General features: G+C 47.0%; 2 protein-coding genes across 2 annotated transcripts; both read right to left on the reverse strand.

The window, feature by feature from the left end:
* Positions 1-1,765: 1,765 nt before the first annotated feature.
* Positions 1,766-34,313, reverse strand: LOC120928366 (PAX3- and PAX7-binding protein 1-like). The gene is made up of 8 exons (XM_040339463.1): positions 34,148-34,313; positions 28,827-28,973; positions 28,144-28,269; positions 15,954-16,172; positions 13,279-13,382; positions 10,933-11,153; positions 3,505-3,649; positions 1,766-3,316 (listed from the first exon to the last, which is right to left on the reverse strand). Exons 1-7 carry the CDS (start codon positions 34,311-34,313, stop codon positions 3,622-3,624), a joined length of 1,011 nt encoding a protein of 336 aa, XP_040195397.1. The 3' UTR covers positions 1,766-3,316; positions 3,505-3,621.
* A 19,036-nt stretch (positions 34,314-53,349) lies between these two features.
* On the reverse strand, positions 53,350-114,292 carry LOC120928367 (fibronectin type III domain-containing protein 11-like). The gene is made up of 4 exons (XM_040339464.1): positions 114,219-114,292; positions 113,836-113,959; positions 54,495-54,984; positions 53,350-53,852 (listed from the first exon to the last, which is right to left on the reverse strand). Exons 2-4 carry the CDS (start codon positions 113,862-113,864, stop codon positions 53,385-53,387), a joined length of 987 nt encoding a protein of 328 aa, XP_040195398.1. The 5' UTR covers positions 113,865-113,959; positions 114,219-114,292; the 3' UTR covers positions 53,350-53,384.
* Between the last annotated feature and the right edge of the window lie 29,887 nt (positions 114,293-144,179).

Raw genomic sequence — 144,179 nt, forward strand, 5'->3', positions numbered from 1 at the left:
GTTTACAACTGTAGGGGGGTGTGGCTGTAGGTCTGACGTCATAGATTGAGTCTCCCTATAAAAGGGATGACACGATCGATGCAGCCGCCACAGTGAAGCACGGGGAAGCCGTGTTTACATACGGCTCTCCCCGTTCTTCAGCTCTGGGGAGCTATCGCGAGAGGGCGGCTAGAAACAAATAGCCGCCCCCCTCATCCCGGATCGCTCCCATGGAAGAACCGACCGCCGCATGTACCGGGGGGGGGTTCCCAATCGGACCCCCGACCCGCGGAAAGGCAGGGACGTACATGTACGCCCATCTGCCTGTACGTGCCATTCTGTGGAGGTATATGTACATGCGGCGGTCGTTAAGTTGGTTTGCCAGCAATTTACCTGCCTTGTTGCCATGTGTATAGAAATTTGCTTTGAGTCTATTAATGTTACAAATGTGCTGGGAAAGAAGCAAGCTCCAAAGCGTGTCACGAGCCTCAGATAACTTGTTGCTAAGGACTATGGATGGATTTGTTTTGGGCCTCCAGGACTGCAATGTCCTTCAATATAGCCTCCAAGTGCTGCTTCCTCTTCCTTCTTAACACTGCACTGTGCTTCATCAGAACTCCTCTAAATGTACGCTTTATGGGTATTCCATAATAAAAACGGGTCAACCCCCTCACTATCGTTAGTATCAAAAAATTCTATCAGTGACTTCTCAATATCCATAGAGATCTCAGGATCTAACAACTGTGAGTCAATCTTCCATCTATTAGCACGGGTCATGATCCCATGACTCCCCACCGTAATAGATACCGGGGCATGGTCAGTCCATGTTATATTACCAATTTCCGAAAGCGAGATCTTTTGGAGTAAAAATTTGTCCACCAAAAACAGGTTTATCCTCGAGTAGGATAAATGCACATGGGAAAAAAAAAAAAGTATAGTCCCTTTCAGAGGAATGCTGGCATCTCCAGACGTCAAACAAACAGTTAAAGCTGGTAAAGGAGGACAACGTTGTTCTAACACCCCGTCTATTGGGTAACTTTGAAATGTCCAATTGACTGTCAGAAATCGCGTTCAAGTCGCCACATAGGATTACAGATCCCATGCAGTGCTTTTAAATTTTTTTCCAAAGTTTGGATAGAAAGCTTACTTGTCTTACATTAGGAGCATAAAAGTTTTTTATGGTGTATGTCGTATTGTTGATCTCGCATAAGAGAACAATAAATCTTCCATCCTTATCACAATGACTGGAAATTAACTTCTAAGCGACTGAATTTTTCACAAAAATGGCCACTTCTCTTATTTTGGATGGTGCACAAAGTATGAATGAGGGAACATACTATGCGACAAATTGGGATGGCCCTGCGCCTTGAGGTGAGTTTCTTGGATGCAAAATACATCGCAGTTCTGAGATCGAGCTTCCTTCCACAGCATATGCCTTTTCTGTGGGCTATTAAGCCCGTTCAGGGAAGTTATCTTAAATGCCATGATAGGAGATCGGTATTAAGTAATAATTGATACTGCAAACAAATGGAAGTACAAACTCTTACTTAGAGATGTGAGTGCAAACAGTAGACAGCCTACCACTTGTTAAGATTCTCACAGTAGGATTTCAACAAGAGCTCCGGAACTCGAACTCCAAAGATTTCTTCCCGACCCCTGCTAGCGAACACAAGGAATGGACAAATTTCTGGAATAAAAAAACTTGAGAGAGTATCTCCAAAACAAAAAAAGAAAAAACAGTGAAACAAAGAACAAAAGGAAAAAATAGCGCGTAACAAGCACACAATAAAAATATGCAATTCCTTTTTAAATCTGAGCAGGGATGTCACCTGCTGAATCCGGGGGTAACAAAAAGAAAGATAAATAAAGATGAAACCTGTGCACCGGCACAGAGCGTCCGGATAAAACATATCTAGTGAGACCAAAAGGGCAATGTAGAAATTAGGAACACCACATTAACTTCATTTACTGGACATCTCATGCAAGGACTGGACTTCCTCCTCCTCTGATGGAAATATCTTCCACTTTTCCAACAAGCGGATGCCCGCCTCCACTGAAGAAACCAGAAAGTCCCGATCACCTTTAGTTATCACCAATGTAGCAGGATAATTCCAGCGATAGGGGATCCTATGATTCCCGAGTGGCTTTGTTATAGTTAACAGGTTGCGCCTGCTTTGCATGGTATGAGCAGATAAGTCAGCAAAAAACGATAGGCCTTGCATACAGTCGGGAATATTTTCCGCCTTCCTTGCCACAGACATCAGCTTCTCTTTAACTCTAAAATAATGAATCCTAGCGATGGTATCTGTAGGCAGATGCTCAGGAATGTGCTTAGGTTTGGGCAGTCTGTGTATGCGGTCTATTTCCAAATCCTCTAAAGGTAAGTCAGGGAGAGCTTCTCTTAAGACATTGGTCAGAAAGGCTGTCAGATCTGACGGTTACACCGTTTCGGGGATCCCCCCGATTTTAATATTGTTCCTCCTGGAACGATCTTCAAGATCCGCTACTTTTGATTTAAGCCATACAATGTCCTCCTCATGATCATTATGTGCATCCATCATAGTGTTATAAGACTCAGAAAATTCCCCCATTTTCTTTTCAACGTGTGTTACTCTATCCCTGACTTCCTGCACTTCAGCTTTGCAATGCTTCATAAGCTGCAGCATGTATGAATAGCCCCCCTAAGGGATACCAACATGTCCCTAAGAGTGGAGTCCATTACTGGCAGATTGTTTGTGGGAAAAGCTGCAATGGCGTCTTGAAACTCCAGGGTGTCATCCAGCCCTGAGCACATGTCCCCATCAGAAACATTAGGCGATGGTTGCTGTGACAGCTTCTGCTTTGATTTAGCAGGGCTATTTGCAGTAGATGAGGATTAAGAGGTTGCTTGTCTCTGACTGGCATATGCAGGGTGAGTCATGCCCGGTGACCAGCCTGTACGAGCCTTGTGTTTAAGCACAGTAGAAAGAGACTGGCTGCTGCCGCGCCATCTTGGCTGCTACGGCGGTCAGTGAGAGTGAAGAAGTCTGTCATCTTACCCGGGACAGTTCTCTATTTTCGTTTGCGCGGCATGGTCTGCAGGTGTTCCCCGACTCGTGGAGTCCAAAACCGCCGCTCTTTGGTGCCCTATAGCCGCTGTACGAGCTCCGGAACACTCGTTTTGCCGGGAGCTGTGTTCCTATGCGGCCATCTGCTGCGCTCGCCGGCTCCGCCCCATACCTGTTTTTATTGCCAGAATTTAAAACCATGGGATATCCATGTATAAACTTTTGCATCACGGCAGCCAGTCTATTCGTCTGTGTAGCTGAGAAGGGGTCCCACACGCTCTCAGCAATACCTGGGGGACAAATGACAAGAAAGACACAAAATTAACAATGCTGAATAACTTCATCATCAGACATTACTGTTAAATTCATGAATGGAAAGAAGTTTCCAACTAAGAAAAAGATGTAAAAAACAACCATACAATGCTCTGCTGTCTTACAGGCTTAGTGCAAATCACAGCAACACATAAAACAAACATACCTGTAAGCTTGGGGAGAACTACTTTTTTCACCAAGGATGGCAATAGAGCAATGTCTGCATCCTCCTTGCCTGCGTCTTTCACGTCACAGCCATAGAAGAGTAAACACTCAAACCACATCATGCTTTCAAAGTCACAACAATTGGGCTAAAAGAAAGAGAAAAGGTGCATGTTAAGGATATCCTGTCACCAACTTAAAAGATTACAGAAAAAAAAAAAATTAAAAACAACAACTTGCAACACCCTGCACAACTTTGTATGCAGCTGTTAGGGAGGAGCAAAGAATAATAATATTATAGAACATAACTAGAAGGACAGTGCCGAATCTGCTTGGGCTTCTGATATCACATCCAAGATGGTAGCACCCAGTGGCAGTCTCAGGGCTGTTCAATGTCTACAAGATACGCTTTTACAGATAGATAACATGTCCAAAATAGGTTTTGATGAAATAGATAGTCTGGTCACACAGTCAGTCTCTTTAAATAACTGAAGAATGTTGGAGATTTTGTTACAAAAGAAATCCAGGCTAACAGTTAAAGTGATTGTAAGTGATTGTAATAATTTTTTTGTGCTTCTTGCAGAAACGCACTACAGTCCATTTGACATGGTTTCCTATGGGACATGTTCACATCCATGCTTTTTTTCAGCCGCTGTGTTTTTGGAAAGGGTCAGGGAATTTTTTAAACGCAAAACTGTGCTTTTTTTGGTTCAATAGACCTCAATGGAGAAGCTGCAAAAAAAGCTTGTTGTACCTTTTTGCCCGACCTGCGTTTTTTTTTTTATCTGCCCAACAAATTTGCCAAAAAAAGTGTGTGAAAAACACATCAAAAACACACTTGCAAAAATGCAAAATGCACCACAGCGGATCAATAGCAAACTGCGTAGGTGTGAACCAAACCGCTTTCATGGTCAGCTTGGATAATGCTGAATCACTGTCCAATGTGAAGGCTGGCAATGGAGAGATAATATAGCTGCCTTGCCGAACTAGGAAGATCAACTGTTTAATCAACTTCACGCGTCACCTGTCCGCAAGTGCAGTTTGGAAAATGTTATATATCACAAAATAAAATTGGCTATTCAGAATTACATATGTTTGGCAGGTAAAATAACTAATATATATGCATTTCCTTAAGTATTTAGTGGTTTGCCTGGATGTTTCCTTGAAACATTATTTTATTTAATTACAATTTTGTTTTAAGAGCACGTGCTGCAGCAGTGACCCAAGAATCACCAATATGATAGAAAATATACACAGGCTTTGGATTACAAGCACTTATTCACAGCAAATTGGACAACTTACAGTCTGAATCTCTTGATGGCTTAGTGATGGCTTAGGGAAGAGTTCAGGCATGCTTGGACACGAGTCCAAACCCGCCCAAACTATCCTGCCAGAAAGTGGGCATTGCACACAAACAGTTATAAGTGGCATTTCCTGCCCCATGTATACAAGGGGAGCAGCTGCAGGGCAGGGAATGCCTCAGTTGCTTAGGAATGGCTGTCCGCAATGACAGCTTTCTGGCAAAAAAAAGCTCAGGTAGCTTTAAACTAGTGTCCAAACAAACCTAGACTCATTCTTAGACCTATGGCAGGTATAAATAGGGACTGTGATTTTTTTCCTGGGTTCTGCTGTAGATCTTTCTATTCCACAACTCTTAACCATTAACACCTGAATAGGATTAACGTGACATTAAAGCTTTATTTTTAAATGTGAAAAAAAAAAAAAAAAAGTCCAAACATGTCTCATTTATCTGCTCAGTGCAGTGGTTTTGCACAGAGCTGCCCCGATCTTCCTCTTCTCGGGTCCCCTGCTGGCGCTCCCAGCCCCCCCCCCCCCTCCTGCTGCTGTGTGCCCCAGAGCAAGCAGCTTGCTATGGGGGGACCCAGGCAGGCTTGTTAACAAGCCACTGCTCTACGTGTCAGTTCACACACAGGCTCGAATCCATCCCTCTCATTAAACTTCATGAAGGTAAAAAAACATAAGTCTTTTAAACCCATAAAACTACTATGTATTTTCAGGAGCAGAGGCCCTGTAGAATAAAAAGGTGGCTGTTGAAAATATTTTTTTTTTTTACACGTCTCGCAATACTTGCACAACTCTTTTTCAAAAGCATAATTTTGTACAAAAATAAACTGCAATTTATTATAAATGCTAAATTTTCTGTAAAATATAAATTATGGGGTTGCTTTAAGTAAACAAATTCCAAACATGTCAAGTCTTATGGCCAATTCACACCAGAAAGCTGTGCGGGAAGCTTGTGTTCCATGCACCTTTCCTGCACCGCATTCAATGGCACTGCACTTGTAATCTGCAGCAGGTGTCAGTTTTAACACCCCAAATGCAGTGCCTTTGCCTGCACTAGATTGAAAAAAAGGATTTTTGTACTCACCGTAAAATCCATTTCTCTGAGTTCATAGACGGACACAGCCTCCATTGACCTTAGGGTTATGCTTCTTCCTACCAGGAGATTTAGGCAGAATTCTTACAGAACTTAAGGTGTTAAAAACTTTCCTTCATGCCGCTCCTCCCAGGGGGCGTGGCTCCCCCAGGCATAACCCACACCCTGCTCCAGCAGCTTCAGTTCGTAACAAGCAGTACAAACCAAGGAGGGGTGGGTGCTGTGTCCGTCTATGAACTCAGAGAAATGGATTTTACGGTGAGTACAAAAATCCTTTTTTCTCTTTCGTTCATAGACGGACACAGCCTCCATTGACCTTAGGGACGTCCCCAAGCAGTGTCAAAAAACGAGGGGTGGGAAAGATAACACAGCAAACAACAGGTTACACCCCAAACAAAACCGGAATTACTCAACGGAGGAACTCCAACCTTAAACTGCCGCCTGTAACACCCTGCGGCCGAATGAGGCATCAGAAGATGCACTCACATCCACCTTATAAAACTTTGAAAAAGTGTGGACCGACGACCAGGTCGCAGCCTTACACACCTGTAACACAGAGGCTTGGTGTCGGAAAGCCCAGGAGGCTCCAATCGCCCTGGTCGAATGCGTCGTGACCCGAAAGGGAGGCGCCCGCCCCTTCAGGGCGTAGGCCTGAAGCACAACCTGTCGGATCCACCTGGAAATTGTGGCCGACGAGACTGCCAGGCACTTACTGGGACCGGACAGACACGAACAGCGAGTCCGACTTCCGGAACGGAGCTGTCGCCGACAAGTAAACTCGAAGGGCCCGAACCACATCCAGAGAATGTAAAACGGCTTCCTTCGGGTTCTTCGGCTGAGGACATAATGATGGAACAACAATGTCCTCGTTAATGTGAAAGGCCGAAACGACCTTCGGAAGAAAAGAAGGTCGCGGGCGCAGCACCGCCTTATCCTGATGGATGACCAAGTAGGGGGCCTTGCAAGACAGGGCCGCCAGTTCAGACACTCGTCTGATAGAGGTAATAGCTACCAGAAAGACCACCTTCTGCGACAAAGTCAGCAAGGGGATCTCCCGAATGTCCTCAAAGGGGGCACGCTGAAGCGCCGAGAGGACCAAGTTCAAGTCCCAAGAAGGTAGCAGAGGGCGCACCGGGGGGGCCACATGCCGGACCCCCTGCACAAACGTGCGAACCAAAGAGTGCGCTGCCACGGGACACTGAAAATAAACAGCCAGAGCAGAAATCTGACTCTTGATCGTGCTCAAGGCAAGAGCCTGGTCCACTCCCCACTGTAGGAACAGCAGGATCCGGGACACCACGTAAGTACAGGGGGGGCCACTTCATCTCCTCACACATAGAGACGTATGCTTTCCATGTACGATGGTAAATTTTTCGAGAAGTGGACTTCCGTGCACGCATCATGGTAGAGATTTGGCAACAATAGCTCCCAACTTTAAACCACACACCATTCTGGTATAAGTTTTTATTTTAAACCTTACATCACAAAACACATTCCTGCCAAGTAATACGGATGTACAGTAAGGCTGCATTCACACCTGAGCGTAGCGTTTTCCTGCGACAAAACGCAGCGTTTTTTACCGCGACAAAAACGCAGCTTTTTTTACTGCGATTTTGTACAGGTCTAGGGTCACCAATGTAAAACGCCCAAATACGCTCAATTCGAGCGACAAAAAAGGGTGCAGAACTTGTTTGGGCTTCCGGCGTTAGGCGTTTTGTAGTGGAGATGTGAACCATCTCCATAGAGAATAATGTATTTTTTCCCCTCCAGCGTTTTTGAGCGTCGCGCTTCAGGCGACAAAACGCTTGGGTGTGAATGCAGCCTTAGGAGTTGAGTCTCTAAATATTGGTAGCCAGAGGGAGATAGGCTGTATTCAAACCTGTATTCAAATCCTATCCCACCTTGCCGGGCGCTTCCATCCTTTCGCGCCAGAGACTCATACCACGTGAGTGGGGACAGCAAATCAGCTCGGGCATTCCTTCCTTTATCTCCATCGAGCTGCGCAGTGAGGCCGCAAGTCGTCAGACGGACTCCGCATTTCCTCTTTTCTTTATTTGGCTTATGTGAATATCATTGTGGAGTCTGCTTACATCCGGATACCAACATCGTTTACTGAGGAGTTACGGTATATGCTGGGCTTGGTCCGTAGGGACCTTAAAATCTGGTAAGCAGCTTGCGATCACTGGTGGTGGATTCACTTTTGGATAATTTATCCCACGGATAATCGCATGGTTTCAATCTGCACGGGTGTTTCCAACAGTCATATTATGGACTTCCTTTTTTCTTTGGACTATTGACAATATTAATTGTTTATGTCACAATTTCCGTTTTTACTGTAATAATCACTTATTGCTAATTTTGGTCGAAGACCGATAATTGTGATATACTGTCACTGTTATTTTATTTGTTTATTTTTTCACTTATCGTTTTGGGCATCCAGGGATCTGGAGCTCAAGTGTTTAGTGTACAGTCACCTAACTCCCAAAGGCCACTGCCCTTTGGCCTGTATTTTTAATATACACTTGGGCATACGTTTACTGTATTTTTCATATTATCACAAGATCTGTACATTTATGTGTACATTTCTGGTTTAGCGCAGTTATCCTTCTTTTCATTCAAACCTGAGCGTTTTGTCGCCTGAAGCACGACGCTCAAAAAAGCTAGAGGGGAAAAAATATATTATTTGGGCGTTTTACATTGGTGACCCTAGACCTGTACAAAATCGCGGTAAAAACGCAAAAAAAATACGTTTTGTCGCGGCAAATAACGCTGCGTTTTGTCGCGGCTAATCGCGGTAAAAAACGCCGCAAAACGCTACGCTCAGGTGTGAATGCAGCCTTAAAAAAACTGAAATCTCACTTTAGAGCAGAACAGGAGAAAAGCAAGGTGGTTACCTTAGCTCTACTGCTTAGTATAGAAAATGGGATTTTTGTACTCACCGTAAAATCCATTTCTCTGAGTTTATGGACGGACACAGCAGCCTTTGACCTTAGGGTTATATGCGCTTCCTTCCAAGAGAGTTTCTCCTGGAAGCGGATATAACCCTAAGGTCAAAGGCTGCCGTGTCCGTCCATGAACGGAAGAGAAAGAAGTCCATATAATGGAATCTGGTGCTAACCAGAATGTTCAACTCCCATAGATGAGTAATCCTTAGGATTATTCAATTTAGAGAAGAACTAGTTAAAATGAAATTCTATCAAGATATATCAGCCTTCCATAAATAATGACACAAAAGCAAAGCTATAAACTCACCTTTCACTAAAAAGACAACATAATTGCTACAAAAATTGTTTTGTGATTAAGCAAAACTTCGCCCAATAGGGAAAGCTCTGCTTTAAGTCCCACCCCTTAATTTTTTATAGGGGGGGGGGTACCTAGTTTTGACAGGCACCTGGCTTCCACTTCTGCTCAGGTCACCTGGGTGGTCTTCGCCGAACCTCTCTGCTCCTATTTTCAGCAGTCTTGTGGGACACTTCACAGGTCCCAGAAAACTGCCGGACCATTCACAAAGCGCAGCACAGCACAACAACTTGAATATGCGCAGTGGGCAGAAGGCTGTGAACCCGCAAGCAGCACAGCCGGCTGCCCACAGATAAGATGCCGGCCTGAACCTAAAGGCTAATAAAGAACTAGCCCAGGTGAGGGTGGTGCTGGATCCCTGGACTGTTAAGTGTCCTCTTAATTAAAGCAAGCAGCTACAGAATTTGTAACTTTTATTTTTTCTAGAGTGAAAAATCTCTTTAAAGGTTATTAGAATTACTTTTCCACCTTACAATGCAGCCGTTTTAATTAATTCTCAAAAAAAAAAAAAAAAAATGACAACGACACAATCTTGCAATATAGGAACCTGGAAGTGCTCCAAACACTGTTGGTGTACAGAATGCCTCACATATCTAATTTTGTGCTCAGCTCACTATATCAACTTAAAGTTGCACTGATACAAGTCAGGTTTTGGACATGTCTTGCAATAGTAGATTCATTTTTTGGCGAGATCCTTGCTAGGGCTCATCAACTTCTTAAAAAAAAAAATGCAGACGATAGTTTTTTTTTTTTTTTTGTAAAAACAGTCCCTTCCATTCACAAATCAGAGGAAATAAAAGTTTTTTCTTAAAGCGGAGGTTCACCCATAGCTTATACCTTTTCCCTTTAGATGGATGCTCGTTTTGTCTAGGGGAATCGGCTATTTGTTTTAAAATATGATCCGTACTTACCCGTTTATGAGATGCATCTTCTCCGCCGCTTCCGGGTATGGGCTGCGGGACTGGGCGTTCCTTCTTGATTGACAGTCTTCCGAGAGGCTTCCGACGGTCGCATCCATCGCGTCATGATTTTCCGAAAGAAGCTGAACGTCGGTGCGCAGGCGCAGTATAGAGCCGCACCGACGTTCGGCTTCTTTCGGCTACGAGTGACGCGATGGATGCGACCGTCGGAAGCCTCTCGGAAGACTGTCAATCAAGAAGGAAGCGACGGAGAAGATGCATCTCGAAAACGGGTAAGTACGGATCATATTTTAAAACAAATAGCCGATTCCCCTAGACACAACGAGCAGGAATCTAAGGGGAAAACATGAAAAAAAAGAGATTGGGTGAACTCCCGCTTTAACAGAGAAAGGCCTTAATTGCCAATATTTGCTAACAATGCACATCGTTCACCTAGGAAGTTCCCCCCCCCCCCCGATGAAAACTGGAGGTATACGTTAACATTTTCCACAGCAAACCAACTCACAAATTTATGCCCAAGGTTTATCAAACTTTGATAAAATGAACTGTTGCATGTAGGCTTAACCTTGTATACCTGTGGCCCTCTGTGAAACTCATTGTCATCTCTATTTTTGGTCCACAAGTCCTAGTGACACAACCCTGGCCCAGAAAGCAACCTCAGTAGGAAAGCCATTTGCTCAATTCTCGATTCCATCCGACTTCTTCGGTTCATTGTTGTTACACAAAAGCTTTACGGTTCCTGGTCCCATAAAACAAAGGCCAGGGCAACTGAAAGCCTACGGTAGTCCCCCAAAGGAAAGCTAGTCTGCCCTACCTGTCTTTAAGCTGGTTCTTTACCAAATCAATAGTAACAGAAGTCATCTCATTATGGGGAGTTTTGAAAGAGACAGAATTATCTGGTTTTAGAGGTTTTGTTTCAGCAGATCCAAAAGCAGAATAGGTGTAAGGAACATTGTAGGCTGAACCATAGGGTATCCCCTGGTAAGTGCTTGGGTAGAACAAATTATTTGTCTCGGCAGGTTGGGGTGCTTGGACCTGAAAAGAGAACAGAAAATATTGGTAAAATTAAGCAGTCATGAAAGGTCTTTTATTAACGTGCATCTAATTATATATTGCAACTTAACCACTTAAGCCCCGGACCATATTGCTGCCTAAAGACCCAAGGGGTTTTTACAGTTCGGGACTGCGTCGCTTTAACAGACAATTGCGCGGTTGTGCTACGTGGCTCCCAAACAAAATTGGCGTCCTTTTTTCCCCACAAATAGAGCTTTCTTTTGGTGGTATTTGATCACCTCTGGATTTTTTTTTTTTGCGCTATAAACAAAAATAGAGCGAAAATTTTGAAAAAAATGCAATATTTTTTACTTTTTGCTGTAATAAATATCCCCCAAAAACATATATATAAATTTATTTTTTTCCTCAGTTTAGGCCGATACGTATTCTTCTACCTATTTTTGGTAAAAAAAAATCGTTTATCGGTTGGTTTGCGCAAAATTTATAGCGTTTACAAAATAGGGGATAGTTTTTTTTAATTTTTTGTCACTACTAATGGCGGCGATCAGCGATTTTTTTCGTGACTGCGACATTATGGCGGACACTTCGGACAATTTTGACACATTTTTGGGACCATTGTCATTTTCACAGCAAAAAATGCATTTAAATTGCATTCTATTTTGTGAAAATGACAGTTGCAGTTTGGGAGTTAAACACAGGGGGCGCTGTAACATTAAGGGATCACTGTGTGTGTATTTACTAGTGTAGGGGGGTGTGGCTGTAGGAATGACATCATCGATCGGATCTCCCCTATAAAGGGGATCACCCGATCGATGCGCCGCCACAGTGAAGCACGGGGAAGCCGTGTTTACACACGGCTCTCCCCGTTCTTCAGCTCCGGGGAGCGATCGCGACGGAGCGGCTAAAAACAAATAGCCGTGCCATCGTCCCGTATCGCTCCCCGAGCGGATCCGACCTCCGCATGTACCTGGGGGGTCCCGATCGGACCCCCCACCCACGTCTAGCAGAGGACGTACAGGTACGTACATGTGCCTGTCCGTGCCATTCTGCTGACGTATATGTACATGAGGAGGTCGGGAAGTGGTTAAAGAATCAGTAAAATAGTTTGTTTTGGATAAAGTGGAGAGGGGTTAGAATGCTTGTCAGGTTTTATTACCGTCTGTGCCCCCGTTACAGAGATTCACTCTATTTGTTCTGGAGAAAGCCTCTTGAGGGGGGAGGGGGCGAGCAGGCAAGTCAGGACACTCTACTTTGCAGATAGAGAAAGGAGCTGTGTGTTAGTGGGCATCCCGACTCTCCTGCTCGCCCCCTCAAGAGGCTTTCTCCACACCAGGGAGAAAGCCTTACATTACTGTGGGGAGTTACAGACAGATTTCTCAAGAAATAAGGACATTTAAAAGTAAAATGGAAGGATGAGGTAAGTGAAGGACGACTGCACTAAGGTAAACAAAGCTGTTTAGGGAAACATTTTTTACCTCTACAGCCCCTTTAATGTTCACTTACTGTATCCTTAGTGGAGCAGTTTCACTAATTTGGATAAAAGGACCTTCAAACATACAGATCTGTGGGGAAGTGTCAGATTTTAAAGCGGAGATCCACCCAATTACCTGTGTAATACAAGTATTTTGCTCCCACTTCCGAGCAAAGATACCCCAGCCACCCTCGGGTATCTACGCCACTTCCTTCGTCCGGAGATATGCAGGTCCCAGAAGACAGAAGGGACCAGTGGGATGACACAGCGCGAGTCGCACATGCGCAGTAGGGAACCAGGAAGTGAAGCCGCAGGCACGGCGGCAGCACCCGACATCGCGGGTGCCCTGGACAGGTAAGTGTCCTTATTTTAAGTCCGCAGCTGCAGTATTTGTACTGCAAAAAAAGGCAGAACTACGCTTTAAGGATTTCTCCTCATTTTGGCATGTGGACATGACAACCTTTTGCCAGAGAGGAAGTGAGGTGGACTTTTCCACAGCAACAATATTTGTTTTTTTGTTTTTTATAGAGTCTGGTGAAATCACTGACAGGAAGTGAGGGTAAACTTCTCTAACCAAGCCCCATGAAAAAATTGGCTGGACATAAACATTATTTCTTAGAACCGTGTAAAACCTTCCTGTATTACATGCCAGTTGTACCAAAAGAAAATGCCCACCTGTGGTATACTAATTCCTTTTCGTATCTGTTCCTGTTCCCAGCGACTGATTTCTTCATCTTGTTCCCCTGTTGCCAGAGCTTCATCATCACTTCCCTCGATTCCTGCCACAGAAAAAACAAAGCTGTGGAAACTGCATTTTCTGAAATATGGTCCCAAACGGAGGAAAAATGCTGCCAATATGGTGTATTTGGTATGAAATGAACACCTTAATGGGGACCTCTAGCACTATATAACTTTATTTAGATATACTGTGGTGTGGGTAGCACCCAGGCAGTAGCATACAAGTGACCCTGTGAACATTTCTACAAAAAAGCTCAAAAGGCAGCTGTAAAAAAGGAAAACTCACAGCTGCTACTGAGCTCCTTTACATCCCGTTACTGCCACACTGTAGTAGTTAGGGAATCAATAGTAATAGGGTAACTCCTCTTAAAGTGGAGTTACACCCTAATTTTAACCCCCCACCCACCCAAAAAAAAATTATACTCCCCAGAAAAGGCTGTTGTATGTGGAACTAGCCCTTCTGCCTCTTATTCCACCGCGGTCATCATCTTCGTCCGTCGCGGTGTCTTCTGGTGAATGGGGCGCGCTGCCTTCTGGGAACTGTGTGTATCCCAGGAGGTAGCCACACATTCACAAAGCGCTGTGCAAGTGGCACATGCGCAGTAGGAAATGGGCAGTGAAGCCGTAAGGCTTCACTGCCTGTTTCCCTTAGTCAGGATGGAGGTGCCAGGACCGAGCGATCGCCGTCGGGGGCCCATGATCGCGGGTGCCTAGGACAGGTAAGGGTCCTTATTAAAAGTCAGCAGCTATAGTGTTAGGGTGGAATCCCGCTTTAAAGTTATGCTGTCCTTTATCACTCACCCTAAGGGTCTATTCACACCATCTGGTCCTCTATGGGACATTAAAATCACACACAATATCGCGACCGCGTGGACTGTCCTCAGAGAGCTCGCTTCTGACCTCATTCATGTATAATCCCAAGGTGACAGATAGCCTTACTCACCAAATGTCTCACCCATGGACATCCCGGAATCTCTTTCATTTTGGAAATCTGGTAGACCCCCTGTCACGCAGACTAATGCCCTTCTCTAGCCTCCAAACTAAATTTGATCTCCCTAGGACGGTAATCTATAGTTACCTGCAAATTCGCCACTATGCCCTGTCCATAGCACCTAACCTGCAATTCTCCCCTCCCACTCCCTTTGAAAGGCTGGTCTTGGCCGGATCGGCCCAGAAAGGCCTAATTTCTGATATATACAAAATACTAAATGCCTACCCCCTAGAATCCCAGGGTAAACACTCTTATATGATTCGATGGGAAAAAGCCCTTAACGAGGTAATTCCCATGGAGCAATGGCGGACTATTTGGTCCCAGGCAGCTAAGAGTTCACTTTGTACAAGGAAAATGCATATAAAGTCCTTCTCTTTTGGTATATGACTCCTGACGTGCTTCACACTATATACCCCGCTAGTTCTGATCGCTGCTGGCGATGCCAGGGAGACAGGGGTTCCCTCTTTCACATATACTGGAGCTGCCCAATGATCACTCCCTACTGGACCACGGTGCAGCAATTGTTGGGCCGCCTTCTGGACACGCAGGTCCCCATGTCCCCCAAATTCTTCCATTTGGGCCTATCCCCCCTGAGAGTCTCCAAGCCCTACAAACAGTTGATGCACCATATTGTCACAGCTGCACATTGTCTCATAGCTCTTAACTGGAAAAATCGCTCTCCCCCACCCCTGAGGCTTTATATGCCAGAGTTAAGGATGTGGAGCTGATGGAGAGAATGACTGCCAGGATACAGGACAGGCTGGAGGCCCATGACGATGTCTGGGGGCCGTGGCGCCTTCGGGAGGACTCACTATAATCAGGTGAGCGAGCTGATTTGATGACCCCTCTCTCTGTCCCCTCTTATCTACCCGCCTTTCTTTTGTCTCTTTTTTTTTCTCCTTCTTCCCGTGAGTACCCCTGTGACTCCCTTCAGGTTTAACGTTTTGCAGTGTTCTAATGTATGCTTCTATGATATAGCATATTTAACTTCAGGTATGTGCTTGCTACTGTTTAGCAGTGCAACGACGAACCATACTTGTCATTGCTGGAAGACCTGTAACGTACGCAGATCTGTGTCTTATTTTGTACATCTTCCCTCATGCTATATCTTATGCTTTTGTATGTTGTGAGCAACTATTTTTAATTAACAGTTATTCGAGAAACAAAAAAAAAAAAAAATCTCACACAATAAAGTACATTGCATTAGGGCAGCTCACTCATTTTATTTTGGTTATTACAACCGACCAAAAATCATGCAAGCAGCACTTTCAGCACCACATTGCAATGCACATCCACTGGCAAGATGTGTTGGGACGCTATTCAGATTTAATGCAACTGCATTGCACCAACACATGAAACGTGCATTACCATAATGTGATATGGTGTGAGTTGGCCCCAATGCAAAACAAGTGTGAATGATAGAGATACATAAAAAAAATACAAAAATCTCTTTCATATGCATTCAACGGCTATCTAATGTCTATGCCTGGTTTTACCCAGATAACTAACACACAGGAACTGCTTGGTAAAACGTTCCTGTCACTTAGTACAAAACAAAACATCAACTCTATAAAGGAACATGTTACTAAGGCTGGAAGGGGAAAATGTTACTAAGGCTCACCACTTTCCTCAGCTATCTTCTGCCTTTGTGATTTTTCTCGTACTGAGAAAACGATCCGCCTCTTTTCATCATCATCGTCATCATCACTGGCATCGTTCTCATCCTCCCGCACCAACCTTTTACCACCATCCACATCCAAAGATGGAACATCTCTAAGTTCCCGAGCCAGCTGTCTCTTCTTGCGAGCAGCATGGATAAAGGCTGCATCCGGGATCTCTCCTAAAAAAAAGAAAAAAACACACACACACACACATCAGAGATTTTCCTCGTTATGAAAGTCAGGGAGTGAACTAGGAATTTAACCTTAAAGAGGAATTCCAAGTATGGACATCAACGCTCCACCTCTCCAGCTTGTTCAGAGAACATATTGTATTCATTCAGAAAAATGCAAAGCCTTCTCTGAATGGTGCCTGTGTGAAGTGGCCAATCTCCTGGGTAAAAAATGCAAAGGACAGCGACTCGGCACGGGTCCTGGAAGCAAGCAGAGATCACTGCAACAACTGTGTCTACGTCAGTGATTTCAAGCGGCATCGGCCAGGTATGGTATCTACATAGTTACATTGATCCAAGATGTATAAAATAACCATAATTGGAATAAAGAGATTTTTTATACAGCTTACCTGTAAAATCTTTTTCTTGGAGTACATCACGGGACACAGAGCGGCATTCATTACTATATGGGTTATATGGAGTACCTTCAGGTGATGGACACTGGCAATCTCAAACAGGAAATGCCCCTCCCTATATAACCCCCTCCCATAGGAGGAGTACCTCAGTTTTGTAGCAAGCAGTATGCCTCCCAAAATGGTCCCCATAAGAGGGGTGGGAGCTCTGTGTCCCGTGATGTACTCCAAGAAAAAGATTTTACAGGTAAGCTGTATTAAAAATCTCTTTTTCTTTATCGTACATCACGGGACACAGAGCGGCATATTCATTACTATGTGGGATGTCCCAAAGCAATGCTTACAATGAGGGGAGGGAGAACATCTTCCAAAGACAAAAGGATTCAATTTAGAGATATACTCAAATCATAATAAATCCAACTTAGTTGAGAAAAAATAATTTTAAATTTAACTCAAAAGGGAGCCCCCGGAATCCGAGGGTCTCAAACTGCAGCCTGCAGCACTGCCTGCCCAAAGGCTGTATCAGTATTCCTTCTTACGTCCAACTGGTAGAATTTTGTAAACGTGTGGACAGAAGACCAGGTTGCCGCCTTGCAAACTTGAGCCATAGAGATCTGGTGGTGTGCTGCCCAGGAGGCGCCCATGGCCCTAGTAGAATGAGCCTTTAATGATAACGGAGGAGGCAACCCCTTCAAGCCGTAGGCCTGAGTGATTAACTGTTTAATCCACCTTGAGATGGTGGATTTTGCAGCTGCCTGCCCCTTCTTGGGCCCATCCGGTAAAATGAACAACACATCTGTTTTCCGGATCTTCTCTGTAGCTTTAAGATAGGCCTTCATGGCCCTGACAATATCCAAGGTATGCAGCAACCCTTCCTTTCTGGAAGTAGGTTTAGGAAAGAAGGATGGTAATACCAAATCCTGGTTTAGATGAAAACTGGATATAACCTTTGGTAGGAAGGAAGGATGAGGGCGGAGAACGACCTTGTCCTTATGTAAAATAAGATATGGTTCCTTACAGGATAAGGCTGCCAGTTCCGATACTCTTCTGGCGGAAACTATGGCGACCAAAAATACTAACTTCCTTGTCAGTAAAACCAAAGGAATTTCAGCCAACGGCTCAAAAGGTTGTTTCTGTAAACTTGACAGAACAAGATTTAAATCCCACGGACAAAGCGGGGATTTAACTGGAGGATTAATACGTAAGACCCCTTGAAGGAAGGTCTTAACTAGCGAGTGGGTGGCCAGCGGCCGCTGAAACCACACTGACAAAGCTGAAATCTGTCCCTTGATTGTGCTTAATGCCAATCCTTTATCCACTCCTAGCTGGAGAAAACTTAATACTCTATCGATGGTAAACTTGCGAGAAAGCCATCGCTTGGACTCACACCAGCCTACATAGGCCTTCCAGACCCTGTAATAAATCACCCTAGAGACCGGTTTCCTGGCTCTGATTAGGGTAGAGATTACTTTCTGAGACAGACCTCTACCCCTGAGAATCAGGGATTCAGCTTCCAGGCCGTCAAATTTAGATGCCGTAAAGCAGGGTGGAGGATCGGACCTTGCGATAGCAGGTCTGGCCGTAGAGGAAGAGTCCAAGGGTCTCCCACTACCATCTTCAGGATTAGTGAATACCATGCCCTTCTGGGCCATGCTGGAGCTACCAGGATGACTGGTATGTGCTCCACCCTGATCCTGCGCAGCAGGCGGGGTAGTAACTGGAGTGGGGGAAATACATAAAGAAGTTTGAACTGATGTCAAGGGCAAACCAGCGCATCGGTTCCGCAGGCCATCGGATCCCTTGAGCGGGATATGAACCTGTCTAGCTTCTTGTTGAGTCTCGATGCCATGACATCCACGTCCGGCACTCCCCATCTTTGGCAGAGTGTTTGAAAGATTTGTGGATGTAGAGACCATTCCCCCGGCAACAGAGTCTGGCGACTTAAGAAGTCCGCCTGAAGGTTGTCCACTCCTGGAATAAATATTGCCGATATGCAGGGCACATGAGCCTCTGCCCACAGGAGAATCAAGCTCACCTCTCTCTGAGTGGCTTGACTCTTGGTTCCCCCTTGGTGATTTATGTATGCCACGGCCGTGGCATTGTCTGATTGAATTCTCACCGGGAACCCCTGCAATTTGGACGTCCAAGCCCTGAGGGCTAGTCGAGCAGCTCTGAGCTCCAAGATGTTGATGGGCAACTGCCTCTCTGGCTTTGCCCAAGTACCCTGGCGAGTGCAACCATCCAAAATTGCTCCCCAGCCCGTCAGGCTGGCGTCTGTGGTTACTATCTTCCAAGCCACTGGGCTGAAAGACTTCCCCTTCACTAGATTCTGAGGGTCTAACCACCAACACAGACTTTGTCGGACTCTTGATGAGAGCGGCAAAGGGATATCCAAGGCCTGTGGCCTCCTGCTCCATGCTGACAGGATGGCTGCCTGCAGGATGCGAGTGTGGCTCTGGGCGTACGGTACCGCCTCGAATGTGGCCACCATCTTGCCTAGTAACCGCATACATAGGCGAATAGTCGGTTCTTTCTTGCTTAGAACCAGTAGGATTAATTCCTTGATGGCTTTGACCTTTATCAGAGGTAGAAACACCCTTTGTTGTTCTGTGTCTAACCTCATGCCGAGATATTCCAACTGCCTTGTGGGCTGGAATGCTGACTTTTCTCGATTTAGGACCCAGCCGAACCTCTCGAGGTACTGGACCGTGAGGGCCACTGCTCGTTCCAAGCCAGGAGACGAGTGATCTATGACTAGGAGGTCGTCCAGGTACGCTAGGATCGTGACCCCTTGGATCCTTAGCTTGGCTAGGATTGGAGCTAGGACCTTCGTGAACACCCGGGGGGCCGTAGCCAACCCAAAGGGAAGCGCCACGAATTGGAAATGACGCGAAGCCACCATAAAGCGTAGATATCTTTGATGTGGCTGATAAAGGATGCCTACCTTCATGTTCCAATTTATGTCTATGGATGCCATGAAGTCGTCCTTTTGGAGTGTGGCAGCTGCTGACCGCACGGATTCCATCCGAAATGAGCGGACCTTTAGGTACGCATTTACCATCTTTAGGTCCAAAATTGGCCCGACATCTCCGTTGGACTTTGGGATGATGAATAGGTTGGAGTAGAAACCCAGCCCTTGTTCTAGGACTGGTACCTCTACTATTACTTCCTGGGAGAGTAGATGATTCAATGCCGTCATTAATGCGGCTCCCTTCTCCGGATCGTTTGGAACCCTTGACTCCTGGAAATGAGGAGGAGGAAACTTTAGGAAGTCTAATTTGTAGCCCGTAGCCACGGAAGACCGTACCCATTTGTCGGGAATGCTGGCTTCCCAAACCTCTGAAAAGAGACGCAGCCTTCCCCCCACCCTCGTGGGTGGGGGCGCCCCTTCATAAGGTCGGCTTGGGGGCTGGTTTTGCTGGTTTGCGAAACCACTGCTTCTTGCCTCTAGCGGCCTGTCCCTACGATTTGCTGTTGAAGTTAAAGTTTGATCTTGCAGGAGGCCGTCGATACTGTTTGGCATTAGAGGGCCCCTGCCCAGGGGAGTGCTGTCGTTGCATGGGGGCTCGGCCTCCCAGCTCTTTAACCATAAGAGTCTTCTCATATGGATAAGGGATAACGATAAACGTGACGCTTGCTGGATAGAATCCTTAATCGCATCTACCGTAAAGCGTATGGCCCTAGGGACATAAAATAAAATTCTTCTGCCTGCTGGGCAGGAATAAGTTTAAGCATCTGCTTAGTTTGATCCGATAATGCTTGTGCAACCCCAATCGCAGCCACAGCTGGCTGCACTACTGCCCCTGCAGTAGTGAAGGAGCTTTTAAGTAGTGCTTCCAAGCGTTTATCAACCGGATCCTTGAACACCTGTATGTTTTCTACAGGGCATGTTAAAGATTTGTTAACACATGAGATGGCTGCGTCCACCGCCGGGGTTGCCCATCTCTTGGAAAATGTATCTTCCATAGGATATAAGGCAGAGAATCTTTTAGGTGGTAAAAAGATTCTATCTGGCTTGGTCCAATCTTGGAACATAACTTCCTCTAGCAGAGGATGGATCGGAAAAACTGCGTTGTTTTGAGGCGCCCTTAGTGAGCCCAAAGCTGAAACAGTCGATACTTGGAGATCTGGTACTGGCAAGTTGAATGCACTATGGACCAAGTCCGTTAAGGCTTGAACCCACCAGCTCTCCCCTTGGGAGGCTGCCCCAGACTCCCCTGTATCCGGATCCTCGATCCCCGAACCTGCTTGGTCCTTGTCCAAGAGGTCGTCCAATTCCCCTGCGGAAAGGACCTCCTCCTCTGAGGGTCCACGCTCGGGCGACGGAGATCTATTCCGTTTTCTGCCCCGCATAGCCTTGGCTATCATCTTTTCCATTCTTTTTTCCATCTCTTTTAAAGAGGTGGACAATACCTCGTCCGTGACCACCCTAGGGTTGGACTGACCCGTGCCAGCTCCAGCCCCAGATCCCGATGGTCCCACCAAGGCTCCCTCTCGGGAAAGCAGCGGCATAACTTTGTCCGAGACCTCAGACTCTCTGGGGGAATCCCCACCTCTTGTACCCTCTGACCCAGATGCCATGGTACAATACCGAGGTACGCCTGCTAACTTATCGGTGTTTGGAACTATAAATAGTTATTGCCCAAAAACCCGTTTGGGGGATAAAAAATGCCTTCTTTCCCTTTAATGGTTCTTTTTTCTTTTTTTTTTTTTCAAACCCAAGAAAGAAAAAACATTCTGTCCCCCTTAGTAGTATTGCCAAAAAACTGCTGAGATAGAAAAGAACAGCCTAACTCTAGGCTCCAGGACAGTCTTATTGAAGACTGTAATATCTGTTTTGGCCACTGTGTGTCCTCGGCGCCCCGTGCTGCCGCTCTGGTCTCTTCCTCTCTCAGTTCCAGCATACACTGAGCTGGGAACAAATGGAAGGGCCGCCCCTTCCTTTAACATGCTGGCCCGCCCTTCCCCCCTCAGCTAACGGCGCGAAATTGCGCCCATATCACAGGGACGCGCGCGCGCCCGCCGGCGGGGGGGGGGGGGGGGTGGGGCTAAGGAGACCACACGAGGAGGCAGTTTGTCCTGTCTCCAGGCTAGGAGGAAGAACCGTGGCAGCAATCGCCTGGAGGCTTTGCAGGTAAGCACAGCTCTCTTTACACACATACACACACAGGCCTCTTTCTCAATGTTTACAATACTACCAGGGAGGTCACCTTTTATGGGGAATACACATAAAGCCATCCTATCTTTAAGACATGTGACTTAATTTGCCAGATGCAGCGCATAACTTTAGGCATGTCCCCTGTGAACCCCCCAGAAAAACCTGCTAAGAACCAAGTTCCGCAAGTTTCCCCTCACTTACCTGCTCCATGCCGCAGGACTTTGCACAGCAAGAGGCCCAATCTTCCCCCATCTCCGTGGGGCATTGACCTTCAGGCCCTGGGTTCCTATGAAGGATCCACTGTCCTGGGCCCATATAGCACCCTGGCAACAGAAACATTAGGCCCCCAAAGGTTTCTAAGTTCTGGGCCCAGGGTCCAGCTCTCTAAAAAGAAAGCATTATGGGCTATACCCCATTGGTTTGGGGTCCGGTTACTGACCACTTTAGCGCTGAGGCCTTTGGACAGAACCGGTTAGCTCACCTAATCCCAAGGATGTGGAGGCAAGCTAAACCATGACCAACACCTAAGACACTGGCGTAAAAACTGAGGTACTCCTCCTATGGGAGGGGGTTATATAGGGAGGGGCATTTCCTGTTTGAGATTGCCAGTGTCCATCACCTGAAGGTACTCCATATAACCCACATAGTAATGAATATGCCGCTCTGTGTCCCGTGATGTACGATAAAAAAAAATCTTTAAGTACACTTTGACAAACAAAAATATATATATATATAAAAAGACACAAAGGGTACTACAACAGACCCCACGCATTACCTTTGAATCAGGGTGGATAAAAAAAAAAATCTTTAAAACTAGATTTCATACCAGTAAGAATAAGTCCTTACATTTAAAGAGCACCTCTCATTTCAGATGCATCATTGCAGCGCCCTTTAGTGGGCATCCACTCACCTGCTGCAGTCACGTCCCTCACCTTGTTGTGTCACTGCCACATCACCAGCCGTCCCAATAAAGTAAATGGGACTGCCGGTGAGTCAACAGAGGGTCAGAGGAGGATCCACTGCGTGCGGGATATAATATAATAAAGCAGCTGAAAGACCCCTTCTCCCCCTCCCGTGGCTTTCAGCTGCTTTAATAAAAGGTATACAGGGAGATTAGTGCTTGTAACTGTCCGCACCGATTGTCCCGACTGTCCCCTCCTACCGCTCCCCAAATTTGCTCTGGTCCTCCTCCGTGCTCCCCCTCTGTGTCCTCAGTGTTCCTCCGGTCCCCCACCTCCCCATGCTCCACCTCTGTGTTCCTCCGGTCCCCCCTGTGCTCCCCCCGTGTCTCTAGTCCTGCCCCCCCTCCGTGTCCCTCCAGTCCCACCCCCATGCTACCCCTCCGTGTTCCTCCAGCCCCTCCCTCCGTGTTCCTCAAGCCCCCCCGTGCTGCCCCCTCTGTGTTCCTCCAGTCCCCACCTCTATGCTACCCCCTCCGTGTTCCTCCAGTCCCCCCCCCCTGTGCTGCCCCCGCTATGTTGCTCTAGTCCCCCCCCCCCATGTTACCCCTCCGGTCCCCCCTGTGCTCCCCTTTGTGTTCCTCCACTCGCCCCCCCCCCCCCCCCGTGTTCCCCCTCCGTGTTTCTCCAGTCCCCCCTCGAGGTTCCTCCGGTCGCCCCATGCCCTCCATGTTCCTCCTGACCCCCCCCCCCCCGTGTTCCTCTGCCCCCCCATGCTCCCCCCTCCGTGTTCCTCTGCCCCACCCCCCCATGCTCCCCCCTCCGTGTTCCTCTGCCCCCCCCATGCTCCCCCCTCCGTGTTCCTCCAGCCCCTCCCCTGTGCTCCTCTGGTCCCGGATCTGTCAGGATTGAAAGCAGAGGAAGGAGCCTGTAAATCTGTCATGTACCAGTTCCTTTCTATTCTGAATGCACAGAGTCAGTGATCACTGACACTATTCATTTATAACTGAGCATTGTAAACTATGTTTACAATGTCTCCGTTTATAAATGGAGAGGAGTTTCTGGGGCAAATCGGTGTCCTCAGTCCGTTTCCCTGTCTCAATGTAAGGGATCTGTTTAGACCCCTGATATCTCACCAAAGCCACCCAGTAGGGCTAATAAAAAAAAATAAAGAATTATAAAAAATAAAAAAAAAACAAACAGAGCAGCTCTCCAATAGGGCAGTGGAGAACAGGAGCGCCGCTAAGGGACCCCAGAAAAGAAGGATCTGGGCCACTCTGTGCAAAACCAACTGTACAGAAGAGGCAAGTATAACATGTTTGTTTTAACCACTTAAGGACCGCCTAACGCCGATATACGTCGGCAGAATGGCACGGCTGGGCACATCAACGTATATGTACGTTGCCCTTTAAGCCCAGCCGTGGGTCGCAGGCGCGCGCCTGCGACCCGGTCCGAAGCCCCGGGACCCGACTGCCGCTGGAGTCCCGCGATCGGTCCCCGGAGCTGAAAAACGGGGAGAGCCGTGTGTAAACACGGCTTCCCCGTTCTTCACTGTGGCGGTGTCATCGATCGTGTGATCTCTTTTATAGGGATCCACAATCGATGACATCACACCTACAGCCACACCCCCCTACAGTTGCAAACACACATTAGGTCACGCATAACCCCTTCAGCGCCCCCTGTGGTTAACTCCCAAACTGCAACTGTCATTTTCACAATAAACAATGCATTTTAAATGCATTTTTTGCTGTGAAAATGACAATGGTCCCAAAAATGTGTCAAAATTGTCCGAATTGTCCACCATAATGTCGCAGTCACGAAAAAAAATCGCTGATCGCCGCCATTAGTAGTAAAAAAAAAAAAAAAAAAAATGAATAAAAATGCAATAAAACTATCCCCTATTTTGTAAACGCTATAAATTTTGCGCAAACCAACCGATAAATGCTTATTGCGATTTTTTTAACCAAAAATAGGTAGAATACGTATCGGCCTAAACTGAGGAAAAAATGTTTTTTTTTATATATTTTTGGGGGATATTTATTATAGCAAAAAGTAAAAAATATTGCATTTTTTTCAAAATTGTCACTCTATTTTTGTTTATAGCGCAAAAAATAAAAACCGCAGAGGTGATCAAAAACCACCAAAAGATAGCCCTATTTGTGGGGAAAAAGGGACAATTTTGTTTGGGAGCCACGTCGCACGACAGAGGAATTGTCTGTTAAAGCGACACAGTGCCGAATCGCAAAACCTGGCCTGGTCCTTTAGCTGCATTTTGGTCCGGGGCTTAAGTGGTTAAAACTAGGGTTGTCCCGATACCGATACCAGTATCGGTATCGGGACCGATACCAGTATCGGTACCGATACCAGTATCGGTATCGGGACCGATACCGAGTATTTGCGGGAGTACTTGTACTCGCGCAAATACCCCCGATACCTAAACAGAATACTTCACCACCCCCCCGCTGCCACATCGCGCCGAAGCATTTGAAAGCCGCCGCAGGGGTTAAACGGCGTGCGGGAACATCACAGCTTTCATTTGAATAGCTGTAGTGTTCCCGCGCGTATAGACACTCCCCCTTGCTCGGGATTGGATGGGTGATCGTGATCTGTCCAATCCAGAGCAAGGGGGAGTGTCTATACGCGCGGGCAAAACAGCTATTCAAATGAATGCTGTGATTTTCTCCATGCGGCTTTCGGCGGCAAAGGTATGGGGGAAATGGCTGGAGGGACATGGCTGCATATGTGAGGGACATGGCTAGAGGGACATTGCTGCATATGTGAGGGACATGGCTAGAGGGACATGGCTGCATATGTGAGGGACATGGCTAGAGGGACATGGCTGCATATGTGGGGGACATGGCTGCATTTGGGGACACATTTAAAAAAAGTATCGGTATTCGGTATCGGCGACTACTTGAAAAAAAGTATCGGTACTTGTACTCGGTCCTAAAAAAGTGGTATCGGGACAACCCTAGTTAAAACCAAACCTTTAGTTACCCTTTAACCTATGAACTTTTGCTACCCAGTAGTAGTATTTCAGAAAAATATATGGACATTCAAATAATATAAATTATATTTAATCTTATAGATATAATTGTGCAATTGTGTGTATTTACCGTAGTTGTCGAGGAGCTTTTTAGCATCACTGCCGAAGTGCCTGCAAAGTGTTTCAACAGTTGCGCTTTGCGGGTGCTTTTAACCCTATAGTCGGCCACTCAACAGAGGTGAAGCACTGCTAAAATTAGCAGCACTTTACCGCCAACGCCCCCCCACCCCAGTGTGAATGTTGCCTTAATTTTGTGTTCTGTTGTTTTTGTGTGTATATATATATATATATATATATATATATATATATATATATATATATATATATATATATATATATATATATATATATATATAACTATTTTGTATGAATACATGTCTGGTGAATAAATCTCCTATTTTTAGTGTTCATATTGATTGATTTCCTGTATCTTAAAAATTATGGTTTAAAAATGACTCATTCATAAATACCGTGCAGGCAAATTATCCTCCTAAGCACGACAACCTCATACTTTAACCCCTTGAATCCTGCACTAGTACATCACAGCATTTGCAGAGCAGCCACATTCACTTGAAAAGTGACAGGGGATATCATTCCTGCCACAAAGCATCACAGCTGAGGCATGTGTACACTACAGCCACTGCCTCTGCAGCTAAAGGGAGTAAAAAACTGCAGGGTTTTCTGACCATCTCGCTTGTGAACAAGCCCTTAACCACTTCAATACTAGACATTTTCAACACCTTCCTGCCTAGGCCAATTTTCAGTTGTCAGCGCTGTACCCATATAAACTTTTTATCATTTCTTTTGGTGGTATGATAATCACCACTGGGTGTATATGTTTTTTTGCTAAATAAATGAAAAAAAAAACAAAAAAAAAAACACTTGTGCGACTTGTCCTGCGTCTTAGGAAAAGTCGCATGATAAGTGGTTCCCCCGTGATTTCCAATGAGTACCATTCATATCTGTGTGACTTCAAGTCACAGCAACTTCAAAGTAGTCCCTGTACTACCTTGGTCTGACTTTGATGCGACTTGATGTCCATAGATCTCAAGATTACACAGGCATTGCTTCAAGTCGCTGCAAAAATCACGCGACTTTCAGGTCGCACAAGTGTGAAAGGGACCTTAAAGGGGTTGTAAACCCTCATGTTTTTTTACCTTAATGCATCCTATGAATTAAGGTGAAAAAACTTCTTGCAGTCAGCGGCCCCCCAGCCCCCCTCCTTTTACTTAGCTGAGCCCAGTTTTCTTCTCCTCTGGAACTAGCACACCAGCTATGGCTGGTGTCTCGTGTCCTGATTGGATAGATTGATAGCAGTGCAGCCATTGGCTCCCGCTGCTGTCAATCAATCCCAATGACACAGGGGGTGGGGCCAAGTCATACATTCGGCGGCTACGAACACCTAATGAATGACTGTGGGGCATGCTCGCAAGGTAACCCCCTCGGGGGAGCGCTTCACCCAGGGGGTTATCTAATGCGGGGAGGAGCCGCCAGGGGACCCCAGAACAGGAGGATCGGGGCCACTCTGTGCAAAACAAGCTGCACAGTGGAGGCAAGTATGACATGTTTGTTATTTTTATTCAATTATCCTTTACTATCACTTTAAGACAAATTTTATTCTACTACATTTCTTTGTTGAAAATAACCCAAATCAGTGAATATTATTTAGTTTGTAGAAAAGTTATAGAGTCCACAATATATGGTATATATCTGATCATTGATCAGTCCTGATGTACTGACGGCCCTAAAACCCCAGGGAAGTACAAATATCCCCCAAATTACCCCTTTTGGAACGTAGACAGTCCAAGGTATTTAGTAAGAGGCATGGCGAGTTTTTTTGAAGTTGCAATTCTTTGTCACAAATTTCCAAGAAAGAAAAATGTTACATCCTGTCACCAGTGCAGTACAGTACAGTCATATCACTGGTGTAGCAGAGATCAGGACACTGCCTGGTGACAGAAAAAAAAAAAAGTATGATTTTTTTTTTATTATTTATTACATTTTTTTGCATGCTGTGACCAGAGCAACACTGCACTACAGGGAGATGATCGGGATTTTTTTTACACACACTGATTGCTTATAACAAGGAGTTTCACCGTTATAAGCAACCATTTTTTTCTGAATTTAAACTATCAATTCAGTGTTTACTATTGCGATTAGCCCTGCCTGTACCATGTGATCACGGTGACCAATTACAGAGATCAACACAATTGTTGAATGGCAGGAATTGAAGCCATCTATTGTGTATAACTGTCATGTGATTGGTCACAGTGATCACATGGTACCGGCAGAAGGCCGGTACACTGATCAGTCCATCCGCTGGCCAGGTGACCGATCACGCCATCGGGAGGATATCATTCGACGTCCACCCAGAACGGCCATCAAGGAGTAAGTGGACTGAGAGTGTGAGGAATACAGTCCATGTATGAGAATAGAGAAGTACACAGCCGAATGAATCTCTTACCATCCAGTCCTAGGAGAACATCTGACTTGGGCTTTGTTTTCACCTTATCCTCTTTAAATTCTTTTTTAAGGAGTTTTACGATCTTCTTGCTGTGATTTGATTTCTTTATTTTAAAAACTTCTTCCTCTGTATAGTAAAAGATACCAAAAAACAAACGATCAGAAACTACAATGGCAGGGAATAAAAAACACATTACCCTTTTCCCTCCTGGATGTGTAGTGCCCCATCGGGGGGGGGGGGGGGGGGGGGAGTCAGCCCTGCTGGGACATGTAGTGCCCCATCGGGGGTGTCAGCCCTGCTGGGACGTGTAGTGCCCCATCGGGGGGGGGGGGGGAGTCAGCCCTGCTGGGACGTGTAGTGCCCCATCGGGGGGGGGGGGGGGGAGTCAGCCCTGCTGGGACGTGTAGTGCCCCATCGGGGGGGGGGGGGGTCAGCCCTGCTGGGACGTGTAGTGCCTCATCGGGGGGGGGGGGGTTTCGTGGAGTCAGCCCTGCTGGGACGTGTAGTGCCCCATCGGGGGGGAGGAGTCAGCCCTGCTGGGACGTGTAGTGTCCCATCGGGGGGGGGGGGGGGGGGGAGTCAGCCATGCTGGGACATGTAGTGCCAGCGTTGTGTGACGGGGGGAGGGGATCTCTATCACCGGTGGTACTCCCAGCTGTGCATTACCCATCCCCCACACTCACCCTCCTCGTCATCCTGGAAGCTGAGTAGTTTAGATTTGGGTTCTCTGGCCCGGGGGTCCGCCTGAAAACCGCCGCCGTCTGTGTGAGGGAAGCTGGGGGGTGGAAGGGAGGAGGAGGCGCGGCGGGCGGCTCGCTGTGCTCCGGGGCCTCATGTTCCCTCTCCTCTTCCTCCGAGTCATTCCTCTTCCTCACATTCACCCGCCGAACCTTGCGAAACATGGCGGACCGGCCACGCCGAGCTCCGCACCAAGCTCCGCAGAGTCCGCACCACACACTGCGCCGCTAACACCCACAGCGACCCCTACCGGACGGCGGCCTCCACTGTTACTCGCCCACTACACCGCCATAGCCAACAGCGACCCCTACCGCACGGCGGCCTCCAATGCAACGCGCTTATTACACTACAGCAACATCTATACACACAGTGCACAAAAATCTCCAACCGACTGTACTGCGCATGCGCGTCCACGACACCTTCTTTATTTCTGCTGTGGAAATGGTACAGGAGGTGGTCAGAGTATGCAGACATGTAGGGGGCCAAACCAAGGGGTCCCTGTATAGGGGGAGCACACAGAGGGGTCAGTCGTGCAGTGGGACCACATTCATGTATCCATGTAGGGGGAACACACAGTGGGGTGAAATCCTGAAAGCTGTCACAGGAGGGCCCTCACACAGGCCACATGGCAGGCAGGGCGGTGAGGTTGGCATACTCAGGGTGATCAGGCAGGGCGGGGAAGTTGGCACACAGGTTGATCAGGCAGGGCGGTGAAGTTGGCACACTCGGGGTGATCAGGCAGGGCGGTGAGGTTGGCACACTCAGGGTGATCAGGCAGGGCGGTGAGGTTGGCACACTCGGGGTGATCAGGCAGGGCGGTGAGGTTGGCACACTCAGGGTGAACAGGCAGGGTGGTGAGGTTGGCACACTCAGGGTGAACAGGCAGGGTGGTGAGGTTGGCATACTCAGGGTGATCAGGCAGGGCGTGAGGTTGGCATACTCAGGGTAATCAGGTTCCTGTTCTTAGGCGAGGTGGGGTCCTGGTCCCCAGGAGAGATGGGGTTCCTAGGTTAGATGGAGTCCCCATTGCCAGGGGAGATGGGGTTCCTGTCCATAGGCATGATAGCGTCCCCATCCCCAGGGGAGATGGGTCTCCATTTCTAGGGGAGATGAAGTCTCTTTCCCCAGGGGAGAAGGGGTCCAATTCCCAATGGGAGATAGGGTCCCTGTACCCAGGGGAAATAGGATGCCTGTTCCCAGGCAAGAAGGGGTCCATGTCCTCAGGGGGGAGATAGGGTCTTGTCCCCAGGGGAGATGGGTGTCCCTGTCCCCAGGAGAGAAGGATGACCCATTCCCCAGGAGAGAAGAGGTCCTTGTCTCCAGGAGAGAAGGGGTCCCAGGGGAGATGGGGTCGCTGTCTCTAGGAGAGAAAGGGTTCTTGTCCCCAGTGAAGATAGGTGTCCCTGAACCCAGGGGAGATGGGGTCCCTCTCCTTAGGGAAGATGGGTGTCCCTGTCCCCAGGGGAGATAGGGTCCCTGTACCCAGGGGACATAGGATGCCTGTTCCCAGGCGAGAAGGGGTCCATGTCCTCAGGGGGAGATAGGGTCTTGTCCCCAGGGGAGATGGGTGTCCCTGTCCCCAGGAGAGAAGGATGACCCATTCCCCAGGAGAGAAGAGGTCCTTGTCCCCAGGAGAGAAGGGGTCCCAGTCCCCAGGGGAGATGGGGTCCCTGTCTCCAGGAGAGAAAGGGTTCTTGTCCCCAGTGAAGATAGGTGTCCCTGAACCCAGGGGAGATGGGGTCCCTCTCCTTAGGGAAGATGGGTGTCCCTGTCCCCAGGGGAGAAGGGGTCCCTGTCCCCAGGAGAGAAGAGGGCCAAGGGTAGATAGGGTGTCACTGTCCACAGGGGTGATGTGTGTCCCTCAACCCAGGGGAGATGGGGTCCCTGTCCTTAGATGAGATGGGTGTCCCTGTCCCCAGGGGAGATGGGGTCCCTGTCCATGTGCATTGCTTTGTATATTGTAAGCGTCTGATAAAACGTGCATTGCTTTGTATAGCGTATAATAAAACGTGCATTACTAGTGTGACAGGAAGTCAGGTAAATCTGGGGGTGTTGTCACAGACAGGAGATACATTTCTGCCTTGTTTAGAAAATTCACCAATTACTATCGGGTGTCGGCTGCAGAAGTAGCCAGAAAGGTTTAGGCTGGGTTCACACTATACGGCCGGGTTCACACTAGTCCGACATACGCTCCGACATTGGGAGCTCATGTCGCATGACGTGTGAAAAGCAATGTTTCCCTATGGGGGCCGTCTTAACTGGTCCGACACTGAAGACGCTCCCTGTACTACTTTGGTCCGACTTTGATCCTACTTCACTCCATTAAACATCATTGAAGTAGGATCAAAGTCGGAACGCAGTCTTGCACGCTCCGACTTTGGTATCCGACATGTATTCTACTGATCTCGAGGGGGAACTCCACACCAAATAAAAAAAAAAAAACGGCATGGGTTCCCCTCCAAGAGCATACCAGGCCCATGGGTCTGGTGCGGATTTAAAGGGGAACCCCCCTATGCCGAAAAAACAGCGGGTGGTCCCCCCAAAATCCATACCAGACCCGTATCTGAGCAGCAGCCCGGTCGGTCAGGAAAGGGGGTGGGGACGAGCTAGAGCCCCCCCCCTCCTTAACCGTGCTAGGCCGCATGCCCTCAACATGGGGAGGTAGGTGCTATGGGGCAGGGGGGCGCACCCTGCCCCCATGTTGATGACAGGGCCTCTTCCCGACAACCCTGGCCGTTGGCTGTCGGGGTCTGCGGGCGGGGGGCTTATCGGAATCTAGGAGCCCCCTATAACAAGTGGGCCCCCAGATACCGGCCCCCACCCTAGGTGAATGAGTATGGGGTACATTGTACCCCTACCCATTCACCTGGAAGTAAAGTGTTAAAAATAAATAAACACGCTACACAGGTTTTTAAAATATTTTATTAGTCAGCTCCGGGGCCCCCCCTCTCTTCTTTAGCTCTTTTACGAGGGGGGGCTTGCTTCTTCCGACGTCTTCTGGGGGGGGGGTCCCAGTCTTCACCGCCGTCTGGTTCTCTTCCACCGGGTGGGGGCCGCTTTCTTCTATAGCTCTTTTACAGCGGCCCCGACTCTTCAGCGGGCGGGGGGGGTGGGGGTGGTGTTGCCCGGGATTCTGTCGCCTTCTGCCTTCTTCTCTGTTGACACGTCGCTTCCTCCCACTGTAATGCCATGTGCGGCGGCTCGCACCCCCTTTCCTGACCGGCTGGGCTGCTGCTCGGATACGGGTCTGGTATGGATTTTGGGGGGACCCCCCCACACCGGTTTTTCGGTGTAGGGGGGTTCCCCTTTAAATCCGCACCAGACCCATGGGCTTGGTATGCTCTTGAAGGGGAACCCATGCCGTTTTTTTTGTTAAAAATTTGCCGTGGAGTTCCCCCTTAAGATTCATATCAAACACTGCCTGATATTGACAGTGATCCAAGTCTGATCCTGCTCATTAAAAGTCGGACTTCAAGTCCAGGACAAAGTCGGATCAAAGTAGTATCCTGTTCATGAAAGTCGGATGGATGTAGGACCAATGTAGGATAAATGTAGGACGAATGTAGGAGCAGTGTAGGACCAATGTAGCAGAGCAAAGTAGGATGAAAGTCGTGTAGTATAGTGTGAACCCAGCCTGACTGCTGCTGTAATCACATGTCAGATGTCAAAAGTCGAATGGTTAGGACAAGGCTCCTACTTTGGTCCGACTTCAATGATATTTAATGGGCTGAAGTAGGATCAATGTAGGACCAAAGTAGTACAGGGAGCATTTTCAAAGTCGGACCGACTTGTGTAGGACCAGTTAAGACAGCTCTCATAGGGAAACATTGATTTTCACACGTCATGCGATGCGACATGAGCTCGAAACATTGATTTTCACACGTCATGCGACATGAGCTCCCAATGTAGGAGCGTTTGTCCTACATCCATCCGACTTTCATGAACAGGATACTACTTTGATCCGACTTTGTGATAGCCTGACTTGTTCTTTGACCAATCAAAACAATTCCAGAGTGAGATAAGCTTCCTTTTACTGCTGCTGTAATCACATGTCGGATGTCTGGTAAGGACAAGGCTCCTACTTTGGTCCGACTTCAATGATATTCAATGGGCTGAAGTAGGATCAATGTCGGACCAAAGTAGTACAGGGAACGTTTTCAAAGTCGGCTCTCATAGGGAAACATTGATTTTCACACGTCATGCGACATGAGCTCCCAATGTCGGAGCGTTTGTCGGACAAGTGTGAACCCAGCCTGAGGCTGGGTTCACACTACTTTCATCCTACTTTGCTCTGTGTTCAATGTTTCCCTATGAGAGCGTCTTGTAGCGTCCTACACAAGTCGGTCCGACTTTGAAAATGCTCCCTGTACTACTTTTGGTCCTACATTGATCCTACTTCAGGCCCATTGAATATCATTGAAGTCGGACCAAAGTAGTATCCTGTTCATGAAAGTAGGATGGATGTAGGACCAATGTAGGATAAATGTAGGACCAATGTAGCAGAGCAAAGTAGGATGAAAGTAGTGTAGTAGTGTGAACCCAGCCTAAAGGATGGAGGTGACTAATATAGTAAGGTAACCCCCCCGCCATTATATCTGGCTTATTGGATCAGTACACCTAAAATTGGTATATCAGTTATGTAGCGCCCCTGTACTGCCAAGTACGGACGCTGTGTAAATTTAGAAGGGGGATGAGAGAGTTACTTGGCTCTTGTCCATGTAATTTGAGTTAGTTTGGTCGCTGCGCTGTTGTTTCATTCTGTGTCCCAGAGATGCCTTTCCATCTCAGGGAGATAGGTGGGGACCAAAGGGAGCGCCTTCTTGCCAGCAGCCAATCAGAGGAGGTTTTCCCTCGCGGGGCATGCTGGGGAGGGTACTTCTTGGGACACCATTTTGTTTTTCGGGGAGAGTTTGTTGGAGTCGGGTGCAGCACCCACCTTCAGGGTGTGCGCACATCACGAGCCCCGGCGTTATGGCCTGCCGGGCCAGGGCGCACGTGATACGCATTGCCCTTTTGACTCCGGGACCACACTGGCCTGGAGACATCGAAGTAGCAAGGGGGACCCAGTGACCTATTGGGTTTCCCATCTTTCTTGAGAGAAGATCCCAAGCGAGTTGTGCTGTTCGGTGGGGAGTCAGTCTGAGGAGAGCCCAGAGGCAGGCAATCCGAAAGGGCCTGGATGAACCATCGGGGATCAAAGGTGACCGAAAACTGTGAGTTTGTCTGATTGCAACCTGTCAGTCGGTGACCCAAAATTGAGAGCTACCTGAGGGAGATTCAGGCAACCATACTTTATTGAGAAGGAATTGATCCGTGTAACCGTGTTTCAGAGCAAAGGTCTGTGGCAGGGGCTTGTTTTCCTTCTCAAGGTTCTGAGTGATATTCCGGCTGCCAGTTCTGTGAGAGAGACTGTCCGGGTACACTACACCCATTCCGGCTGGAGTGGCGACGAAGCAAAGATACCATTGAAGCAGGACCAGCGGCTCCTGCGGGGGTAGCGCTACAGTTACGATTGCACACTGCTGGAGTGAGTGGCCTGCTGGCTTCTTGCATGTTGCAAGGACTCAAGCCATAGGATTTCCCATAGGGATTGCCTTAATGTTAAATCTAAAGTGACAACAGTCCTGATTCATCAAGCTGCAGTGGAACTTAAAGGGGTTGTAAAGGTACAATTTTTTTTTCCTAAATAGCTTCCTTTACCTTAGTGCAGTCCTCCTTCACTTACCTCATCCTTCCATTTTGCTTTTAAATGTCCCTATTTCTTCTGATAAATCCTCACTTCCTGTTCTACTGTCTGTAACTCCACACAGTAATGCAAGGCTTTCTCCCTGGTGTGGAGTGTCGTGATCACCCCCTCCCTTGGACTGCAGGAGAGTCAGAGCGCCCACTAACACACAGCTCCTTTTTTCTGCAACGTAGAGAGCGTCCTGACTCTCCTGTAGTCCGAGGGAAGGGGCGAGCATGACACTCCACACCAGGGAGAAAGCCTTGCATTACTGTGTGGAGTTACAGACAGAAGAAGAACAGGAAGTGAGGATTTCTCAGAAGAAATAAGGACATATAAAAGCAAAATGGAAGGATGAGGTAAGTGAAGGAGGACTGCACTAAGGTAAAGGAAGCTATTTAGGAAAAAAATTGTACCTTTACAACCCCTTTAAGCTAGTGCATGGTTGGTTCACTTACCTTTTCCTTCGATTTCCCTTCTAATTTTTTTTTCTTTGTCTGAATTTCTCACTTCCTGTTCCCCCTCAGTAAGCTTGCCCCCATCATCCGAGCCATTCTGGCTGGGGGTTAGTCAGCATGCTCGTCCCCTCCCTTGGGACTACATCCCTGCAGGGAGACGCACAGCATCTCCCTGCAGGGATGTAGTCCCAAGGGAGGGGGGCGAGCGCGCTGACTAACCCCCAGCCAGAAAGGCTCGGATGATCGGGGCAAGCTTCACAGCGTCTCCCCGCAAGGATGTAGGAACCTATTTAGAAAATAAAAAACAAACCTTTACAACCCCTTTAAGGTATGTTAAATGGTGCCCAAGGCATGCTAGTAGGATGACAAGTGATGCTAACGTAGTATCTCAGTCAATATCATGTCTTAAAGTGGATGTAAACCCCCCAAAAAAAAAAATTTTTTGTTTGATGTCACAATGTAGAGTATAAGATTCCCTATCATCTGTGCCCAGTCTTGCCACACAGAGTTAATCCAGCGCTGAGCAATCCTCTTTTAACCACTTGCTTACTGGGCACATAAACCCCCTTCGTGCCCAGGCGAAATTTCAGCTTCCGGCACTGTCGCTTTAACTGACATTTGCGCGGTCGTGCGACGTGGCTCCCAAACAAAATTGACGTCCTTTTTTCCCCACAAATAGAGCTTTATTTTGGTGGTATTTGATCACCTCTGCGGTTTTTATTTTTTGCACTATAAACAAAAAAAGAGCGACAATTTAAAAAATATATATATATTTTTTACCTGTTGCTATAATAAATATCCAAATTTTTTTTAAAAAAAAATTTTTTCTCAGTTTAGGCCGATACGTATTTTTCGACGTATTTTTGTAAAAAAAAAAAAAAAAAAATCGCAATAAGCGACTTGTTTGCGCAAAAGTTATAGCGCCTACAAAATGGGGAACAGAATTTTGATTTTTTTCTATTATTTTTTTTTTACTAGTAATTGCGGCGATCTGCTATTTTTATTGGGACTGCGATATTGCGGCGGACATATCGGACACTTTTGACACAAATTTGGGACCATTCACATTTATACAGCGATCAGTGCTATAAAAATGCACTGATTACTGTATAAATGTGACTGGCAGGGAAGGGGTTAACACTAGGGGGTGAGGAAGGGGTTAAATGTGTATCCTGGGTGTGTTCTAACTGTGTGGGGGGAGGGGAGTGACCGATGCTGTGTCCCTATGTACAAGTGACACAGATCGGTCTCCTCTCCACTGACAGCACGTGGAGCTCTGTGTTTACACACAGAGCTCCACGTCCCTGCTGTGTAACCGACGATCGCGTGAACCCGGCGGACATCGCGGCCGCCAGGTACACGCATCGGCTCTTCAGCGATGCGCCGGGACAGTGTTTACCCGCTGCACGCCCCCCAGTGGCGCGCGCGGGTAATGCACTTTAAATGACGTCCAAAGACGTCCACTTGGCACTTGAGAGCCGCGCTGTGGACGTCTTTTGTCTATAGCGCGGGTCTCAAGTGGTTAATGTTCAGTGAAAATGAACAGAATTCCCGAAAAAACTTGCCAAATTATAAAGTCCGTTTCTCTGTTCTTGCTTTGTGTGACAGATTATTTACATATCTAGAGCTTGGACATGTTTATCATATGTTATGTTAATTATAATATGAGGTGATCCAAAGTTCATTGTATATTACCAGGATATGTAAATAACCTGTAACACAAAGCAAGAACAGAGAAACGGACTTTATAATTTGGCAAGTTTTTATCTGGAATTCTGTTAATTTTCACTGAACATTAACCACTTCCCGACCTCCTCATGTACATTTACGTCAGCAGAATGGCACGGACAGGCACATGTACGTACCTGTACGTCCTCTGCTAGACGTGGGTGGGGGGTCCGATCGGGACCCCCCCCGGTACATGCGGAGGTCGGGTCCGCTCGGGGAGCGATCCGGGACGACGGCGCGGCTATTTGTTTTTAGCCGCTCCGTCGCGATCGCTCCCCGGAGCTGAAGAATGGGGAGAGCCGTGTGTAAACACAGCTTCCCCGTGCTTCACTGTGGCGGCGCATCGATCGGGTGATCCCCTTTATAGGGGAGATCCGATCGATGATGTCATTCCTACAGCCACACCCCCCTACACTAGTAAACACACACACAGTGATCCCTAAATGTTACAGCGCCCCCTGTGTTTAACTCCCAAACTGCAACTGTCATTTTCACAATAAAGAATGCAATTTAAATGCATTTTTTGCTGTGAAAATGACAATGGTCCCAAAAATGTGTCAAAATTGGCCGAAGTGTCCGCCATAATGTCGCAGTCACGAAAAAAATCGCTGATCGCCGCCATTAGTAGTAAAAAAAAATAAACGCTATGAATTTTGCGCAAACCAACCGATAAACGTTATTGCATTTTTTTTACCAAAAATAGGTAGAAGAATACGTATCGGCCTAAACTGAGGAAAAAAAAAAATGTATATATGTTTTTGGGGGATATTTATTACAGCAAAAAGTAAAAAATATTGAATTTTTTTCAAAATTGTCGCTCTATTTTTGTTTATAGCGCAAAAAATTAAAACCGCAGAGGTGATCAAATACCACCAAAAGAAAGCTCTATTTGTGGGGAAAAAAGGACGCCAATTTTGTTTGGGAGCCACGTCGCATGACCGCGCAATTGTCTGTTAAAGCGACGCAGTCCCGAACTGTAAAAACCCCTTGGGTCTTTAGGCAGCAATATGGTCCGGGGCTTAAGTGGTTAAAAGGAGGATTGCTCAGCGCTGGATTAACTCTGTGTGGCAAGACTGGGCACAGATGATAGGGAATCTTATACTATTTTTTGGGTTTACATCCACTTTAAGATAACTTTAAGGTACCTTAAGTGCTGCTTAAAGACTGATGAAGGACGTGCAGTGACTCGCGTGCTTGTAATGGCTCAGGTTGGTGAGTGGAACCTAGGATCTGTTAAATAAATTCTGCCCACCGGTACGCGCTCGGAACTGAAATGTCCTGCATTGACTTTCACTGGAGCATGCTTTATGATATAGCTCCAAAGTATCTTGGAAAAGGGAGTTGTTTGTAAGCCCACAATGAATCTTTATAGCAATGCAAGTGAGAGAGGTTTATTAGGATATAAAGTTGACTTGTTATGTAGTTTATGTTTTTGATATGTTTGTCTCATTTTCCTGTGTTTATAATGCCTGGATGTACACAGGGAACTGCCCGTATTGCTAGTAACTGAACCCTGTATGGCTATTCACTGGAAGGAGTGACTGGATGATGTAACGGGCGGAATAAAACACTGATCTTGTGTTTTTTTTTTTATTTATTTATTTATTTATAATCAAAGGAGGTACAGGTAGCACATTACATCTCTTCCATTAAGTTTATACATAATTATTTTTATTTTCTTTCACTGTTTGTTTAAACTTCAAGCCATCCTTTGCCATCCATGTCAAGATTCTGCTGTTCATCACACCGCCCCTTTGTTTAAACATAAAACATTTGTTGAGAGATATTAGAAATACTTGTTTGTTCTTGTTCATTGAGGAACACAGGAAGTCGTATACTGTTGGGTTATACAGCCACCTACAGGAGCAGTGAACCCTGGCAAACAAATAATTTAGGCCACACCAGGATAACCCCTCCTCTACCCAGCATGCCTCCATTTTTCTTTGCTATTGTCCTAGGACAGTGGTCTCCAAACTGCTGCCTTGCCCTTGCCTTTATCCAGCCCTTGGACATCAACAGCATAGCTCCCAACTGTCCCTGATTTTGAGGTACTGTCCCTGATTTGGAACAATGTCCCTCTGTCCCTCATACCTCCTCATTTGTCCCTCATTTTGGTCTGACCTATATAGTTGTATTTAAAGTGCACTAAGTGCTAAACCTTTCATTCGATTTCTAAATTGCTGCATTTGTAAAGTTCAAAACAAGTATAAAGAAATAGTAGTGATTAAAAAAAAGTGGGTTTAACTAACGATTTTTAGTGTGTAATACTCTTATTAAGGGTGATGTGCCAAGGGGTGTGTCCCATGTCGGCATACTTTTGCTGATAGGTGTCCCTCGTTCCCATTGCAAAAAGTTAGGAGGTATGCAACAGTGGAGCACCATTCCTTCCACTGACGCCATTGATGAGACACTATTCCTTCTGCTGATATCAACAATTGGCACCATTCCACCTCCTAATATATGGGACTATTCTTCAGACTGACACCAATAATAGAGCACCATTCTTCTCACTGACACCAATGATGGGACACTATTCCTCTCTCTAACACCAATGATGGAGCACTATTCCTCCCACTAACACCAATAATGGGACACTATTCCTCCCACTAACACCAATGATGGAGCACTATTCCTCCCACTGGCACTAATAATAGGGCACTATTCCTCCCACTGGCACTAATAATAGGGCACTATTCCTCCCACTGGCACTAATAATAGGGCACTATTCCTCCCACTGGCACTAATAATAGGGCACTATTCCTCCCACTGACACTAATAATGGAGCACTGTTCCTCCCACTGACACCAATAACAGGGCACTATTCCTCCCACTGACACCAATGATGGATCACTATTCCTCCCACTGGCACTAATAATAGGGCACTATTCCTCCCACTGGCACTAATAATAGGGCACTATTCCTCCCACTGGCACTAATAATAGGGCACTATTCCTCCCACTGGCACTAATAATAGGGCACTATTCCTCCCACTGGCACTAATAATAGGGCACTATTCCTCCCACTGGCACTAATAATAGGGCACTATTCCTCCCACTGGCACTAATAATAGGGCACTATTCCTCCCACTGACACTAATAATGGAGCACTGTTCCTCCCACTGACACCAATAACAGGGCACTATTCCTCCCACTGACACCAATGATGGATCACTATTCCTCCCACTGGCACTAATAATAGGGCACTATTCCTCCCACTGGCACTAATAATAGGGCACTATTCCTCCCACTGACTAATAATGGAGCACTGTTCCTCCCACTGACACCAATAACAGGGCATTGTTCCTCCCACTGACACCAATAACAGGGCACTATTCCTCCCACTGACACCAATAACAGGGCACTATTCCTCCCACTGACACCAATGATGGGGCACTGTTACTTCCCCTGATATCAACCATTGCCAGTATTCCACCTCCTAACACCTTCTGAATTGCCTTCAGACGTCACAGCCAGTTTCCTACTGTGCATGCACAAGTTGTGCTTTGCTTTCTGAAAGGTCCCAGAAGACTGTGGGACCCATGTGTGTGTCCCAGAAGGCAGCGGGGGGAAGGGATAAAATACTCAGCGATCTTACCCAGGAGTGGGAGCGGGTAACGGTCAAAACTAGATACCCACTGCCCCATCAAAAAAAGTGCCAAATGTGGTAGTGGAGGAGGGTGCGAACAAGTAGAGCTTCCCCTTTTGGGTGGAGCTCCGCTTTAATTCTACTAACCAGCAGTTGGAATTTCCCTTTAAATCAGAAATGTCTTCCTGATAGAGCGGGTGTAGAGTCTTATGCTTTATTTGCAATGGTTTGTTAAACACATCTAAACATGTGTTCTGTTTTGGGTCTGTTCATACAGATGCACAGAGCGTACACCTGCCTGAGGGTAAGAAGCTCAAGCAAAGGAAGGTTGAGTCCCCTTCCCAATATACTTCTGCAATAGGTGTTCGCAGACTGTCAGCGTCTGGTTCACAGTCCATAATGGTATCGGCAAAAAAAAAACAATCTGCTAAACCATCTGAGAAACCTTTAGCATTGAGGTGCACTCTCGCTTTTTCAAGTGCGGGACTGGTTGCTTATTCATGTTGCTAGGGTAGTTTGCTCTTCAGGCATTCAGGTGCAGAGAGCATTCCTTTAGGCTGCATTCACATCTGAGCGACAGCCGCGTTCGCGTGTAGCGGCGTATTTTGCCGCGAGTACAAAACTTTCACTTTTTTTTTTTTTTCTCAAAGTCTTCCCATTGCTGTCAATGGGAAAACGCCTATGTCGCCTGAAAAAAAGGGTCCGGGACTTTTTTCAGGCAACAGGCGTTTCGGCGTCTATGAGATGTGAACCATCTCCATAGACAGCAATGGGAATTCTCCCCTCGAGCGACAGAAGCGTCCGGTGTCGGGCATTTTGTCGCCTAGGTGTGTATGGGGTCTTAGGCTAAGAGGCTAATCTCTGTCTGGCAGTGGCCCAGATTCAGGTAGGGGCGCGCACTGATACGGCGGCGCAGCGTTTCGTTTTTACGCTACGCCTCCGTAAATTACTGGAGTTACGCTTCATTCATGAAGCATTTGCTCCGTAATTTGCGGCAGCGTTTCGTAAAAGGGGCCGGCGTAAGCGCGCGTAATTTAAATGATCCCGTAGGGGGCGTGAATCATTTAAATTAGGCGCGTTCCCGCGCCGAACGTACTGCGCATGCTCCGTCGGGAAAATTTCCCGACGTGCATTGCGGTAAATGACGTCGCAAGGACGTCATTGGCTTCGACGTGAACGTAAATGGCGTCCAGCGCCATTCACGAACGAGTTACGCAAACAACGCAAAATTTGAAAATCGCGACGCGGGAACGACGTCCATATTTACCATTGGCTGCGCCTTCTAATAGCAGGAGCAGCCTTACGGCGAAAACGACGTACGCAAACGACGTAAAAAACGAGCGCCGGCCGCGCGTACGTCTGTGAATCGGCATTGGTATGCAATTTGCATACTCTACGCTGAAAACTACCGGAGCGCCACCGTAAGAATGCACCCTAAGATACGACGGCGTAAGAGAATTATGCCAGTCGTATCTTAGGCTAGAGTCGGCATTACTAACTTTCCGAATACAGAAAGTAGATACGCCGGCGCTACTTAGCAATTACGCTGCGTATCTATGGATACGCAGGCGCAATTGCTACCTGAATCTACCCCAGTGTCTTCAGCTACCCACTTTCTACTTTCCTGAGCCACCACACAGATTAATATACCTTCCCAGGTCCCCTTGGATTCTCTGATCCCCAGCAACAATTGCTATGCAGGCTGCCTCTTCTCTTCAGGAACATTCTCTTCCCTCCAGGCATGTAAGGCTCAGTGGCACCTAGTATGTCTCAGTGGCTTCCATTCCAGAAGAATCCTCTGACCTACTAAGTGTATCAGGACCAGCTTTGACTGTCCTTTAACCTAATGGGCGTCTATTGCCACGTACACACGATCGGACATTCCGACAACAAAACCGTGTTTTTTTTTCAGACGGAATGTTGGCATAAACTTGTCTTGCATACACACGGTCACACAAATGTTGTCGGAAATTCCCAACGTCAATAACGCGGTCACGTTAAAACACTACAACGAGCCGAAAAAAATTAAGTTCAATGATTCCAAGCATGCGTAGGATTTTTGTGCGTCGGAATTGCATACACACGATTGGAATTTCCGACAAACACTTTTGTTTTCGGAAAAATTGAGAAACAGCTCTCAAACATTCGTTGTCGGAAATTCCGACAGCAAATGTCCAATGGAGCCGGCACACGGTTGGAATATCCGACCAAGAGCTCACATCGAACATTTGTTGTCGGAAATTCCGACCGTGTGTACGCGGGCATTACTCTTCTTTGTTTGGCATCTCATATGACCTCCTGTCCTCACCTTGGCCCTTAGCGGACAACATATACCTGTCAGGCTTTACGTCTTCAAGACCTGGCTGGACCTAGCTTTGTCTGGTTTTATCACTGAAATCTCACCTGTAGGAGAATGTAGCCAGTATAATTCCTCTTTGGGAAGGTCTGCAGCACGTTTACCTCCAGGTCCCTTGTCTTTAGACAGGGAGTTTCTCTTCTCTTTGCAGGTGCATTGGGTGTTCAGCACCTTTCACTTGAAGACGCCTTCCCTTCTCTGTCTGCCTTATCCCCATTCTCTGTTGAGCAGTCTACCTCTATAAATCAGGTAGTCCCATCTGTGAAAACATCAGATAGCCGATATGGAGAAATTTTCCTTATCTCCAGGAGTTTTTTTTTCTTTTCTCATTGGAGAATTATTGTCTCTGGGGCTGCATTCTTGTACTCCAAGATTTGTTTTATTTTTTGCATTGCGGGATCATGCTGTCTTCACTGCAAAGGGGGAGCAAGAGTCCTCTTTGATTCTGAACAGTGAGTCTGGGCCTTGTGGTGGACGATACCACGAGACAAAGTCTGACTCATGTTGTTCCATTTAAGGTAAGGTGACCAGATTTTTTAAATTAAATCTGATGACATATTTTTTATAAGTAATGGCGGCAATCAGCGACTCTCTGCCCGCCGCCCGCCTCGCAGCCTGTCAAGTCTTACTCTCCGTGCCCCGGCTACTACTGGGTAGAGAGCGGAAGAAGATCACTCCGCAAGGGAAGGCAAGGAGATAAGCAGGTAGGAGGCTGGCTGGGACTTGAGCCAAGGCAGAAGAACATGCGAGCGGAGCTGAAAAAAGATTCCCTTCGCTCCGACCAGCACATGATCATCAGAAAGGAGCACAGATGATGGGAAAAATACACAATAAGCTAGTAGGAGAGGCAGGGCATGGATGTGTAATTCTGTTTTTGATATTGCCCCAGTTTAAATCCAATCTGGGGACAAAACCGGGGTCAGAATTGGTTCGTGGACAGTGTCCTCAATCCGGGGACTGTCCCCAGAAACCGGGGATGTCTGGTCACCCTACTTTAAGGGCAATCCTCTGTCAACCAGTTCCTCTCAGCTGCTAGTTTCTGGACACAGAGAAGGTGCTCATACCTTCAGGTGCTCGCTGTCCTTGCTTTGCTGGTGATATCATAGGCTAAGGCAGTGCTTCTCAAATAGTGGGGCGAGCCCCCCTGGGGGGCCGCGAGGCTCCGTAAAGGGGGGCTCGTGTGACCTGGCAATTATCCCCCGTTTCCAGCCAGTGGCAGAACTACCGCCATAGCGACCAGGGCCGGCCTGATCGTGAATGATGTGTGCGGGGATGCTGATCTGCACGGCACCCTGGCGCTGCAGAGGGGGGGGGGGTGGCGCCGAAGGCGTCCGAAGTGTCTGACACTGTCTGGTCCCCTTGGCACGCACGCCCTCCCTTCCTCCCTCCTCCGTGTCTCAGGTCAGGTGGTAGCGCGGTGCCGTTGCGTGCATGCGTAAGGCATGCAGTTCAAATTCTAACGGCGGGACCAGGACGGGACTGACAGACTGCCGCCTTACACAGTGCGCTGAAGAAAAGTAAAGGTAAGGCCGCCCGTCCCCTCCACCTTATCCACCAGGCTGACAGGTGTCATCCCTCCTCCCACCTCACCTGTACTCCAATGAGGAGGGCCAGTTTATAAAAAAAAAACTTTAAAAAAAAAAAAGTCTAAATTGATCTTTTGTTGAAAAAAAAAAGGAAAAAAATAAAACACAGAGGTGATCAAAAACCAACACGCAGTTGTCAGCTTAAAGTGGAGGTTCACCTAAAAACCGTATAGAGCAATAACAATTTTATAGACAAAAGATACTATTTAGTCGCGCGGGGGGGCCCCGAAATGTTTTCTTCTTCCTAGGGGGGGCATGACAGAAAATAATTGAGAAGCACTGGGCTAAGGTGACCAGATTTTTAAAATGAAATCCAGGGAAAATTTTTTTTTTTTTTACTAATAATGGCAGCAATCAGCGACTCATAGTGTGACTGCGATATTGCGGTGGACAAATCGGACACTTTTGATACTTTTTGGGAATCAGTGACACTAATAAAGTGATCAGTGCTAAAAATATGTCACTGTACTAATGACACTGGCTGGGAAGAGGATAACATCTTGGGCAATCAAAGGGTTAAATGTGTGCCTAACAAGTGTTTTTTGTTACTGTGGGGGAGGTGCTTTTACTAAGGGAAGACATAGATCCCTGTTCCTTTGCAGGAACACAGGATCAATGTCTTCCATACTGACTGAACGGTGAGCTGCCTTGTTTACATAACGATCAGCGGGTACCAGTGGTCATTGAATCCGCCGGACACACTGATTGACTCCGATACTCAGAAATGCAGGATCGTGTATATAAGTGATCCTACACAGCGTGACCACCCCGTAGTAGTAAATCTGCTATGGGGCGGTCGGCAACTGGTTAAGATCATCAGCATTATGATAACTCACAGGCAGCAGGCACTCTATCATGACTCTGTCACATAACATGGTTTCTGGGTGCTGATTTTGTTAACTTATGACCAATAATCTATTATGCCAGAGAGACAAAGTGCAATATAGTCTATTCACAGACACCCTCAAAGCACACCTGTGTTGAAGCCTTGAAGGCACTGGCAGCCCCACGATTGGATCCGCTTCCCCTGTTCCTGCTGCTGGACATTGTCAGTTGAGCTCAGCTGCCTCTCTATGCCCGCCACACAGCCTCTCTAATCTCACTCTACGGGCCCCGCCTACTACTGGGTGGGGAGCGGAGGAAAATTACTCTGCTGGGGAAGGAGATAAGCAGGCAGGCGGCTGGCCGGGATTTGAGCCAAAGCAGAAGAACATGCGAGCGGAGCTGAATGGGCATGCGCCAGAAACTGGAGAAATAGTCCCTCTGCTCCGACCAGGACATCATTATCAGAAAGGGGCACAGATAATGGAAAAAAATACACCCCCCTAAGCTAGTAGGAGCGGGGGTGTGTGATTCTGATATATTTTTTTTCTTACTTGAAAATTACCCCAGCTCCTATTGAAACCAAATCTGGGGACAATACCGGGGACAGACTTGGTCCGGGGACAGTGTCCTCAATCCGGGGACTGTCCCCTGAAACCGGGGACATCTGGTCACCCTATCATAGGCGGACCCTGTGTCTTCTCCCTAGGCTGTTGGTAGGTAGAATACAATACTGTCCTGCTGCAGGTATCCTCTGGCAGTAACAGGGAACGCCCTAATTACTTCAAGGGACCTACCACCCGAGGTAAGAGCTTTTTTCTACCACGTGCTAGAGGTAGACCGATTATCAGGGGCGATATTCACATTTATCAATTCGATATCAGTCAGAAACTTACCGATATAATCCATATTGGTCAGACCTCCTCTCCCTGTCCCCATGTGTCGCTCGCTGCAGTCTCTGCCCATGTCTGTTAGCGGTACGGCAGAGACATTACATCATCTCTCACTGCCTTCCTCGCATCACCGCTGTTCCACCCCTACAGCAGGGCCATGAAGGCTGATCTTGACAGAGCTGCAGCCGCCGGCAAGCAGAGAGATATGAAAAATGAATATTAAAGGGGTTGTAAATGTAAAAAAAAAAATGTTTTCCTAAATAGCTTCCTTTACCTCAGTGCAGTCGTCCTTCACTTACCTCATCCTTCCATTTTGCTTTTAAATGTCTATTTCTTCTGAGAAATGCTCACTTCCTGTTCTGTGTGTAACTCCACACAGTAATGAAAGGCTTTATCCCTGGTGTGGAGTGTCATGCCCCCTCCCTTGGACTACAGGAGAGTCAGGACGCCCACTAACACACAGCTCCTTTCTCTATCTGCAACGTAGAGAGCGTCCTGACCCTCCTGTAGTCCAAGGGAGGGGAAATTCTCAGAAGAAATAAGGACATTTAAAAGCAAAATGGAAGGATGAGGTAAGTGAAGGAGGACTGCTAAGGACTACTAAAGTAAAGGAAGCTATTTAGGGGGGAAAAAATTGTACCTTTACAACCCCTTTAAACTCAGCACTACTCTTGTAACAAAAATAATACAGTATCTAGCATTCAAATGCATATATCAACATATACAGTAACATAAAATGACTTGCCAATAAAGTGCTCAGCGCAATTAAAGTGCAGTTAAAGCACTGAAAGTCACCTGAGAACCACATCAACTTTACATAATTTTCACAAGTTCAGCACACCATATTGGACTTTATATGATTGCACTTTATTTGTCTGCACTTATAGTATAAAGTGCTCAGTGCAATTAAAGTGCAATCATATAAATTCCAATATGATGTGCTGAACTTAACGAAAATTATATAAAGTTGATGTGGTTCTTGGTAGGACTTTCCGTGCTTTAATTGCAAGTAATATTATGTTACTGTATATGTTGATATAGGCATTTGAATGCTAGATACTGTCATAGGCGTGCCTGGGCACACCCTAATGATGGTGTGCTATGCAGATTCTCCCTGCTGCTTGGCTGCAGAGAAAATGAACTTAAAGTGGAGTTCCACCCATTTTTTTATGTTTGTCTGTGCTGCATGCTCTAATCTCATAGTGTTCAGAATGGACAATTTTTATTTAATTTGTTGCTTGTAAATACCTTTATTTTGTAGTCCTTCATTACTTCCTCCTCCTTATTTGCCTAGGCTATTTGCAAGGGTTTCTGGGATAGGCATCATGTTACCCAGTAGTCCTTGCAAACCTGACTGAAACCTATTACATTGCTTGTGCACTGAGCATGTGCAAAGCTGAAATCCAGGAAGTCATACAGTCTGGCTTCATGATGCCCACACTTAAGATGGCCACGGTCTATTTCTAGATTATAAACTATCTAAATGCTGCAACAACCTAACAAAACGGACCTTCGTTTACAGACTAACTTCACTAGAATACATTAAGCTTGTGTATTACAGGGGTATTTATATTTAAAAAGTGAAATTGTGGGTGGAACTCCCTTTTAAAGAATCTATGGGCCAGATCCTCAAAAGGGATACGCTGGCGTATCTACTGATACGCCGTCGTATCCCTGTTTCTATCTATGGAACTGATCCACAGAATCAGTTTCCAATAGATAGGCAGAAGATCCGACATGTGTAAGGGACTTACACTGTCGGATCTTAGGATGCAGTACCGCGGCCGCCGCTGGGGGCATTTCTCGTCGAAACTCCGCTTCGGGTATGCAAATTAGCACTTACGGAGATCCACAAAGCGGTTTCCCTTCGTGAAGTCTCCGTAAGTTGTTAGTTTGCAAACGCAAAGATAGGGCTGCTTTTACAAAGTGTAAACTGATTACACCTTGTAAAAGTAGACCCTTCTTTCCCGCGACGCTGTCATTTTTCTTTTAATTTTATTTCTTTTCCCGCCGTATCTTTTTTTTTTCCCGACGCAACTTTTTTTACCCGGCGCGATTCACAAAACTCGGCGCAACGTAACTTTGCGTAAAGCACGTCGGGAGCATGCGCAGTACGTCCTGGCGGGAGCGCACCTAATTTAAATGGGATTCGCCCCATTAGATTAGGAACGCCTTGCGCCGGACGGATTTAAGTTACACCGCTCAAAATTTCTAGGTAAGTGCTTTGTGGATCGGGCACTTAGGTACAGATTTTGCGGCGGTGTAACTTAAATGGCCAAAATTAAGTTACGGTGGCTCTTTGTGGATCTGGCCCTATGTCCTCAGTCCCTTTCTCTATCTCAAAAGTGAGACATCGGGGGTTTGTTTAAACCCCTGATATTTCATCAAAGCCCACCAAGAGGGCTCCAAAAAAATTGTAAAAAAATTGTAAAAGAATATAGTTTAAAAAAAATATATAGTTAAAAAATGAATAATAAATTGATGTAAAAATAAATACATTGTAAAAGAATATTGTAAAAAAAAATTGTAATAAAAATTAACTACTGACACTGTCCACTGCTCTACTGACATTGTCCACTTCCCTACTGCTGAGATAATATATATATATACTATTATACACACACGCATGTGTGTTTGAGCTTGGGAGGTGCACACCCTAATGCCATCGGCTGCGCACACCTATGGATACTGTATTATTTTGGTTACAGGAGCAGCGCAGAGTTTAATATTCATTTTTCGCATCACTTGGGCTTTTTCACCTTACACTATAGCAGCAGCCCAATTGTGTATTGTATATTCATATTACTATATACTTTGTTCCAATAGCATGGGTTTTCTCTCTAACCTTTTTTAAGCAGAGAGATACCGTATTTATCGGCGTATACCGCGCACTTTTTTGCCCTGAATATCAGGGCAAAATCGTGGATGCGCGATATACGCCGATACCCGTTTTCCCGCGCCGAGTTTGAATACTGCGCCGACATATACCGAGCACAGTACACTCGTGTATAGTCGGGCAGTCTCGGCTCCTCCCGCACTCACGTCCTGGACGTACAGGAAGTCAGCGTGAGAGTAACTGAGCCTGCCCGGCCATACACGAGTGTACTGCGCTCTGTATATGTTGGCGCAGTATTCAAACTCGGCGCGGGAAACGAGCAGGGAGGACGCGAGGACACCGCAGAAGGACGCCGGACCCGACGAAGAGGACACCCGAAGCCGCAGACCCGACGAAGAGGACACCCGAAGCCGCAGACGGATGCCGGACCCGACGAAGAGGACACCCGATGCCGCAGACCCGACGAAGAGGACACCCGAAGCTGCAGACGGACGCCAGACCCGACAAGGCCGCCGCGCAAGACACCAAGGGCCAGATCCTCAAAAATCCGGCGCAACTTAATTTTCCCCATTTAAGTTACACCGCCGCAAAATTTCTATCTAAGTGCCCGATCCACAAAGCACTTACCTTGAAATTTGCGGCGGTGTAACTTAAATGTGTCCGGCGCAAGGCGTGCCGAATCTAATGGGGCGAGTCCCATTTAAATTAGGAGCGCTCCCGCGCCGGACGTACTGTGCATGCTCCGTGGGGTAACTTACCCGACGTGCATTGCGCTAACTGACGTCGCTCCGACGTCATTTGCTTAAACGTTAACGTAAATGGCGTCCAGCGCCATTCACGGACGTCTTACGCAAACGACGTAGATTCAAAAATTTCTTTTTTTAAATTCAATATTTTTTTTTATTGTTTCCATACATATATAGCAGAGAAGGAAAAAATACAAATCCATATTCTATATTCAGTGCATTATATGTGCATACAAAAAATTAATTGCATAGGTTAAAACATTTCCTTCAATCCCATTCCCAACCCTCCCTCCCTCCTATCTTACTTTTAAAGTGCATACACGTTTTTTAGTTCTGTTCCTTTCCTTAGATTATTCTTTACCTAACTTTCCCTAATTAAAGTGAGCGGCCTATTTTACATAACCAGTGCTCCCATATTGCATTAAATTTTTTGAGGTTACCCCTTCTAATCCATGTTCCCCTTTCCTTCCCAATTGTGCTGTTCATTACGTTAAAGCGGGGGTTCACCCTATCGACGGGGAAAAAAAAATTTTTTTTTTTTTTACCTTAAAATCAGGCATTGTAGCGCGAGCTACAGTATGCCTGTCCCGAATTTTTTCCCCCCATACTCACCTTGTAGTCGTCCATCGAAGATACCGGGGAATGGGCGTGCCTCTGGAGACGGAGGATGATTGACGGCCGGCTCTGGCGCGTCACGCTTCTCCGGAAATAGCCTTGGTCTTCACGACGCGTGCGCATAGCCTGTGCGCAGGCGCCGTGAAGAGCCGAGACCTACTCCGGCTGTCTTCGGGGAGAGTGACGTGCCAGGGCCGGCCGTCAATCATCCTCCCTCTCCATAGGCACGCCCATTCCCCGCGGGAGCCGAAATCTACGATGGACGACTACAAGGTGAGTACGGGGTTAAAAAAATCGGGACAGGCATACTGTAGCTCGCGCTACAATGCCTGTCTCGATGGTAAAATCATGGGATTGTGGGTGAACTACCGCTTTAAGCCATTCCTCTACTGTGGGTGGATTTTGTGCTTGCCATTTTAATGCGATCAATTTCCTCGCCTGAAACAGGCATCTTATAACTGCTACTAATATATCCCTCTGCCCCATTCTCTCTTCAATGCATCCTAATAGACAAACCCTGGCTTCAAGTTCCAGAGTGGTTCCAAAGGTTGCATTTATAATGTCCAGAATCTTAGCCCAATATCTATGCAGTTTTGGGCATTTCCACATCATGTGGATGAGGTCCCCTGTATTTTGACATCTGGGACATTTGTCATCTGACTTCCATCCAAATCCATATAATTTCTTGGGGGTATAGTAGACCCTGTGGAGGAGAAACAAGTGAGAAACCCGTTGTGAGGGGGCTAATGAAACCACTGTCCCTAGTTCCAGTATTCTGTCCCATTGGTCATTTGTTATGAGTCCAATATCCTCCTCCCACCTCTGTTTCTTCTTGCTCAGCTTCTCTTTTCCTATTAACTGATCGCTGATCCGTTCGTACAATTCTGATATAAGACCTTTCAAGACCCCCGTCTTGATTAGTCTTTGGAAATGCGTGAGCTTTTGCCATCTTACCGGCTGTAATTTAAATTGGGCTTGTAATGCGTGTCTAACCTGCAAATAGGCAAAAAACATAGAATTTGGGATGCCATATTCCCGACTTAGCTCTGAGAAGAGATTCAAAAATTTCAATGCGGGAACGACGGCCATACTTAATATGGCTTAGTCAAATAGGACTCAGCCCTATTTTTACACGGCTTAACTCGACGTAAACGACCTAGATTTAGAGCGACGGGCCCGTCGGAACGTTCGTGGATCGCCGTAAGTGTTCATTTGCATATTCTAGACCGGCCGCAATGGCCTCGCCACCTAGCGGCCGGCCTAGAATTGCATCCTTAAGATCCGACAGTGTAATTCGATTACACATGTCGGATCTTCTGCCTATCTATGGGAAACTGATTCTGTGGATCAGTTCCATAGATAGAAACAGGGATACGACGGCGTATCAGTAGATACGCCGTCGTATCTCTTTTGAGGATCTGGCCCCAAAACTAAGTACAAAAAATCTTTTTTCCACAGGAATTTCGGGCAACTTTAGGGGTGCGCGCTATACGCGGGAGCGCGCTATACCCCAATAAATATGTTAGTTATGTCATCTCTCACCACTGGCCCACATGTGGAAGTTCTTATTGTGGAGATCGTAAGTGGCCACGCTGGCAAACATTGCACTGCCACATTCCACCATTGTTGGGAAGCCCGCCTTGAGCAATGACATGTAATCAACATTGCAATGTATACTACTAGACATGTGCACACTGAAATATTTTGTTTCGGAATTTCGTCCGAAAAAATAAATTTATTTAGTTACTCCCAAAATTAGTTTTTATTTATTTCTTTAAAAATGCATTCCTACGAAAATCCGAATTAATTAAGGTTGAATGTTTAAATTGAAGGCCTATGGTGACTGTCAAATGTTCTAAGAAGATTCGACGGAGCAGCTAAACTGTACAACGACGCAATCGTACATTTCCGTTTGAATGCTTCGCCCACAAGCTATAATAGAATTCTAATGTTGTATGACTAATAATAATTATAATTATTATTACTAGTCAATCAACATTAGAATTCTTCTATAGCCCATGGGCGCACATTCAACCGCAGGTTCGATAGACATAGATAGAGGATTCAACAGTGATAATAGCTATCTATATCAAACTGTTGTCGCAACAAAACGAAAATAAAGCATTTTTTATGTCAGATCTTTCAGATTTCGGATTCTGTGCGTTCGTTATCGTTTGTTAAAACGAACATGAAAATCCCTGAAATTCAGACAAAAATGCATTCGGACGACAACGAATGCACATGTCTATATACTACCAGACTACTACCGGCATCTGTAAGGTGCTGAGAACATAAACGAGTGCCAAGGGAGATGTAACTCCAGTTTCTCTAGGCGAGTCTATCTTGCTGTGGGTAGCGCAATAACTCTGACATAAAAGTTAGTTTTTTCAGTGACTTATTTATTGTTTTGGTTGGCACCGGCCCAAAGAGGGTTAGGTGCCACGGACTAAATGAGGAGGTATGGACAGTCAGGGAAGGGTTAAGTGAGTCTCTTCCCCTCCCCTTCCTTCTGGTAGAGGGAGGCTTCCCACAGGCAGCACAGGACCAATAGCATAGGCGCAGGGGGGAGGCACTTGGGACATGTGACAGAGGCTTTAAGGTGGGTTGCCCTCCTACCTACTTCCTCTTACCCGCAGCAGCCCCCAGCAGGTGAGCTCCCCGCCCTCCCGCCCCTTATGTCTGGTTTTACTAAGTTATTTTCACGTGGTTACCTAAAAAAAAAAAAAAAAGAAAGAAAAAAAAAATTAAAAAATAAATAAAATATATAAGTAAGGAAACGTATGACAGTTGGATTATTTTGCGGGTATTATGTCGTTGGCCTTGCAGGCCTTGTTTTATTTGTGTTGTAATGTGCGAGTGTTCTATTTGTTATTTAAGTCACAGCTGGCGGTACAGGAGAGTAATTATTAAAAGGAGGGGTGGAAGGCTATTATGGCCGTCGGCTTGGGCCGGCGGCTGGCTGGTTGCTTCCCCCTTGGTAATCTACCACGAGATGGTTATTAAAGGTTCATGTTATGTGGTTAACAAATAAAGCTGTGGCCGACCCCTACGTCCATTCAAGGATAACATGGTGTTTGTGTCTTTATTTAAGGTATAAGGGGTGAGACGAACACATGGGCACGGTTAAGGGTTGTTTAATTAGTCTATGTGAAGTCACATTGTGTTGTCTATTTCAGTAGGCTGAGCCCCGGATGCCATTATCCTCAGCGTCAAGACATCACACCATTCATCATGCACTGTATGGCTCTCCTTGGTCCTCCTGATCGTAAATTCGTATGTCTCTTGTGGGAGGAGAAATTCGATCTTGAACTTGTTGCCATCCACATTTATTAAACCACTGTCCGCTTCTACATGTGGTGGTGTGTTTATCTGCCGAAAGTGCAGGTCAAAACTCTCTGTCAGATGTTGTCGTCCAGAAACCTGCCAGCTCAGGTTTGCCCAGTCATCAGCAGCCCTGGACTTCACTCTATCAAACATGACTGGCTGTTTAAAGTTTAAGAACAACCTTAAGGAGGGATGGTGGCGGACTTCAGTTGGTGATATCAGTTGATGTTTAAAGTGCAGTTGGTCATGCACTGACATGTTCTTAAAATCATTAACCAATTTTTTTTTTTTTTTTATTGTTTAAACATTTTATTAGTATTTCAGAAGAAATCATACAATAAAGCAATACATATGTGAAAATTCACCAAGATATCCAATAGGTTAAATGTATCGGATCAATAATATTTACAGAATATTATAAGTCATTCAAACATACATTTTAATTCCACATTAAATGAGATCAGTTAAAGCGGTCAATCAGGACCGGAACTAAGGACATCACAAGTTGTTATGATGGGAAGTTTTAGACAAAGAAAAACAGTATCAATAAAAGGGGGAGAAGGAGAGAAGAAAAAAAAAAGAAGGCCTGAAGGTACCGGAGTTGGTTCAATTAACGTTTAGAATTGCGAGTTAGGTTTTGAAACTCAGCAGATCTAGTAAAGTTTGTCCAGCAAGTCCATTTATCACGAAATTTATTAGGGGAATCCCATGATTGAAAAATCAGATCCTCTATTTCTGCAGTTCGTTCAATTCTCCGAAACCATTCCAAAATACTAGGAGGGGAGGCGTCTTTCCAGTGCGTCGGGATACAGAGCTTGGCTGCATTAATCAGTTGCAGAACTAATGAATTTTTGTATACGTGTTGGGGCAATGTGGTATGGTGTAGTAGGAATTGGGCAGCGGAGAAATCTGGAGAGTAGGAAGTAATCAGAGGGATAATGCGGTGAACATCCTTCCAAAAGGGTTGAATAAAGGAGCAGTCCCACCAAATATGCAGGAGAGTAGCCCTGACAAAGATTCATTGATGGTCTCCTGCTTTGTCAGAGAGAACTCTCCTTGATTTGACTGCAGCATGTCCACCAGTTCTGAACAGCTTTTCCTCATCTCCTCTAAGTAATTCTCCAGGAGAAACATCTTTATCATGACCTGGTCTCTACCCATCTCTTTCAGATGTTCGAGTCTCCGAGGGTCTAATAGCAGCAGTGTTTTGATATTTTGCCGACGTATCGATATTTTTTTGGGCTGGATTTTAATATAAAAATGACTTTTTCTGAGTAGATCCAGTCGATCTTCAAAATGCTCAAGCATGGTCGTGCACAGCTGACGGTCTATGAACTTATGGTAGTGTAAAACGGCAGGATGTTCTGTTTTCTTTTGACAGATGTCATACTGCTTGTAGTGTCGGCCATTTGCTCTAAAGATCTTTAATCTATTCAAGATAAAGGCAAGGCATATTAACAAGCAAACCCTTTAAAAAAAAAAAAGCAATTGGTACATTGGGGTTAAAGACTGTCTTTGGTTTTGGAGAAAAGTAGGACGTTATGCAAAGTAGGCATTTCCAATTTTTTTTAATGAAGGTTTTGGTGTATTCTTCAAGAATGACATTTAAAAGAGATGTATGTTGTTTTTTTTTGTTTTTTTTCAGAATACTACTTACCTAGGTGGGATGCAGCATCAGTCCGATGCTGCATCTGTCCCCTGCCGGCTCTAAGACTGAGAACCAAACGATCAAACACCGCTGATCACTTGCTTCTCAGAGCTCCCTGAGCAGAGAACTGGTGACTGTCAGTCACTGCTGTCTGCTCTGCCAACCCCTCGCTCACTGGAGCACTGGGCTTTGGAGGGGGGCGGGAGAAGCCGGCTCAGGTTCTCAATGGCTCGCTGAAAGGCTGAGCTGGGTGCCGTTCCAGGCATGTGGGCGGATCCTGACTTCATTGTCGTGATCTTGCCCCAGCCTGGACCGACTCTGTAACATCAGCCCGCTGTCTGCTAAGAACAAGTCACATGATCCACATGAGAAGTATAGCCAAGTGAGGTTTGGCTATACACGTTCAGCTGCAAGGTGGAAAATGTCTTGGCCGCCTATGATTGGCTGTCTGCTTTGACGGTTTCCCAGTCGGATAGCTTCAGACTCATGTCCAAACATGCCTGAGATCATCCTTAGTCATAATCAACCAAGAAAAACTTAACATGAGTCCAATTTTGCATTGTAACCAGTATTGCAATGTGAGCAGGGCAGCCATCAGGAATTATGGGGCCCCTTACACAGCTTCAGGCATGGGCCCCCTGGAGCAATGAACCAGGGGGGGGGGGGGGGGGGGTTCTGCCGAAAAAAAAGGGGGTAGCCACCTGGGGACCTCTGAGCCCTTTAATTATATATATATATATATTTTAAAAAAATATTTTTTTTTTATAAAAAAAAAAGGGGGGTTGTCATCCGGGGCCCTGGGGATCCCCGGGCCCCTGGGGACCCCCGTACCCCTAAAAAAAGAAAAAAAATTGGCCCTTTAATAAAAAATAAAATAAAAATATATTAGAATTTTTTTTTTTATAAAAAAAAAAGGGGGAGGGGTTGCCATACGGGGCCCTGGGGACCTCCGGACCCTTTAATAAAAACAAAAATAAAAATATATTAAAAAAAAATATTTTTTTTTTTATAAAAAAAAAGGGGGGGGGAGTTGCCACCTGGGGCCCTGTGGGCCTCCGGGCCCCTAAAAAAAAAAGGGGGTTGCCATCCGGGCCCCTTACAGGTGTACTGCCTGTACCCCCCTGATGGCGGCACTGAATGTGAGTATCAACTATAGGAAAGATTGGGTTGGGGTTTTTATTGCTATCTGGGGGTCCATTAGAGAGCTTGTTCCTCACTTGTTCACACTGTCTTGCTGGCAAAGTGTTATGACTTAGGCTGCATTCACACTTGAGCGTAGCATTTTGCCGCGATTTTGCTGCGTTTTTTACCAAGTTTTGCCGCAATATTTGCGGCGTTTTTTACCGCTATTTTTGCGGTGTTTTTTTTACCACGTTTTGTTGCGAATTTGGACAGGTCTAGGGTCACCAATGTTAAAAACAGAAAAACGCCCAAATCTGCCTAAAAAAAGTCCCAGAACTTGTTTGAGCTTCAGGCGTTTTTTAACTTCTGGCTTCAGGCGTTTTGTAGTGGAGATGTGAACCATCTCCATATAGAATAATATATTTTTTCCCCTCCAGCATTTTGTAGCTTCAGGCTTCAAGCTACAAAACGCCCAGGCGTGAATGGGGTCTAAGGAAGGGAAAGTCTCTGGCCCAGATTCACATATGCGATACGCTACGCCGCCGTACCTTACCTGGCTTTAGTTCGAATCCAGGAAGATTTTGCGCCGTAAGTTACGGCGGCGTAGTGTATCTCAAGCGGCGTAATGGAGCGGAATTCAAATCGGCCATTAGGGGGCGTGTTTCATTTTAATGAAGCGCGTCCCCGCGCCGAATGAACTGCGCATGCGCCGTCCCGAAATTTCCCGCCGTGCATTGCGCTAAATGACGTCGCTAGGATGTCATTTTTTTTAACTTACACGTGACTTACATACATTCCGATTCACGGACGAGTTGCGCAAAAAAATTTAAAAAATTTAAATTAAAAGCGGGAACGACGGCCATACTTAACATGGCAAATCTAACTATACGGCGCAAAACACTAGCTTTAACTATACGCCGGAAAAAGCCGACTAGAGACGACGTAACAGAATGCGACGGCCACGCGTACATTCGTGGATCGTCGTAAATCGCTAATTTGCATACCCGACGCGGAAAACGACGCAAACTCCACCCAGCTGACGCCGAAGTATTGCATCTAAGATCCAAAGGCGTACGAAGCCGTTCGCCTGTCGGATCTAACCCAGATGCCGTCGTATCTTGGTTTAAGGATTCAAACTAAAGATACGACGCAGGTAATTTGAAAGTACGCCGGCGTATCAGTAGATATGCCGGCGTACTCTCTCTGTGGATCTGCCCCTCTGACAGCAACACAGACAGAAAATAGTTACTTGTCATTGTGCAAAAAACAATTGTGTGATGGAAGGGTTTTGTCTGAAAATCCGACCGTCTGTACGCTCCATCGGAACAATTGTCGGATTTTCCGGCAACAAATGTTTTATAGCATGCTTTAAAACTGTCCGACAACAAATGTGCACAGAGTATATTATTTAACATTGATGTTGGAGGAAGCAAGACCACATATGGGAAATCTTGGCATGCAATTTATAGTGCCTTTGTACAGGGCCGGCCTTTGGGGTGTGCGGGCTGTGCGACCGCACGGAGTGCCATTGACAACAGGGGCGCCGTGTGGCCGTCACAGCTCGCTATCAGTTTAACATGAATGATCAGGGGCAGGGCCAGCCGGGTCACTGCTCAGCAGCACGGCACCCCTGCACCGCGGGGGGGGGGGGAGGGCGCAGTCGCGCCGAAGTGTCAGACACTTGCACTGGTCCCCTCCCTCCTCCTCCTCCTCTCCTTGTTGTCTCAGGTGGTACTGGTAGCGCGCCGCCGTTGCGTAAAGCGTGCGTAATGCATGCAGCTTCAAATTGTAATGGCGCCAGGAGCAGAGGGGAATGACTGACCCTGTTAAACTGATGTCGCACAGCACTGAAGCACAGCACAGAAGCCGGGACGGGACTGACACACTACCGTACTGAAGAAAAGGTAAGGTAAGGTCGCCTGTCTCCTCCCCCTTATCTAGCAGGCTGTCAGTTTTCACACCTCTCAGTGTCTTCACACCTGTCATTCCCTCCTCCCCCCTGGCCTGTACTCCAATGAGGAGGAGGAGGAGGAGGGGGGGCGGGGGATTGTGCACCATAACAGATGTGAGCCTGGCACTGTGAAAAACGTAAAAAAAAAAATGGATATGTTATATAGCAGAACGTAAAATTATTATTTTTTTTTTAAATTGGTCTTTTGTTAGAAAAAATTAAAACGAAAAAAAAATAATAAAACGCAGAGGTCATCAAATACCACCGCGCAGTTGTCAGCTTAAGTTACGCAGTGCACATAGCAAAAAATGGCCTGTCATGAAGGGGGGGTAAATCTTCCAGACGTCACGTGAAAATCAGTGAAAATTTATTTATACTTCAGGCAGTCTGTGATTGGCCTGTACTGGTACCATGTACCCCTGGCTATGTCTGCACCTCTGCCATATGTAAAACTCATACAGAGGATCACTCTGTCTCTGCCTGCTGATGATCTCCCATCTGATCCCTCCCTACACTTGTCTGCATGGAGTTTGTATGTCCCTTTCATGTTTGTGACACCACAGATTTATTGCCTGAAGTATAAACTCTGGGCAAAAAAAAAAAGGATTTTTGTACTCACCGTAAAATCCATTTCTCTGAGTTCATAGACGGACACAGCCTTCATTGACCTTAGGGTTATGCTTCTTCCTACCAGGAGATTTAGGCAGAATTCTACAGCACTTAAGGTGTTAAAAACGTTCCTTCATGCCGCTCCTCCCAGGGGGCGTGGCTCCCCCAGGCATAATCCACACCCTGCTCTAGCAGCTTCAGTTCGTAACAAGCAGTACAAACCAAGGAGGGGTGGGTGCTGTGTCCGTCTATGAACTCAGAGAAATGGATTTTACGGTGAGTACAAAAATCCTTTTTTCTCTTCCGTTCATAGACGGACACAGCCTTCATTGACCTTAGGGACATCCCCAAGCAGTGTCAAAAAATTCGAGGGGTGGGAAAAATAACACAGCCAAAACAGGTTACACCCCAAACAAAAGCGGAGTTACTCAACGGAGGAACTCCAACATTAAACTGCCGCCTGTAACACCTGCGGCCGAAAGAGGCATCATAAGATGCACACACATCCACCTTGTAAGACTTCGAAAAAGTGTGGAATGACGACCAGGTCGCAGCCATACACCCCTGTAACATAGAGGCATGATGCCAGAAAGCCCAAGAGGCCCCAATCGCCTGGTCGAATGCGCCGTAACCCAAAAGGGAGGCGCCCGCCCCTTCAGGGCATAGGCCTGAAGCACAATCCGTCGGATCCACCCCGGAAAAAAGGTGGCCGACGAGACTACCAGGCCCCCTGGTAGAACCAGCCAGCGACACGAACAGTGAGACCGACTTCCGGAACGGAATCGTAGCAGATAAGTACATACGTAGGGCCCGAACCACATCCAGAGGATGTAAAAGTGGCCACCTCCCTCCATTTCGGCCAAGGACATAAGGATGGAAGAACAATGTCCACACCAACGTGAAAAGCTGAAACGACCTTGGGGAGAAAAGATGGCTGCGCCGCAGCACCACCTCATCCTTATGGATGACCAAGTAGGGAGCCTTGCAAGACAAGGCCGCCAGTTCAGACAAACACTCGTCTGATCGAGGCAATTGCTACCAGAAAAAATCACAGTGGAAATGCCCACGACGAGCCATGGCCACGTGACAACGCAGACCTTCCTGGGCTGGAACCCAGAGTCAAATGCATGAAGGGCAGGTACTCTAGCACTGAGCTAAACCTGCTCCCTTCTCGTGACAGTCAACAAAAAACCTCCCGAATGTCCACAAAGGGAGCATCCAGAAGAACCAAAAGGACTAAATACCAGTCCCATGGGGGTAGTGGAGGGGCCATATGCCAGACCCCCAGAACAGACGTACGCACCAAGGAGTGCGACGCCAAGGCTCAGTGAAAGTAACAGCCAGAGCAGAAAACTGACTCCCAACTGTACATAAGGCGAGAGCCTGATCCACTCCCTGCTGTAAAAAACAGTAGAATCCTGGAAACCACGTACGTATCTCACCAGAGATGCAGGCCCTCCACGTATGATGTAAATCCTACGTGAGGTAGACTACCATGCCAGCAGCACGATAGAGACCACCGAGCCCAATAGGCCTCGGGCCTTCAGCCCCAGGCTCTCAACAGCCACGTCGCTAAGCCAGTGGCTGAAAAAAAAACAGGGTGGAAGATCAGACTCTGTAGCAAAAGATCAACCCCCAGGGGAAAATGCTAGGGGGCGTCAGCCACCAGACGCACCAGGTCCGCGTACCAGGAGCGACGCGGCCAATCTGGGGCAATCTGGATTGATGAAATACCCTTGGCTTCCACTCTGCGCAGCAGGCGAGGAAGAAGCTACCGAGGAGGGAAGGTTTAAAGCAGGCGAGTGACCCCCAAGGAGCCACCAACGCGCCTGATGCGTCAGCCCACGGGTCCCGTGACCTGGCCAAAAACATGGCACCTTCCGGTTGAGGCGGGACACTAGAAGGTCCATGCCTGGAGTGCCCCACTTCCGGCACAGATCCTGAAAACCCCTACGGGTGGAGAGACCACTCTCCGTGGTCTAGCACAGTCCGTCTTAGGAGTCGGCTCGCCAATTCCGTACTCCCGGAATGCACACGGCCGATAGAGCCGGAACGGACCCTTCGGCCCACCGAAGGATGTGCGCTACCCTCGTTGCTGCAACAGAACTCCGTGTGCCTCCCTGATGGCCGACGTACGCCACAGCGTTGACGGACAGGGTCCCGAATGGTCGGCCCTGTAGATCCAGGGACCACCAGGCAAGGCAAAGCTCGATTCAGAACGATCGGAAGGTGGGTCGCCACCTAAGTCCAGCGCCCCAGGGCTGACTGGGTGCCCCAAAAACCCCTCCCCAACCGGAGAGGTTGGCATCCGTCGCGACCACTGTCCAGTGGCTTGGCCGAAACGACTTCCCGGCCCGAAGCACCGGAAAACGTCAGCCACCACACCAGGGACTAGTCGACTCATCCGAATCTGGTAATCCAGAGATGACGGAAGCTAGTCCCCACGTGACAACAGGTCCCCCTGTAGCACCCTGGCGTGGAATTGGGCATACGGAACCGCCTCGAAAGAGGCCACCGTCAGATCCAGAACCCTCAAGCAGAATCGCAGAGATGACCACTACTAGGTCGACAACTGCTGCCCAGCAGATTGCAGAGTCTTAAATTTTTCCGTTAGGAGAAAAAAACTCCCGCCCCGGGGGAATCCAGGACTAGTCCCAGGAAGTTCAGTCCCAGAGACGGGACCCACACTGACATCTGGACAAAAACAGAAGCCAGCCAAACTCCTGGAGAGTCTGACACGTGATAGACACGGCTCCACAAACGCAGAGTTCTCAGAAGCTCGTAGGAAAATGTCGTCCAGACCAGGGCTGTGGAGTCGGTAGATAAATGTTCCGACTCCGACTCCTCAGTTTTATGTACTTCCGACTCCGACTCCTCTGTATTAATATGCGAATGTATTTTATACATTCCTTGAGGGAAAGAAACGCAACCTACCACAGGACTACTGGCTGGGAAGCCAACAGTCTACTGCAGGGGTCTCAAACTCAAATTACCTGAGGGCCACAAGACAAGTTTCCATATCCCATGGGGGGCCGCATGCAAACTTTCAAACTTCAAAAACAGTACTGGTGTCAGCGAAAGCATCATTAACCCTGACCACTACACTGCACACTGACCACTACACTACACACTGACCACTCACCATCAGGGCACAGCACACATGAGTGCACAGCGCACATCAGGGTACAAAGCCCAGCCCATCAGGGTACAGGGCACATAGGGGTACAGCACAACAGGCCACATCAGGGTGCACGGCACATTAGGGCAGGGCATATCAGGACAGGGCACATGGCACAGTGCAGGACATGGCACATCAGGGCACAGCACATCAGGACAGGGCACATGGCACAGTGCAGGACATGGCACATCAGGGCACAGCACATCAGGACAGGGCACATGGCACATCAGGGTACAGGGCACATGAAACAGCACATCAGGGTACAAAGCCCAGCACATCAGGGTACATGGGGCACATGGCACATCAGGGTACATGGCACATCAGGGTACATGGGCCACATCAGGGTACATGGGGCACAATCAGAGCACATCAGGGCACATGGGGCATATCAGGGCACATGGGGAACATACGAGCACACCAGGGCACATGGGGCACATAAGAGCATATCAGGGCACAATCAGGGAACATGGGGCACACCAGGGAACATGGGGCACATGAGAGCACATCAGGGCACAGCACATCAGGACAGGGCACATGGCACATCAGGGTACAGGACATGGCACAGCACATCAGGACAGGGCACATGGCACATCAGGGTACATGAAACAGCACATCAGGGTACAAAGCCCAGCACATCAGGGTACCCCATGTACCCTGATGTGCTGGGCTTTGTACCCTGATGTGCTGTTTCATGTGCCCTGTACCCTGATGTGCCATGTGCCCTGATGTGCTGTTTCATGTGCCCTGTACCCTGATGTGCCATGTGCCCTGATGTGCTACTCCCCGGCAGCCCCCCTCTCTTCTCGTCCATCTCAGATGATGTCACAAGCAAATGGGGATAGACGAGAAGAGAGGAGGGGCCGCCGGGGAGTAGCAGTGTGACATGAGAGAAGTGAACTTATGACAGACTCTTCCTGCGCTACTCTTCATGCACCTCGATCTACACTTCCGCGGGACACGCCCTGCCTGCGGGCCATTTAAAACCGGTCCGCGGGCCGTTACTTTGAGACCCCTGGTCTACTGTATTGCACAGTTTAAGCAAAAGACAAACACAATGAAAACAACGTTTTTTTTATTCTAAAACATGATTTTCCTAGGAGAATCCCATAGTCATGTTTAAAGTTTAAGCTAACAATCGGAGTTTACAAGTTTTTATAGCCTTAGCTAAATGACAGCAGTTTTTCCAATGGTTTACAGCTTCAGTCTTGAACTATTGGCCCTCCATTCCCTTCACTTATACAAGTGTCTCTAGTCCTGCAAAAAACATATTTACTTAATCCCTTATCAGTGAGAGGCTAGGTTACCCATGGACGCTGCGTTCCCTGTAAAAGCAGAACACAACACTATGGAAAGTATAAGTATTGCAGCTCCTAATTGTGCGTTGCGTGCCATATAGTGAAGCACATGAAAAGCATGCTTCTTCACGGTCACTTAACGTGTTTGTTTTGCGGTTACGTGAGGCACTGCATGCATTGGTCTTTATTCTTACAGTAGAGAAGTCATTAATTATAACTTTTTGTGAATTTGGACATTTAAACTTGCTTTTTTTTTTTTTATTCCAATCTAAATTTAGTAGGAGTCGGAGTCGGTGCATTGTTTGCCGACTCCGACTCCAGGTACCCAAAATTTCCCACGATAAACCCCCGCTATCACAGCCGGGCCAGTATCGCGACGAGCACCCCGGTGAAAACCTGTGGTGTCGACCCAAGTCGAGCGGGAGGGCCACAAAAAGAAAAATGGTCCACCCTGACCGCAAAGCCCAGAATCCCTGGTGCTTAGAGCATATGGGAACATGCAGGTACGCGTTCATGACATCCAAGGACGCCAGAAAAATCCCCATCCTGAAATTTTGTATTTTACAAAAAACAAACCCTGAGGTCCAGGATTGGACGGACCCCGTCCACCATGGGGACTACAAACAGATCAGAGTATTACCCCTGAGACCGTCCCATCGAGGGAACTGGCACCCTCACTCCCCCGATCAGAAGATCCTGGACAGAGCCAACCGGCGAACCGGAGGAAGCCAGAGGATGGAGGGAAAAAATCTGTTAGGTAGCCAAGAGAGAAAATCTATCTTGCACCGCGAGAAAACAACTTCGCAAAGCCAACGGTCGGAAAGAAGAGGCCTCAACCGAGCCGCAAAGTCACAAAGCCAGCCCCCCCCGACACGGGTGGGGGCAGACCTACATGCGGAGGCAGTACTGTCCGCAGGCCCGTAAGGCACGTGGTGCCAGGCGCGTCACAGCCCCGCAGCGGGGGGCCTTAGCACCCTGCAGACATACCCACCCTGCTGGGCGCACGAACCGCTCGGGAGAGGAGGACACTCGCCGACGGCGAGGCTCCTTGCCCTTCCTAGCAGAGGAAGCAGCGTGCTCTCACCACCCGTGGCATCCCTAGGGGTGTCAACCCGGGAGGCCCAAAAAGCCGCCCACCCTTAAAGGGGTGAGTCCACCAAGGACCCTTTGAGGATCGGTCCAAAGACCAGCATGTAAGCCACACGAGGCGGCGCAAAACACCCCACACAGGCGGAGGCCCTGGAAAGCAAGGGAAGCGCATCCAGGACCGACTCACAGACGAACAACAGACCCCGAACCAAACGTTCAGCTAGGTCCTTACAGGGCTCAGCAGCATCGTGTGCCCCCAGCTCCTGCAGCAGGAGCTACGCCCCTCTAGTCTGAGTCTGTGACACCAGAGACCGAGTCAAGACCGGTCTCAGCGGGGTTCCCACAGGCAGGAGCCCCTTCCACGGGCAACGTGGCGGCTTTGCTCCATCCGGACACTGGAGGGTCCACAGGAGGAGAGACCCAACTACTTACAAAGGGGTCGCAAAGCATTCAGGGACTGCAAAAAATATATATATATATATATATATATATATATATACTGCGGTGTAACATAAAAAGTCCAAATAAGGAACACAGTTGCAGTGCGCAGCGGTTTTGCCGAACCCAAAAGGGACCGGTACATCTGGTACCTCCGCCAAAACCACAAACCGTCTAGTTACTGAGCTATAAGCTCTAACCGCAGAAAATAAGAGCTCCAATAAATTGGTCGCGTGGGTTTTTAGCCCGCAGCCACTGACACCACAGAACCAGAGCCAGACGCAATAGCCGGGCATGGTCTAATGTCAGCGGCATCCCCCGAAGCAGGCCCAGGGAGGGGGCGCTTTTTTACCCCCCAACCAGGCACTAGCTGCTTCAGAAACAACACTCCCTCAACAGAAGTGGCATCAAGGGTTAACTCGGGCCTTAGTGGGGAGGATAGTACCTAGTACAGGCTCCAGGGCATCCCACCACCGAGTTACCCAAACTGCTAAGCAGAGAACCACCCACAGTCACCTCCCGGTTGTTCTAGCTCTATTCTGAGCATGAGGGCCCCCAGGGAACTCACCACCCCGCCTGGTGCATCGCGCTGAGAGGAGCCTGATGATGTGCTGAGAAGCCGGCTGCGCTGCTGACAGTCCCCACGGAGAGATTTGCGGTCTCTCCGAGCGCTAAAACGGCCACACGAGGCCAAAACGAAAATGAAAGATGGCCGCCGTATTGCAAAAAAAACCCCGCCAAGGACCACAAGAAAATGGCCGCCGAGATATACAAGGCGCGACTACAGCACAATGGCGGCCGTGGCGCACTTTTTAAAAAATGTTTTTTTTTTTTTGTTTTTGTAAAAGAAACAGACACAGCCAGCAGCCACAGCAGCACAGTAAAACAGCACACAAGTCCCGCAGAGAACACTACAGCCCCCTGCAGTGAACACACACAGCCCCAGCTAACACACAGGCCCCGTTGATAATAAAGAGACCCCAGAAAAACCCCCCTCACAGCCGCTACCCAAAAGGGAAGGAAGGAGAGGAATAAGGGAGAGAGGAAAGCAGGGCGAACCCTCAGTCGACCTCCCTTGGGAAAATTCCAGCCAGACCACTTACCTGAGTAAGGGGTCACTACTTACCTGTCCTGCGACTACCGGCTGGAGGTATCCCAGACAGACCAACGTCCGCTAAACGGCATGGCTGACAGCCAGACACACTGTGAAAAGGCCATAAAAGACCGGTCATATGTGTGCCCTAGAACCGAAGTTCCCCGGCCGCCCCTGGAGCAACGGGGCCTGTCGTGGACGTCCCAAAGCTGAGCTAAGGGCCGGCACACGTTTGAAGGCCGAACCTGGGGGGACTACAAGGGCCGAGGACCCAGCCTGTCACCCAGTCGGCTGTTGATAGAAGAATCGCAGGATTCAAAAATGCAGGAACAAAATAATAAAAAACGAGAAAAGTCGCAAGAAAAATCGCAAGAAAAACTCCAGAGTCCAGGACTCCAGAGAGAGCCTGACTCCTGACGGTTAGGTAGAAAACAAACTGAAGCTGCTAGAGCAGAGTGGGGGTTATGCCTGGGGGAGCCACGCCCCCTGGGAGGAGCGGCATGAAGGAAAGTTTTTAACACCTTAAGTGCTGTAGAATTCTGCCTAAATCTCTTGGTAGGAAGAAGCATAACCCTAAGGTCAATGAAGGCTGTGTCCGTCTATGAACGAAAGAGAAATTTCACTGATTAACCATGTGACCTCTGGAAGATTTACCCCCCCTTTAATGACAGGCCATTTTTTGCGATGTGCACTCCCATAAGTTAAGCTGACAACTGCGCGGTCATGTAACACTGTACACAAATAAAATTTGTATTTTTTTTCCTCGTGGTATTTGATCACCTCTGCGTTATTTTTATTTTTTTTTTAAAGACCAAATTTGAAAAAAATAAATAAAATGTTTTACTTTCTGCTATATAACATATCCAATTTCTTTTTTTTTTTCATAAATTTAAGCCAATGTTTTTGGTACAAAATATCCCAATAAGCGTCTACAAACTATGGGATATATTTATGGATTTTTTTATTTTTTTTATAGTAATGGCGGAGATCAGCGACTTATAGCGGGGCTGCGATATTGCGACTGACAATCTGACACATTGTGGGAACCAGTGACGCTAATACAGTGATCAGTGCTAAAAATATGCACTGTCACTGTACTAATGACACTGGCTGGCAAGGGGTTAATCATGTAGGGCAGGGGTCTCCAAACTTTCTAAACAAAGGGCCAGTTTACTGTCCTTCAGACTTTAGGGGGGCTGGACTGTGGCCACTGGAAATAGAAAACAATGCCCCATTTTTTGGTGTCAGTGAGAGGAGTAATGACCCATCGTTGGTGTAATTGGGAGGAATTGTGCCCCTTTGTTGGTGTTATTAGAAGGAAATTGTTCCTCATTGTTGGTGTCATTGGGAGGAATTGTGCCCCTTTGTTGGTGTCATTAGGAGGAATTGTGCCCCATTTTTTGTCAGAAGATGAATTATTGCCCCAAGGGCCAGATAAAAGCAAGTAAAGGGCCACATCTGGCCCCCTGGCCGCAGTTTGGAGACCCCTGATCTAGGGCAATTAAAGGCTTAACTGTGTTGCCTAACCAGTATTTTATGTGTACTGTATGTGCTGCTTTTATTAGGGGAAGAGATTCGAGCGAAGCCTCATCTGCAATCCCAATGTGCTGGTAAAGCACCTCTAAGGCTCCATTCACATCTAGGTGGACGAAATCACGGCGTTTTGTCCCGCGAATTGCGGCGGCAGCAAATAGCGGCGTTTTGTACCAAAATTTGCGGCGACAAAACGCTGCGATTGTCCGCCTAGATGTGCCCCAAGGATTCGGGGCAACTTTAGGGGTGCGCGGTATACCGCGATAAATACGGTAACTTCAATACTTCAGAGTAAAAAGAAAATGTATACAGCATAATATATACGGAAATATAAATGCACAAACATGAAACAAGGGAAATTACATTTAGCCTACAATGCTGTAAATAAAGCTGGAGTTTCACAACTACTGTAACATCTCTTCACTGGTCACTGTCCTCACCCTCGCTCTCCTGGCCTCCGTCCTCATCCTCCTGCCCACTGTCCTCACCCTCCCTCTCCTGTCCACCGTCCTCACCCTCCCTCTCCTGGCCACTGTCCTCACCCTCCCTCTCCTGGCCTCCATCCTCATCCTCCTTCCCACTGTCCTCACCCTCCCTCTCCTGTCCACCGTCCTCACCCTCCCTCTCCTGGCCTCCGTCCTCATCCTCCTGCCCACTGTCCTCACCCTCCCTCTCCTGTCCACCGTCCTCACCCTCCCTCTCCTGGCCTCCGTCCTCCTGCCCACTGTCCTCACCCTCCCTCTCCTGTCCACCGTCCTCACCCTCCCTCTCCTGGCCACTGTCCTCACCCTCCCTCTCCTGTCCACCGTCCTCACCCTCCTGCCCATCCACACGCTGCTGTCTGTCTGGCCACAGATTTTCGTCAACTCACAGCGTATATTCTCCCTTGCGATGCAACGAGGGAAGAAACGGCGTGCATGTTGCAACCATCCCTTACACTGATCTCCTGTAATATCCTCACAGGCAGCGTCCGTTGTATGGATCAGGGAACTCTGATCTTGAGCCCGATGCTCATACACTCTCCACCTCCAAGCGGAGAAAAACTCCTCAATAGTATTGAGGAAAGGAGAGTAAGGTGGTAGGAACACCATATCCATCCTTGGATGAGCAGTGAACCAGGCCCTGATAAGCGGGCCATGGTGAAAATTCACATTGCCCCATACAATTATATTTTGTGGTAGGTGAGGCCCTATGAGACCCCTCTCATTTTCAGGGATCAAATCCAAATGAAGGTGGTCCAAGAAGATGGGGAGCTTCTGTGTATTGTATGAGCCAAGACTGGGGATGTGAGTGGCCACACCATTCTCAGAAATGGCAGCACACATAGTTATATTGCCCCCTCGCTGGCCTGGGACATCCACCGTGGCCCGGTGGCCAGTAAAATTACGGCCACGTCTTTGGCCCTTGGCCAGGTTGAAGCCAGCCTCATCCACATACACGGGTATGTGAGAGGTCTCGTTTCCTTCCAGTGCCATTATTCTCTACAATATAGTAAAAAAAGAAAACATCAAATCAGTCATACAGAAGAGTCATACACTAGAGTTACAGACAGCTACATAGGAATGTTCTATGTTCCACAAGTTCAATATACTACTGGCCAGTATTCCAGTGGTTCCAAACCTGGGGTACATGTTCTTCTCAGAATTGGGGACCCAGTCGAATACTGGGGCCCCGCCACAGCTTTAAATGTTCCGGGCCAACATGGTCCCATGAACCAGGAACACAGCGTGGCACGCGCACCCCTGTCTGGTAGGCCATCTCGCCCGGGGGCCGTGATGTGTGGTCACCCTAAAGGTGGGTGCCACCTCAGGAAAAGAACTCCGCCTCAATGGCGTCTGCTCCAGAAGTACCCTCCCCCAGCATGCCCCGCAAGAGAAACTCCCTCCCGATTGGCTGCTGGCAAGAGGCACCCCAGCCTGGACTCCACTGTCACCCCGGGGTGGTATGACACCCCAGCAACCACAGAACGGACCCGCAGCACAGCCCAGCTGAAACAGAGACCCTTTGTAAAATTGCAATCAGTCAGAGTCAACTAGACTCTGATTATCCCTTAACTTTTACAGTAATAGCACCGGTACTTGGAAGTACACAGACGCTACATCTACAATATATTTCTTGTCATTGTTAGTATCATACGTAACATCCCACTGAGGTAAGATACTGTTATACTGTAGGCCTATCTGCTCTATGCACAGTGTCCTGTCCTATACATTATATATTGTATAACTATGTACTGAGAAAGTGAGACATGTACTGAGACATTTGCAATTTGATGAAATGAATGAGAAATGCCATTCAGTTGTGAACAATTGCGAAGTGGTTTGGAGATTTGTCCATGTTGTTTTGAGAATGTAATTTCTGTTTCAAGAAATGAGCCAAAACAATGGAGAAAAACTGTAATATTATATATTTTATCAACTGTCCCCCTCCCTTGCCCCGTTTATATATTGCGAGGACTTGTAAAAAAGAGGGGGGAGCATGGGTGTCCGCTCTATAGGGCAAGGGGGGGGGGGCAATTGACCCCCCCTAGAAAATCGAGGTGTTTTTCGACTGTAGGCTGCCTGAGCGGTCCCGGGCCAGATGTCACACTGGCACAGCGAGCAGAGTGAAGCCGCCTCCCCCTCCAGTGTTTATGTGTACACAAGGGGAGGGAACCTGCTGTGCCTGTGCCACGCCGATAGCTGATCTGAGGTAGTGAATTGGATGGGGGGTCCATCTGTGCTGAAGGGGGGGTCTGTACTGAAGGGGGTTATGTGCTTAAAGGGGGTCCATCTGTGTCGAATGGAGGGGTTTGTGCAGAATGGGGGGTCCATCTGTGCTGAATGGAGGGGTCTGTGCTGAAGGGGGGTCTGTGCTGAAGGTGGGGTCTGTACATTCTCTAGGCTATATTTATATGGGCATGGAGTGAAGCTGAATTATCTCAAGAGCCATTTCACACTGCCAGCTGGCTGCGTTATCGGTAAAGCGGCATTGTTTTTGCTGCGCTATTCGGCTGCTAGTGGGTCGCTTTTAACCCCCGCTAGCATTTAAAGAAAGGGTTAAATGCGACTGTGTATCGCCGCTGTCAAAGCGCCCCTCACTGAAAAAATTTCAGCGGACGCCCATGGGGGGGGGGGGGGGGGGGAATAAAAGGGAACAGGTTAAATAGAAGATCAACGGAAGACATTTTTTACTAAGTTGATGACGCTTCTTCGTCGCAACAGAGGAGGCCCTGTTGGTCCCCTGGATGATGTTCTGACCTCAAAGTTCCATATTGTTGGTATCAGGACAAGGAATAATGCCCCATCAATGGTGTCAGTGGGGAAGAATAGGGTCCTGCTGTTGATGTCAGTGGGATTAATAATGTCCCATCATTGGTGTAAGTGGGAAGAATAGTATTGGGGTCAGTGAAAGGAATAGTGCCCTATTGTTTGTATCAGTGACATGAATAATGCCCCATTGTTGGTGTAAAAGTAATATTGCCTTGTATTAGTGGGGGATATTAGTGTCCCAAGGGCAAGCAAAGGGCCACATTTGGCCCCCAGACCACAGTTTGGAGACCATCGATCTAGCAATATAGCTCTCAGGGGTGGAACACAACCACTAACACATCATGGTGCTGACTGTTAGTAGCACTAAAATGTGTTTCCAAGGAAGGATACTGTTATGCCGCATGTACACAATCGGCAATTCCGACAAGAAAAGTAAAATGTGAGCTTTTGGTTGGAAATTCCAACCGTGTGTGTGCGCTCCATCGGACTTTTGCTGTCGGAATTTCCGCCAACAAAAGACTGAGCGTAAGTTCTGTATTTTTCAGAAAATCCGCTCATCTGTATGCAATTCCGAAGCGCAAAAAAACACGCATGCTCGGAATCAAGCAGAAGAGCCGAACTGCCTATTGGACTTCATTAGGGCCGAAACAACGAATCGATTAATCGACAACTAATCGATTATGAAATGAATCGATTACAATTTTCATAATCGATTAATCGGCCAGTAACATAATGGGGTTAAAAAAACTAAAATTAGTCCTTTATAGTACAAAAAAGCAAATCGCTACTGTAAATATTACTTTCACTGTCCCACCGTAAAAAAAATAAACCCCTTATAGTAGAGATTATTTGCTCTTTTTGTACTTATTTTTGTTTTTTTAACCCCATTATGTTACTAAACATCTCAGGCCAGGGGTCACACCTCTGTTTTTTGGTGCTTTTTGCAGAAACACACTACAGTTCATTTACATGTTTTCCTATGGGACACGTTCACATCCATGATTTTTTTTCAGCTGCTGCGTATTTGGAAAGGGCAAGGACCTTTCAAACATAAAACGGTGCTATTTTTTTTTTTTGGTTCAAATTACTTCAATGGAGAAGTTGCAGAAAAGCATGTAATGTGTTTTTGCGGCAATTTGTGTTTTGTAATCTGCCCAACAACAAATTGGCCCAAAAAAATAAAAAAATGCTTTTTTTTTTTTAAATCGAAACAATATTCGGCCAACTAATCGATTATGAAAATAATCATTAGTTGCAGCCCTAGACTTTGACATTGATCTTGGCTTGTCGTACATCTTGTACGCCATGACGTTCTTGACGGTCAGAATTTCCGACAAGATTTGTGTGACCGTGTGTATGCAACACAAGTTTGAGCCAACATTCCGTTCGAAAATACATGGTTTTCTTGTCGGAATTTCCGATTGTGTGTACGCGGCAATAATGCTACAGCTTACCAAGACATTTAAGACAATTGGGTGCTTCCAAACTTTTGGCAGCAGTTTGGAAAAGTCCCTTTCCTGTTCTAGCATGACTGTGTCCCCTGTGCACAAAACAAGCTCTGTAAGGTTTGATGAGTTTGGGGTGCAGGAACTAGAGTGACCTGCACAGAGTCCTGACCTTAACCCAGTTGCACAACTTTGAGATGCATTAGAATACTGATTTTGAGCCCAGTCTTCTAATCTAGTATCTGTACCTGGGCTCTCAAATGTTCTGAAAGATGAACGGGCCCATTTTTCCACATGCACACTGCAACACGCAGCAAAACCTTGTGAAAAGCCTTGTGTAAAGATTGGACCATGCCCAGATTTCCACAACCTTTTGGCCATGCCCTAGGGTGGCAAGCTGGCCAAATACCCCCAGACATATTTAAAAAAAATGGGGTTACTTACCGGTAACATCCCTTTTCCAGGAGTCTTTCAGGACAGGTACTGTAGAGAGACACAGGCTCCTCCCCTCTTAGGAAACACCGCCTTCCAATTAAGGATTTAAGCCTCATCCTCCCTCAGCTCCTCAGTTTTTCCAGAGTACCTCCGGCCAGCTGGGGAGACACAAGAACACGTCAAATAAATATCACTTTTCATCTTACCTGACGGCCTTGTATGATGAGTTTTTCAGAAATACCCCTAGAAAAAAAGGGTGGGTACCAGTGCTGTCCTGAAAGACTCCTGGAAAAGGGATGTTACCGGTAAGTAACCCCATTTTTCCCTGTTCGTCTTTCAGGACAGGTACTGTAGAGAGGATAAGCGAGCACCTTACCCTAGGGTGGGACCACTGCTTGTAGTACTTTGCGTCCAAAGGCTTGATCCTTGGTCGAAAGCAGGTCCAGTCTGTAGTGTTTCACGAAAGTCGAGAAACTAGACCATGTTGCAGCCTTACAGATCTGCTCCGGGGAAGCACCAGCACACTCTGCCTGTGAAGCTGCTACAGCCCTGGTGGAATGTGCCTTAATACCCTGTGGAGGCTCCACCCCCTTAGATATATATGCCTGAATAATGGCCGATCTTAACCATCTGGCTATCGTGCGCCTAGAGGCTCTGGACCCTTTTTTGGACCCCGAAAATAAAACAAAAAGAGAATCAGTTTTCCTGACCTGCTCTGTGCTATTTAAGTATTGTAGGACACACCTCCTTACATCTAAACTGTGAAATTTGTGTTCCTGTTCCCTCACAGGATTCGAACAAAAAGAAGGCAATGTGATTTCTTGACTTCTGTGAAAATTAGAAGATACCTTCGGTAAAAAGGCCGGATCCGTCTTAAAAATAATGCGGTCCGGAAAAATCTGAAAAAAGGGCGCCCTAATTGACAGGGCTTCGAGTTCACTCACTCTTCTAGCGGTGGTGATCGCTACCAAGAATACAGTCTTGAGTGTGATCACCTCTAAAGTACTACTCTCTAGCGGCTCAAATGGTTCCTCTGTAAGAGCCTGTAGAACTAATGAAAGATCCCATACTGGGAAGTTGGGGGCTCTAACTGGTCTTCTTCTACTCAAGGCCTTAAAAAACCTAGAAACCCATGGGTCAGATGCTAACTGTCTTTCTAGGAAAACACTCAAAGCTGAGACCTGACCCTTCAGTGTGCTAATGGCCAGCCCCTTGTCTGCTCCTGCCTGCAGAAATTCCAATACTGCTATCGAGCTATGAACCTTGAAAGAGCTTTCCAAGCACCAGTTGTTAAAACGCTTCCAAACTTTAAGATAGATTGCTTGCGTCTCCTTCTTCCTGCAGCTTAGAAGGGTTGCTATTAGTCGTTCTGAAAAGCCCTTGTTTCTTAGCAGCTCCTCCTCAGAAGCCAGGCTGCTAGGTTCCACCTCTCCACCTGCGGACAGCAGACTGGACCCTGAGTAAGAAGGTCTTCCCGGATTGGCAAAATCCAAGGAGGTTCTACTGATAGACTCTTCAGAATGGAAAACCATGGTCTCCTGGGCCAATGGGGTGCAATCAGAATCAGCGTTGTGTTTTCCCTTTGCAGCTTTCTCAAAACTGCTGGAATCAGAACCGGAGGGGGGAAAGCATAACACCTGACGAACTGCCAGGTCTGTGCTAAAGCATCCACCCCTAGTGCTCCGTCCCACCTGTTCAGGGAAAAAAATAGCCGTGTCTTGGTATTTCCCCTTGAGGCGAACAGATCCACCTCCGGTATTCCCCACCTTTGAGTGATCACTTCGTAAACCTCTTGGTTCAGGACCCAATCGCCCTCCCTCAGCTTTTTCCTGCTGAGGAAATCTGCGACTTGATTCTGCTCCCCCCTCAGATGAATCGCAGAAAGAGACAAGATGTTGGTCTCTGCCCATTTGAGGATGGACTCTGTCAGCTTCCACAAGGACTGGCTCCTGGTGCCCCCCTGCCTGTTGATATAGGCAACTGCGGAGGAATTGTCCGAACGGATTCGGACATGATGACCCTGAAGATCTCTTTGAAAGGCTCTGAGGGCCAGATCTATAGCCTTCAGCTCCCTCCAATTCGAGGATCTCTTTGAGTCCTCTATTTCCCAGGTACCCTGCATCAGAGAAGAATTCAGATGTGCTCCCCATCCTGTGCCACTGGCGTCCGTTGTTACTGTCCTGGATATTGGACAAATCCACTCCAGCCCTTGTAACAGGTTCGCCCCCTTCCTCCACCACCAGAGGGCTCTCTTGACCTGAATCGGTACTGAAATTAGAGCATCCAGGGACCCCGGGTTGCGATCCCAGACACTTAAGATGTAAAGTTGTAAGGGACGAAAATGCAACCCTGCCCACTGTACCGCCGGAAGTGTGGAAGTTAGAAGACCCAAGGCTGACATGGCTTTCCTTATTGTGAGCTGAGAGCTGCCCTGAAGAAGTAGCATTGCCCTGTCTACTTTTTGTATTTTTTCTGCTGGGAGAAAGACCATCTGTTTGGTTGAGTCCAGTTCGTACCCCAGGAAGGTGACCCTTTGAGATGGCACTAGACTGGATTTCTCCAGATTCAAAAGCCATCCCAGGCTTTCCAGGACCTCTCTTGTTACCCGGAGATCCTGGGACAGCTGTTCCGGTGACCCTGCAAACAGTAACAGGTCGTCCAGGTACGCTATCACTGAGATCCCTCTGAGACGAAGGAACGCCAAGACCTCCACCATAACTTTGGTGAAGATGCGGGGGGGAAGAGGAGAGCCCGAAGGGAAGGGCTTTGAACTGAAGGTGAAATGTCCCTTCCTTGGACCTTACTGCCAATCTCAGAAACTTCTGATAACCCTCTGCTATAGGGATGTGCAAATAGGCATCCTTTAGATCTATTGATGCCATAAAGCAATTGGGGGGGGAGAAGGGTCTTTACTGAGTAAATTGAATCCATCCGGAATCTTTTGTAAGTGACCGAGAGATTCAGGGGCTTCAGATTCAGTATAAGTCTGAACTTCCCTGATGGTTTGCGAACCACAAAAATGTGGGAATAGAAGCCCCTGCCTGTCTCTTCTGTCGGGACCCGAACCACTACCTCCTGATCCTCCAACTCCTGAAGGGAGGAAAGAAGAGCTAATGATTTCTCCTTGCATTTTGGTAGCTCGGTGATCAAAAGTCTTAACGGAGGAGGCTTTGAGAATTCTAATTTGTATCCTCGCCTTATGATCCCCAGCACAAATTGATTGCTGGTGATCATTTCCCATTGTGGGAGAAAGGCCCCCAATCTTCCCCCCACCTTGACTTCGTCATTGTGGTTTTTGGGGTTGTTCAGGAGCACGAAAAATCGCTGCTCCGCGCCCCTTACCTTTCGGCCCCCAAAACTTCCTTTTCCCTTCTGGTTTAGGGGTTTCTACTTTCTTCTGGGACCAGAACTTCTTTTTTGCCTGTCCCCCAAACTTTTTCTTTAGAGGAAAGGCTTTCTTTTTGTCGGCTGTTCGGTCAAGAACAGCCTCCAAACCTGGTCCAAACAGCAGGTCTCCTGTGAGGGGAATACCGCACAATTTAACCTTAGATGCGCTATCCCCTTGCCATGTCTTGAGCCATAAGGCTCTCCTTGCCGAATTAGACAAGGCCGCAGAGCGCGCAGACATGCGTATAGACTCTGCTGATGCGTCTGCTAGATACGCTACCCCATTCAGTAGTGTAGGAAAAGAGGCCAAAACAGTTTCTTTGGGTGTCCCTGCTTCAATGTGCGCTTTCAATTGCGTGAGCCAATGTTCCATGTTGCGAGCTACCACTGTAGCTGCCATGGCAGGCTTGAGATTCCCCTGTGAAGAATCCCACGATTTCTTCAGAAGTGAATCCATTCTTCTGTCCATGGGGTCTGAAAGCACCCCCATGTCTTCAAACGCCAAGTCAGTGTGTCTGGACACCTGTGAGAATGCCGCATCTAATTTGGGAATTTTGTTCCAAACTAAGGCTTCTTCCTCAGAAAAGGGAAATCTTCGCTTCAATGCATTTGAAAGGAAGGGTTTCCTTTCCGGATCCTGCCACTCTTTTTTGATGGTCTGGACCAAGACCTCATGGACCGGGAAAACTCTTTTCTTTTGTTCCCCTAAGCCCATGAACATTCTGTCATGGAGCGATAGTGCTTTTTTCTCTTCAGGGATCCCCAACGTAGCGTGGATTGCCCCTAAGAGGTCATCCACTTCTTCAAGGGAAAGCTTATATCGGGAATTCCTTGAGGGTTCCCCCTCCTTCCCTTCCCCTTCAGACTCCCCTTGGGAGTCAGAAGCGGCACTATCTCGCTCTTCCTCAGCGTCCTCTCTGAAGTCCTCTGGGTTCTCTCCACTTACGGAGGGAAGTACCACAGGACCAGGTGGATTAACCTGCTGCACTGGAGAAGGGCTACTCTGTGGCAACTGAAAACCAGCAAACAGATCCTTAAAAGATTGAAAAGTGCTGGTAAGCTCTTTCACTGTAGTTGCTAGCTCAGAACCCTGCTCTGCCTCTTTCTCCCTGATTAACCCCTCAATACAGCGTCTGCACAGTGCTTTGTTCCAGGTCTCTCCTAAAGAAGTTTTACAGGAAGGACACCTCTTCTTGGAGCTATGACCCGATTTTTCTGTGGATTTCTGTAAAACACAGTAAAAAGCAAGAGCAGGTATGAGAGGCTATCAGCGTTTCTTTTAAAAACAGCAAACCACCAGGAGTGTTTTTTCCCCCTAGCCAACCATCACCAAGGGACACACTACCTCACCCCCCGACCACCAGGAGAATACACCAGTGAAGCTGAAAAGAAGGTAAAGGAACACCACCCCAGGGTTCCTACCTTAGAGTGGCTGGTGCTGCTGTCCTCCGGAGGCGCGTGTGAAGCCTCTGCTTCCGACATCTCCGGTCTAGGCTGTGGTCGATGGACACGCTCCGAATGCCGTCCCCACGGCTGAAAAGCGTAGGCCGCACCAGCCTGGCGTGTGGTCCTTATCCTCTGCCGCGTCTGGGCCTAGAAGACGCGTATCCGGCGGAAGTGCCCGCCCCTTCCGGATCTGACGTCACCCGTCATCCGGCCGGTCTCAGCTCCTGACCTAACTGTGTGATTACACAGGGAGCCGACACGCCGCCTGCAGCGTCCCCCTGGACGAAAGGAAAAGGACCCCCTCGGTCAGATACTTCCCCAAGAACGCCGAGGCACGCAGCGCAACAGGTACCTTCGATTTTAGAGCTCACTAGCCCAATCAGGTAGTTGCAGGACTGAGAAAAAGAGAGTCCAGGACCCCCCTCCTCAGAAAACATAGCCCCAGCCTCCCCAGCTGTCTGGCTCTCAGCCCCAGCGGTGTCTCCTGCCGGAGGAAACACCATAAACTGAGGAGCTGAGGGAGGATGAGGCTTAAATCCTTAATTGGAAGGCGGTGTTTCCTAAGAGGGGAGGAGCCTGTGTCTCTCTACAGTACCTGTCCTGAAAGACGAACAGGGAAAATTAGCTGCCTGTGCAGTTTATGAAAAGGTTATGTTGAAATAGTTTACTTTTTTTACTTTCAGTTCACCCTCTCTGAGTTCGTCCACTTACAAACAGCTTGTAGAGTAGAATGATAATTTCTTCAAATTTTCTTACCTGCTCCTTGTTTTTTTCACCTGCATATAATGTGCATTGATCAGTTTCATGGTGTCATTTGTTGCCCTGTACACAAAGCCCATAGTAGAGTAAATCTTCACATGTCTATGTCACAAGTGTCTGTGTTCAAACATGAGGCATGTTGCACAGAACTGCACAGGTTAATGCATTACCTCTGTCTGTAGTCTCAGAACCGACATTTCCTGTGAGAAAACTACATATCTCGCAATCTCTAGATCTCTTAGGCCCCATACACACGACCAAACATGTCTGCTGAAACTGGTCCACGGGCCAGTTTCAGCAGACATGTTCGGTCGTGTGTAGGCCCGAGCGTGCAGTATTCCAGCAAACATTTGCCCGCCGGGCCTTTTCCCAGCAGACAAATATTCCTGGACTTGTTTTAAAACAGCCCGCTGGAATCCTGCCCGCTCAGACATGTTCGGTCGTCTGTACAGACCTACCGTACATGTCCGAGCGTCCGCCATCCCTCGCATGCGTCGAAGCATTTAACTGGCAGGCCCGCCCACGTCATCATCGCGGACACACCCCGCGTATTGTTTACGCGCGGATTTCTGTACGATGGTTAGTACAGCCATCGTACAGAAATCCACGGCCAGACATGTACGGTGAAAACGGTCCGGCGGACCGCTTTCATCGTACATGTTTGGTCGTCTGTACACAGCCTGAGTCTAGCACTGGTGCAAGTGAGAGCTATACGGTTTCTATGTATTGAGCGCTTGCTGTGTGTCTCAGAACAAAAAGTTGTAGTCAGGGTGATCACAGTTCATACTCGAAGACTCTAACAGCCAAGGCCTGAGGTGTGCCTTGGCCTAGCTGGTCGGTATGCCTGAGAAGAGGGCATACCCTGAATGTAAGAAGAAAATGTACAAAGAGTAATAGTATGTATGAAAACTGGGGGAACGGGTGGGTGGGAAGCCTGAAATGGCTAGAGTGGCGACGAGTTACAAATTGGTACTACATAGAGCAGGACTGCTCCGTTAATATTTCGGCCTGAAACTGAAAGGTTTTCTCTCTTTTCATCAACCTTGTTCTTCCCAATTGATGTTGGCCTAGGATATAAAGCATTGGAAAATCCTTTTATTCACTGTCTGGACCTTCGCTCATTACTTTGTTCTCTATCTGCACCCTCAATCCATATCAAGGTAACTTAATATGCCGATCCCATCATCAAACCAGCGGCTCCTTCAGGGGTAGCGCTACAATAATATTACTTGGCAATAAAGTGCTCAGTGCAATTAAAGTGCAGTTAAAGCACTGAAAGTCACCTGAGAACCACATCAACTTTACATAATTTTCACAAGTTCAGCACACCATATTGGACTTTATATGATTGCACTTCTAGTATAAAGTGCTCAGTGCAATCATATAAATTCCAATATGGTGTGCTGAACTTAACGAAAATTATATAAAGTTGATGTGGTTCTTGGTAGGACTTTCCGTGCTTTAATTGCAAGTAATATTATGTTATTGTCTATGGTGATAGAGGCATTTTATTGCTAGATACTGTCATAGGCGTGCGAACAGGGCATGCCTGGGCACACCCTAATGATGGTGTGCTATGCAGATTCCCCCTGCTGCTTGGCTGCAGAGAAGATGAACTTAAAGAATCTATGTCCGCAGTCCCTTTCTCCATCTCAAAAGAGAGACATTGTATTGGGGGGTCTGTTTAAACCCCTGATATTTCACCAAAGCCCACCAAGAGGGCTCCTAAAAAAAAAAATTGTAAAAGAATATTGTGTAAAAAAAAAAAAAAAAAAAAAAAAAAAAAAAAAATTATATATATATATATATATATATATATATATATATATATATATATATATATTTTTAAAAAAAATTGTTGTGAAAAAAAAATTGTAAAAAATAAAAAATTGTAATAAAAATTAACTACTAACATCGTCCACTGCTCTATTATATATATATATATATATATATATATATATACACACATACACACACACATACATATATACACACACACACACACACACACACACACACACACTTTACACATGTGTTTGAGCTTGGGAGGTGCACACCCTAATGCCATTGGCTGCACACACCTATGGATACTGTATTATTTTGGTTACAGGAGCAGCGCAGAGTTTAATATTCATTTTTCGCATCACTTGGGGTTTTTCACCTTACACTATAGCAGCAGCCCAATTGTGTATTGTATATTCATATCACTATATACTTTGTTCCAATAGCATGGGTTTTCTCTCTAACCTTTTTTAAGCAGAGAGATAGTTATGTCATCTCTCACCACTGGCCCACATGTGGAAGTTCTTATTGTGGCCACGCTGGCAAACATTGCACTGCCACATTCCACCATTGTTGGGAAGCCCGCCTTGAGCAATGACATCATGTAATCAACATTGCAATGAATACTACTAAACATGTGCACACTGAAATATTTTGTTTCAGAATTTCGTTTTTGTCCGAAAAATACATTTATTTAGTCCCAAAATTTGTTTTTATTTATTTAATTTAAAAATGCATTCCTACGAAAATCCGAATTAAAAGGTCAAATGTTTCAATTGAAGGCTTATGGTGTCTGTCGAATGTTCTAAGAAGATTCGACGGAGCAGCTAAACTGTACGCCGCAATCGTACATTTCCGGTCGAATGCTTCGCCCACAAGCTATAGTAGAATTCTAATGTTGTATGACTAATAATTAATATTACTAATCAACATTAGAATTCTGCTATAGCCCATGGGCGCACATTCAACCACAGGGTCGATAGAAGAAACGGGGACACTGGTGGCAGGAGCATGTTACATATTTCACCCTAAAAACAGGTGGGACATGTAACATGTTCCAAAAGGTGAACTTATTCTTTAGTAACCATTAATATTCTAAATATATTACACATATTATAAAGCAGCACAGAGGTCTTATTTTATAACTTTTTTCACAACTGATTTGATGGGACGAGCACGGGTGTGTTCGGACTCAGACCACCTTAGCTATCCTGCCAGGAAGCTGTCACAGCGCCCCACCAATCAAATTTGAACCTGAATGTGACAGATGTCAGTGTTTTGATGTCCATGCACGGACTTGTGGTGGCTGTATGGGTGGCCAGATGTAAATGGACTTGGGTCCATTTACATCAGGCTAACTCTGATCTGCCACATTTGAGATACAGTCCTTTTCCATTTTGTTTTGGACCTGAATGGACATGGAGTTAGGTGGGTGTAAACGGACACAAGGCAATTTACATCTGTACTCCCTAGACATACATGGAGCTATCAAGCAGGTTCGAAGGAAAAACTAATAGGCAGATCTAATTGGAAACCTGGGGTAAAAGGTTCTTAAAGGGGAGTGGTTTGGGGGTGGCAAAAATGCAGCTCAGCTGTTTTAAACACCCCCCCCCCCCAAAAGTGTAAAGTAGCATCTGTGTGTTTATGAGGATAATGATAGAGATTACAGCACAGCAGGTTCTCTGTGGCTCTCAGTGTCACATGGCTGTTGGGTGCTGACATTGTTAACGTATGGCTGGCTGTACTGTGGGACTATAACACAGCACATAGCAATGTCAGCATCAAATAGCCATGTGACAGAGAACCTGCTGTGCTGTAATCTCTATCATCATTAGCACACAGCAGGGAGTCTGAGGACAGCACTTGCTGAGTAGCCTATGTGACTTTTCAGTGTGTCATCTGAAGGGGACTGCATGCCTGTGTATCACTGGCTGCCACAAGTGTTCCCGCTGAACTCTGACCCTCCTCAGTCACAGTGATTGCGCTCTCCCTCGGGCTTCAGCGCCGGGACTCTGATGCAGGAGAGCCAGTTCACAATAGAATCCATCCGCCAGGGAAGGCACACAGTGAATGGCCGGAACTAGAATCTGTGTAGGTGCACAGGTTAAGAGCAGCATGCAGTGGGGAATTTGTGTGCCTGCGCCCAAAAATGGAGAACTAGTCCCTTCTCTGCCCCTCTGTTGACCTGAGGGGGCCCAGGAAATGACTATATTCCCTGGCAATAAAGTGGGTGTGGGGCTGTGGGTTATAAAGTCCTATTTTTTTTAAATATTTTTGCTAGAAATAAATGTTACCGTTAACCGGGCCCCCCCGAGGCTGGGGCCCGGTACAACAGGGCTGGCTGTACTGCCTTATCAGCGGCCCTGGTTACTCCTCCACAGCTTCAAAACGTGTAAAAGGCATGCAAGAAAACAGAAAAGGCCTCCGCATGGCTTAGATCAGATTTACCAAAACAGGGGTTTATTAACAGGAACATAACAACAACAATATAAAAAAGTAGATAAAAATTGTAAACATCCAGCAGTGGTTACACAGGGTGATCACAGTTAAAAAGGCGCAGTAATGGCAGCAAGCCTAGAACCCAATGAATTTCATCCTATTGGGGTATACAGAGGTAGATGTCCTTGTTCTCAATGTAAGGACATCACGCCACTCCCTGTGTTGCTCGCCTTGGTCCTCCCGATTGAAAACTCAACGAGCCTCTTCTGGGAGGAGAAAGTGGATCTTGGAGGGGTTGCCATCCACAAGGATTACACCACTGTCTGCTTCTTAATTTTCTGGTACGTTTGTCGAAAGCGCAGATCAAAACTGTTTTAGATGTCCAGAAACATGCCAGCTCAGGCATGAACAATCATCTAAAGCCGTTGACTCCGGGCGAACAAACATCAATGAGCTTCAGGTAGGTGGAAAACTGCAGGACGTTCATCCTGTTTGGTGTTGCTTGTAGCTTGTAGCTTCAGCCATTTACTTTGAGGATCTATCTATTCACGATAAAGGCAAGGCATATTAACAAGCAGACCCTTTAAAAAAAAAAAAAAAAACGCAATTGGTACATTGGGGTTAAAGACTGTCTTTGGTTTTGAAGAAAATTAGGAAGTTATGCAAAGTAGGCATTTCCAATTTTTTTAAATGAAGGTTTTGGTGTATTCTTCAAGAACGGCATTTAAAAGAGATGTATGTTTTTTTTTCCAGAATACTACTTACCTAGGTGGGATGCAGCATCAGTCCGATGCTGCATCTGTCCCTCGCCGGCTCTAAGACTGAGAACCAAATGATCAAACACTGCTGATCGCTCTCTTCTCAGAGCTCCCTGAGCAGAGAACTGGTGACTGTCAGTCACTGCTGTCAGCTGCCAACCCCTCGCTCACTGGGCTTTGGAGGGGGGCGGGAGAACCCGGCTCAGGTTCTCAGTGGCTCGCTATAAGGCTGAGCTGGGTGCCGTGCCAGGCATGTGGGCGGATCCTGACTTCATTGTCGTGATCTTGCCCCAGCCTGGACCGACTCTAACGTCAGCCCGCTGTCTGCTGAGAACAAGTCACGATCCACATGAGAAGTACAGCCAAGTGAGGTTTGGCTATACACGTTCAGCTGCAAGGTGGGAAATGTCTTGGCCGCCTATGATTGGTTGTCTGCAGAGGCGGCTCTAGACTTTGTGAGGCCTTAGGCAAAAAACTTAAACCTGAGGCCCCACTCACGCCCATAATGGGAAAAATATAAAAAAAACTGTATAAATGCATATATTAACTTAAATCCACAGATATAGATCAAATTGTGCAGCTGCCTACTCATTATGCTCTGTGCTGTCTCGTAAATGTGAAATAAATGTGTCAACAAATTATAAAAAAAAAAAAAAAGTAATGTTACAACATATTCTTGCACATAACCCATTTAATGCAACAAGGATGCAACAAGTGATTTTTTTTACAAACATGTAAAACATAAAAACACATAAATATGTAACTTTGCATATTTGCTCAGTAATGCATGGAACATACCGTAATAGGTATAAAGTGCAATAATTTTCAAGTAACAAAATAACTCAAGTTTCTTGTATTCTTCAGCAAAACATCAATAAAAGAAAAAAAAAAAAAAAAAAAACTTAAATTGGAACTTTAGTCAGAAAATTAAGTCCTGCTAGATCCCTTCAAGCCCCTTTTTTAGGTATAGCTATGAAAATGTTTACAATTAAGTGTCTATACTGTTTAAAATGTAGTAGTACAGTGTCTCACCCCGCTTTAAAAGTGAAATGTAATGCTCCTATCCTGTACAGCCGAGGAAGCTGCTTCTGTTTGATCTGCAACTACCATGGTGCTGCTCCAACAAATGCCTGTGAATTCTGAACAGGTGTCTGTTTAGGGTGCCTGCAGGAAAACAGCCTGGTTTAAGAGTGCCCTATTAGAATAGACTTATGCCAGGGTCCTTTCTCAGGCACTTACTGAAAGCCAAAAAAAAAAAAAACAACCTTTGTTTCAATATACAATACCACAATATATGTGCTAACTATAGTTGGGGCTCATTCACAAACCCCTTGGGAAGTTTTAACAGTAGTACATTTTTTTTTAATGTTTCAATATCAGAAGTTTCAAAACGTTCTCCTACATTTTGCAGTTGTAAATTCATCTATCACAGATGAATAATTAAATTTTGAAGCCAAAATCGCGTTCAATGGACAAAACTGCTAAGGCAGATAATCTCTCTTGGCTCATAGTTGATCTTAACCACTTAACGCCCGCCGCACGACTATATACGTCCGCAGAATGGCACGGACAGGCAGATGGGCGTATATATACGTCCCTTCCTATTCGCGGGTCCGATCGGGATCCCCTCCGCTCCGTGCGGCGGTCGGTAAGTGGTTACGAGCGTCCCGGGATGAGGGGGCGGCTATTCGATTCCAGCCACCTCCTCTCGATTGCTCCTAGCCAATGAGCGTCCTAGCCCCTTCCTGTTTTAAGTGTAAACAGGAAGGGGAAGTGAAGTCCTCTCCTCGTGTGGGTCTTTTTCGTCTGGATCCGGAGGAGAGAGGACTTCTGTAACGCGAGTTGCACCAAACACAACACTGACACGTTACACATAGGCACACAAACCCCCCCCCCCCCAGTCACCGCTGATCACCCCCCCCATCCAACTGTCACAGTGTCACTATTGCAGTGATCATTTATTTTCTGATCACTGCAATTAGTGTCATTTGTGACAGAAAAAAGTGTTAGGGACATTAGCTTTAGGCCCCCTACCCCCCCTAATAAAGGTTTAACCCCTTGATCACCACCTATTGCCAGTGTCACTAAGCGATCGGTTTTCTGATCGATGTATTAGTGTCACTTTTGCCGCTAGGTAGCTAGTTTTTTTTTAGGTTCGCCGCCAGGTTTATATAGCGTTAGGTACCCCCATAAATAAAGGTTTTAACCCCTGATTGCCCCTAGAGTTAACCCTTTCACCAGTGATCACCGTATAAGTGTCACTGGTGACGCGGTTAGCCAGTTAGTTATTTTAGGTTCGCCGCCAGGTTTTTAGAAAGCGTCAGGTACCCCCATATTACCTAATAAAGGTTTTAACCCCCTGATTGCCCCCTAGTTAACCCCTTTCACCAGTGATCACCGTATAAGTGTTACGGTTGACGCTGGTTAGTTAGTTTGCCGTTTATAGCATCAGGGCACCCGCCGTATATAACCCAATAAAGGTTTAATCCCCTGATCGCCCGGCGGGTGATATAAATAAAATTTTAGCGTCAGTCAGGGTCTGCGTCGCCCCAGGCAGCGTTAGGTTAGTGCCAGTACCGCTTACACCCACTCGCAAAGCATACACCCCCCTTCGTGGTATAGTATCTGAACGGATCGATACTTGATCTAATCAGATCTATACTAGCGTACCCAGCAGTTTAGGGTACCCAAAAATGCATTGTTAGCAGAATCAGCCCAGATACCTGCTAGCAACTGCGTTTTCCCCCTCTGCCCAACCCACCCGAGTGCAGTATCGATCGATCACCGTCACTTCAAAAACACAAGACACATAACTGCAGGGTTCGCAGAGACAGGCCTGATCCCTGCGATCGCTAACAGTTTTTTTTGGAAGCGTTTTCTACATTTGCTTTTCAATAGTCAGGTGCTTTTTTTACCTGTGAATCATCACCAGTGTACGACTAAATTTAGAGTCCAAAATGGTAAAGCGAACGTACACTGATGAACAGGCCTACTTGTTCATGAGCTTGACGGATAGTGAAGAGGTCACGCAGCTGTCAGAATCTGGCTCAGAATATGAACCCGTTTACAACAGCGGTTCCATGTCAGATAGCTCTGACGACGAAGTTGAGGTCCCTGCTAAGGCCAGGCGTACCCGACCCCGTTCTGATGTTGTTGAGCAGCAAGAACCGCAGGACCCTTGTATGCTTCCACGATATATAAAGCCGCGACTCCAGTGCTGTAGGAGCATATATGCCGAAGCATGGGGGCAGAGGAGCGATTTTGCTCCTAATGCCGCGTATATACGGTCGACATTCCGACGGAGGCTTGCCCGTGGAAAAGTCCGACTGTGTACGCGGCATAACTTTTTTGTGGGAGGATGCCCCTATGCTTCGGCATATATATATTTTAGGTACAGGTTGTGTTAAATGTTTTATTTTTTTACTATGTTTTTTTTGGTATTTGCTTTGCAGGTATGATCTTACTGTTATACTGTAATGTTACTTTGTTTTAATGTTAACCATCATTTGCTTAGCAGGTACGCCATTCAGTTGCAGCGCGGATTTATTTAGCGTGACAGCAACAGCGTTTGCTCCCACGATATCCAAAGCCGCGACTCCAACGCTGTAGGAGGTGATTTCACCACCACAGTTAAAAAAAAGAGCATATATGCCGAGAATGAGGGCATTAGGGGCGGAGGAGCGATTTTGCTCCTAATGCCGCGTACGTACGGTTGACATTCCTACGGAGGCTTTCCCGTGGAAAAGTCTGACCATGTGTACACGGCATAGAAAAGTCCAACCGTGTGTACGCGGCATTACTTTTTTGCGGGAGGATGCCCCCATGCTTCGGCATATATAAATGGTGCATGTATGCCCATCATTAGAAGTGGGTGGATGAAGGGAGGTATTCTAATGGTGGGCATACCCACCAATCAATCTTTTTTTTCGTTCAGCCAACAGGCTGCATGAAAAAATAAATAAAAAAATAAAAATAAAAATAGTATTACAATACATGTCCAACAAGAACCATCAACGTACTGGTATGTTGCTGGACTTTGAATGGTTATACCAGAATGATGCCTGCGGGTTTAGGCATCATCTTGGTATCATTATTTTCAGCCAGCGGTCGGCTTTCATGTAAAAGCAGTCCTAGCGGCTAATTAGCCTCTAGACTGCTTTTACATTCAGTGGGAGGGAATGTCCCCCCCCCCCCGAATATAAACAGCGCCATTGGGAAAATGGGAAAGCATTTTATCACACCGATCTTGGTGTGGTCAGATGCTTTAAGGGCAGAGGAAAGATCTAGGGTCTAATAGACCCCATTTAAAAAAAAAAAAAAAAAAAAAAAAAAAAAAAAGAAGAGTACCTGTCACTAACTATTGCTATCATAAGGGATATTTACATTCCCTGAGATAACAATAAAAATGGTAAAAAATAAATAAAATGGAAGGAAGTTTACAAATAAAAAAAAAAAAAAAAAAAAACATTCCTGTCCCCCCCCTGCTCTTGCGCAAAGGCAAACGCAAGCGTCGGTCTGGAGTCATATGTAAACATCAATTGCACCATGCATGTGAGGTATCACCGCGAAGGGCACATCGAGCGCAGTCATTTTAGCAGTAGACCTCCTCTGTAAATCGAATGTGGTAACCTGTAAAGGCTTTTAAAAATGTATGTAGTTTGTCGCCACTGCGCGTTTGTGCGCAATTTTAAAGTATGTCGCGTTTGGTATCCATGTACTCGGCCTAAGATCATCATTTTTATTTCATCAATAATTTGGGCAATATAGTGTGTTTTAGTGCTTTAAAATAAAAAAAGTATTTTTTTCCCCAAAAAATGCGTTTGAAAAAACGCTGCGCAAATACTGTGTGGAAAAAAAAATTGCAACACCCACCATTTTAATCTGTAGGGCCTTTGCTTTAAAAATATATATAATGTTTGGGGGTTCAACTTAACTTTCTTGCAAAAAAAAAAAAATGTTTTTATGTAAACAAACAGTGTCAGAAAGGGCTTTTTTTTTTAAGTGGTTAGAAGAGTGGGTGATGTGCGTCATAAGCTTCTAAATGTTGTGCATAAAATGCCAGGACAATTCAAAACCCCCTCCAAATGACCCCATTTTGGAAAGTAGACACCCCAAGCTATTTGCTGAGAGGCATCGGGAGTCCATGGAATATTTTATATTTTGACCCAAGTTGCGGGAAAAATAAAATATATTTTTTTTATTTATTATTTTTGCGCAAAGTTGTCACTAAATGATATATTGCTCAAACATGCCATGGGCATATGTGAAATTACACCCCAAAATACATTCTGCTGCTTCTCCTGAGTACGGGGATACCACATGTGTGAGACTTTTTGGGAGCCTAGCCGCGTACGGGACCCCAAAAACCAATCACCGCCTTCAGGCTTTCTAAGGGTGTAAATTTTTGATTTCACTCCTCACTACCTATCACAGTTTCGAAGGCCATAAAATGCCAAAATAGCATAAACAAACCCCAAATGACCTTATTTTGGAAAGTAGACACCCCAAGCTATTTGCTGAGAGGCATGTCGAGTCCATGGAATATTTTATATTTTGACACAAGTTGCGAGAATATGACAAACTGATTTTTTTTGCACAAAGTTGTCACTAAATGATATATTGCTCACACATGCCATGGTTATATGTGGAATTGCACCCCAAAATACATTCTGCTGCTTCTCCTGAGTACCGGGATACCACATGTGTGGGACTTTTTGTGAGCCTAGCCGCGTACGGGGCCCCGAAAACCAAGCACCGCCTTTGAGATTTGTGTGAGTGAAATCAAAGATTTATGTCCTTAGAAATCTTGAAGGTGGTGATTGGTTTTCGGGGTCCCGTACGCGGCTAGGCTCCCAAAAAATCCCACACATGTGGTATCCCCGTACTCGGGAGAAGCAAGTAATTAAACGGCATACAATTTTGATTTCCCTCCTCACTAGCTATCACTACCTATTACTGTTTTGAAGGCCATAAAATGCCAAGATGGCACACAACCCCCCCAAATGACCTTATTTTGGAAAGAAGACACCCCAAGCTATTTGCTGAGAGGCATGTTGAGTCCATGGAATATTTAATTTTTTGGCCCCAAGTGATTGAATAATGACCAAAAATAAAATAAAAATGTACAAAACGTTGTCACTAAATGATATATTTCTCACACATGCCATGGGCATATGTGGAATTACACCCAAAAATACATTCTGCTGCTTCTCCCGAGTACGGGGATACCACATGTGTGGGATTTTTTGGGAGCCTAGCCGCGTACGGGACCCCGAAAACCAATCACCACCTTCAAGATTTCTAAGGACATAAATCTTTGATTTCACTCACAAATCTCAAAGGCGGTGATTGGTTTTTGGTGTCCCGTACGCGGCTAGGCTCCCAAAAAGTCCCACACATGTGGTATCCCCGTACTCAGGAGAAGCAGCAGAATGTATTTGAGTGTAATTCCACATATGCCAATGGCATGTTTGAGCAATTTATCATTTAGTGACAATGTTTTGTAAAAAAAAAAAAATTTGGTGATTATTCAATCACTTGGGGCAAAAAAAATTTAATATTCCATGGACTCAACATGCCTCTCATCAAATAGCTTGGGGTGTCTTCTTTCCAAAATGGGGTCATTTGGGGGGGTTGTGTGCCATCTTGGCATTTTATGGCCTTCAAAACAGTAATAGGTAGTGATAGCTAGTGAGGAGGGAAATCAAAATTGTATGCAGTTAGAAATCTTGAAGGCGGTGCTTGGTTTTCGGGGCCCCGTACGTGGCTACGCTCACAAAGTCCCACACATGTGGTATGCCCGTACTCAGGAGAAGCAGCAGAATGTATTTAGGGGTGCAATTCCACATATAACCATGGCATGTGTGAGCAATATATCATTTAGTGACAACTTTGTGCAAAAAAAATCAGTTTGTCATATTCTCGCAACTTGTGTCAAAATAGAAAATATTCCATGGACTCGACATGCCTCTCAGCAAATAGCTTGGGGTGTCTACTTTCCAAAATGGGGTCATTTGGGGGGGTTTTGTGCCATTTTGGCATTTTATGGCCTTCGAAACCTTGATGGGTAGTGAGGAGTGAAATCAAAAATTTGCGCCCTTAGAAATGCTGAAGGCGGTGCTTGGTTTTTGGGGCCCCGTACGCGGCTAGGCTCCCAAAAAGTCCCAAACATGTTGTATCCCCCTACTCAGGAGAAGCAGCAGAATGTATTTTGGGGTGCAATTCACATATAACCATGGCATGTGTGAGCAATATATCATTTAGTGACAACTTTTTGAATAATGACAAAAAAAAAAATTTTTTTTACAATCACTTGGGACAATGGCAAGTTATGGCATGACAAGAATTAAACAGTAGCTATTAAGCCTTTCCAGAATTTCACGCCAACGTTGCTTTTCCAGGAGTATTTGCTTTTGCAACGATGCATCAGGAGTTTTCCCACATCTGAATCTTTTCTCAGTTTCCATCCATGTGATGATGTTCTCTAAGTGGTCAGAACTGTTTTCATGCAGACCAAGACGATTGCTCAGGTTCTTCCAGTCATTGCATCCATTAGACACTAAAGCGTTCCGTAATGGTGAGAATAAACGACAGGCAAAACAGAAAACACAGTCCTTGCTTCTGGAATAAACCAACGAGCGCCTGTCTTGCGTTTCCTTGTTGCTTAGAACCCTGGTGTAATGAAAGTTAGAAACATTTCTTTTTCCACTGTCTAGTGGAAAAGTTACCTTTTCTTCCCTTACTGGTCCTTTCTGAATAAAACAGATTCTGTCTTTATCTTCCACTGGGAAAGTCCATGGACTCCAGGATCATAACTCAGAGGCGGATATGTAGACTCTGGTTTCTCAGAACCTGAAACATTCGTTTTTTTCTTGAATTCCTTCTTCTGCGCTACACAAAATGGCGGAAACCCAGCTGCATTATGCAGCTTAGGAGAGTCCCTTGCAGCAGTAAAAAGCGCACCCATAAATGCCTTATTGTGCATTTTTTTTTTTTTTTTTTTTTTTACTAGGTACCTGGTCCATGGCTTCATAACAGAGCATTCTCCAGGGGATAACGGGGGAAGGGGGCACTCTTACCGCCCGCCGTCCACCCCCACCCTGGCACAAACGTGTCGAGGACTATCAATAATACTCAGTGGGAATCCCAGGTGCCAACACCAGCATGTGGGGAAGGCCCCAGATACTGACTCCAATATTTACATAGTGTGTATTATAATATGAACACCTGTCCATACAAATAGACAAAAGCTCCTAGAGCCCTATTCAGGGCCTCTCACCCACTTGCGCTGACCAGGGGTAACTAGGGGACTCCCTCAGGAGGAGACTGCCCAGCGCTGCCTGTGAGGAAAAGAACCGTGAGGTAACTTCTGCAGGGACCTGTGTTTAAACCGAAAAAGCCTCCTAGGGCTTTTCTATTTAAAGATAAGACACAGATACAGCATAAAAAGCAAAACCTTTACAGGTGTCACCAATCAGTCAGCGTCTAACTACTCGCTGAAGTATAATCATAAACATCTGTGCTCATCACAGGGCTTTTTCCTCACAGGAAAGCCCAATACAAAAAAGAAAAAAACAGGGCAGATAACAGTCCCCTCATGAAGGCCCCCTGACAGCGGCAATGTTAGCAATGCAGCAAGGGAAAAGGAGCAGGGAAGGGAGGGGACCCCCGAACCCCAGGAATGGCCAGCCGTACCAACCCACCGAAGCAGGAGGGACTGTACTTACCCGTCCAAGCGAGTACTCGCTAACGCATTCCTGACAGAACTACAATCACAATGGAGGTAGCCGTCGGCCCGGTCCACTGTGAGTGAGACAACACCACAGCCCAGTCATATGTGGACCTCGGAGCAAAGCTCTCCGGCCACCCCAGGAGTCATGGCATGGCAGACCAAGCCTCTTTGCAAAGGTGTGCCCACGCTTGCTGGTCGGACTGAGAAGACTACAAAGATCTATAATATCCAGCCTGTCTCTCAGCCGACAGTTGAAAGAAGATTCTTCAAGAAAAAATTTAATAAAATTTGTCCTCAGGGTGCTGGGCCCAAAGGGAGCCATACGTCCTTGCTAGGCAGAACGAAACTGAGGCTGCATGCTACAGTGAGGAGGGTTATGTCTGGAGGGACCGCCCCCTGGGCGGGGCTGTTCAACTCTGTTAATGTAACATGTATTTAACTATTTAACATGTTTCTGCCTAGTCCTCTCCTGTAAACGGAACATAACCCACTTGTCAAGATTTAAAGGAGCTGTGTCCGTCCATGGACGATAAGAGAAATATATATATATATATTTACAATGTTTGGGGGTTCTAATTAGGAGGGCAGGAGATAGCAGTGAAAACAGACAGTGGAAGCTCCATTAGCATTGCTGGTCGTCTTGTCATACCAACGGCCACCACAAGATTGTGCCAGAGAACAGAAGATAGCATAGGCCTGCAGAAGGGCGCAAAGCCGCGGCCTTAATTACTGGCTGACGCGGCCCGACACGATCGCGCGGCAGGGGAGGTGTAGGCGCACGGAGACACAGGTGTGGCGGCCCAGGTCGCTAATTCTAGGTCGCAATGGCGACCTGGCGCCCTGTATTTGTCAAACCATGGGTTAACCCCTTCACTGCCAGTGTAATATTCACAGCAATCAGTGCATTTTTATAGCACTGATCGCTGTAAAAAATGACTGGTTCCAAAAATGTGTCAAAAGTGTCCGCCATAATGTCGCAGTCACGATATAAAATAAAAATCGCAGATCGCCGCCATTACTAGTAAAATAAAAATGCCACAAAACTATCCCCTATTTTGTAGACGGTATAACTTGTGTGCAAACCAACCAATAAATGCTTATTGCAATTTTTTTTACCAAAAATATGTAGAATACATATCGGCCTAAACTGAGGAAAAAACGTTTTTTCATATATTTTTGGGTATAATTATAGCAAAAAGTAAAAAATATTGCATTTTTTTAATTGTTGCTCTATTTTTGTTTACAAACGCAAAAAAAAAAAAAAAAAAAAGTGGTGATCAAATACCACCAAAAGAAAGCTCTATTTGTGGTGGAAAAAAAAAAAAAGTCAAAATTGTTTGGGAGCCACGTCGCACCGCTGCGCAATTGTCAGTTAAAGCGACGCAGTGCCGAATTGCAAAAAGTGGCCCGGTCTTTGACCAGCAAAATGGTCCGGGGCTGAAGTGGTTAATGTGACTTCGGTCCAGAGAATGTAAAGTCAGATCAAAATCGCATCAAAATTGTGCTCCGAAGTCGCACTGGAATTTGTGTGACTTTGGATGCAAAAATAAAAGAAAAAATTCCTGTAAAAGCGCAACTGTGACTGGTTCTCTTTCAAGTAAAGCTTCCTGAGAGAACACGGAGGCTGCCATAGCTGACCTGCAATTGCTGCCTGGGTATTCTGATACAGGCTTTAATGGTTTCAGAGTTTGGATTCACAAATTTAGAGGCTCTGCCCACTTATGAATCAAATTATTGAAGCAAAGAGGGACAGCATTAGGGTGACCATTCAGGGACACCCCCCTTCCCAAAAATCAGCTTGTGCTGTAACGAATCACAGCACAATGATTGGACACGAGGTAGGATTTAGGATTTCTCCAATCACAAGCAAGGGGCGGCGATTGTGCTCCTCCAGGCATGCCAGGACAAGTACTGGCAGTGAGTAAAGCGGTGATGTGGCGGCAGTGGCGTAACCAGAGTTATGGGCGCCTGGGGCAGAATTTTTTTTTGCGCCGCCCCCCCCCCCCCCCCCCAACAGGTGCAGCACAGTATTACTATACAACTTAATGCTCTGTAACAGGTGCAGCACAGTATTACTATACAACTTAATGCTCTGTAACAGGTGCAGCATAAGATTGCCATATAACATAATGCTCTGTAACAGGTGCAGCACAGTATTACTATACAACTTAATGCTCTGTAACAGGTGCAGCACAGTATTACTATACAACTTAATGCTCTGTAACAGGTGCAGCACAATATTAATTAGCAACATAATGCACTGTAACGAATGCAGCACAGTATTGCAATACAACATAATGCTCTGTAACATGTCCAGCACAGTATTACTATATACCATACTGCTCTGTAACAGGTGCAGCACAGCAATACTATTCAACATAATGCACTGTAGGGGGATTTGTCATTTAACAGAATTTCAGTAACTTCTTTGCTGTGCAGTCAATCTGTGGTGTGTACTGAAGGAAGTAGATAACGTCACGTGGCATGGTGCCTGGTGGGGTGGCAGCATGGAGGTGGTCCGAGTCTCCTCCTCTCCCCCAACTAGGTGCTGGTGTGGTGGCGTGGCCGTGCCGAGTACTAGTGGCTCACCTGCAACTTCAAGCTCTCCTCCCAGACGAAGTCCACTGCACATCCGCTGTCAGGGTGGAGGAGAAGATGGCGGCGGAATCCGGATACAGAAGCGCTTTTATGGATTGGCCAGCCCCGCCAGCACATGACCACATACACCCAATTACAGGGCGCCATCTGACGCAAAATGGTGGCTCGCTCGGATTAGTGAGTGACACTGTATGAGTTTCCATTGATTTTAAAAAGGTGACACGGACGCCGGGATTTCGCCCTCCCCAATTTTGCGCCTGGTGCGACGGCCCCCCCCCCCCGCTACGCCAGTGTGGCTGCCTTTTTTGGGGGCATCAGATTGGCCCAGGGGGTGGGTGTGTCAGTTTCATTCCGGGACACTGTATTGTCCTGGAATGAAGATACCCGGGACAGACCTGCAAAATGCGGGACTGTCCTGGGCAATCCGGGACACATGGTCACCCTAGACAGCATGGCCAGGGCTGCTGATAAGGCAGTACGGCCAGCCCTCCTATACTGGGCCTGGACCCCTTCAGTTCAAGAGGGGGCCCAGGCATCTGCTGTTTTAATGCAGACAATGATCCTCTTCTGCCTCCCCCTGCAGCACTGCCAGCTTCTCCTCCTCTCCCTCCTTCCGGCTGCACTGCAAGGAGATTGGTTGTGCCCCTTCCATCTGCTGTCCGGGCCCTCCCCTTATTTTCCTAATTTACCCCCCAATGCTGCCGACTTCCCTTTCCTCCTGCACGCAGGGGGATGTTTCAGGATAGAGAGCGGGAGAAGGGCCCATAAATATGTAATTTACTGGCCCCTTCCGTTTTCAGAATGAACACGGTGAGTGATTGGTATCAATCACTCCTGTGTCCATAACTGAAGCATAGTAAACTGGCACCATTGACATTTTATACAGCGATCAGTGCTATAAAAATGCAAGGATTACTGTGTAAATGTCACTGGCAGGAAAGGGGTTAACACCTGGGGGGGCGATCAAGGGGTTAAATGTGTGTTCCCTCAGTGTGTTCCAACTGTATAGGGATAGGACTGAGTAGGAGGGGAGACATTTCGCTGTTCCTACTTACTAGGAACAAACACTGTCTCCTCTCCCCTGACAGCACAGGGATGTGTGTGTTGTTAACTATTGTAATTGATAAACATGTAAACATTTTCCTTGCATGTGATTGGGTATTCGTTTCAATTAGGCTGCTTTCACATTGCAGCGTGGACCCGCGGTGACGGTATAGCCACGCTATTTGTAGCGCGGCTATACCGTCGTGTTTACCGCGATATTCGGGCGCTAGCGGTGAGGTTTTAACCCCCGCTAGCAGCCGAAAAAGGGTATTACCGCGCTTTCCCATTGATTTCAATGGGAAGGCGCGGTATAGGAGCGGTGAACACACCGCTCCTATACCGCGGTAAAGATGTGGCTAGCAGGACTTTTGGAGCGTTCCTGCTAGCGCACCGCTTCAGTGTGAAAGCCTTTGGGCTTTCACATTGAAGACTACAGGGCATGATTTTTCATGCGGTATAGCAGTGCTATTTTTAGCGCTGTACCGCATGAAAAACGCCCCAATGTGAAAGGGGCCTTAGTTTACCAAGTTCTGGAGCAACTACACTTGCCAATTGCACAGTCTATTTGCCTTTAGTAAATGAACCCCAAATGTATTCAAATTTGTCACAGAAGACGATCTGTTTGTATTATATTATTTGGCTTTGGTAGGATAATGCCATCTAGTGGTTCTTTTGAAAACTACCAAACGTTCACCTGCAAAAATACTGTGTGGAGATAATGATGGGCCTACATTTTTGTCCTCCCACAAATAGAGCTTTCTTTCAGTGGTATTTGATCACCTCTGCGGTTTTTAATTTTTTGCGCTATAAACAAAAATAGAGCGACAATTTTGAAAAAAAATTCAATATTTTTAACTTTTTGCTATAATAAATATCCCCAAAAATATACTGTATTTATCGGGGTATAGCGCGCTCCGGCGTATAGCGCGCAACCCTAAAGTGGACCCGCATTCCTTTGGAAAAAAGATTATTGTACTTAGTTTTGGTGTCTTGCGCGGCGGCCTCGTCGGGTCCGGCGTCCGTCTGCGTCTTCGGGTGTCCTCTTCGTCGGGTCCGGCGTCCGTCTGCGGCGTCCTCCCCGCCGAGTTTGAATACTGCGCCTGCATATACCGAGCGCAGTACACTCGTGTATAGTCGGGCAGGCTCGGCTACTCTCGCGCTCACGTCCTGTACGTCCAGGACGCGAGAGGAGCCGAGGCTGCCCAACTATACACGTGTACTGCGCTCGGTATATGCCGGTGACAATCACATCCAGTGACGCGGCGTGCCGAGGGGCGGGGCCGAGTGATACTATGGCCGCTCGCTGTATCACGGGAGCGCGCCTGCAATTAGTGACCACCATGCGAGCTCTCACATGACTGTGGTTACGAATTGTGGGGAGGACAGAGGCAGCCACCGAGGGACCCCAGAAGACGTGGATCGGGGCCGCTCTGTGCAAAACGAACTGTACAGTGTAGGTATGACATGTTTGTTATTTTAAATGAAATTCTTTTTCCTGTACAAACGCTTTAAAGGGGTTGTAAAGGAAAATATTTTTTCACCTTAATGCATTAAGGTGAAAAAACGTCCGAAAATACCGGCCCCCCATTACACTTACCCCTCCAAAGTCCTGCCCTCGGCCCCGACATCCTCTTCGCCGCTCAGCCTGGCCGCTGATTGGCTAGAGCAGATGGATTGAAAGCAGTGCAGCAGTTGGCTGGCACTGCTGTTAATCACATCCAGTGTCGCGGCGCGCCGAGGGGCGTGGCCGAGTGATACAGTGAGCGGCTATGGCCGCTCGCTGAATCACTGGAGCGCATGAACGTGTGTAGTTCGTGCGGGGAGGACCAGAGACAGCCGCCAAAGGGACCCCAGAAGACGTGGATCGGGGCCACTCTGTGCAAAACGAAAAGGTAAGGTAAGTATAACATGTTTGTTATTTAAAAAAATTAAATAAAATACCAGCGTGCACAAGACCCTCTGAATCTAGACAACATAGATCTTTACTTCAACCCCCAAGCTCTCCCGGGTCTAATGCACGACTATTAACACATTCAAACTGTAGTTTCCCACTCCTCTCCCCCCCTCCCAGCCACCCCGTAAGGTCTTTACATAAGAAGTCTATCCATCACCAGTTGTGGTGGCGCAAGGCTCGGATCCCCCAACCAAGGTTTCCATATATGATCGAATTTACCCACTGCCTTCCTACGGCTATAAGCCAATCTTTCTCTGAGGCCTCGTACACACAGGCCAGAATCTCATCAGGAAAAAAAACGTTTTTCCCTGACGAGATTCTTTGCAAGAATCTCTTGCCGCCTGAGTGTACACACAGTCCTTTCAAAAGAACCGCAGTTCTTTTGAAAGGCAAGAACGCGGTGACGTCATCGCGTACGATGAGCATACGCTCGTCACATTCGATGCCGTCGCCTCCATCTTGCTTCACCCTACCTATGCCGTGAAAGCTACAGCGCATGCGTCAAAGTCATTTTGAGCATGCATGGGTTTCCACGGCGACAGGTAAGTATACACACTCTCGGGTTTCTCGTCGGGAAACAGGCCAACAAGAATCGACGAGAAAATAGAGAGTAGGATCTCCATTTTTCATTGAGATTCTGGACAGATTTCCAGACGAGAAACCTGAAAGACACACACACACACACACACACACACACACACACACACACACACACACAGTTTACTCGGCAGTTTTCTTGCAGAGAAAACCGAGCGTGTGTACGAGGCTTAAGAAGTAGGGAGTTAACATAAGTGATCCATTGTTTCACCGTGGGAACCACAGATGCCATCCAATATCGCGCAATAAGCTTTCTAGCTAAATACATCAGTCTCGTTATCATATAATACATTCCTTTCGGAAACTTTTCAGCATCAATGGCCCCAAGCAGGTAACACCAGAGGGTCCAAGGGAACAGGTACCTGGGCCACACTGGTGATACACTGAGAGACTAGGGATGAGCCGAACACCCCCCTGTTCAGTTCGCACCAGAACCTGCGAACACACCAAATGTTCGTGTGAACTTTAGAACCCCGTTAAAGTCTATGGGACTCAACATTTGAAATCTAAAGTGTTAATTTTAAAGGCCAATATGCAAGTTATTGTCGTAAAACGTCTTTAGGGACCTGGGTCCTGCCCCAGGGGACATGTATCAATGCAAAAAAAAAAAAGTTTTAAAATCTGACGTTTTTTTTCGGGAGCAGTGAATTTAATAATTAAAGTAAACAATAAAAGTGAAATATTCCTTTAAAATTTGTACATGGGGGGTGTAAAGTAAGCATGTGAAATAGCGCATGTTTCCCGTACATAGAACTGTCTCTGCACAAAGTGTCATTTCTGAAAGAAAAAGTCATTTAAAAAATCACTTGCGGCTAAAATGAATTGTCGGCTCCCGGAAATTCAGAGAATCCATTCATTAAAAAAAAAAAAAAAAAAGTGGGGGTCCCCCCAAATTCAATTACCATGCCCTTCAGGTCTGGTATGGATATTAAGGGGAACCCCGCGGTCAATAAAAAAATAAAAATAAAAAAAAAAGCGGGGGTTCCCCCCCAAATATCCATTCCAGACGCTTCAGGTCTCACTGTGCCCGTAAAATGCATCCATGTGCTGGGGGCTATGCGATTTGGCGGGGGACCGATGCGGGGTGCTGTGCCGGGGACGATGCGGGGTGCCGAGGCCGGTGTGCTGTGCCGTGCCGGGGACGATGCGGGGTGCTGTGCCGGGGCCGATGCGGGGTGCTGTGCCGGGTGCTGAGGCCAATGCGGGGTGCTGGAGCCGATGCAGGGTGCCGGGGACTATGCGGTGGGGCCGATGCGGGGTGCTGTGCCGGGGCCAATGCGGGGTGCCGGAGCCGATGCGGTGGGCTGGGGCCAATGCGGGGTGCCGATGCAGGGTGCCGGGGACGATGCAGGGTGCTGTGCCGGGGACGATGCGGGGTGCTGTGGCCGATGCGGGGTGCTGTGGCGGGGACGACGCGGGGTGCTATGTTATGGTGGCAATGTGCTGTGCTGGAGGAAGAAGGAAGCCAGAGGAAGTCAGCACAGCACAGGGATGGTGGGAACCCCTCATAATGGGCACAGCTGGTGTACAGACCCGGGAACTGAACCTCATGAAGGGTTCCCACCATCCCTGTTCTGTGCTGATTTCCTGTGGCTGTACTCCTGCTGTGCCTATTATGAGCGTACGAATCCGAAGTGAGTTTCGGGCACAAAATACGAAACGGCTAATGGGAAACGGAACTAAACAAAATGAATTTATTGACAGTGCACATGTCTGGTATATGTATACACACTACACACACACACACACATATAATCTTGTAGATATATCTGCACAGGAACAAATTATTTTGTATATTTACTGGTTCCTGGAAGGAGGAGAGGAGAGGTTTGCATAATGGGTGGCAACTTCCTCTGACACTCCCGTTGCTATTGAAACCTGATCTGAAACCTATTACATTGCTTGTGCAGCACTGAGCATGTGCGAGATCTGCAAGGCTGAAATCCAGGAAGTCATACAGTCTGGCTTCATGATGCCCACACTTAAGATGGCCCCAGTCAATTTCTATTTTATAAAGTGTCTAAATGCTGTAACAACCTAACAAAACTGACCTTAGTTTACAGCAGGGGTGGGGAACCTTTTTTCTGCCAAGGGCCATTTGGATTTTTGTAACATCATTCGGGGGCCGTACAAAATGATCAACTTAAAAATTAGCCTGTTATAGCAGGGATTAAACGTGTCCCCCCCCTGCATCACTGGACCCCTTTACATTACACAGCACCCTGCATCACTGTACCCCTTTACATTACACAGCACCTTGCACCCCTTTACATTACACAGCACCCTGCATCACTGGACCCCTTTACATTACACAGCACCCTGCATCACTGGACCCCTTTACATTACACAGCACCCTGCATCACTGGACCCCTTTACATTACACAGCACCTCTGGACCCCTTTACATTACACAGCACCCTGCATCATTGGACCCCTTTACATTACACAGCACCCTGCATCACTGGACCCCTTTACATTACACAGCACCTCTGGACCCCTTTACATTACACAGCACCCTGCATCATTGGACCCCTTTACATTACACAGCACCCTGCATCACTGGACCCCTTTACATTACACAGCACCTTGCACCCCTTTACATTACACAGCACCCTGCATCACTGGACCCCTTTATATTACACAGCACCCTGCATCACTGGACCCCTTTACATTACACAGCACCCTGTACCTCTGGACCCCTTTACATTACACAGCACCCTGCATCACTGGACCCTTTACACTACACAGCACCCTGCATCACTGGACCCCTTTACATTACACAGCACCCTGCATCACTGGCCCCCTTTACATTACACAGCACCCTGCACTGTGCAGGACATAAATACATGAGTTACCATGACCATTGACCAGTGCAGGACATTTACCTAGGGTTGCCACCTGTACGGGATTGACCCGGACAGTACGGGGTTTTAATCATGTGTCCGGGTCTCCTTCCGCCTCCTACCTGGACACATGATTCAAACTGTACTGTGGCTTAGCTGGTGGAAGAACACTAGTAGTTAAAGTTGGTAGGGGACTGTTCTTATCCTTATACAGCAGTTCGGACAATTTAATCTGAGCCCCGATGTCCTCTTCTATACAATGTAATTGCCGGGATTAGCAGCACAATGATTACTCTGCAGGGACTATTTGATGGTTTTCGGGCTCAGGCGGAGTAATCCTTGTGCAGAGGTTCTCGGCAATTACATTACTCAGTCAGGGTATCTGTATAGAAGAGGACGTGGGGAGATTAGATTGTCGGGACTCAGAACTGCTGAATAAAGATAAGAACTTTCCCCTAATGAAATTGTGATTTTTTTTTTTTTTTTAATATGCAGCATGGGGGGAGGGGGTAAATGTCCTGCACTGGTCATGGTAACTAACAGTGCAGGACATTAATACATGAGTTACTATGACCAGTGCAACTGTGTAGGTAGGACATTTACCCCCTCCCCCCGCCACCATGCTGAATATTAAAAAAATCACAGACCGTCATCACAGTTAATAATCTTCAGACTGCATACAGAATGATGCAGTCTGAAGATTATTAACTTTGATGACTGTCTGATTTTTTTAATATGCAGCATAGCGGCGGGGGGAGGGGGGTAAATGTCCTGCACAGTGCACAGGACATTAATACATAAGTTACCATGACCAGTGCAAGACATTTACCCCCCCCCCCGACATGCTGCATATTAAAAAGATCATATTCATCATATTTACATTTAATAATTTTCAAATTGAATCATTGATGCAATTTGAAAATTATTAAATGTAAATATGATTAAAATGATCTTTTTAATATGCAGCATGTGGGGGGGGGGGTTAATGTCCTGCACTGGTCATGGTAACTTATGTATTAATGTCCTGTGCACTGTGCAGGACATTTAACCCCCTCCCCCCGCCGCTATGCTGCATATTAAAAAAATACGCCGTATTTCATGATGCTGTCAGCATATTTATGGCTGCCTTACTTGCTGCTGGAAATGGTTCCTCGTCGGTGGCACTGGCTAGTGCCATCCCAGCCAGCCATGAATGTAATCCCCGCCCGCCATGAGTGACGTCACGCCGCCGGGGCTGTAAGCCTAGGGGAGCAGCTCATCAGCTGCAGTGCAATGGCTGGCGCCGGCTAACAGGGGCGGGCGGAGTAAATGCTATTGGCTGGAGGCTGGCACCGGCTAACAGGGGCGGGACGCAGGAGCGGATTAAATGTATTGCTAAACACAAGGACAATGAATGAATGATCGCCATGATCATTCATTCTTTGTCAGTGTGTTTAGCAATACATTTACTCCGCTCCATAGTGACAATCGGCGGCACTTTTTTTCTGATCGCATGGGGGGGCCGCATGGAATGATTTCACGGGCCGCAAGCGGCCCGCAGGTTCCCCACCCCTGGTTTACAGACTAACTTTACTAGAATACATTAAGCTTGTGTGTTACAGGGGTATTTATATTTAAAAAGTGAAATTGTGGCCGGAACTCCACTAAGGAGTTTTACTATCTTCTTGCTGTGATTTGATTTCTTCATTTTAAAAACTTCTTCCTCTGTATAGTAAAAGATACCATAAAAACAAACGATCAGAAACTACAATGGTAGGAAATAAGAACACATTACACTTTTCCCTCTATTGCGTGCTGGAACTTGTAGTGCCTCATCCGGGGGGGGGGGGGGGGGGGTCAGCTGTACTGGGACGTGTAGTGCCTCATCAGGGGGAGGAGTCAGCCGCGCTGGGACATGTAGTGCCTCATCAGGGGGAGGAGACAGCCGCGCTGGGACATGTAGTGCCTCATCAGGGGGAGGAGACAGCCGCGTTGGGACATGTAGTGCCTCATCAGGGGGAGGAGACAGCCGCGCTGGTACATGTAGTGCCTCATCAGGGGGAGGAGACAGCCGCGCTGGGACATGTAGTGCCTCATCAGGGGGAGGAGACAGCCGCGCTGGGACATGTAGTGCCTCATCAGGGGGAGGAGTCAGCCGCGCTGGGACATGTAGTGCCTCATCAGGGGGAGGAGACAGCCGCGCTGGGACATGTAGTGCCTCATCAGGGGGAGGAGACAGCCGCGTTGGGACATGTAGTGCCTCATCAGGGGGAGGAGACAGCCGCGCTGGGACATGTAGTGCCTCATCAGGGGGAGGAGTCAGCCGGGATCGTGAAATGTCTCCCTGGCTGTTATTAGCGCAGCCCCGTGCACACTTCCTGGCGGGCTCTGCACGTGTTCTATGCAAACAAGCCAGATCTCATCCTTGGTGTGATGTCAGTGATGGGGGGGGGAATCTCTATCACCGGTGGTACTCCCAGCTGTGCATTACCCATCCCCCTCCTCGTCATCCTGGAAGCTGGGTAGGTTAGATTTAGATTTGGGTTCTCTGGCCCGGGGGCCGCCTGAAGACCGCCGCCGTCTGTGTGAAGGAAGGTGGAGGGGGAGGAGGCACGGCAGGCGGCTTGCTGGGCTCCGGGGCCTCATGTTCCCTCTTCTTTCCCTCGGTTCCTCCGAGTCATTGACGGACCGGCCACACCGAACACAACGCCGTGCCGAGCTCCGCACCGCACACACAGCGCGCTCAATACACCGCCAACACCCACAGCGACCCCTACCGGACGGCGGCCTCCAATGTTACTCGCTATCTACACCACCATAGCCAACAGCGACCCCTACCGCACGGCAGCCTCTAATGAAACGTGCTTATTACACTACAGCAACCTCTAATACACACAGTGCACAAAAATCTCAAACCGACTGTACTGCGCGTCCACGAGAACCTCTTTCTGCTGTGGAAAGGCCTAGTTAGACTTACCGGTGACGGTATTTCTAAGAGCCTTTCAGGACAACCTTGGAGAGAGCGCAGCTCCGCCCATTTTCTAGGAAACACCCATGATCCTTTAAGATCCCTCCTCTTCCACCATGGCCTCAGTTATTGTGGTCTCCGACAACTGGAAAACAAAGCACAGAAGAACCACAACAAACCATGATAGGCATTTAAAACACACTCTTATTCAAGTACCTAGGGAGGGAAATTAGCGGTTGTCCTGAAAGGCTCTTAGAAATACCGTCACCGGTAAGTCTAACTAGGCCTTTCTCTTATCGCCTTTCAGGACAACCTTGGAGAGGATAACCGAGTAACTTACCCTAGGGTGGGACCACTGCTTGCAGTACCTTCCTGCCGAAGGCTTGCTCCGCAGCGGACAGTAAGTCTAGCCTGTAGTGCCGTAGAAAGGTCGAATAGCTGGACCATGTAGCCGCCTTGCAGATTTGGTCAGGCGTAGCACCGGCTCTTTCGGCCCAAGAAACTGCCGTAGATCTTGTTGAATGGGCCCTGATTCCCGTAGGAGGCACCTCTCCTCTGGCTTGATAACTCTCTATGATGGCTTGTTTAAGCCATCTTCCCAACGTGCTTTTAGAAGCCTTCTCTCCTTTCCGTGACCCTGAGAATATTACGAATAAGGCGTTTGACTTCCTGAACTCTTTGGTGACAGAAAGGTATTGAAGTACACATCTTCTTACATCGAGAGTGAAAGGTTTCTTCCCCTGCATTAGAGGGAGCTGAACAAAAGGTAGGAAGGATTATTTCCTGAGACCTGTGAAAGGTTGATGAGACCTTAGGAAGAAAGGCTGGATCTGTTCGAAGAATTATCCTGTCCGGAAAAATTCTTAAATAAGGTTCTGTGACTGCCAAAGCTTGGATTTCGCTGACCCTTCTTGCGGTCGTGATGGCCACCAAAAAAATTGTTTTTAATACTAAATTTTTTAAAGGAATATTCCCTATGGGTTCAAACGGAGTCCCCGTGAGACCCTGCAACACAATTGATAAATCCCAACTGGGAAAGGTTTTAAAGGCTATTGGCCTACTTCGACCCAGTGCCTTAAAAAAATCTTGAAATTAAATGTTCCTTAGATAGAGTTCTTTCCAAATAAACTGAAAGAGCTGCTACTTGTGTCCTTAGGGTGCTAATTGCTAACCCTTTCTCCATTCCTGCATGAAGAAATTCCACAACAGAAATTACGCTATGAACCTGGAAATTTTTGGACGTACACCAGGAATTAAATTTTCTCCAGACTTTGAGGTAAATTGCTCTGGTTACACTTTTCCTGCTGTCTAGCAGAGTTTTTATTACTTTATCCGAGAGTCCCTTTGATCTTAAAAGGTCTTCTTCAGAAACCAGGCCGTCAACTGTAAACGTTCCACTTCCGGATGGTTCACAGGACCCTGAGACAGTAGGTCTTTCCTGAGTGGTAGCTTCCACGGTGGTTTTGTGGCTAAATTCTGCAGTGATGCAAACCACGGTCTTTTTGGCCAGTAGGGAGTGATTAGGATCAGACTGGCTTTTTCTTCCCTGAACTTTCTTAAGACTAGTGGTATTAGTATGAAGGGGGGGAAGGCGTAGCACAGCTGGTAGTGCCACTGTTGAGCTAGAGCGTCTATGGCTACTGCCTGGTCCTCTCTGTGAAGGGAGAAAAATTTTCGCACCTTCGCATTCTGCTGGTTGGCGAACAGGTCTATCTGTGGTTGACCCCATTCCTGCGTGATTGACATGAAAACTTCCATGTTTAAGCTCCATTCTGCCTCTACTATGCATCTCCTGCTCAGTAGGTCTGCCAACAAGTTTTGAGACCCTTTTAGGTGTATTGCTGACAGGGACGCTACATTTAGCTCTGCCCAAGATAGCAGACGGTTGGCCAATTGCATCAGACTTCTGCTTCTGGTTCCCCCCTGCTTGAGGACATAAGCCACTGCTGTGGTATTGTCCGACAGGACCTGAACATGGTGACCCTTCACTGATTGACAAAAAACCTGAAGCCCCAGGAATATAGCTTTTAATTCCCTCCAATTTGAGGACCTTCTGGCTTCTGGTTTGGACCAGGTGCCCTGAGCAGTTTGTCCCTCTAGATGGGCTCCCCACCCCCAGGAACTTGCGTCTGTTGTGAGGCGCTTCTCTACCGGAAAGACCCAAGGAAGGCCCCTGGTCAGATTGACAGGATTTCTCCACCACCAGAGTGCTCTTTTGACGTTAATCTGATACGTTTCTCTAGAGACTCCTGGTGTGACCAGGTTTGAAGGATACTCTTCTGGAGAGGACGAGAGTGAAACCTCGCCCATGGAACTGCCGGGATTGAGGATGTGAGTAGTCCCAGGACTGCCATTGCTGTCCTGACTGACATCCCTAAGTTTGTCTGGGCCTGAGCTACAGAAACCAAAACCTTCTCTATCTTTTCTTGGGGTAAAAAGACCTTCTGAAGGATAGAATTTATGGTATATCCCAGGAACCTTGTCTCTTGAGAGGGTACCAGATTTGATTTCTCCCGGTTTAGTAACCAACTTAGACCTCCGAGATGGACCTGCGACACCTGGAGATTCGTCGCAACTTGATCCCGGGAGTCTGCGAAAAAAAGCAGGTCGTCCAGATACGGGACGACCGAAATCCCTTTCAGCTTCAGCGGTTCCAAGGCTTCCGCCATGATCTTCGTAAAGATCCTGGGGGAGGAGGAAAGGCCGAAGGGGAGAGCCCTGAATTGAAGGTGCCATACCCTGGATCCCAGGTTCACCGCCAGCCTGAGAAATTGCTGGGATGCTTGGGCAATCGGGACGTGTAAATAAGCATCCCTGAGGTCCAGGGATGCCATGAAACAGCCGGGGGTCAGTAATTTTGCTATGGAGTAGATGGTATCCATGCGGAAATGTTTGTATCTGATCGACTTGTTTAACATCTTTAAGTTTAGGATCAGGCGAAACTTGCCCGAGGACTTCTTTACTAAAAAGATGTGGGAATAGAAACCCTGGCCTTCTTGGTGTTTTGGGACTTGGATTACAACCCCCTGAGTCATCAGATCCTGAAGCAGGATCGTCATTGCAGAAGCTTTCTCTTTGTCTCGGGGAAGGGCTGTGATATAGAACCTTCTCGGGGGACATTCTGAAAATTCCAGACTGTACCCTTCCGTGATGATTCTCTCCACAAAGGGACTGATGGACATCTGTTTCCACTGTGGAAGAAAGGCAGACAATCTTCCTCCCACCGGAAGCCGATCGTCACTTATTTTTGGTAGTCTGTTCTGAGGGGCTTTTGAAAAGGATACCTCCTCTACCTCTTTGGGACCCCCAACGTTTTTTATTTTCTTCCTTGTTCTTATAGGGTTGTTGAAAAGGACGAAAATTCTTTTTGGGGTTTTGACCCTTTTTAAGGGGAAAAGCCTTTTTCTTATCAGCCGTTCTGTCAAGAACCTTTTCCAGATCCTGACCGAACAACAGATCTCTTGAAAAGGGTAGACCACAAAGTTTTACTTTAGAGGGTGTATCACCCGACCAGGTCTTTAGCCATACCGCTCTTCTGACTGAATTTACCAAGGCTGCAGACCTTGCGGCCATTTTAATGGACTCAGCAGATGCATCTGCCATATATTTAATGGCTTTCAAAATTAACGGAAAGGACTCTAGCAGATCCTTTCTTGGGGTGCCTGCCTCTACATGACTTTGTAGTTTTTCAACCCAGCACTCCAAATTGCGGGCAACAACTGTGGCGGCTATGGCTGGCTTCAGGCTGGTTGAAGTGGAATCCCAGGCCTTTTTTAGGAGGGAATCAGCTCTTTTATCCATCGGATCCTTCAAAACCCCCATGTCCTCAAATGCCAGATCTGTATGACGCGAAACTTGTGAGAAAGCGGCGTCTACTTTAGGTCTTTTGTTCCATAACTCGGAATCACTGTCTTCAAAAGGAAACCTCCTTTTAAGGGTCTTGGAAAAAAAAGGAGCCCGTTCAGGGTCTTTCCATTCCTTTTTGATTGTTTCCGAGAGGACCTTGTGCACCGGGAAAACCCGATGTTTGGTTTCATCCAATCCTTGATACATTTTATCATGTATGGATAACTGGACTTTTTCTTCCTGGATATCCAGGGTAGTGTAAATTGCCATAAGTAACTCCTGAACCTCTTCTAAGGACAATTTAAATTTAGAAGTTTTGCTACTATCATCTTCCTCTTGTTCCTCCTCATCTGAATCCCTGAGAGAGGCGAGAGTACTAGTTCCTTCATCTGCCGAATCCCCATCTGTTTGTCTAGACAACGGGATTTTCGGGCTAGGTGGTGGCTGCTGAGGCTCCCCCTGACTTGCGGAGCCTTGTGCAATCAGATCCTTGACCGATCCTAAAGAGCTTGCCAGTTCCTGAACTGAAGAGAATAGGTCCTTATACTGTTGTGAAGTTTCCTCTTCTACCAAATTTTTAATACAGGATCTGCACATGGGTTTTTGCCACGAATCCCTTAAAGGATTCCTGCAAGATGGGCATTTCCTTGGAGCATCCAAGTGTTTGGTTTTGCCTGCAGATTTTTCCTGCAACGAGATGACAAACCAAATTACTAACCCAGAAAAAGTTTTTTTTTTTTTTTTTTTTTGAAACACCCAGTGCTGCCACCACCAGAAACAAACAAGGGGAAAGTAAGTGCCACTACCCCTTACGGCTATACAGACCAAGAACATTAAACTTGGTCTGGTAACCACAGGCTCCCTCAGGGAGGATCACAATACCACACAAATAAGCCCAACAGAGTAAGAATAAAAGGCACCATTGTACCCCTCTTACCTGGGCCTGACCGGTGCCTGCAGCGCCTGTATCCGCTGGTGCTGTCTGTCTCTCCTCCATCGTAGAGCGCAGCGCAATAGTAGCTGGGAAAAGCCCCGTTCTTCAAATTTTCCCGGCGTCCCGCGTCATCATCGGGGGCCGGAAACTGAAGCGCCGGTCACCTGACCTGTCCCACAGACGCTGCGTTCCAGGCGCCGAGAACCACTGCGCCACGCCCTCCCAGGAAGCAGCGTCACCGTGCGCGACGCACTCGCCGGCCGGGACCCGGAGCTGGAATGCGGAACGCCACCGACCTGCAGCAGCTACTGCTCGGCCACCAGGCCCTACCGCAGCACCCGGGCACACGTCGCCACCTCCTGGGAGGCCGGATGCTCCACTGAGCCGGCGCGTCTGGGGACTCCTGAACGTCCCCTCCCCGTGGAGGGGAGCCGGGATGGTCACTGCAGAAAACAAACGAGGTGAGCCAACAACCCCTCCGCCTTGGAGAGAGCGCAGCTCCCTGGTTCCCTATGATGCTTCCACCATGGCGGAGGAAACACAATAACTGAGGCCATGGTGGAAGAGGAGGGATCTTAAAGGATCATGGGTGTTTCCTAGAAAATGGGCGGAGCTGCGCTCTCTCCAAGGTTGTCCTGAAAGGCGATAAGAGAAATGGTACAGGAGGTGGTCAGAGTATGCAGACATGTAGGGGGAGCACACAGAAGGGTCAGTCGTGCAGTGGGAGCACATCCATGTAAGGGGAGCACACAGTGGGGTAAAGTCCTGAGAGCTGTCACAGGAGGGCCCTCATACAGGACACATGGCAGGCAGGGCGGTGAGGTTGGCACACTCAGGGTGATCAGGTTCCTGTTCTTAGGGGAGTTGGGGTCCTGGTCCCCAGGGAAGATGGGGTTCCTAGGTGAGATGGAGTCCCCGTTGCCAGGGGAGATGGGGTTCCTGTCCGTAGGCATGATAGCTTCCCCAGGGGAGATGGGTCTCCATTCCATTCCTCCATCTGATAAAACGTGCATTGCTTTGTATAGAGTATAATAAAACGTGGATTGCTAGCGTTTGATAAAAGACGACGTGAAGCAGAAAGACGCTCTCGTTGATGCGCTCGCACATGCACAGTACAGTCGGTTGGAGATTTTGATCAGTTGGAACTTATGACAGAACACCCGCAGTAATCCCTCCTTCTGCACGGCGGCCTCTCATACACCACGACCCCTACCGCAGGGCAGCCTTCAATGCAACACCTGTGTCTATCCTAATTAATGTGAGCAACACCTAGTGGTAGAGCTTGCTCATCACCGCACTTCCACTAGGCATGGAATAATTGCAGCAGCCAATGACCCAATTCACACCAGTGTTCTGTCAGATTAACAAACCCGTCAGATCAGTGAACAGAAGTCACGTTCCACATGTGTTTCACCAATATCAGGTTTCCTCATCTACAGCCCTCAAAATTTACACTCGCATTTTGAGGGCTGGCGAGTGTCTGGCTGGCTGCTTGGGAGCAGGGGGGCAAGTGAGGAGAGGAGGAGCCGCGGCGAACATTACAGCTTTCAATTCAATAGCTGTGTGTTCCCCGCAGCGCGCGTCTTATACAGCCCCTCTCCTCCGGGAAACTGATACAGATCACCCGGGGGGACTCTGGCTGCAATGTGGGCGAGGGGGGGGACTCTGGCTGCAATGTGGGCGAGGGGGGGGGGGGGGACGACGGACTCTGGCTGCAATGTGGGCGGGGGGGCAAAAGTGGAACTTCCGCTTAATCCACTCCTCGCCCCCTTACATGCCACATTTGGCATGTCATTTTTTTGGGGGGGGGGGGGGGGGGGGGGCTTCAGGAGGAGTGGGAATTCCTGTCCCACTTCCTCCGAGGGGCTGCTAAGGCGAATAGTCCAATCGCCTTTCTGCAGCCCCTCCCTGTTGGCGATCGCTTGGGACACGTGACAGGTCCCAGGTGATCATCTGTCCAATTGGATGGCGCAGCGCCGCTCACGCATGCGCAGTGGGTGCCCACTCTTGGAATGAAGACACCGGGCAGAGGGGGGGGGAGAGGAGCGGTAGAGAGGCAGGCCTTCCATATTTTTGGCTAAACAAAGGTGTAAATTTATGAAACGAAAGTATTTATTAGTGTATTTATCGGCGTATACCGTGCACTTTTTGCCCTGAAACTCAAGGCAAAATCGTGGGTGCACGATATACGCCGATACCCGTGCCGACATATACCAAGCGCAGTACACTCATGTATAGTCAGGCAGGCTCGGCTCCTCTCGCAGTCACGTCCTGGACGTACAGGATGTGACCGCGAGAGGAGACGAGCCTGCCCGACTATACAGAGCTCGGTATATGCCGGCGCAGTAGTTCAAACTCAGTACGGGAAGCCGAGATCGAGCGGGGTGGACACCGCAGAAGGAAGCCGGACCCGACGAGGACACCACCGAAGCCGCAGACGGACGCCGCGCAAGACACCAAAACTGTAAGTACTAAAATCTTTTTCACAGAAATGCGGGTCCACTTTATGGGTGCGCGCTATACCCCGGAGTGCGCAATACCCCGATAAATACGGTACTTCATTTCTCTGAGGAAAATGATCTTCTCTGCAGCCGTTTTAAGAAGGTTAGAACTTGAGTTCTCAGAGCGAGAACAAAGGAGACGTTTTTCCTCTGAAAATGCCCTTGAAAAGTGCTGAAGAGGTTGAGCCGTCTTTAATCTGCCTGGCGGTATCCCCGAGCGTGACTCGGGGTGTTTTTTCATGCTGGGATCGGTATCCCCGAGTCACGCTTGGGGAAGATGTGCAGAGTGTGCAGCTGCGCCGCTTGGCTTACCTTCGCAGCATCCACAGACAGTTACTTACCTTGTCCCTGGATCCTGCGATGCAACCCCGCTGTGCGAGCGAGCGGGACCTCGCTCGATTCACAGTGTCCCCGTGTGCCGCCGATCTCCGTTCCCTGCAACGTTACGACGCACAGGGGCGGAGAATGGCGCCAAATTCAAAAAAGTAAACAAACACCTTACATACAGTATACTGTAATCTTATAGATTACAGTACTGTATGTAAAAAATACACACCCCCCCCCCTTTGTCCCTAGTGGTCTGCCCAGTGTCCTACATGTACTTTTATATAATAAAAACAGTTTTTTCTGCCTGCAAACTGTAGATTGTCCATAGCAACCAAAAGTGTCCCTTTATGTCAAAAATGGTTTTAGAGCAGCTAGAAAACAGCGATAATAAATTATAATCACTTGCAGAATTGTGCGATAGCGATTTGCGGGGAAATTCGTCATAAAAAAAATAAAAAAGTAATGACAGCGACAATTCTGCAACTGAGCAAATTTCAGTGATTTTGAGTGGATTACATTATTGAATAATTTTTATTATAATTATTTGTTATTATATTATAATTTTTTTTTTTTTTAAGTCATACCCGGGATGCCTACAAGACTCTTGTTTGGTCAGATTTAAGCGAGTTATTCCTAAAAATTACAGGCCTACAGTATAAAACGCCAAATTTCCCTGCAAAATAATTGTACCGCTTTTGGTACGTAATTCCAGACAGAATCATACCGCCAGGGAGGTTAAACTCGTGAGTTAATGTGAGATTATAGAGAGGCCGAGTTCAAGAAATGAAACTACATTTTGAACTAAATGGCCATCACGTATATGAACATGTAATTGCTATACAAAAAAAAAAAAAAAAAAATTATAATATATATATATATATATATATATATATATATATATATATATATATATATATATATATATATATATATATATATATATATATATATATATATATATATATATATATATATATATATATATATATATATATATATATATATATATATATATATATATATATATATACACACATATACACACACACACATTATATATATATATATATATATATATATATATATATATATATATATATATATATATATATATATATATATACACACACACACACACACACACACACACACACACACACACACACACACACACACATACCGTATTTATTGGGGTATAACGCGCACCCCTAAAGTTGCCCCGAATACCTGTGGGAAAAAGTTTTTTGTACTTACAGTTTTGGTGTCTTGCGCGGCAGCCTCGGGTGTCCTCTTCGTTGGGTCCGGCGTCCTCCCCGCGCCGACATATAGAGCGCGGTACACTCGTGTATTGTCGGGCAGTCTCGGCTCCTCTCGCGCTGACGTCCTGGACGTCAGCGCGAGAGTAGCCGAGCCTGCCTGACAATACACAAGTGTACTGCGCTCTGTATATGTCGGCGCAGTATTCAAACTCGGCGCGGGAAAGCTGGTATCGGTGTATACCGCGCAGCCAAGATTTTGCCCTGATTTTCAGGGCAAAAAAGTGCACAGTATACACCGATAAATATGGCACACACAAAAATTAAAAAAAAATGTTTTTTTTTTAATCTAAACTTCCCTATGCCTTTTATTTATCTTAAAGGAGTTTTCTGACCTAAAACTTTTAACCCCCGCTGTGCCCGGGCTGTAAAAATATACAAAATAAACTTTCACTTACCTGCCTACGATCCCCCGTTGTTCCGATATCGCCGTCCCGTTCTCCGGTCCCGGTCTCTTCCGCTTCCTGTGTGTCGGTGACTCATAGTGCGCTCAGCCTATCAGCGGCCGCGACATTGCTGCGGCCGCTGATAGGCTGAGCGCACTATGAGTCACCGACACACCGGAAGGGGCCCGGGACGGCGATATCGGAACAACGGGGGATTGTAGGCAGGTACGTGAAAGTTTATTTTGTATATTTTTACAGCCCGGGCACAGCGGGGGTTAAAAGTTTTAGGTCAGAGAACTCCTTTAAACATGATATGAGCATCGATTTTTAAATATTAAAATAACATAAAATAAACCATAATTTTAAAAGTTCTAAAACCCCCCCCAACCTCCCATAAAAAAAAAACTAAAAATGTATTTACAAAAGCAGCGACAAGATCTTTTCAAAATGTAAAACAATATAAAATTTCTTAAGTGATGTATGTATGTATGTATGCATGCATGTATGCATGTATGTATTGCTTACCCGTACTGATTTAATCAATAATGATATTGCATTAGGTACAATAATTAACTTATCTATAAAAAAAAAAAACATACCTTTTATTGTGAATTTTGCTGCACGCCATCGAATTGTGTCTAACACTTTTTTGGCTCCTTCAGGATATTTTCCTGCTTTTAAATAATTTAATATTTCTTTTGATTTGTAGAGCATCCATGTTATCTAGTAGCACAATGAAAATGGCAGTGAATAATGATCGTGCTCAGTAATCCAAAACGTTGTGAAAAATAGTCAGTGTGCAAGACTGCTATCAAAAAAATTAAACAATTAGCCAGCAAATTTTAAACTATATGCAACTAAAAGGGTCCAAAAAATGACATATAAACGAAAAATTATCTTTTTTTGGGGTGTGTGTGTTTGCTTGTTAATAAATAAATATATATTGAAGTGGAGTGATGAAATCATTCAAAATGGCACTCACCTGCTCTCACTGCCAGTACCGTGCCACTCCTTGGTGCTGCTCAGTCTGCCTTCCCGCTCAAGTGCAACTGCTAATATAGGTTCTGCTTGAGCTCCTCCCCCTGGACTGTAAGTTAATGTCAGCTGACCATGTTTTTCTTCTTCTGTGTGGGGGAGGGGAGGGGAGTGGGCAGTCTCCTCCATGCAGGCTTGTTCTAAGACTTTTTTTTATAATAAGTCTTGCTTATTATGCTATGCATACTAGAACTTTATGACATTGCCTTACACTTTATTTTTATTTATTTTATTTATGTTATAAACTGTTTAGCAGTAACATTGAAGATTGATTTTACAATTTAATTTAAGTTTACAATAACAATTAAATGTGTTACCTTTATGTAAAATCATGTAAAGTTATTAATCAAATAGCCTACAGAACATTTTAACCCCTTCTTCACAAGGCCTATTTATGCTATTCAGCCCTGTTCAAATTAAATTGGACAATTTGACATTGGCTTCACCAGTGACACTAAGGGCTCTTTCACACGGAGCGGACCGTTTCCGGGTCCGCTCCGTGTGTCTCCGTCGGCTCAGCGGGGATCCCCGCTCAGCTGTCGGCGGATAGGGCAGTCCCCGCACACAGTGCAGGGACCGCCCTGTCTCTGCTCCGCTGTCCCCTATGGGGAACCTGATGCAGACGGACCGTCTGTCTGTCTGCATCAGTTCCGCTCCGCCGAACGGAAGAAAAATAGGGTTTCTTCCGTTCGGAAAAGCGGATCCCGACTGACGCGGACGCTAGCGGATGCTCCATCCGCTAACGGACGCGTCCCCATAGGGATTCATTACAAGTCCGTTAACGGACTTGTAATGAACAGACAGACGGAGCGGACGTCTGAAAGGGGCCTAATTTGGTGGTCAGTGCTAATGAGATGCACTGACATTGTACTGCTAACACTCTCAAGGAAGGGGTTATCTGTGGGCAAACAAACGGTTAATTGTCTGCCTGACAGTGGTATAATATGTGTATAATGTATTGCTTATACATGTGGGTATAATGGTATCTTCTCTTTGCTTTCTAGGTAAAAGAAACATCCACATAGCAATTTGCTCATGTACCGGAGGTACTAAGGGTGTGATTCTTACTGTAGGGGGGTGTGGCTGTAGGTGTGACGTCACTGATCGTCATTCCCTATATCAGGGAACAGACGATCAGTGACATTGCCACAGAGAAGAACGGGGAAGGTGTGTTTACACTCACCTCTCCCCCGTTCTTCAGCTCCTGTGACTGATCGCGGGACACCGGGGGTGATCGGGTCAGTGGGTCACGCGGGCACGTTCACGGAGCTTCGGACCGGGTCGCGGGAGCACGCCCGCAACCCACGGCTGGGTACTAGTACAGGACGTACCTGTACGTACATGTGCCATTCTGCCGACGTATATGTGCAGGAGGCGGTCCTTCTGATTAGATTTGGGTTCGGCGTGTTTAACTACTTAACCCCCGGACCATATTGCTGCCCAAAGACCAGAGTACTTTTTGCGATTCGGGACTGCGTCGCTTTAACAGACAATTGCGCGGTCGTGCGACGTGGCTCCCAAACAAAATTGGTGTCCTTTTTTTCCCACAAATAGAGCTTTCTTTTGGTGGTATTTGATCACCTCTGCGGTTTTTATTTTTTGCGCTATAAACAAAAATAGAGCGACAATTTTGAAAAAAATGAATATTTTTTACTTTTTGCCATAATAAATATCCCCCAAAAATATATAAAAAAACATTTTTTTTTCTCAGTTTAGGCCGATACGTATTCTTCTACCTATTTTTCGTTAAAAAAAATCACAATAAGCGTTTATTGATTGGTTTGCGCAAAAGTTATAGCGTTTACAAAATAGGGGGTATTTTTATGTCATTTTTATTAATATCTTTTTTTTAATAGTAATGGCGGCGATCAGCGATTTTTTTTTCGGTACTGCGACGTTATGGCGGACACTTCGGACACTTTTGACACATTTTTGGGACCATTGGCATTTTTATAGCGATCAGTGCTATAAAAATGCATTGGATTGCTATAAAAATGCCACTGGCAGTGAAGGGGTTAACACTAGGGGGCGGGGAAGGGGTTAAGTATGTCCCTTGTGTGTTCTTACTGTGGGGGGGGGGTGGCCTCACTAGGGGAAACACTGATCTTCTGTTCATACATTGTATGAACAGAAGATCAGCGTTTCCCCCGCTAACAGGACCGGGAGCTGTGTGTTTAGACACACAGCTCCCGGTCCCCGCTCTGTAACGAGCGATCGCGTGTGCCCGGCGGCGATCGCGCCCGCCGGGCACACGCACGGGAGTCGGGGGCGAGCGGGGGGCGCGCGCGCGCCCCTAGTGGCGGCTCAGAGAGCCGACGTAGAATGACGTGGTCTCGCCCAGGAGAGCTGACCTGCCGCCGCAGAATGACGGCGGCTGGTCGGCTAGTGGTTAAGTTACCTCTTCACTGTGTCTAGGGATGATGGTGGTGCTGAGAGCAATAACAGAATGTCCAGGACTGTTGGTTGACGTTTTCAAATGCTTTATTTTCCCGGTCAAACACGACTAACATGTAACTTGAGGTAGACAGGATAGGTTGGTGAAGGAAGAGCAACTTCACAGTATCAGGCTATGGATAGTAAAGGCAATCCTGCCCTTTAGAAATGGTACTTGTATGCGTCGCCACTCCCGCCAGAGTGGGTGAAGTGCCCCTGGACAGGCCTCTCTCACAGGTCTGGCAGCCAGAGCGCCACTCAAAACTTCTGGGAGGAACAAGTCTCTGCCACCGACTTGGCTCTGATTAAATTAGGATGTTAGGTGAGACCTCTGCCACAGGCGTAGTGCTGAAATTGTGAATGGTAGAGCGAATCCTCCCAGTATGTTGCTTTGGGGTTACCGACTGACAGGTTGAATGTGACCTGTCAATGTCCGGTGACCCAGATCCCCGGTGGTTCGTTCAAGCCTTGTTGGATCACCTGCCTCCGGGTTCTCCTCAGACCGATCCCCCACCGAACAGCACCCAGCTTGGGATCTTCTCAATAGAAGTGAGGACTAGGGTGACCACATTTCCAGACTGCCATTCATGGACACCCCGCCCCGCGCCATTCTCTGGGTTGATGGGGAATTTGGCAGCGGGTTATTTGTCAGCTGAATGTGCCACTTCCCATCAGATGCAGTGCCACCCATAGCATGCCACCAGATGCAGTGCTGCTGCCACTCTGCATGAGCCACGTGCGTAGAAGGAAAAGAGTGGTGTCGCTATCTGGAGAGTGAAGATCACACCAGTCCCTGCTGCTTTCCGCTGGGTGCCGGAGAAGGAGGAGGTGCCGAGGTGGGTGGGGATAGCAGTGCTGCCCTAGGCGCAAGCCCCGCTCCCGGCCTCACCGTCTGAGAGTAAATTGTCACTGGTTGCCAGGCAGAGCCAGCTCTAGCAACCAGTTCTGGAAATGTAGTTACTAGTTAGTAAGGGGGTGACTGTGTCTATTTCATTCCGGGACACTGTATTGTCCCGGAATGAAGGTGCCCGGGACCAGGGACAGACATGTCAATTGCGGGACAGTCCCGGGCAATCTGGGACACGTGGGCACCCTAGTGAGGACCCAGTAAGTCACTGGGGCCCCTTTGCAGCATCTGTTGCTCCGGGCTATGAGAGCCCAGAGTCAGGAACTCCGCGTAGCACGCGACCCCGGCCTGGTGGGCCATAGTGGTGGGGTCCGTGATGTGCGCACACCCTGAAGGTGGGTGCCGCACCTGGAACCAGGAACCCACGAAGAACCCCGAACAACGGCCTCCGCCACAGAAATACCCCTCCCCAGCATGCCCCACGAGGGAAAACTCCTCCAATTGGCTGCTGGGAAGAAGCGGCTCCGCCTGGACCCCTCTGGCGCCACCTGCCACCCAGAGATGATACTGCATCTCTGGGGCACAGACTGACCCACAGGACAATCCAGATTTGGCGACAGCCAAATTTGTCAAATTAAAGAATGAGAGTAACATAACTCTCTCATTCTCCCACTAAATTTAATATAGCACCTGTATGAAAAGCTACACTCACACAGACAGTAAAAATCATGCTGTGTACAATCTCAGCACATGTCAAGCAATGGCACACCACAAACCCTGAATATCCGATGGGACGTACAGGTACAGTACAAAGCCTGTCAATCATTGCAGGAAAGGTGTTAATGTGACATTTGTACAGTCTGTATATTAAGACCTTGTTAAAACTACCAATATTTTTTGTTGACTTTCAACTTGTGGGTGAAGCAATGTTGCAAGTCAGGAAAAATTTTCTTTGCTTTAGGCCCCTTTCACACTGGGGCAGGAGGTGCGGTGGTGTTATAGCGCCGCTATTTTTAGCAGTGTGATACCATCGGAATTGCGGCGGTATTTGGCGGTGAGGTTTAAACCCACGCTAGCGGACAAAATAAGGTTTATACCGCCCACAATGCGCCTCTGCAGAGGCACATACCGGCGGTATTACTGCTGTTTCCCGTTGCTTTAAATGGAAAAGAGCGGTAAACACGCCTCCCCTTTCACCGCTCCAAAGATGCTGCTAGCAGGACTTTTGGAGCGGTCCCGCCAGCCCATCGCCATCGGACTTTAAAATTGAGACTGCAGGGCAGGAGTTTTACAGGCGTCATTTATGCACTATTTTTAGTGCTAACACGCCTGAAAAACTCCTCAGTGTCAAAGGGGTCTAAATGTGTGTCATCTTAAATTGATACCCTGGTTCACACTGAAGCAAACTGTCAGGCGGCTTAGCCCTCTGACAAGTCGCGCTCCAGTGCAATAGAACAGTTATAATTCGTAAGAACTTGAGTTGCTCTAATTAGAAAATTGATCATGTACCATTTGGGGCAACTTCAAAAAGACTTGCATTTACTTTGATTACAGAACTCGTTTGCAATGCCGCGGCTTCAAAATCTTAGGCCCCGTACACACCAGAGGATATCCGCTGGAAACGATCCGCCGGATAAATTTCCATTTCCAGCGGATAAATCCTCTGGCGGATTTGGATCTGATGGCTGTACTCACCATCAGATCGAAATCCGTGCGGAATCCATCCGCGGTGATGTGTCGCGCCGTCGCCGCGCCGATTACGCAGCGACGTGCGCGACGCTGGAAGGTAAAGACTTCCACGCATGCGTCGAATCATTACGACGCATGCGAGGGAGGGGAGCGGACGGATTGATCCGGTGAGTCTGTACAGACCACCGGATCAATCCGCTGGACAGGATTCAAGCGGATAGATTTTTTAGCATGCTAAGAAATTTTTAGCCGCTTGAAATCCGTTGGCTGGATTTTTATCCGCCGATAAATGTCCGCTAGGCCGTACACACGACCGGATCTATCCGCTGGAACTGATCTGCGGATAAATCCCAGCGGATAGATCCGGTCGTGTGTACAAGGTCGTGTGTACAAGGCCTTAGTACTCTGAAGCCGCCCCAGGTGTACGTTTTAATAAACCGTGATAAGCCGAGATCATAATGATCACCGCTTATCTCAGAGCATTGACAGTTTATTAAAGGGGTGGTTCACCCTAAAAACTACTTTTTCTTATTCCACTGCCCCCCCCACATTACAATCCGGGTATGGGCTGCGGGATTGGGCGTTCCTTCTTGATTGACAGTCTTCCGACGGTCGCATCCATCGCTTCACGATTTTCCGAAAGAAGCCGAACGTCGGTGCGCAGGCGCAGTATAGAGCCGCACCGACGTTCGGCTTCTTTCGTCTACTAGTGACGCGATGGATGCGACCGTCGGAAGCCTCTCGGAAGACTATCAATCAAGAAGGAACGCCCGCTCCCCGAAGACCCATACCCGGAAGCGACGGAGAAGATGCATCTCGTAAACGGTAAGTACGGATCATATTTTAAAACAAATAGCCGATTCCCCTAGACAAAACGAGCATCCAGCTATGGGGAAAAGAGAAAAAAAAACACAAATGGGTGAACTCCCGCTTTAATAAACTGAGATCTGAACATCTCACAGCCCTTGCACTGAAAAATCTCCCTTCCAGATTCACCAGCTCAGAGGTGGAGAATATGGGAGAGAAGATGGTGTGATAAAAGGAATATGGCTTATTTTTTCCTAATATCATCACTGGTGGGTTATAAATGAATATTAAAAAGATAACATACACATTTATATATATATATATATTTATATACACACACACATATATACACAAACACATATATATATATTCACGTGTTTGTGTGTGTGTATATATACATATGTACTGTATATATATATATATGTACACATATATCTAAATACTGTGGTGTATGTGTGTGTGTGTCTATATATATATATATATATATATATATATATATATAATCAGCCCTAAAAAAATCCACTTGCATTTTGCGAGTGGATTTTGAGGTCTGGCGAGGAAGGGCTGGCTGGGAGCCGGGGGGCGAGCACCGCCGGCAGCCTGTGTGGAATGGAGTCCTTCTCCCAGTGACCGTGGAGGGGGAAGAGAAAGAGAGCCGCCCGGGTGTTTAGAGCGCAGCACGGGGAACACAGGATAATAGTTTTCTTTTTAATTGCTGTGTTCCCCGCCGCTCGCTATCAGATCCAGCCCCACCTCCTGGTCCCGGAACTTTGATAGACAGATCACCCGTCCAATCCTTACATCCGGTGTCCCCAGCCCCTGACGGGTGATCTGTCAATCAAAGTTCCCTGGCCAGGGGGCAGGGCTGAATATGACGTTGAGTGGCGGGAAGACGGCAAATAAAATGAAAACTGTTATCCTGTCTTCCCCGCGCTGCGCTCTGATCACCTGGGCGGCTCTTCTGTTCCTCTCCTCCCCTGCACACAGTAACCAGGTAGGCTGCATAGAGGACACAGGCTGCATTTGGTAAAAACGGGCAGCATGGTGGACACGGGGCAGCATGGTGGACACGGGCAGCATGGTGGACACGGGCAGCATGGTGGACACGGGCTGCATGGTGGACACGGGCTGCATTTGGTAAACACAGGCTGCATGGTGGACAAGGGCTGCATTTGGTTGACATGGGCTGCATTGGTGGGCACAGATACAGTTGTTGTTAATATTTCTGCATAAAACCTTTAAGTGTCATTTCATGAGATTTATGAGGGCGTGTTTAGGGGCGGGGCGGGCTGGGTGGGGCAACTGGTGGCAAGTAACCCTTGAGGCCTGGCTAGTAGCTCAGGACTTGAAATGTTGAGCCCTGCTCATCTGACAGAACACCTGCAGTCAGAGGGCGGTGTCCTGTCAGAATACTGGTGTTTTGTCAGAAATAGTAACGGAAGTGGCGTTTTCTCGCCACTATCTTGCTACACCCCACACTCCTCCATAGTAAGGATACAGTGAGAAGGCGGCAAGCGGACATCTTGTTGCACCCATCGAAGTCTTGCATTTCACACTGATTTTTAACAGAAAACTAAGCTTATAAGGTGAAACACAGGATTTAGATATTTTAACAGCAGCAGCAAGCCTGCTGATCTCACAGGTTTGTTAATGTGACAGAACACTTCTGCTTTTATAATTCAACATGTAAACAGTCTGATGGGTTTCCAAATAGTGTATTTCACAATATGCTCCATTTTCTGTTTTCTTTTCTGTTAAAAATAAATGTGAAATGTAAAACTTTGGTGGGTGTAACAAGATGTCCGCTTGCCCCCTTCTAGGTGTATCCTCACTGTGGAGGAGTGCGGGGTGTAGCATACTTGCCAATAGTTCCGATTTTCCCGGGACAATGTCGATTTTGGTATCCCGGGAAATCAGGCTTCAAAAATATGACCGCCGCAAGATCTTTCCGGTTTCCCCCTAGCTCTCAGCTCAGATCCGAACTCTGCCCCTCTGGCCCTCTGCATTGCAGCTCCTCCTACTCTCCCTCGCAATGTTATTCGGCCGTCTACCACCCCCGCCCCTGTCCACGCTCCCTGTTTTTATGGCGTTGTACTGAGACCATAAAAAACTTGGGCGCGCACCGGGGCAGGGTGGTAGACGGCCTATTAACATTGCGAGGGAGAGTGGGAGGAGCTGAAGTGCAGTAGGCTGGAGGGGCGGAGTTCCGATACCAGCCAAGAGCCTGGGGAAACAGGTTTTCTGGGGGAAACCATCGGTCTGAGAGAGGCATAGCCAAGGGACTCCGCTGCCTGGGGACACCGGATGTAAGGAAGCACTCCGATGGGGACACCTCATGTAAGGAAGCACTCCGCTGGGGACACCTGATGGAAGGAGAGGCCCGGAAAGTTGTTGTATGCGCTTGCCCCGCCTCCATCTTCTCATTGGATCTCTGCGCACTGCCACTCCTCCCCCCACTCCATAGATCAGCACCGAATATCCCAACCCCTCCCATAACTTCAGATTAACCAGCGATTGGCTCCGCCCCACACCGCTAACCACGCCCCTGTTTCTGTTTTACCCTCTCGGACAGCGCTCGTGTTCCCCTGCCCTGCTTCCACCCTCTCATTGGCTCTCGGTGCAGTGTGGCTCCTCCCTCTAGTCATGTGTCTGTCACTTTTCCCCCAGTTATCTCTGTGTATAGAGCTGTGTTTGTTATTGATTGGAGGGCAGAGGAGACATGGAGAGTATAATGTTACACCCCTTATAGCAAGAAAGTGACATAAAGAAGTAAAAATAAAATCAAAAATGTATCACAAAAATTCCCCCGCCCCCCCAAAAAAAAAAATGTGTATTAACCACTTGCCGACCAGCCGCCGTCATTATACGGCGGCATTTCGGCACATCTGCGTGAATCAGGGTAGGTGTACGTCGAGTGCTTTAAGAGCGATAGGAGGCTAAGCGTGACACTGGACTCGATGCACATGGCCATGCAGGGCCAGATTAAGAGCATCATGGGCCTGGGGCTGAGGATTTCGGTGGGCCTTTTTATCGAAATAAATAAAATGAAGTTACTAACTATTTTTTGTTAAAACATATTAAATATTTTAATTACCATTAAAGTGCCAAAACAGAAACATATTGAAAATATGTATTTTTTGTAAACAATAGAAAACTTCTTAATTAAATAAAACGATTATAAATAGAACATTCACAACAACAACGGGTAAAATATGTATTGAACACGTCACCATTTTTATTATCACCTGATGCCCTACAAAAAGATGTCTCATTACCAAGGTGTCACACAAGAAACATCTCATGATGGTTAAAAGCAAAGAGCTCTCTCAAGACCTTCACAACTTTATTGTTGCAAAACATACAGATGCCATTGGTTACAGGATTTCTAAACTTCTGTATGTTTCAGTGAGCACTGATGGGGCCATAATTCGGAAGTGGAAAGAACATAATTTCACCATAAACAGGCCATGACCAGGTGCTCCTCGCAAGATTTTTGACAGAGGAGTGAAAAGAATGATCAGAAGAGTTGTCCAAAAGCCAAGGATCACTTGTGGAGAGCTTCAGAAAGACCTGGAATTAGCAGGTACAATTGTTTCAAAGAAATGCACTCCTCGCCATGGCCTGTACGCACGCTCACTATGCAACACTCCATTGCTGAAGAAATAACATGTTGAAGCTCAGTTAATGTTTGCTCCACAACATTAAGACAAGCCTGTGAAATACAGGGAGAATATAGTCTGGTCAGAGGCGACCAAAATGGAATTCTTTGGATGCCATAATACACACCATGTTTGGGGGTCACAAACCAAAAACACCCCCATACCAACAGTGAGGTTTGGAGGTGGGTACATCATGGTGTGGGGCTGTTTTTCAGCATACAGTACTGGCAAAATCTGCTGCCATCTACCAGGATGATGAAGATGAAACGAGGGAGGACATTTTAGCAAGACAATGATCCCAAACACAAAGCCAAGGAAACTCTCAATTGGTTTCAAAGAAAGAAAATAAAGCGTCTAGAATGGCCCAGCCAATCACCTGACTTGAATCCAATAGAAAATCTATGGAAAGAACTAAAGATCAGAGTTCATAGAAGAGGCCCATGGTGTTAGATATTCTCTAACACCTGGAACCTTCAAAATTTGAAGACAAGATTGAAGATCTGAGCAATGCATGCGACTAATTTCTCCATACAGGTGGCATCTTGAAGCTGTCATTACCAACAAAGGATTTTGGTATTAAATACATTTCAGTTAGCATGTTCAATACTTTTTCCCTGTGTCCTTCCATTTTATTACACAGAACTTAATTTCTGAACGTATTTGTTTTGGTTTGTTTGTATTTATGGATCGTTACTGACGTGGTGCAAAAATAAACTTATTTTACCCTTTGTATAAGCCCTGCACAGGGCACATGGTTGCCATAAACACATTTTTTGACACATCACCTATAATTAATGATGGACCATCAGTGCCAGTCTACACAGTAACCCACCACATTAGTACCAGTTTCTGCAATTATATCCACCCAGCATCTGTGCCAGTTTAGGAAATACTAACCCCCATCCTAAATGGCAATTTCCATAATAACAACCAAAAGCATTCGTATCAGTAGCAGCAATAATAACCCCCGGCATGACATCAGTGGCAGTTTACACAATAACAACCCACATCATTGGTGTCAGTAACAGCAATAATAACCCCTAGCATCATAGATTAACATTTCCTCATATCCAATTATTTCCAGTAACCTAAGTGGAGAAGATTCTCTACTTGCTGTCACTAGATTCAGTGGATAGGGGAAATGCTGCAGTGAGAAGTGGGAACATGTTCCCAAAGGTGAACTTATCCTTTAACTACTTTCCTATGGGCACTGTCACCCCCTTCCTGCCCAGGCCAATTTTCCCCCTTCAGTGCTGTCAGTGTTTTTTTTTTACACGAATAGAGCTTTCTTTTGGTGGTATTTAAACACCACTGTTTTTTTTTTTTGCTAAACATGAAAAAAAGACAGACATTTAAAAAAAATATGTTTTTCTTAGATTGTTGCCAGAAGTATTTATCTTCTTCGCTGATTGGCACTAACGATGCAACACTGATTAGCGGCACTGATGGGGCAGCACTGATAGGCACCACTGATGGGCACTGATAAGGCGGCGCTGATGAGGCAGCACTGATGGACACCGATGAGGCAGCACTGATGGGCTCTGATGAGCTACACTGATAGGCAGCACTGATGGGCAATGATAGGTGGCACTGGCACTGATGAGTTGCTCTAATTGGAACTGATGAGCTGCACCAATGGGCAGCACTGATGGGATCTGATAGGCGGCACTGACAGGCAGCACGTATAAGCACTGATGAGGCAGCACTATTATGCGGAACTGATGGCCTGCACTGATGGGCACTGATTGGTGGCACTGGCTAGTCGAACTTATGGTCACTGATAGGTGGCACTGGCATTGATTGGATGGCACTTGATGAGATGCACTGATAGGTGGCACTGACTAGCTGCACTTATGGGCACTGATAGGTGGCACTGATGAGCTGCACTGATAGGTGGCACTGGCATTGATTGGATGGCACTTATAGGTGGCACTGGCATTGATTGGAAGGCACTTATAGGTGGCACTGGCATTGATTGGATGGCACTGGCATTGATTGCATGGCACTCATAGGTGGCACTAATGGGCTCAAAAAATATTCCTCCAAGGGGAGAAAAAACACTGCGCTAACAACAAAGGAACAAATTATGAAGAGGACCACACCTGAGTGTGGAAAAAGCTGGCAGTACCAATAACCTAAGATACCCAAGGTAAAGAAAGACAATATAAAAACCAAGGTACAGCGCTGTGCATATGAGTATAAAAAAATAATAAATGAAATTAATTATAAAACATAAATGTGACATGAATGAATCATGTTAGTGGAAAAATAAAAAATTATTGAGTGAAAAAAAGTCCATAAAATGTGAACCACAAATTAATAAAGGTAAAGTTCATAAACAGTGATCTGTGTCAGATAAGAGTCGTATGAATGGAATTCCTCCACCGAAAGATCACCAATCGTGTAATGTAGTCTGCTTACCACATATATATGACCACCGTTACAGCGGTCATATCAGGCGCAGGGATATTATATATATAGAGTCTTCCCGGGCAGACTATCTCCAGACAGGATGTATTGAGGGGACCGACCCAAATAAAATTCGCTCCAAGAAGTATATAGCTGAGTTCAAGCTCCCATGGAATGACAAATAGAAGAAATCCTTTTAATTTTCACAACTAGTGCTCCTCTTTAAATAGTAGAGAAATACGCAGACCGCCACTGCTGACCCCCTGATAGTACTAATTGCTTTGCCATCTAGACTTCTGGATGCACCAACATAGGAGGAGGAGGGGTCACTTCCCAGCGTGGAGGCTCCGATAATCCGCACAGTCCCCGGACACTGACCCCAGGAGCTCACACTCCACAACGATCTCCTCTCTGCCTTTGCTCCTGCTGCTACTATTTAAAGAGGAGCACTAGTTGTGAAAATTAAAAGGATTTCTTCTATTTGTCATTCCATGGGAGTTTGAACTCAGCTATATACTTCTTGGAGCGAATTTTATTTGGGTCGGTCCCCTCAATACATCCTGTCTGGAGATAGTCTGCCCGGGAAGACTCTATATATATAATATCCCTGCGCCTGATATGACCGCTGTAACGGTGGTCATATATATGTGGTAAGCAGACTACATTACACGATTGGTGATCTTTCGGTGGAGGAATTCCATTCATACGACTCTTATCTGACACAGATCACTGTTTATGAACTTTACCTTTATTAATTTGTGGTTCACATTTTATGGACTTTTTTTCACTCAATAATTTTTTATTTTTCCACTCACATGATTCATTCATGTCACATTTATGTTTTATTATTAATTTAATTTATTAATTTGTTATACTCATATGCACAGCGCTGTGCATATGAGTATACAAAAATAATAAATTAAATTAATAATAAAACATAAATGTGACATGAATACAGTACCTTGGTTTTTATATTGGCACTAATGGGCTGCCTCCCTGCACTGATATAGCCCCCCCCCCCCAAAAAAACTGCTACACGCTTCTGCACAATTATACCTTGTATGACAGCTGTTACAGCACTTCCCCAGCGCAGCGGGCCAGCGCTCAGTCATGACTTACTTACTTTAATTAGTCCCTCACCTGGCTGAGGGCTCTGACAGCACCGCGGCACACACTCCTCTCGCAAGGCCTCATAGGACGCCGGGGACGGCCTCTGGATGACGTCACGCCGCCGTAACGTCAGTGTCTGTGTTTAGTACTCAAGGGGAGGAGCACGCTCAGCCTCGGTGCACAGGCACCGCCCACGCCGCAGGAGGCTGTATCGTTGTATGATAGCTGCGGCTCGCGGCTCTGCTGTGTATGATAGCCGCGGCCCGCGACTCGCGGCCCATGATTAAATGAGCTCGAGGCCGGGCCTATGAATAATGCAGCTGCTTGCTGCTAGGACAATGTGGATCGATCATTTATTATATAGCGGCCGTCGGCCGGACACTGAGAGACATTCGGGCCTACATTGTGATGGGGGCCTGGAGCTGCAGCTCCATCAGCCCCATTGTTAATCCGGCCCTGTGGCCATGGACCGCGTTGCCCGCCGGCCACCCGCAATCACTCCACAGAGAGCCAGAACAGGAACCTGTCAATGTAAACAGTCTGTCAATGTTCTGACAGGGGTATGGAGAGAGAGAGATCTGCTGTTCCTAGTGATCAGGATCAGCGATCTCTCTCCTCCAGTCAGTCCCCTCCCCCTATAGTTGGAACACACACTGAGGGAACACAGTTAACCCCTTGATCGCCTCCTAGTGTTAACCCCTTCCGAACCAAAGACAAATTATTTATACATTGATCAGTGGCTATTTTTAGCTCTGATCGCTGTATAAATGTCAATGGTCCCAAAAAAGTACCGCTAAAAATAGCGGCCATAAATCTATCAGCTATTTTATAGACACTATAACTTTTGAGCAAACCAATCAATATACGCTTATTGCATTTTTTTTTTTTACCAAAAATATGTAGAGGAATACATATTGGACTAAACTGATGAAGAAATTTGTTTTTGTTGTTTTACATTTTTTGGAAATTTATTATAGCAAAAAGTTAACTTTTTTTATTTATTTTTCAAAATTGCCGCTCTTTTTTTTTGTTTATAGCGCAAAAACATAAAAACCGCAGAGGTGATCAAATGTGGGCCAGATTCACATAGAATCAGGTACGCATAGATATGGCTAAGATCCGACAGTGTTACACTGTGTTACACTGTCGGATCTTATTTTCAATTTAAAAATGGCGCCGGGGGCGTTCCCGCTGATTTACGTTGAATAATATGTAAATCAGCGAGATACGCTAATTCACGAACGTACGCGGACCCGACGCAGTCTTCTTACAACGTTTCCGTAGCGGCTTTCCCGGCGTACACTTACCCCTGCTTCTATGAGGCGCAGCCAATGGTAAGTATAGCTGTCGTTCCCGCGTCGAGTTTGAATTTTCTTACGTCGTTTGCGTACGACGATTCACAAACACGCGCGTCGCAAGTCACGCTCACGACGAAACCACTGACGTCCTAGCGACGTCAGTGGGAGCAATGCACGCTGGGAAATTCCCCGGACGGCGCATGCGCATTTAAATCGGCGCGGGAACGCGCCTGATTTAAAAAGTACACTCCCCCTAGCCGCGGAATTTGAATTCCGCCGGGGGTTTTACGATCCGCCGCCGCAAGTTTGGAGGTAAGTGGTTTGTGAATTACCCACTTGCCTCTCAAACTTGCGGGAGCGGATCTTAAATCACGTAGATCGAGCGGATCTATAGATCCGCTGATCTACGTGAATCTGGCCCTTTGTGTTATCATTCATATTCTCTGAAAAATGGGCAAGAAATCAGATTTAGTGACCCCTCTGTGTAATAATGCAAAAAAAAAAAAACACAAATTTATTTTAGTTACAGTATTACCTTAACTTTATTAAAAGTATATATACAGTATATAAAATATAAAAACACATAAAAAGGGGGATTCTTAGTTCACATATAGGGCAGTACATGTTCAAGCCGGCCAACTGCGCCAAAGTGATCCCCATCTGACCAGTCCCTGCTCTATCTTGCATATTGCAACCTAATATTTGGTAAAATGGCGTACTGTTAGGAGCGTGGACATACACTGCCAATATGGGGCACACAGGAACATCTGGAGATGAAATGAGCTCCAGACCAAAATCCAGCAATGCATGTTTTTTAGGAGCACACCTCTCTGCGTGCACAGATGGATACTGGTTCTATCCACCCTCCTAGACTTTGTGTGTATGTCTATATATATATATATATATATATATATATATATATATATATATATATATACACATACTGTGGCCCAGATTCACGAAGGAGAGCGCATCTTTGTGCGGGCGTAACGTATCATATTTACGTTACGCCTCTGCAACTTTGACAGGCAAGTGCAGTATTCACAAAGCAAAAATGCGGCGGCGTAGCGTAAATAGGCCGGCGTAAGCCCGCCTAATTCAAATGTGGAAGATGTGGGCGTGTGTTATGTAAATTTATTGTGACCCCACGTAGATGACGTTTTTTACGAACGGCGCATGCGCCGTCCGTGAAAGTATCCCAGTGCGCATGCTCCAAATTAACCCGCAAAAAGCCAATGCTTTCGACGTGAACGTAAATGACGCCCAGCCCTATTCGCGAACGACTTACGCAAACGACGTAAAACGTTAAAAATTCCACGCTGTTCCGACGTCTATACCTAACATTGGTATGCCTCATCTACGCCTCATAGAGCAGGCGTAACTTTACGCCGGAAAAAGCCTTACGTAAACTGCGTATCTGTACTGCGACGGCCGGGCGTACATTCGTGAATAGGTGTATCTAGCTGATTTACATATTTCTAGGCGTAAATCAACGTACACGCCCCTAGCGGCCATCGTAAATATGCAGTTAAGATACAACGGCGTAGGAGACTTACGCTGGTCGTATCTTATATCTGATTCTTTGAATCAGGCGCCAAGATACGACGCCTCAGACTCAGAGATACGACGGCGTATCTGGAGATACGCCGTCGTATCTCCTACGTGAATCTGGGCCTGTATGTATATAGTGTCTGGAATACAGTGGCGGCTGGTGCTCAACATTTTTGGGGGGTGCAAACAAACTGAAAAATACTGAAACAAAAACATCAAATGCAGCCACTGCCATATACAGCCACTGTACCCATCAAATGCAACCACTGTACCCATCATATGCAGCCACTGTGCCCATCAATTCCAGCCACTGTGCTCCATCAAATGCAGCAACTGTGCTCATCATTTGCAGCCACTGCGCCCATCATATACAGCTACTGTGCCCATAAAATGCAGCCACTGTGCCCATCATATACAGCATCTGTGCCCATCAATTGCAGCTACTGAGCCCATCATATGCAGCCTCTGTGCACATGAAATGCAGCCTCTGTGCCCATCAGTTGCAGCCTCTGTGCCCCATCAATTGCAGCCTCTTTGCCCATCATATGCAGCCACTGTGCCCCCCCCGCTTGCTGTCTAACTGGCACTTACCCCATTTTGGTGGCGGGTCAGGCAGAGGGTGACGGCGGCAAGCTGTGGAACAGGTAGGGCGGGTCAGGCGCTGGCTCCTGGATCCTCCGTGTGTCTCTTCTTCGCTAGTGCTAGCTGGCCAATGGGATCGCCTGTGCCTTCAGCCAATCAGGTGACTGGTCCCACGCCTCCTGATTGGCGGAGTGACGGTTCAGTGTGAGAAAAGCAAATATTTATTACCTTTTCTAACACACCTGGGTGGACTGCGAGCGCAATGTTCTGCACTCAAAGTCCACCTTTTTTGAAGCCTATTAGAGTCTATGGCTCTAATCAGGTGCTTCAAAAGAACACCCAAACCGCTGGAATTCAGGTGCCCGGCGTCTGAAAAGTGGCGGGACACTGGAATAGGGGGTGACAGCGGCAGCCATGGATAGATTCATGCAATGCAATGCAAGAATCTATCCATTTTTCATATAGAGGACGGCGTGACAGAGGGAGCGGCGCCCGTGCACCCCTAATGGATGTGCCGCCTCTGCAGGAATACATTCATAATAAAGGTCTCCACTCCTTTGAGCACTTTTACACTGGCCTTTGGTATATACTTATGAACTGTGGTACAAAAATTTAACAGATAAGTACCCTCCCCCTTCTAATGTGTGATATGTGTGGGGGTATTGCTCAAGTGTAGTGCTCCCCAGTGAGTTCATTCCAGTCAGGTAGTCCAGTTTTAGGGCTTGTTGTCCCACTTTTATTTGAAAGTTCAAGAAAACAAACAGTTGTCCTCACAGGAGTTTCAAGCCGCAATCCCAACCCTACACTGCTCTCTTGCTTCTGGATAGGCCCTCAGACAGCCTAGCAGCCAAATGCCCCGGGGATAGGCCTCAGGCTCTGGCCTAGCAGACAGGGCAGCACAACACATGTCTTCCCAGACAGCTGTCCAGGTGGCACAGAACCCCGATCAAGTGACTCCACTCAAATATATAGGTTCTCCCAGCAGGTCTAGGGGCCCAAGAAAATCCTGCCCATTGGCTGATACACCCCATATACGCCTAATCTGTCCTTGCATCGCCCTTGTCTTATCTAATGTCACCAGGTACCCAGCCACCCAGCGACAGAAGAGAGAAATGCAGCAATTCCAGACTTAGGGTGAAATCAATTGATCCCTAACAATTGGCCAAGGCAACTATACCTGGCAGGTAAGCTTAGGAGCAACACTGTCTAAACTTCAGGGTGCTACAAGTGTATGGTCACCTTCATAAAAAGCTTAGCAAACAACCTATAACTGAAATATTGCCATAGTGTGGAGTGTCCCATTAACCTTCTTGGCCCAAAAATACAGCTTCTTGGGGCCAGATTCACAAAGGAGATACGACGGAGTATCTCAGATACTCCGTCGTATCTCTCAGAGTATCTATGCGACTGATTCATAGAATCAGTTACGCATAGATAGCCAGAAGATCCGACAAGTGTAATGGACTTACACTGTCGGATCTTAGGATGCAATACCGCGGCCGCCACTGGGGGGAGTTTGCGTCGTAAACCAGCGTCGGGTATGCAAATTAGGAGTTACGGCGATCCACAAAGATTTTTCCTGTCGTTACGTCGTCACAAGTGTTAGATTTCCGTCGCAAAGATAGGGCACCTTTAACCACTTGACACCCACACGCCGTCATATGACGTCCAAAACGGGGACCTGTTATCCTGGGTGGACGTCATATGACGTGATGGGCTTTGCGGGGGGATATCTCAATGATGCCTGCACCGGGAGGCATCATTGAGATATCATTTTTTAGCGGCGGCGATCCTGCGCACCGTAAGAACGATCATAGCGGCGGTCCCGCCGCTAGATCGTTCTTACAGGCGGCGGGAGGGGACATCCCCCCCTCCTGCCGCCATCCGGTGCTTCTCCGGGCTCTCCCGTCCCACCGGGGGCCCGGAGAGATGATCGCCGTCCGCCGAATGTTTGCCATAGAGAAGACTGGTGACCATCTGGTCACCAGTCATCTCTATGACCGTCGGAGGCCCGGGCGCGATGTGATGACGTCACGCCCGGGTCCCCGTAAGTAAACAAACCGCAATTGCGGCTAGTTTGAATGAGATCTGTGAATTTTTTTTCACGATCTCATTCTTTCCAGCCTGCAGGACAGATGTGGGGTCTTATTGACCCCCGCATCTCTCCTTAAAGAGGACCTGTCACACACATTCCTATTACAAGGGATGTTTACATTCCTTGTAATAGGAATAAAAGCGATTGAAAAAAGAAAAAGTGTAAAAAAAAGTGTAAAAAATAAAGAAATAAGTAAAAAAAAAAAAAAATAATAATAATAAAAAAACTAAAATGCCCCTGTCCCCGGTAGCTCGCGCTCAGAAGCGTACGCACACGTAAGTCCCGCCCACATATGTAAACGTCGTTCAAACCACACATGTGAGGTGTCGCCGCGTGCGTTAGAGTGTGTGCAACAATTCTAGCACTAGACCTCCTCTGTAACTCTAAACTGGCAACCTGTAAACATTTTAAAGTGTCGCCTATGGAGATTTTTAAGTAACGAAGTTTGGCGCCATTCCATGAGTGTACGCAATTTTAAAGCGTGACATGTTAGGTATCTAGTTACTCGGCGTAACATCATCTTTCATATTTTACCAAAAAATTGGGCTAACATTACTGTTTTGTTATTTTTTAATTTATGAAACCATTTTTTTTACAAAAAAAAGCCGTTTGAAAAATTATTGTGCAAATACGGTGCAAGATAAAAAGTTGCAATGACCGCCATTTTATTCCCTAGGGTGTCTGCTAAAAAAACATATATAATGTTTGGGGGTTCTGAGTAATTTTCTAGCAAAAGAATGAGGATTTGTACATGTAGGAAAGAAGTGCCAGAATAGGCCCGGGAAGGAGGTGGGTTTTAAAGCCCGGTATTGAAGTGGTTAATATGGTGGAAAAGTACTCCACCATGTTAAAGTATGCCCGTCTTTCCCGCGTCGCTTTTGAATTATTTTAAACATTTTTCTTTTTCCCAGCGTAAGTGCTTTGTTAACGTCGCGATTCTCAAAACGTCGGTACGTCGTAATTTCGCGCAAAGCACGTCGGGAAATTTGCGACGGGAGCATGCGCAGTACGTCCGGCGCGGGAGCGCGCCTAATTTAAATGGTACCCGCCCCATTTGAATTGGACCGCCTTGCGCCGGACGTGTTTACGATACACCGCCGCAAATTTCCAGGTAAGTGCTTTGTGGATCGGGCACTTAGACTGAAAACTTGCGGCGGTGTAACATAAACGGTTTACGTTACGCTGCGCCGCGGGTATGTGAATCTGGCCCTTGGTTCCCAGAGAATCAGCGATAAGTTAGTCCATCTATAGCCAAAACACACGGCTCCCAGATCACAGCAGGGACCAGTGAGGACGGCGGTGAGTGACTCGAGCATTCGCTTTAGGGAATCGGGCAGTGAAGCCAGAACGCTTCACTTCCTGATTCCCTCACCGAGGATGGCGGTGGGGGCAGCAGATAGACGAGCGATTGCTCATCTTCTGCTGCAGACGTCGCTTGGCTCCAGGATGGGTAAGTGTCCATATATTAAAAGTGAGCAGCTGCGAAATTGGTAGCTGCTGGCTTTTAATATTTTTTTAACGGCGGAGCTCCACTTTAAGTAGGGGACTGCTAGAAACCCTGTCAGCCTTTTGTTGTTCTTTGGTTCCTGAGTGCACATTTTCCTTCACTTCCTGTCTGGTAAAAGGTTGTCCCCAGAACAGGAAGTGAGGAGATATCTCTCTAACGGAGCCCCAGAGAGCAGTAAAGGCTGATCGAGGTTCTAACTTTTCCCTGTTCTATCCAACAATATAAAAAAAGGTTTTGGGTATAGATACACTTTAACATAAGGTGGGTCATGCCTCTGATGTCAATGAATTCTACGACTAAAGTGGGGTACACTCAGGGGCGGACTGACCATTGAGTCACTCGGGCACTGAGTCACTCGGGACCCGAGGGCCCCATGCCACTAGGGGGCCCCATCAGGGTTGCCAGGCTCAGTAAAACCAGGGACAGTATGTAAAAATCTATGTTTTTTTTTTACATCTGTCCCTGATATGTCCGAAACCGACATGCTTTTGATGTGAAAATCCCGAGATTTTAGCTGCCCCGCCTCTGCACTGCCTCCTGTCATGGTGGCCATCTGTAAGCCCGGGGGCCCCCATAATCTTCTATTGCCGGGGGCCCCATGAGTTGTCAGTCCGCCCCTGGGTACACTATATAAGAAAATCAGGCGAACAATCGTCCGATTTTCCTTCTCGTACGACAAAGGCTCACAAAATGTTACCACAGCAAGGCAAGGAAGAGAAATGTAGTTGCTATGGGTAACCAAGTAAAGGAACAAGCAACCAGTCCTTAGGCATGGTACCTGGTAAGGTAGCAGGTCTCTGGTAGTGAGGGGGTCGGTGTTCTGGCTCTTGTCCTAGCATGGGATTTTAGGCAGGATGCCTGGACATACCAAATAAACACAAACCAATCATATGGGATTATAAACAGGATGCCTGGACATACCAAATAAACACAAACCAATCATATTCCTTAAATAAATAATTTTATTTATTTAATAAATACATATAACCATAACTTCATAAATATTGATATATATATTTATTTCTTTTATTTCTTTTTTTGGATAAAATTTGTCCGCGGCGTATACTATTGGTTACTAAGATCATCATAACTATTTAAAATATATAACTTCAAATATTCACATAAATCCAGCTCAACCACTACGACTCAAGCTGACAATAAACTGCCTTTAAATGAATCCATTCCAAACTGTCCCCCTTTGCCAAAAAACGACAAAGCGGACTTTATCAAATTGTATAGCCGCGACAAAGGGAAGGGGGGGTGGGAAGTTCCGCCGAATGATCCTCTTCAGGACGACTGGCCTCGGACCACCTGAACTGACCCATTAAATAGGGACCCCTCAAGGTTCTGGAAAGTTCTATGGGGTCAGCTGACCCCAATTGACCTATCCCATGCCCAGGAGACCCCACATTTTTGCCCAGTAACCAGACAAATTTAACCAATCCCTAGCTTTCCCGCTTGATTGACCTAATGACCTATCCTAAGCTCAGGAATTTTACCCTAACAACTACCTAACTGACCAATCCTAAGCCTTCCCGCTTTTTTTTAAACTACAGGAGAACCTGAAACTGCCCCTGCCAATAATCTCATAAGGAAAAGGGGGGCTTGAAACAGTCCTATCCCCTTTTCCTCACAATCCGTTTCCCATGGCAACTGGGAGCAGACTAGTGTCATAGGGCTCTATGGCCTGATCACAAGGTACAGGAAGGAAGGATTTAGGTGAGAGCACACATGAGGTCTGAGGGGGGGCACGTTCTGTCAGGGGCGTACCTAGAGCATTTGGCACCCGGGGCGGATCCAATATCTGGCACCCCCCCTGCATACCTCTGCATCCTTCAATATCTTTTTGTTACTACTGTGTACCCCTCTCCACCCTGCACCTCTGGACCCTTTTACATTGCACAGCACCCTGCATCACTGCACACCTTTTACATTGCACAGCACCCTGCATCACTGCACCCCTTTTACATTACACTGCCGCCTGCACCTCTGCACCCCTTTACATCACATAGCCCCCTGCACCTCTGGACCCTTTTACACTACACAGCCCTCTGCACCCCTTTACATTACACAGCACCCTGCATCACTGCACCCCTTTTACATTACACAGCCACCTGCACCTCTGGACCCCTGCATGTTACACAGACCCCCCTTCAGTGCAGACACCCCCTCAGTGCAGACACCCCCCCTCAGTGCAAATCCCCCCCTCAGTGCAAATCCCCCCCTCAGTGCAACCCCCCAGTGCAAACACCCCCCCACCTTAGTACAGCCCCCCTCAGTGCAAACCCCCTTAGTGAAAACCCCCTCAGTGCAAACACCCCCTTAGTACACCCCCACCCCTTCAGTGAAATCCCCCCAGGTGCAAACACCCCCCTCCCCTTTCAGTACCTCAGATCATTGCAGGCAGCGCCACTGCACATGGACAGAAGGTCCCCTCGGCCCCTCCCCCTCTGTACACACAAACAGAGAGGAGGGGGCTGTGCCTGTGTGCCGACTGCCCCCACATGTCAGCTAAAAAAAATAAAAAAAATATTTTTTTTTTTAAATGGGATGGTGTCACCCCTCTAGTGGGTGTCACCCGGGGCGGCCCGCACCCCCCGCACCCCCCTAGCAACGCCTCTGCGTTCTGTTACTGGGAGTGAGGTAACAGAGGTACACTGGATTGGTGGAGTGGGTGCAGGCTCATGTTCCTCCCAATGCAAACATTCAAGTTACAGTGTGTAGTGACATGGGACCTGCACCTTATTACTACAGTCCCCGCCTTGTGGTCATGGGCAATTATGAGTGCGTCCGTGAGACTACAAGAAAGCAGGTAGAGATGCGCATGTCTACACGGTCCAGGTAAAGCCTGTGAAGGAGCCCTAAGCCTATGGGCCAGAACAGAAGGGAGCTGTCAGTGTGCAAAGGTCGGACATAAGCACAAGGTTGCTGTCAGTTGATCTGTGGGATCAGACCAAAGGCCTAGGCTTGAGGACTGAGCTGCAAAAAAGAGCAAGAAGGCTTCGTGTCATTTGTTTTTGTGTTTGAAGTGATGGTGGAAACCCCTGTGAGGACATTTGTTTGTTTTCTTGAACTTTCAAAAAAAAAGTGGGACAACAATCCCTAAAACAGGACTACCTGACTGGAATGAACTCACTGGGAAGCACTACACTTGAGCAATAGCCCCACACATATCACACATTAGAAGGGGGGAGTGTACTTATCTGTTATACTTTAGTGTTACATTTTTGTACCACAGTTCCTAATTATATAACAAAGGCCCTAAAACTAATAAATGGGCAAATCACTGTCCATTAGAGTTGGGTGAACTGTTCAGGCCGAGTAAAACTTTGGCCAGAACATCATCTGTTTGCCTGTTCGGCAAATTTGCAGGGTGTTCTGTTCAGCGTGTGTTCGCCCCGCCGAACACCCTGCAATTCACTGCACGCTGCACAGGGCATTCTAAACCCTGACTGGGGAAAACTTTGCACCAATCAGGGCGCAGTGAATAGCTGGTTGTAAAGGAGTGGGCCAGGAAGCCAGCTGTGGCGTCCTTAACAACCGATGAGTCATCAGCTGTCAATGAGCTTCCCCACTGAGAGCTGAATTAAAAAAGTGGGTAAAAAATGGCACGGGGGTTCCCCCCACCCCAATTTATACCAGGCCCTTTGGGTCTGATATGGATTTTAAGAGGGACCCCACACCAAAATTATGAAAAAATTTGGCATGGGATCCTCTCCCTGAAATCCATACCAGACCCTGATCCAAGCATGCCAACTGGCAGGTCAGGAAAGGGAGGGACAAACAAGCGTCCTCCCCTGAACCATACCAGGCCACATGTCCTCAACCTGGGGGAGGGGGTGTTCTGCCGCCTCCACCCCAAATCACCCTGTCCCCATGTTGATGGAGGTGTGGAGGAGAAAGATACAGGGGGTGGGGACATGTGACGCTACAATAGAAATTAAGCTGCGGCCCCGCCCACCCCAGCAGTTTCATTTCTATTGTAGCCATCCGTCTTCTGGTCTTCTTTTTTTTTGGTTGATATTCTGTCTCTATCATTTAAAATACACCTATGATAAAAATATTAGACCCGTCATTTCTCTGTAAGTGGGCAAACTTACAAAATCTGTAGGGGATCAAATAATTATTTTCCCAACTGTATCAATAAATTGTGCGATGTTAACAAATCTGCATTTTTTAATGTCGTTTTAAACTACGTCATTTTTTGGGTTGTAAAAAATGATCGTGTGTGGGCTAAAACGACGTTAAAAACCAGCAAATGCCCAGAAGCAAGTTATGAGACGGGAGCGCTCGTTCTGGTAAAACTAGCGTTCGTAATGTAGATAGCACATTCATCACGCTGTAACAGACAGAAAATCGTGAATCGTCTTTTACTAACACGGAATCAGCTAAAGCAGCCCAAAGGCGAATAGAACTTCGCACTTAGAGTGCTGTCGTACGTGTTGTACGTCACCACGCTTTGCTAGAGCATTTTTTTAAAACAATGGTGTGTGGGCAACATCGTTTTAATGATGAAGTTGGAAAAACTTTGTTTTTTTTTCATGCCGAAAAATGATCGTGTGTACGCGGCATTAGTCTAACTGCAAAGTGGTGCATCTGTAGCAGGCAAAGAACATGCTGCAGCAAAAATGAAATTTCTAAAGAAAAAAAAGTCAAATCACATTTAAATAGATTTGTGGTTGCAATTGCTGGTACCCGGCTAAAAAAGAAAAAAAACGGCGTGGGGTCCCCCATAAAATCCATACCAGACCCTTATCCCAGCAAGGATTCAGCTGTCAACGGGGGAAGCCCATTGACAGCTGATAACTTATCGGTTGTTAAGAATGCCGTGGCTGGCCCCGCTCCCTAACAACCAGATTTTACTGCGCCCTGATTGGGCAAAGCTTTACCCAATCAGGGTGCAGAATGCACTGTGCAGGGTGGCTGTGTCAGTTTCATTCCGGGACACTGTATTGTCCCGGAATGAAGGTGCCCGGGCCCCGGGACAGACCTGCAAAATGTGGGACTGTCCCGGGCAATCCGGACATGTGGTCACCCTAGCTTCGATGTATGGTAAGTAAGTAAGTACCGTATTTATCGCGGTATAACGCGCTCTGGCGTATACCGCGCACCCCCAAAGTGGCCCCCAATCCTGTGGGAAAAAAAGATTTTTTGTTTTTTTGTACTTACAGTTTTGATGTCTTGCGCGGCGTCCATCTGCGGCCTCGTCGGGTCCGGCGTCCTTCTGCGGCTTCGGGTGTCCTCTTCGGCGGGTCCGGCGTCCGTCTTCGGCGGGGTCGGGCGTCCATCTTCGGCGGGTCGGGTGTCCATCTTCGGCGGGTCCGGTGTCCATCTTCGGCGGGTCCGGTGTCCATCTTCGGCGGGTCCGGTGTCCATCTTCGGCGGGTCCGGCGTCCTTCGGCGGCGTCCTCCCGCTCGTTTCCCGCCACGACTTTGAATACTGCGCCCGCATATAGCGAGCGCAGTACACTCGTGAATCTTCGGGCAGGCTCGGGCGCCTCTCGCACTGACGTCCTGTACGCTCAGGACGTCAGTACGAGAGGCGCCGAGACTGGCCGAAGATTCACGAGTGTACTGCGCTCGCTATATGCGGGCGCAGTATTCAAACTCATGGCGGGAAAGCGGGTATCGGCGTATATCGCGCACCCACGATTTTGCCCTGATTTTCAGGGCAAAATAGTGCGCGGTATACGCCGATAAATACGGTAATTGCATTTGTCTTGCAGGTTTTTTTTTTTTTTTTAATAGGGTTTACAATCCTTTTAAACTTTTATAATAAAACCTGGAAGCTGATTGGTTTCTTTGCAGAGCTGCACCAGATTGTGCACTCTCCAGTTTTAGTAGATCAATTCCATTATGTTTTCTGTGGGCCTCACCCTTCTTAATTTTGAGAAAACAAAAAAAAGACAAAAGATTATGGCCCTTTGGAACAAAATGATAGTAAAAATTGCAATTTGCAATATTTAGTCCAAGAAAAATAAAACATTTCCTGAAGTATTCAGCTGCTGAATTATGTACGGAAGTGTAACAACTGCATAACAGCCAGGGGCACAGTCTTTTTTTTATTTTTTTATTCCTAAACTGCAAAAGGCCACAGAGAAGGTGTAGGAGGGCCATGCATGACACAATTAAGCATGTCTTCAGAATAATCTCCTTTTAATGGACTTTTTCCTAAACTGGCCACTAGATGGCGTGTGTGTGAAAACTGTTATAGAATACACTGATCAGCCATAACATTATGACCACCCACGTAATATTGAGTATGGCTCCCTTTTGCTAAAACAGCCCTGACCTTTTGAGGCATGGGCCCAGATTCAAGAAGCTATTGCGCCCGCGCAACCATAGGTTGCGCGGCGCAATAGCTGTTTTGCTCCCGTGTAGCGAATGCCCCTGATTCAGGAACATCGCTACGCGGACTGCAGCCTAGGATATGACAGGCATAAGCCTCCTTATGCCTTCATATCTCAGGCTGCATTCTTGCGTTGTCCGCTAGGGGGCGCGGCCATTGTGATCGGCGTATAGTATGCAAATTGCATACTACCACCGATTCACAAAATTTGCGCGGGCCCTGCGCACGCAAGGTACGGAGTTTCCGTACGGCGACTTTAGCGCAAGGTTGCTCCTGCTATAGCAGGGGCAGCCAATGCTAAAGTATAGCCGCCCTTCCCGCTCGTGAAATTTAAATTTCACGTCGTTTACGTAAGTGATTCGTGAATGGCGCTGGACGCCATTCACGTTCACTTAGAAGCAAATGACGTCCTTGCGACGTCATTTGCCGCAATGCACGTCGGGAAAGTTTCCCGACGGAGCATGCGCTGTTCGCTCGGCGCGGGAGCGCGCCTAATTTAAATGATTCCCGCCCCCGGCGGGATCATTTACATTAGGCGCCCTTACGCAGGGCTAATTAGCATAGCGCCCGCGCAATTTACGGAGCTACTGCTCCGTGAATCGCGGGCAAATCGAAATATTTGCGTGGGCCCAGAGCAAACATCGTTGCCCTTTGCCCACGCAAATATTGCACGGATCTACCTGAATCTGGGCCATGGACTCCAAAGTAACATCCACAGGAATGGTAGGACTAGAGGTTTCCCAACAGAACATCGCCCAAAGCATCACATTGTCTCTGCTGACTGGCATTCTTATACTGCACAGTGGCGGCTGGTGCTTTAACATTTTTGGGGGGGCGCAAACAAACGGAAAAAAAAAAAACAATTGCAGCCTCACTGTGCCCATCATACGTAGCTACTGTGCCAATCAATTGCAGCCACTGTGCCCATCAAACGCAGCCACTGTGCCCATCAAAGGCAGCCACTGTGTCCATCAAATGCAGCCACTGTGCCATCAAATGCAGCCACTGTGCCATCAATTGTCACCGCTGTGCCATGCCATCAATTATAGCCACTGTGCCATCAATTGTCGCCACTGTGCCTATCAATTGTCGCCACTTTGCCCATCAATAATCAATTGTAGCCACTGTGCCATCAATTATAGCCACTGTGCCCATCAATTATAGCCACTGTGCCATGCTATCAAACGCAGACACTGTGCCATCATTTATCGCCACTGTGCCCATCAATTGTCACCACTGTGCCATGCCATCAAACGCAGCCACTGTGCCATCAATTGTCACCACTGTGCAGTGCCGGCCCAATACATTGTGCTGCCTGGGACCAAGAATGAACCGCTGCCCCCCCCCCCCCCCCCCGAAAAAAAAATCACGCCAACCAAAAGGCCCCCACATTCATTATTTTATATCATGATAACTAAAGGGACCCTTCATGGCTCTATACATGTATAAAGGAGTATTAAGAGGACCTGTCATTGCTCTATACATGTATAAAGGAGTATAAAGAGGACCTGTCATTGCTCTATACATGTATAAAGGGGTATAAAGAGGACCTGTCATGGCTCTATACATGTATAGGAGTATAAAGAGGACCTGTCATGGCTCTATACATGTATATAGAGGACCTGTCATTACTCTTTACATGTAAAGGAATATCAAGAGGACCTGTCATGGCTCTATAAATGTATATAGGACTATAAAGAGTACTTGACATGGCCCTATACATGTATAAAGGAGTATAACGAGGGCCTGTCATGGCTCTATAGATGTATAAAGAGAACCTGTCACGGCTCTATACATGTATAAAGAAGTATAAAGAGGACCTGTCATGGCTCTATACATGTATATAGAGGACCTGTCGAGACTCTTTACATGTAAAGGAATATAAAGAGGACCTGCCATGGCTCTATAAATGTATATAAGAGTATAAAGAGGACTTGCCGTGGCCCTATACATGTATAAAGGAGTATAACGAGGGCCTGTCATGGCTCTATAGATGTATAAAGAGGGCCTGTCATGGCTCTATAGATGTATAAAGAGGGCCTGTCACGGCTCTATACATGCATATAGGCGTACAAAAGGACCTGCCATGGCTCTATACATGTATAAAGGAGTATAACAACGGCCTGTCATGGCTCTATAGATGTATAAAGAGGGCCTGTCACGGCTCTATACATGCATATAGGCGTATAAAAGGACCTGCCATGGGCTCTATACATGTATCCAGGAGTATAAAGGGACCTGTGAATTGCCGGCGGCCACAATGTCTTTTTGCGCAGGGCTTTTTTTCAGGGGGAACTTGGGGGAACTGAGTTCCACCACCTCTGGCTCAGACCCTTTGGTGCCTGCTCACCACAATCACTTGTAAACACAGAAGTCTGGTTTCTGTGTTTACAGGTGACAGCTCTGCACTCTGTGTGTAACCCCCTGAACTCTGCACTCTGTATGTAATACAATCCTGGTATTTAATGGCCCTTTAAGACCCTCCTACTGTTTGTGAAATCTGAACGGGGTCGTGGTTGAGTTCCTGCACCTATTTTCTATGAAAAAAAGCTCTGCTTTTGCGCAAACTAATCAATGTACGCTAATTGTGTTTTTTTTGTACCAAAAATATGTAGAAGAATACATATTGGCCTTAACTGAAGAAAATTGTTCATTTTTCTAAATTTTGGGGATATTTATTATAGCAAAAAGTTTAAAAATATATATATTTATAGCACAAAAAATAAAAACCGCAGAGGTGATCAAATATCACCAAAAGAAAGCTCTATTTGTGGGGGAAAAAGGACATCAATTTTACTTGGGTAGCAGAGCTGGCGAAACGGGCTGGCGGGCATCAGTTTGCTGCCCCCCTAAAAGTGCTGCCTGGTACCCATGGTACCACCTGGTCCCATCATAGGGCCGGCCCTGCCACTTTGCCTATTGTCACCACTGTGCCCATCAATTGTTACCACTGTGCCATCAATTGTCACCACTGTGCCATCAATTGTCACCACTGTGCCCATCAATTGTCACCACTGTGCCCATCAATTGTCACCACTGTGCCCATCAATTGTCACCACTGTGCCCATCAATTGTTACCACTGTGCCATCAATTGTCACCACTGTGCCCATCAATTGTCACCACTGTGCCCATCAATTGTCACCACTGTGTCCATTAAGAATCAATTGTAGCCACTGTGCCATCAATTATAGCCACTGTGCCCATCAATTATAGCCACTGTGCCCATCAATTATAGCCCCTGTGCCCTGTAAAATGCTGCCACTGTACCCTGTAAAATGCCCCTCCCCCCCCGCCCAGCACTTACCTTTCTGGGGTCAGCCATCCTGCTTCCACCGCCCCTCAATGTTTTCTACCGCCCTCGATGATGCTTCAGCCAATCAGGTTACCGATAACCAGAACCGGTGAACCTGATTGGCTGACACGCCTGTCAGTGTTATCCAGTGAACGCATCCCCCCCCCCCCCCCCGTGCATCCCCTAGATAACTATTTGGAAGCTGATTACAGCCTTCCAAATCCACTACACTTCCAAAGCTAACCAGCTGCCGTTATTCAGATGGCCGGCGCTCACCAG

Source organism: Rana temporaria, chromosome 2 (genome assembly GCF_905171775.1).
Source record: "Rana temporaria chromosome 2, aRanTem1.1, whole genome shotgun sequence".
Taxonomy (NCBI): domain Eukaryota; kingdom Metazoa; phylum Chordata; class Amphibia; order Anura; family Ranidae; genus Rana; species Rana temporaria.

Excerpts from the sequence above, each read along its gene's own strand:
- LOC120928366 (XM_040339463.1), bottom strand. The coding sequence starts at position 34,313 with ATGGGTGTAGTGTACCCGGACAGTCTCTCTCACAGAACTGGCAGCCGG. Across the intron at positions 16,173-28,143 it reads TGTTCTCCTAGGACTGGATG|GAGAGATCCCGGATGCAGCC; the intron begins GTAAGAGATTCA and ends TCTTTTTTTTAG. Across the intron at positions 11,154-13,278 it reads AAGGAATTAGTATACCACAG|GTCCAAGCACCCCAACCTGC; the intron begins GTGGGCATTTTC and ends TTCTCTTTTCAG.
- LOC120928367 (XM_040339464.1), bottom strand. The coding sequence starts at position 113,864 with ATGGCGTGCAGCAAAATTCACAATAAAAG. Across the intron at positions 54,985-113,835 it reads AGCAAAATTCACAATAAAAG|ATTAAAGATCTTTAGAGCAA; the intron begins GTATGTTTTTTT and ends TATCTTGAATAG. Across the intron at positions 53,853-54,494 it reads TTGGAAGGATGTTCACCGCA|ATAAAAAAAAAAAAAAAATT; the intron begins TTATCCCTCTGA and ends AATGTTTAAACA.